Source organism: Molossus molossus, unplaced genomic scaffold (assembly GCF_014108415.1).
Source record: "Molossus molossus isolate mMolMol1 unplaced genomic scaffold, mMolMol1.p scaffold_m16_p_2, whole genome shotgun sequence".
In the NCBI taxonomy this organism is placed as follows: Eukaryota; Metazoa; Chordata; class Mammalia; order Chiroptera; family Molossidae; genus Molossus; species Molossus molossus.
This window is the reverse complement of record NW_023425355.1, coordinates 62,550,230-62,686,690: the sequence shown is the minus strand read 5'-3', so window position 1 is coordinate 62,686,690 and position 136,461 is coordinate 62,550,230. Positions and strand designations below refer to the sequence as shown.

General features: G+C 36.8%; 1 protein-coding gene across 5 annotated transcripts; it reads left to right on the top strand.

The window, feature by feature from the left end:
* The first annotated feature begins 15,794 nt into the window (after positions 1-15,794).
* On the top strand, positions 15,795-133,814 carry SMARCA1 (SWI/SNF related, matrix associated, actin dependent regulator of chromatin, subfamily a, member 1). Of its 5 annotated transcripts, none has more exons than XM_036270586.1 (25): positions 15,795-16,051; positions 21,515-21,601; positions 23,360-23,526; positions 23,888-23,988; positions 24,094-24,194; positions 26,611-26,790; positions 32,219-32,374; positions 33,466-33,597; positions 34,472-34,540; positions 38,460-38,569; positions 39,879-40,105; positions 41,014-41,135; positions 43,814-43,849; positions 44,991-45,143; positions 50,542-50,674; positions 51,269-51,417; positions 54,511-54,630; positions 63,212-63,322; positions 63,632-63,745; positions 82,282-82,404; positions 95,392-95,524; positions 101,385-101,503; positions 101,612-101,824; positions 131,900-132,010; positions 133,118-133,814. In XM_036270586.1, exons 1-25 carry the CDS (start codon positions 15,884-15,886, stop codon positions 133,187-133,189), a joined length of 3,207 nt encoding a protein of 1,068 aa, XP_036126479.1. In that variant the 5' UTR covers positions 15,795-15,883; the 3' UTR covers positions 133,190-133,814. The 5 variants fall into 5 exon arrangements, with proteins under 5 accessions (XP_036126479.1, XP_036126481.1, XP_036126480.1 ...); XM_036270588.1 differs by having other exon boundaries at positions 131,900-132,041; positions 133,118-133,169; XM_036270587.1 differs by lacking the exon at positions 43,814-43,849.
* Positions 133,815-136,461: the final 2,647 nt, after the last annotated feature.

Below are 136,461 nucleotides of genomic sequence, written 5' to 3'. Positions count from 1 at the left end.
CCAGAGGGTTTATCACTATCCATTATGCTATCTATTTTATCTATTAATTTTGTTTATTGTTTACCTTCCCCTACTAGAATGTTAAGTTCCATCAGGGCAGGGGTTTTGTCTGTTTTGTTCATCACTTCATTCCCAGTGCCTAGAACCATTCCTGTAGCAAAGTAGATGCTAGAAAAATATAGATTGAATGAATTAATTAATTAGTATACAGAATATATAAGAACCCTTATAAATCAGTGGAAAAAAGAAAACTACTAGAAATATTGACAACATATATGAATACGAACTTCATAGTCAAGGAAACCCAAATGGCCAATAAAGAAATGAAAGGATGCTTCATTTTGAGATGCTATTTCTCAATCATTGGTTTGGAAAAATTACAATTCAGATAACACCAAGTGTTGTTGAGGATGTAGAACAGAGAGAACTATGGTCACTCTGAGAAGCAGTATACATTGGTAAAAGTGCCATGAAAAGGAATTTGATACCATATTATAAAATTGTATATGTAATACACTTCAACCCAGAAATTCTATTTCCATCTACAGACCTGAGCAAAATTCTACATTTTGTGCAAAAGGAGGCATGTAAAAGAATGTTAATTGCAGTATTATTTGCAATCTCAGGAAAAAAAATGGAAGCAAATTAAATGTCTATCAGCAGGTGAATGGATAAATAAATCATAATATTTGAAGTTGATTACTGTTTTGAAATTAAAACAAATAACTCAAACTATATGTATTAACAGAGTTAGATATCAAAAAATACAATGTTGAGCATAAAGAGAAAATTGCAAAACATGTTCAGTATACCATTTATATAAAGTCTGAAAATATTGTATGTTGCTCATGGTTACATAGATATAATAGTATAAGTATATAAAACATGAAAGGGCACGCCCTGGCCAGATAGCTCAGTTGGTTAGAGAGTAGTTCCAATATGCCAAGGTTTTGGGCTTGATCCCCAGTCAGGGCACATACAAGAATCAACCAATGAATGCATAAATAAGTGGAACATCAAATTGATGTTTCTGTCTCTGTCTCTCTCTTTCTCGGATCAATAAAAAACATAAAAGAGCATAATCATCACCAAATATAAAAGAGAAAGAGTGCTGAGACTGGAGAGGAGCATACAGGGAATATCACTATATCTGTGATACTTATTTTTAAAAACAATCTGAAAGTTGATGCTGCAAAATTTGATAGAATTGGGTGGTTGCTACATATATTGGTTATGTTATTTCATGTCCTTTCCTGAATTTTAAATTGTTTGCAATAAATGACAATGAAAAACAAATAAATACTATGTAGGCGAGGATCAGCAGTGTCAAATGCTGAAAACAGGACAAGGAAAATGAGGATTGAGAGACTTTCTTCAGATGTCTCAAGGAGCTCACTGGAGACCACACAATAAGTGGTGAGGGTAGAAACAAGGTGACAGACGATTAAGAAGGGACTGCATCATGAAGAAATAGAGATGAGAGACTATGTATTGCAGAGGATTGAAAATAAAAAGGAGTGAAATAAAATTTTGATTAAATTAATTTGATTAAATTAGTTAGAAGGACCAAACAGAAATACTTGGCAAAACCTGAAGCCACTGTAGAGCAAAGAGGAAGGAGCCAGTGAAGAGGGAGACATTTAAGATACTAGATGAGGAAAGCAGAAAGGTTGTAAGAAAAATCCCTTGGTAATTATAAGGGCAAGGATCCAAGGTAGAGTTGGAGGCATCAATCTTAGAAAAGATGACACTTCCTCCTCCAAGTCTGCAGTATCTCTAGCACCTAAAATAGTGCCCTGCATATAGTGGGGTACTCAAAAATTTGTTGTAAAGAATAAGAAGTTGTGCTCTGGCTGGGTAGTTCAGTTGGTTAGAGCGTTGTCCCAATACACCAAGGTTGCAGGTTCGACCCCTCGTCGAACTTGTATGTTTGATTCATACCAGAATCAAACAATGAATGCATAAATAAATGAAACAACAAATCGATGCTTCTCGCTTTCTCCTTCCACCCTCCCCTTGATCAACACATAAAAATGAACAAAAAAGGAATAAGAGGTTGTGAAGAAATGGAGGTGAGGAGAACACTAAAAACTAGTCCCTCACAGGGGAGAAGGTGATTTCTCAAAAAAAGTAATAAGTGGATGTTGTAATAACAAAAGGAACCCCTAATCCTGGTGGCTAACATTGAATACTCATGTGATAGACACTCTCCTTGTGGCTTTACATACATATTTCTCAATAAATCTCTGTAAAATACTAATACTGTTTCCGTTTTAAAGATGAGAAAACTGAGACTCAGAGAGGTTTAGCAACTTGCTCATTAACTAGTAATGAGCAGAATTGGGATTCAAAACTGACGTTTGTGAATCCAAAGCCTGAGTTTTTTAACCAACATATTTTGCCGATTATTCAGTATTAATAGTAACAACAGTAAGTGTTTATTTAGAACTTTCAATGTGCCAGGTACTATGGTACGTGCTCTATCTGAATTTAATCTGATGAAATTGAAATTGAGAGTAGAGGAGGGTTTGAGAATTTAAATAAGGCAGAGAAGGAGGGAAGGCACTGTTGGAGAGCAATAGTGAATACAGAAAAGTTAATAAAGGGTTTTAGAGCAACAGAGAGAGCCCAGTTGGAAGCAGATGGCAAGAATTTCTATGGAGATCCAAATGAGCACGTGACTGTAACTTTCTTTGGCAATGCTTGGCAGATGGAAAGCAGGAGTAGAGAAAATATACCAAGAAAGTACGTTAGGCTTGGAAATTAGTATAGCAAGCACAGCTTAGGATGCACTAAAATAGCTGGCTCTGGAGTCAAAGTTAGATGAAGATATGAGTCCCTTCAGACTAGGGCCAGCAGAGGGGACAAAGGCTAACTTGACAAATTTAATCATTTCCCTAGGCCTGATCCTGTGGCAAATTGTTGTATCTCTTTTGTGGGGATCATTTTGGGGACTCTGCTTACTATGTGCTTCTGTATGTGTGAAGTTATTTTTGTAAGTTGGCTAAAATCACTTTTTTATTCACAACCGCCTTCTGACTTAACCTGTGGTTGTTAATGATGCTACTGTTTAACTAGTCATTCAAGTGTTAAACTTCAGGTTTATCCATGAACCCTAGTTCTCCTTTACCTATGATATCCCATAACTCAAGTTTTGTCAGTTCTACAGTAAATTCCTTGATGTATAGCTATGATCATTTTCACCTATCAGATGGTATTTTGCCTTAACCAAATAAAGGTCCTGTGCCCTATACCTGTATTTACATACAAGAGACATCCAATGCAAAGAGTTAAATGGCCATTAAAAAAAATTCAAATAAATGAAACTCTAGCTTCAAGAAACCACAAGCTTCAACACCTTCATCACCACACACACACTTAAATGAGTGCTCAGTGACTGTCTTTATCCATTAGACAACTATAACTAAGTGCTTAGATTTATGGGCTTTTTAGAGACAAACCATAAAATTGAGATCTTAAAAAGAGACTATATATAAAATACTGAAAGAAAATGGAAAACTCAAAATAATAGCAATTTAATTAAATGGTTACAAACTATAACATTATACCCACTTCACTAATTATTGAATTTTGTTTTTATTAAAATATCTATTGCCTTTGAAAAGAATTTTTAGGTTGGATCTCACTTCCCAAGAATCTCCAAGTATGCATAATGATTATAGAGAAATCACAGCCATTATCAATTAAATTGGTTATTCACAAATAATTTCAAGGGCAAACTTACAAAAGCCCTTTCAAATATTTACGGCAGAAATATAAATATTTTTAATGAAGGCTTAAGATGCATTTTAATATGTTTAATATAATGCTGGCTGAAGCTTTCACAAGTACGAGAGCTTTGGGCCTGCAAAAGCGAAAACAGGCCTGCCTAATATAGATGAGGCTGGGGAGGAAGATTTCGAATAAATGAGTCAGCAGCCAGAGCTGGAAAGCAGGTCAGGCAGAGGTATAAATGATTCATTGATTTTTAAATCACCACTAGTTGAAAAGCCTTGCTTTTCACATGCACAAGTCCAACATAGATACTTCTTTCCATACAGAGAATCATAAAGAAGAGCTCATTTTTATTTACATAATTCAATTTATGTTTCTCATTCCTTATAGAATTTGGGGTAAGAAAGGCTCATTAGATGGTGACAGGCACCTTCCCTTTGGTACTTTATTTCTGCCCTGGCTAGTTTCTTAATTCCCTTTGTCCTGTTTCATTTTCCTAGGCTAGGCTCTCCTGTCTGCTTAGCAAATACCATAGCTAGGTCTGGCACTGCCTAGGCCTACATTCCTCCTCACTTCAGAAATTGGAGATATGAACTGAAAAAATATGGAGTTAGCCTGGCATTGAAGGCTCTAAGGAGTCTGTCCTGAACAAACCTTTTCAGAGTTACCTCCCAAAACCACTCTTCACAGATCTTATACTCTATCCAATATTTCCCTTAGGAATTGAACATGGACAGTGGTTAGTGGCAATTAGATGGGTATGCTCATGACTCAGGTACTTTATTGACCAAGCAGCTGAATAATGCTAACTTGCCATTTTGGTCTTAACCTTTATAGATTAAATTTTTAAAAAAACTGGTCATAAGTTGTTTAACATATATCTATAAAGAATCAAAGAGATGCTGATGTTGAAACATAGGTGATAAAAATGATAATTTTATAAATTCTCAAGATGATACTCATCAGACCCATAAGCTCCATTTATCTGATCAAAATTCTTACATAGCACATAAAGATTCCTCTAGTACTTTGAAAATGTTAAAAGAGAAAATGGAGTTATGGCTAAATTCAACTCAGTTTTTTGCTTATTGGGAATAAAAAATATCCACATCTGCCAAGTAAAACCATCTCTCTAATCTCATTTAGAAACAAAACACAGAAATTATTAAAGTAAGCAAGTTGATATTTTTTAAAGCACAAAATAAAAAATTCCAATCAGATCTTAAAAGTAGTTTTTTCTCTATTTGTGACATTTAATCTACACAGTGATGGATCCAGTGAGACAATCCATGAAGATTAGCTGAGTTCCCTTCTACCCTCAACCCTGTGACCCTTCTCAAGTCAGGAAGTGACTCATGAGACTGGTATCACCTCCATTTCAGATGTCACAAAGGTAGGGCAGAACACACTCTTGTGTTTTTGGTTGTTTTCTGTCTCAGTCCAGGGTATAAGACAGAAACATTTAGAGAAGACTGCTTGCTGGGAAAGACGTGTTCAGTTACTCACCCCATCCCTCCACCCTAATAGGTAAGAGCCTCCCAACTGAGAAGAAGGAGGTAAGTAGGAAAAGGAAACTTAGAAGCTAGGGTCTTGTGATCATGATGAGAGGAAGCAGCATTGGGTGGCAGTAAGGACCGTGCCATTAGAGGCCTGATGAGGTTAGCCACCTTAATGGATGGCAGTAGGGAGGGATGACAGGGTGACTATACATCTCAGGGAAGGCCAGTGCAGAATATATTAAGAGCCCAAGAAGTGGACACCTCCTTCCCACCACTTCTGTTTTAATCTTACATAAACTCTGGAGTTCAAAATCAATACAAGGGTCATTAAGGAGGTAGAGGGTGACCCTAAATCTGATTGAGTTTAATCATGAAATCACTCACACAAACACACACACGCACATAAACAACATTGTGTGGATGAGTCTAGATTGTTTTCTGCTCTCAGGAAGAATGTTGAAACTAAACCAGATATAGGCAGTGTAATCTTCAGAACCTTATTTGTCTTGCTAGGATGGCTATATTCCTAGCACCTAGCATAGTAATTATTAAATAGGTATCTGTGGAATGTATAACTATTCCTTAGAGATATTCTTCAATGCTCACCTCAAATGGTCCTTCCTCTGTGAAGCTTTTCTCCTGTTACCTCTCAGCTGGAAAAGAATGCTCCCTCTTCTGAACAACAGTGTCTCTGTGTACCTCTTATAGAAGTTCTTGGAGTTTCTCAAGGTCGGCTTGTTTTGTTATATTGTTACAGAGTGCATAAGCACATGATAGCTCTGATCATTCTACTCTTCACTCTCCCACAATCTCTTCAGGGCTTTATAGTTATACTTTTAAAAGTAAACATTTATTTATCTTTTCTTATAGTATGTCTATATTTTCCTTCTTTCAATGTGCATTATATATATATATACATATATATACATATATATATATATATATATATATATATATATAGTTTAACAAATGATTATAAAGTGAATGCCCATGTAAACTCCACCCAGGTCAAGAAATCAAACATTGTTAGCATTTTGGAAATCACCCTCAAACCAGGTGCCTTTCTCTCTGACCATTCCTTTTTCTCCCACCCAGAATTAAACCAGGACTGGTATTGAGCCAGCATACTTTGATGAGGTATAAAACTTTTGTCTGTTTGGATCGGTCAAAATTTGAGTCATACTGATTGTTAAAATTTTTGAAGATCATCCCATAGGACATAACCACTACCTTAAAAATATTTTTTTCTTTATTGATTTTAGAGAGAGTGGAAGGGAGAGAGAGAGAGATAAAAACATCGATGAGAAAGAACATCTATTGGCTGCCTCCTGCATGCGCCCCACTGGGGATTGCGCCCACAACCTAGGCATGTGTCTTGGAATGGGTGACCTCTTGGTGCATGGATCGATGTTCAAGCCACTGAGCCACACCAGCTGGGCATAACCACTATCTTGACTTCTATAATAATCATTTAATTATAGTTTTATCACTTGTGAATACAGCCATAAATGTTGTTACCTGCTTTTGAACTTTATATAAATGGCACCATACAGTATGCACTCATATCTTGCTTATTTCACTCAATATTATGTCATGCATATAGTTGTATATAGCTGCCATTTTTATTGATGTGTAATATTCCATCATATAAATATATCACAGTTCATTCCTTCTCCTTTTGATGGACATTTGGGTGGCTTCCTGTATTTGGAAATAATAAGCAAAAGCTACTATGAACATTCTCGTGCAGAGCTTTTAGTGCACATATGAATTATTTTCTCTAGGGTATATTATACTAGTGGAACTAATCAGTCAAAACTGTTTCATGTTGGGATCTCCGGAAGCAAAAGCTAAGATGTCGTGTTGAGTACAAGATGTTTATTAGGAACAAAAACTCTTGAATATAAGGCAGATGAAGTACATTTGTACAGAGGGAGAGGACAAATTGCGATACAAATCTGACAAAGCTTGGGTCAACTTGATATGGAGCCGGTACAAGTAGTGCCCATCAATGTGTTCTGTGTTAGGCCTTGCTCATTTCCACTCCTACCTTGCTCATTCACCTTAGGAACAACATGACCTTGGGCAAAGCAACTCTCTGCAGCTAAGGCAGACCCTCGAGGAGCTGGTAGGTGGAAGCTATCTATTGATGGCATTCCGCATCATCTGTGCAGATTGGCCTTCCTTGAAGGAGAATCTGGGTGGCACTCCTTCCTTCCTTCCTTCCTTCCTTCCTTCCTTCCTTCCTTCCTTCCTTCCTTCCTTCCTTCCTTCCTTTCTTTCTTTCTTTCTCTCTCTTTCTCTCTCTCTCTCTCTCTCTCCCTTCCTTCCTTCCTTCCTTCCTTCCTTCCTTCCTTCCTTCCTTCCTTCCTTCCTTCCTTCCTTCCTTCTTTCCTTCTTTCTTTCTTTCTTCTTTCTTTCTTTTTGTTAATTCTCACCCGAGGACATTTTTTCCATTGATTTTTAGGTAGAATGAAAGAGAGAGAGGGAAGAAGGGAGAGAGGGAGAGATAGAAATAGAGGTAGAGAGAGAGAGAGACACACACACACACACACACAGACGTAAGAGAGACACATCAATTGGTTGCCTCCTGCATGATTCCGATGGGGGCCAGGGATTGAACCTGTGACCCAGGTATGTGCCTTTGACTGGGAATAGAACCCGTGACCCTTTGGTCTTTGGGCTGATGCTCTAACTGCTAAGCTAAACAAGCCAGGGTACATCTCTGTTTCTTTACCACAACAGGATACATGTGTATTTGGCTCTAGTAAATAATGCCAAACTGGTTTTCAAAGTGGTTGTGCAATTTAGATTCTTACGTGTACTATATGAGAGTTCCCAGTTCTTATCCTCACCAACTGTTAGTACTGTTAATATTTAAAAGAAAAAAAAGGCCATTCTAGAGGAGGTATAGCAGTATCTCACTCTGGTTTTAATTTGCAGTTCCCTGATGACTATCAAGGTTAAATACGTTCTCATGTATTTATTGCTTTATGTCTTTTTTTTTCCAACTTGTGTTTGTATTGTCTTCCTTGGATAATGAGTCTCTTTCACATAGGGCTCAGCCAACATAGCCTGATGTCCTATTTTTATGCCCCTCAACCTAAGAGTGGCTTTTATATTGTTAAGTTGTTGGAAATCAAAAGAAGAAGACTATTTCATTATATGAGATTCAAATTTCAGTGTCTATAAGTAAAGTTTTATTGGAACGTGGCCATGTTCATTGTGTTTACCTATTGTCTACGGTTGCTTTCATGTGACAGCAGCAGTTTAGTCATTGTGACAAAGACCTTACAGTCTGCAAAGCCTGAAATATTTACTGTCTGGCCCTTTACAGAAAAAGTTTGCTGATCCCTGTTCTAGGTCACTGGTGCTGAAGCATCATCTGGGAACTTGTTGGAAAAGCAATTCCTGGCCATACCCCGAACCTACGGATTCAGTAACTCTGGGAGTGGGGCCAGCCATCTGTGGTTTAACAAGCCCTCCAGGTGATGCTGATGTGTTAAAGTTTGGGACTCCTGCCCTGGACAGTTTGGCTCAGCAGTAAGATTCTAACTGTTAGAGCGTCGTCGGCCAGCATACCAGAGTGTCCTGGGTTTGGCTCCCGCTAAGGGCATATACCTCTGTTGTAGTTTGTCCCTGGCCCCAGCCATAGCTGGGGTCGTGTGGGTGGCAATCAGTTGATGTATCTCTCTCACATCGATGTTTCTCTCTCTCTCTCTTTCCCCCTCTCTCACTCCTGCTCTAATTGAAGATAAATGCAAAAAAAAAAAAAAGTCCTCGGGTAAGGATTAAAATAATAATAATAATAATAATAATAATAATAATTAAGTTTGATACTCCTAATCCAGGCCTAGGACAAAGACCTAATCCATTTTTTTTTGCAAGACATCACAATTCTTGATATCTTGTTCTACACATAATGGGTAAGCTGTAAAAAAGCCTTAATAAGTGTTCTGTATAAAAATGTATTATTATGCATGTGCAATCTGGCCAAAATGGGCACCTAGGGCAAAATTAAAGAGGAAAAGTGGGAGAAATCACAGAAGGAAACATAAAATCTGAAAGGTTTGTGTGGAGGGTGGAAAACCCAATGAAGCTAGGGAGCCAGCCCCTGGACTCCCTTTCCTCTACCTCATTTTATGTAGCATTTTAACAAAGATGAATCAGATATGGTCCCTGTCCTCAAGGAGGTCACAGTCTAAGTAGGGAAGTGTCCTGTCATCACTCTTCTCCCTCATTTACTGACTTTCTTCAGAACTTACCTTTGAGGAAGTGTAATTGCACCAAATTGCTGACCCTAGTAAATGAAAATAAACAGAGTAAATTAACTTGGCAAACAATTTTACCTTATTTCCACTTTAGTTTAGGACTGACTTCCAGAGTGACTTTCTCATATCCTAGTTTTTTCCTTGGCTCACTCAATCTAAAGCTCAAAGCATCATCGTAGTTTTTTCTTTTTGTTAACTACCATCCATTGAGTGCATATTACATGACAAAGTCATGCTAAATGTTTTATGTATACTTTTACATTAAATCCTCATAAAGCCACTTTGAGTTAGGTATTATTATATTTATTTTACAGATGCAAATCTGAGGCTTAGAGAAGCTAAATAATTTGTTAGAATTGGATCACCAAGTCTTTTTGACTCTAGAGCCCAAGTTGTTAATAATTGTGCTGTTGTGCCTCTAAAAATATTCACTATTTGCAATACTGCAAGACAATGCAAACCAAACTCAGATTACTTAGCATGTGCTTCATGTTTTAAGGCAAGCATGGATGTGTAGAATTTCAAGGAGGGAAATGTTTAAAAATCAGCTGTATCTTTTTCCTGAGTTAGATTTTGTGTGATAATTTTTAAAAGTAGAAAAAATCCTTTTACATATAACTTAACTTGTTAACCGAGTGGGACGTATAAATATGTCAAACGTTGCATACAGTAAAAAGGGAATTACCCAGTTAGTCCCCGGTTAACAGGTTGAAACAATAATGTCATAAACAATTCCTTAACCAGGTAACATTATTGTAACTAGACAGCAACTTACATTTATTTCGTTACATTACACATTATATAACTGCATTGTTTCTTCAGTGTGAAATTGTTCTTTATTTTTTTATTTAAAATTTTTTTTTTCTTTATTGATTTTTAAAGAGAGAGGAAGGGAGAGGGAGAGAAATAGAAACATCGATGAGCGAGAACATCAATTGGCTGCCTCCTGCATGCCTCCCACTGGGGGTTTAGCCCACAACCTAGGCATGTGCCCTAACCGAACATCAAACCAGCGACCTCTTGGTGCATGGGTCGACGCTCAACCACTGAGCCACACTGGCCGGGCTGTTCTTTATTTTGGACTCACTCTGTCTACTTGCTCCTACTCCTTCTGTTAGAGACTACTTCTACCGGTCCATTTTTGAGCAATATTTTTCAAATCATCTTTTAAAATGTTATTTATTTATTATATAGTATAAATACCTTCATCAAGGAAAATTAGAAGTAATAAAAAAGCAAAAATAAAAAAGCCACTCATAATCTTACTATCTTGCTATAACTACTGTTAATATTTGGAGTAGAACCTTCCAGACATTTTCCTTTGTGAAAATTTATTTACATAAATAGTCTCTTTTTAATTTACAAAAATGGTACCATTCTATTTTATTTATTTTCTTTTTTAAAAAAATCCTCACCCAAGGATATGTTTATTGATTTTATAGAGAGGAAGAGAGAGACAGAGAGAGAGGGAGAGAAATATAGATGTGAGAGAAACATTGATAGGTTGCCTCCTCTTCTGTACATATCCCGACCAGGGATTGAATCTGCAACCTAGGTATGTGCCCGGACTGGGAATCGAACACATACGTTTTTGGTGCGTGGGATGATGCTCCAACTAACTGAACCAATTCAAACTTGCCTTTTTTCACTCAATAATACATTTGGAACATATTTCCATGTCAACAGATATGTATTTACATCATTCATAATGACTGCACAGTATTCCATTTATAAATGTATCTCTATAATATTTTGCCAAACAATTCTTATTGGACATCTGAGTTGTTTCTACTAGGTTTTCCCCCTCCCTGCACTCTAACTGTCCCGAGTCCCATTACTATTCCAATAATTTACTTTGTGTATATGCAAGAATCTCAAATTACTCTCCAACTTCCACCTTATAATAACTTTTATGTAGACCTAAAGAAATTATCTGGCCATACATTACTACCGGAGCCTTGAGAGTGACAATGTCTCCTTATAAACCTAGAGGGAACACCATAGAGACAAATGTCAAAAATATTTCTCAGTCATTTTCTTAATGTAATTTCTACTGTCAAAGAGGAAGCCCTGTGAAGGACAGAGAACTTAATAAAGATGAATTGAAAAGATGACGTTTTGAGCAAGACAGTTTGGGATTTGAATCTGGCTTCTGTCACTCGCTAGCTGTGGGACCTTAGATGAGTTATTTAGCCCCTTTAAATCTGTTTTCTGATATGTAAAATAGGGATAACATTTATTTCATAAAATTACCAGGAGGATTAGCACTATCTATATAAAGAATCTAGTACAGTGCCTGACACAATAGTGGGTGCTCAAAAAATGGTAGATGCACGCAAGCTATTACCATTACCTTTTCCTTTCAGCAGTTCTCAACCTGTGGGTCGCGACCCCTTTGGGGGTTGAATGACCCTTTCACAGGGGTCGCCTAAGACAAAGCAGTAGGAAAATTACAGTTATGAACTAGCAATGGAAATAATTTTATGGTTGGGGGTCACCACAACATGAGGAACTGTATTAAACGGTCGCGGCATTAGGAAGGTTGAGAACCACTGCTTAACATACAGAGCACTGAGGAAATATCACCTTTTCAAAAATGACACTATTATAAATGTCTTCAAGAAGAATGGTGAGAAAGCTTACTGATATGAACTGAATGGTTACTATAGCTGTAAGCAAGATACTGTTACCAAAATCTTTTGTAGCAGTTTCTGAAGAACACTGATCAGTTGGACCACAATGTGGTTTTAAGTCATACTGTGGTGTCAATGATACATTTCAGATACAGGATCACAGAAGGAACACCAAGCCCTTGACTTTGCCTTTGTGAACTTTCTAAAGTTATTTAATATCACCATTAGACATGCATTCTGATAGCTACTAAATAAGTTTGGCTATGCAAAAATGACCATTGAATAACTTCTATAATATTCACAATCTGACAAAATGGATCTGTTGTCCAGTAAACTAGAATTCATTTTGAGGTTCCTAAATATGGCCCAAGGTTCCTTATAAAATTTTGCTTTGTTCTCCAACCTCACTGGAGTACAGCAATTAAAGACCATTTCAAATGAAAAGACAATAAGGGAAAGTAGTAGCAGATAGAGCAAGGTGTTGAGAAGGATCAGAACCCAGGTGACTCTTGTTGTTGTTTTTTTAATCATTTTTATTTTCTATTACAGTTGACATACATCATCATATTAGTTTCAGGTGTATTCCCCCGTGACCAAACATTATATAACCTAATAAGTGATCAACCCAATAAATACCATACTCATTGAGAACCATGCCTAGTTATCAGAATATTAATGACTATATTCCCTATGCTGTACTTTACATCCCCATGACTATTCTGTAACAACTAATTTGTACTTCTTAATCCCTTCCAGGTGACTCTTGTTGAACAAAGTCTACAGATCATCAATTTTAGGCAGATTTGCAAATAAGGATCGTGCATGCTCTGTAAATAGCAGCTGTTGCCACAAGCCAAAGGGCAATATTTACATGAATCCTGTCTCAAGGTCTATGGATCAAGCTTTGACCTTTCCAGCCAAACTCATATACTTGGTAGCACTTTCAGCCATGTCATCTTGAAAAGAAAAGATCACATTATACATACATGGAAAATTGCCAACGTACAAATATGTTCTGTCTCCCAAATCAATTTTTACATTCTTTTTTTGGAACTTGGGACGCATGTTTGCATAGGAAAGGTGTTATAAAGGGATGTGACTTTCCCAGATTTCCTCACAAAAATGCATTTAGCCCATGATGTAACTGAAACACTGTACACTAGCCATGAGAAATACAATGGAACAAAGTACCCTTGCAAGCAGGAACACATCAATACACAACAAATATTTTTTAAGCCTTTCCCTTTGAAGCCCCAGGCAATGAAAGGGGAATTCTATCCTCCCATAGTTGCAGTTGACTGAAAAAGAAATTCTCCTCTGCCCTTGTCTGGGAGAGTCCTTCTCAAGTCAGGCGGATGCATGCATTTCAGCATCCCTCTCTTTCATTGCTTCTTCAAATTTCTCACCAAATAATCCTTAATGACTGAGAAGATTGAACAGGTAGTGAAGAAGGGGTAAGAATTCTAACTGGAATTCTCAAGCTTTTATTTGGAGAAACTTCAAATTGTGCAGTTCATTTCTTAACACGTCTGCATATTTAATCATTTAAAAATTGTGTTTAAAACAATCAGTTAAATGAGTTAATTCTATCCCACTTTTTGACGAAAGTTGATGCTCCAGAAATATGAAGCATTTTTATACTGATACTCCTTATACCTGATGGTAGTACGCATGTGTACTTCAGGATAAGAAACAAGGGCGTCAGAGGGGAAATATAAAGTAAATGAGTTCTTTTCCTTTTTTTCCCCTCTACTCAATCCCTCCACCCCTCCAACCTCTCCCCACCCCAACAGAGCTGTCTGCCTGCTCTCTATGGACATGGACAACAGTGTGGTGATTGCAGGGATGGAAGGGGAGTGGAGGTGGAAGAGGGTATAGGGGGAATAAATGGTGATAGGAAAAAATAAAATTAAAAATTAAGTAAATGAGAACATAATGAAAGTCAAATCAGAGCAAAGCTAGCTAGCACCACCAGCCTCTCCTTTCCCCTCTCAGTGACACATTCCTTCAATCACCAGTGTCTTGCTCTTTACCACTTTTTCTCTGTTCAAAACCAGTCCCTGGACAGGATCTTACACTCACACTAAGATGTAAATGACCAATAATAGCTAAAATGTCACAAAGTTTTTGAATATTAAGAAGCACAACTTTAAAACAAAAAGGAATGTAGGGTATTATACCCAGGAAAAAGGGATATATTTGGGGTGGGCAATTGTGTGCCTTTCTGTGTTTTTCAGAATTCACACTTGATTTCAAATTAGTAATTTAAGAAGGTGTGTTCAGGGAAATTAATCATGATTTCTTTACACTTTGGAAAGTATGTGCTTGTTTGGAAATTGTAGGTTTTGTGATTGTTGTTTGATACATTTTTGCTAGCTTTTGTCCCTGAAATTTAAAAACTAGGAGGTAAATCTTCCTATTATTGATCACAATAAAAGGCATGAAGTAGAAACTTAAAATTATTAATATTTAATAATTGATATTTGCACACTGTTGCACCATTTACAAAATGCCTTTAAAAAAATCCTCACCCAAGGATATTTTTCCATTTATCTTCAGATAGTGTGGGAGGGAGGGAGGGAGGGAGGGAGAGAGAGAAGAGAGAAACATTGATGTGAGAGAGACACATCCATTGGATGCCTCCCCCACGACAGAGAGAGAGAGAGAGAGGAGAGAGAAACATTCATGTGAGAGAGACACATCCATTGGTTGCCTCCCCCAAGGCCTATCCAGGGTAGGGGGATGAAACCAAAACTGAGGTACATGCCCTTGGCTGGAATCAAACCCTGGACTCTTTGGTATGCAGGCCTAAGCTCTAACTCTTACTGCTGAGTCAAACTGGCCAGGGCTGAAATGCTTTTATATTCGTGACCATGTATATTATTGGCATTGAATTATTACTAAATAATGAACAGACAAATAGAACACACGCCAAAAATTACAACAATTCAATTCCATTACTAATATTAGGTACTTACCATGAGTTGCCCAGGTTCTGTGGGGACCTTGACCTTGCTTCCAGAACGTATATACATAAAACCCAAGAGTCATGTTTTGCCTTGTAAGTGAATGTTTGCAGCTGCAATGGAGATTCAAGGAGTGCTTTTCTTTCTGCAGAATCTAGGAAGGTGGTAATCGCCCCACCAATCCCCTCTGGACATCGGAAAGGGTAGTCCCTGGGAGAGAGAGGGAGGAAGAGGTTCTGGGTTTTGCAAATAGTGAGAAAGACCTTCTACAGTACAGTTATAAACAGAGGAAAAGTTCTTTGTGCAAGAAGGGGAAAGACCCCAATGTACAAAGAGCAGATTTAAAGGAAAAAGGATTGCTTGTGCATACATCTGCCAGGGGAGCTCAGGCTGACTGTTGGGGGCCTGTGGGAAAGGAGATTTGCAGGGGGCTGGGGCCTATTGGTTCCCGCCTCCACCCCAGTCTGTGCCCCACACTCAGGCAACAGTTGGTCGTGCGGGGCCAGCTCCGGCTCTGAGTGGGGAGGGGGAGTCTCGCGATCGTTGAGGGGGGGTGGAGGAAGGGGGGAGGGTGGCGGGGGTAGGCCATGACGTAGGGTGGGTGGACGGAAGTGGGGCAGGGTTGAGGGTTATTTAAAGAAGGGGGGCCGAGCGAAGGGGTTGGAAGCGGAGTGATTTCCCCACCCCTGCTCCATCTAGCTCTTTTCAGTGCAGCCACAGCCGCCGCCCAGGAGCCCTCGTCCCCTTCCTCGCCCCTCTCTCTTTCCCTCTCCAACGCCATGGAGCAGGACACCGCCGCAGTGGCAGCCACCGCGGCAGCCGCTGATGCGACCGCCACAATCGTGGTCATAGAGGACGAGCAGGGGCCGTCCACCTCGAAGGAGGAGGGAGCGGCCGCTGCGGCCACCGAGGCCACCGTGGCCACGGAGAAGGGCGAGAAGAAGGAGGTAAATCTGAAGAGGGTGTGTGTGTGGGTGGGGTGGCGAAACCCTGTGCCGGCCGCTCTGAAGGACCCAAATCCAGACCTTTTTGCAACGACAGGTACCCGCAAGCTCGGCGGGGTTGGGGTTCGCGGGATCGCAGAGTAGGGGAGCGGGCGGCGGAACAGGCTAGCGTCCGCTCCCCTCCCCCTTTCCTTCTCGCCGCCCGGAGGGCGGGGGCGGGGCTGAGGCGCGGGTGCGGGCGCGGTGCGGGCTGCCGGGCGCCGTTATCCCGGTACTTGGGGACTTGGTAGCCCGTTGGCAGCCCCCAGCCCCCTTCACATTCCCGGAACTGGGGTAACGCGCGGGGTGGGGGATGGGGCCATGCAGGAACCAGCCTCCGCCTCTCCCTCTCCTCTCACTCCCTCTCCCCCTCTTCCCGTCGGCCTCTGCCTGGGAAATCTGGGCCCTTCAATCCCACACTCACGCAAAAGGGGTTTTGCTGGGGCATATTTTTTAACATTTGAATTTCAGGGTGCCGATGATTGGGAGGCAGAGGACGATAGGAAAGAATTTTACTGCTTTGATTGACAGTGTAGGCCTTTTGGGTGGAAGGGGGAAAACAATCCCTTGTTCTTGGGTCCCCGCCTGCTGAGGCGGGGGTGTCACCCCCAGAAATTGAGCTCTCCGCGTCGTACCCTCTCCCACCGCAGTTCAAAGCCCAAGCTGAGAAACCGTGGACACTGGCTTAGGAAAATTTCCAACGTGTGCACCCTTACCCTCTCCTGCCCCGCCCCCGTCGGTATAGTGTTTCACTCAAGGGCCACCCAGATTGCCCCCCAATCCTGCCTCAAGCCTTTCAGGCTTCTTCCTCCCTCTCTTAGGCTCTGCTGGCTCCTGGACATAGGCAAGTTAAAAAAATTATTTTTAACCCAGCTTCGCCAGGATGAGCTCTTACAACGTACGGAGGGGACCGCTCAGACACGTATTAAAGCCAAATCTGGAAAATATGTATCATCTCCATAAGGCATATTTCATGTGGATCGAGACAAGCAAATAAAACTATGAAACGGATTGCAAAATTGAGATAAAAATAAGATAGGGCATAAGGATTTTTGATGTAAAATAAACTTGTAGAATGCATAATTTATGGATGTTTTTATCCGTTTATGAATAGACATAATTTAAAAAATGGTAGGTAGTTAAAATTATGCTTAAGAGATCTGAAGTGGCTTTGTCTAAATCATTATATGAGACTGTACACCAAATGAAAAGCTTTTGAGGGAAATTTACATCTTTCGCTGTGAATTAGAGTAATTTTAAATTCAGCAGTTGCTAAAGTGACATAGTTTACTGTTACAAGGTTGACTAAACAGAAAGACAATTGTAGTGCTAATGAAAACCGTAGAAAACACATAAATTTTAACATCCATGCGATACTGGGATCAGTAAGACTGGGCCAAATACCAAGTGTCAATGTAAATCAAATGTTGGGAAATTCAGAAATGCATCTAGGTGTATTTTACTCCCTAGACTGGGCAAATGTAACTGTTAATGTCTTTTGTATGACTGTAAAGGTTGTTGACTTTTCATATTGTATATGTTTTTTGAATTGTGAAAAGACTGGGGATCAATCAGAAATCCTATATAATAAGCACTGAGTTGATACGTATATATTCATGAACTCTGTTGCCTCATCACAAAGTGCTTTAATAATAATACCTTGTCTATTGAGCATGGGGAAATGAGGTGCCGCATGGCATGAACTTTTCGGGTATCTGAAGTTTAATACTTTACTAATTACATCATTTTTATTTTTCCTTTAAAATTTAAATAGTGCCAAAACATCTACTTAAGTTTTTTCATTTGTACCACATTCCTTCAAATAAACTAATTTGGTAGTCCCCCCCCAAAAAACTAAATGTATAGCACACTATCTTGACTCCTTAAATGGTGTACTAAAAGTGCAGGTTAACCTTTCCCTCATACCCATCAATTATTGTATTCTGAAAGTGATACAAAGTCATTTGTGATCTAGAAGGTTGTTTCCCCTCAATTAAGTAACCACCTCACAGACACTTCCAGTATTGTGTTGATTTTTCAATAATTTCTCAGTCTCCTCCCTCAATTGTCAGGCTGTTAGCTATCACTTTTTAAATACTTTATTTAGAAAATTTTGCTTGTGATAATGGACACAGGTGTATCAAGACCATGAAATCATTTAAAGCAACTCTAAAAACAGAAATACAATTGATGCATCAGGGAGAGGGAAATAGTTACACCTGAACACCAAGGAAAAGGGACATTACTTTAGTGGAACTCACATATTTAAAAAATAAAATTTCCTGAAGGGTGAGGAAGAGAGAGAGAAACATCTATGAGAGAGATAATCGATTGGCCGCCTCCTGCATGCTCCCTACTGGGGATTGGGTCCACAACCTGGGCATGTGCCCTGACTGGGAATTGAACTGGGGACCTCTTGGTGCATGGGTCAATGCTCAACCAATGGGCCACACTGGCCAGGCAGTGGAACTCACATTTTAGTCTTGGGCTTCTGCCATCCCTTTTTGCTGTTGAGAGTGTGCCTTCTTCTAATGGTCTTTCTCATGTCATTTGCTGCTGTTTTTATTCTCTGTAATATGGGAAGCCAGATTATTAAATTCGCTAAGAATTGTATATCAAATAAAAGAAAATAGGCTCAGAATGAGAACATTTTCATAATGCATAAAGTAGGTAAGATTCAGTGGATTGACTTGTGACATTTAGCTACAGATAGATATTTTTGCTTACCTTCTGGTTCTCAAACTTTTGATTTAAGTGATAGTTGGATAAATTCACTGTTAGATAATCTGTAAACTGGACTTGGCATTTTTGATAATAAAAACATCAAGAAAAGGTCATGGTCTTTTAAGACAGGGCATCTTGATGACCTTGTGCTGCATTCTCTTGATATCTAGATTACTAGATGATAAAGTCCATAAAGAATGTATTAGAATAGCATAGTCACCTTTTGTCTTTTCTTGTACGAGAAGTATATATTTTAAAACATATGCAATATACAAATAAGGATGTAGAGAGTAGGTTAGAATTTTTTGTGGAACATAATGCCAGTTAAGTAATTGCCCACAGCTTTTAATAATACTGTTCAAGATTAGGAATTTTCATTAGCATATCATTAAAATTTTGTAGTATTTTACTGCAAGGTAAGCAAAAATGTAATGAGTAAAATGTAAAGCCTTAATTTTTTATAAATCCCACATTATTAGATATATATTTGTATATATAAGGTAAAGTAATTTTCAATTTTGAAATTTGAAAAATAAACTTCATGTAGCTTTTCAAGGAATAATAAAGGTGTAGGTTTTGCTACCCAATTTTCCTTTGATTATTGCTTTGAAAATAAGATAGGGTTTATAATACGTATATGTGACATCTTAAAGTGTCGGGTTGAGGGGATCTTAACAGTTTTCTGTTCTCATCCATCCAGGATTACTTTCTAAACATCTTACATAGATGACATATGCATATGAGATGCTGTGAATGAAGATGGCTGTTATTTGGGTTAAGAATAACTGAACAATATCAGATCAGTGCTCCAAAGTAGAACCTGACCAGAGTCAAATCTCCTAATCTTAGTTTGGATAGTCTCAGAATAGAAATTTTAGTAAATCTTGAAAGATATGTACATTAACTATTGGTGCAACATTTTTTTTTCTTTTTTTATGTGTAAAGTCACATTCTGTTTTTGATTTATGTTCTACATTTTCTTTATTTTATTTCTTTCTTTATTTATTTTTTGTTCAGGTAGAGTGGGAGGGAGAGAGAGGAACAGGGAGAGAGAGAGAAACATCGATGTGAAAGGAACACACAGAGTGGCTGCCACCCGCACAACCGACCAGGGCCGGGGACAAACTGCAACCGAGGTACGCGCCCCTAGCGGGAACCGAACCCGGGTCTCTCAGGACCGCAGGCCGACGCTCTAACTGCTGAGCCAAACCGGCCAGGGCTCTACATTTTCTTTTTAAAAATACATTTTATTAATTTTTTAGAGAGAGAAAGGGAGAGAGAGATAGAAACATTGATGTGAGAGAGAAACATGATCAGCTGCCTCCTGCATGCCTCCCCACTGGGAATCAAGCAGGCAACCCCAGCATGTATTCTGACCAGGAATTTAACTGGGACTTCTCAGTCCAAGGGAGAACACTCAATCCACTGAGCCACACTGGCCGGGCTATGATCTAAATTTTCAGGAAAAGGGTTGACAAAAGCCATGTTAAAATGAACATAATTTTTTTAGTTTTCACAAACAGATTTGTATTTTGACTTGTGCAGTCTGTGTTAAAAGTGAAATACTCTCAGCTTTGGTACTACTGGGTAGATTTGTGTTTTTACTGTTTTATTTCTTGATTTCTTTACAGGGAAGGACTTGTATTCTATATACCTATTTATATTTACAAGCTTGTGTTTACAAAGGATAGAATGCATGAGATAAGACCCCAGATAATTTCTGTATGTTTAAGTATCTGATTTTTCAGTTTTCAGTAAATTATAACTTTTTAAATACCAAAGGTTAATAGTTAATGGCCCTAAGAAACTGCTTCTACAAAATATTTATGTAATATAAATAGTTAAAATAGTTTTCCTCCCATTTGGAGAAAATTTACATAAGCCAAAAGTTTGAAAGTGTACTGTTTAATTATTTTAAATATAAATGATCACATTGTATTACATAAGAAAGTTTAAATGTTCTAATTAGAATATGGAAACAGTAAAACATAGTGTCTTTTCAGGAACAGAAACCACATTCTTTTCTTCTGAAACTCTGGCTTGTTTCCATTATATAAAGTGTTAGTATTAATATTTACTTTCCTTGAATTTTTTGGTTTGTGGTTGATAATATAAGATAGTCTAGATTTTTTATTTTGTTATTTTTTAGTATATTCAAAAATGTCAATTTCCTGTTCAATACTTACACATTTTCTTATGCTTTAAGTTAAAAAAAATAGGTGAAAAGGCTCAATATTTTTTTAATATATGTTTTTATTGATTTTTATAGAGAGAGAAAGGGAGAGAGAGGGATAGGGAGAGAAATATCAACTGGCTGCCTCCTGCATGCCCCCTACTGGAGATTGAGCCTGCAACCTGTGCATGTGCTCTGACTGGAAATCCAACTGGTGACCGCTTGGTGTATGGGACCGGGCTCAACCAACTGAGTCACACTGGCCAGGACTCTCCTTTTGGTTTTTGTTTCAATTAATGTTGTTGCTCTGGCTTTCATAATTCTTTGGATTTTTTTTTTTATTGGATCTCAGGTGCACAGAACTGGATTAATCATAAGCCCTGCTTCATGACATGCTCTCATTGGTCCATGCATGGCCCATGTTGATTTATTTATTTAGTATTTAATTACTTTTTACTTTCTTCACATGAGAATATTGGTCACTTTTAAGACCTTTGCAATTTGATGATTTATTTTCTTTGAAATTCTAGAAAAGCGTTTCTCCATTTCAACTCAAAATTGCTGCTAAAGCGTCTAAATCTGAAAAGGAAATGGACCCAGAATATGAAGAGAAAATGGTAAATATATTCTTGGGTAGGATAATGAATACTGTAGTTTATTTTTATAGAGGACATGTGAAAGATTAAACAATACATGTATATATGTATAATGAATACAGAATCATAGATTTTAGAATTGGAAAGTAATTTAATATCATAATAGATTTTTTTTGTTGTTGAATAAATGAATCTCCTCATTCTCAGATGAGGAAATAAAAGAGCATAGAAACTATACATGGAATAGTTAGGACTAGAAGCCACATCCCTTCATTTTTGTTCAGCACTCTTTACCCCGTAATAAGGTGTTTTGTGCTAGAAACACTTTATTCACTAAATGAAAATACCTGTGACAATATCAGTGTGGCTGAAAGAAAGCAGATCATACAGCCATACTGATAATTTTTTCTCCCTCTCTCCATTGCTTTGGGTATATGAATGCTACACATTATAAAACGTAACATGGTAATATGTTGTCTGGAGGGAATGATATTTACCCAGTGCATGAAAATATTATATGTTTCAGCAGTATAGTTTTAGTTATGCCCACTTACTGCTTTGCTATACATTTAATTATTTAATTTTTAGTCAATAAAATCCACATTTTAGGTTTAATTTACTTAGATTTTTTAAAACCAGTGAATTTGGTCAACTCAAAGAGAAATTAACAGGTAGTTGGAACTGAGTTTTTTACAGTAATATTATAAAAATAAATAGAGATGAAGTATATATTTTTGGTTTTTCATAGTGATTTTACAACACTCCATGCCTTAACGTTTAAGGCCATATCTAACATAGACAGTTAATGTTTTAACAACTCTAAAAACAACATTCCAGTCAGGATAACATAAAATGAAAAGGTGTTGGCCTCCTTCCAGCTACTGGTCTGAATATGTTTGTCTAATTCTTATATTTATGTTAATGAACTATTCTAAGTTTCTGATATTATTAATTATGCATCCTTCATTAACAATAAAATATTGCTTACCCTGTGAATAAAAGTATTGTATTAATCTTTTGGTCTTTTAAGATTTTTTTTAGTGAAATAAGTTTTATTGCATTTACATGGTACAAGTTATATGACCCTTTACAATTTATTGAGAAATTATAATACATATCAATTTTTAGTAGTAAATATACTATTTTGTGTGTGCGTATTTTCCCCCAAATCCTGCTGATTTTGGGGAGAAACTTTATATACTGTTAGCATAAAAGGTAATTTTCCAGATCAGTTTTGAGACAAGCTGACAACTGGAAAGATTTCAATTATTTCTAGATGCAGCTTGAAAATTCTTAAGGGTTCAGTTTGTGATATATGTGTGTGTGTGTAATGGTTAATTTATATGTCTATGTTTGGGATACATATATTATGATAATTTGTTAACTGTTTAGGAAAAAATTATTATGATTGTGTATGAGGATTTGCTTTTTGATCCCAACTCTTTAAGCAGGGTATTTCTTATTGGTATATTTACTAAGTCTGGCAGATCATTTGGCTTCTATTCAAATTATCTGAAAATACCATTTTCAGATTTGGCTACCTGCTAGTTGTGGGAGCTTGAGCCAAGTAAATATATTCCCTCTGTACCTCAGTTTTATCATCTGTAAAATGGGGATGATACTAGTGCCTATCTCATAGGTTTATTAAGAGAATTAAATGGGCTAGTATGTTTAAAGCTTAGAACATAGTACAAATTAAGTACAATGTAAGTGTTTCTTAAATAACTTGGACTGAATACAAAAGAAAATCATTACCTTTTATTTTGTTTTCTGAACTAGAAAGCAGACCGAGCAAAGAGATTTGAATTTTTACTGAAGCAGACAGAACTTTTTGCACATTTCATTCAACCTTCAGCACAGAAATCTCCAACATCTCCCCTAAACATGAAATTGGGACGCCCTCGAATAAAGAAAGATGACAAGCTGAGCTTAATTTCTGCTGGAGAGTATGTTGACCCCTTCTCTCTCTCTCTCTCTCTCTCTCCTTTTTCCCTCTATCTTCCTCCTCTGTCCCCCTGGCCTCCCTGTCTTCTTCTCATCATACATTCCTTCTCTCTTCACATGTTCAGTATAATTTTATGTTAAAAAAATAAGGTTTTTGTTAATGCAAAAATGTTTGTGGGCAAGAATATATTTTCTCACTAGCAGTTAATCAGTAAAAATGTAGGCTGGTTCTACCAACTTCTGAGTATGACCCTAGGTAACTCTTTTTTTTTTTTTTCATAAAAGACATTAGCAATGTATACTGACTTAGTTGACACCTTAGCATTTGGGTTGAATATGAAGGTGTTTCTTTTCTCATCTCAGCTACCGCCACAGGCGCACAGAACAAGAAGAAGATGAAGAGCTACTCTCAGAGAGTCGGAAGACATCTAATGTGTGTGTTAGATTTGAGGTGTCACCTTCATGTGAGTACTTCATCATGTTGGGGTTTTTTTTCCTGTTTGGCTTTAGAAAAATCTTACTTGATTTTATTTCTGAAAGTATGAGACATCATTGATTTTCTTTTTCAGATGTGAAAGGAGGGCCACTGAGAGATTATCAGATTCGAGGACTGAACTGGTTGATTTCTTTGTATGAAAATGGAGTCAATGGTATTTTGGCTGATGAAATGGTGAGAAGTTGCTAGCCAAAAACATATTCTGAGTTATCAATAATTTTTTTGTAAATTTGAAATAACTGAGCTGAACTGCCCTTGTGAGTCCTGAAGGCTACTTTTATTTAGTTATTATAACATAAAAGACATTTGTAAAGTCTAGGGATTGTTTCTTGAAGTAACCTCTAGAACATATATTTTCACTGGCCACAATATTTTTATTGAGAGTCCCTCAAATGATATGTAAAAAACCTCCTTGTACTTGTACTTTTGTTTTTGTTTGCATTTTAGCTTCCAGGAAGCTCAGAGCCAAAATGAATGCCAGAATGGAGCATCTGTGTTAACTTTTAGTGGTCTGCTTATTGTGTCCTCTGTGCATTATCCCGTTCTTTACCTTTTTGTCTTTCTATTTTTACCATTAATTTCCATTTCATGTTTCCATTATAGGCCACCTGAAAAGGGTTTTCATTGTATGCTACTTGAAATCCTTTGGGAATGAGACAGGGTGTGTAAGCCAAGCACTAAATGAATGAATTAATAAACCAAACAATGAACAAATGAATGCATGCATGAATGAATGTAAACATCTCCATGTGTGAGTAATCAGAAAGTGAATGGATGGAATAAAGAATAAAACAGTAAAGAGCAATGTTGAGTCTTGACAGTTGAGTGCCAGGTGGGGGTCAGGGAGTAAGCCAAGAAATGACATATAAATAAAATGATGAAAAAGAAAAAAAAGTAACGCAATTTAAGAGACTAATTCAGCCAATCAGGGGAGTATCTGAAGGCCTAGATTGATATTTTAAGACCAAATGAATAGATGGGATTTAAGAGAGGGCAAGGGGAGTTCTAAATCCATATGACCCAGTGAGAATCATTTATGTTACTACTCTTGGCTGCAGCCTGTCTAAACATGAGGACTCTAAATTTAGAGTCTTCATATTGAATTTATGTTGATACCAGATATGATTTAATTGCTAAAAAGGGAAAGATACTTTGAAGAGTATAGAAAAATTGAAAAAAAAACAAAAACAAAACAAGAAAAATACTAAAAGTAAGTTATAATTCTGCTACTTACAAATAACCACATTTAATATTTGGGCATATTTCTTTATAGTCTTTTAACTTCAGATGTATTTATTTTGTGTAGTTAGGATCATATTGTATATATAACTGGCATTTTAATTTTTTTCACATTCATACATATTCTCTACATTAAACATTTTTTTTTGTAAAAAATAACTGTTAGTTACTGGCATAATGATCCTAGGGAGGTACCAATCATCACTTTATTCATCTCTGCCCTTATAGCTGGTCATTCAGATCAGTTGATGTAGTGTGTGTGATATGATAATGCTATTATGAGAACCCTTGTAATTTAGTTATTTTGTAACTCTCAGATTATTTTCATAGGTTTTCTAGAAGTGGAGTTACTTGGTTAAGGGGTATACACATTTTAAACTTTTGATACATAGCATATATAAAATCCATCTCATCATTAAGTGAAATATCAGGATAAACCCTATAAAAATAGCTTTAAGTTTAGGTTTATAAAAGGAGATATATACTTTGCATAGAGATAAAGCCAGAGTTGTTTTAAATATGTTTTTATTAATTTTTCTTTTTTAGAGAGAGAGGAAAGGAGAGAGAGATAGAAACATGCATCCGCTGCCTCCTGCATGCCCCCTACTGGGGATCGAGCCAGCGCCCCGGGCATGTGCCCTGACTGGTAATATAACCAAGACCTCTCAGTCCATAGGAGGATGCTCAATCCACTGAGCCACATAGACCAGGCAAGCTAAAAGTTGTTTTAAAAGGCCATGCAGCATAAGGTATTGTTCCCTTTCCCATGGGTTAGGTGGTGGGTTCATAGTTGGTAAATATATTATTTTTAAAAGTCCACTGGACTGGACAATCCCTTATGTCTTTTATGGCTTAAGAGTTTTGTTCTGTTCTGTTCTTTTATGGTTTCTTAGGTCTTCAAGGGTGTGAGATACTCGTACAGAGCCACATACCCCTTGAGATGCGTAGTCTGAATATTTCATGCCTGTGTTGTAGTGTTGGGGAAAATGGGAAAGAAAGACTGGTATCTAAGTAGGCTGGTAAAAGAAATGTGTCTTCGTGAAATACACACTCAAAATTCTTAATCTTGCAACTGGAAGAAAGAATATAATAGATTGCTTGTTTTTTAGGAGTAAAAGTATACTATATAGAGAGTTGCTTTGTTGAGCAACTTTCTAATTGCAAGTTCTTGGTTTCTTTTTGTGCTCACAGTAACTATTCAGTTGGAATGGTTATTCACTTAAAAAAACACAGTCTTTCAACTTTGTCCTATGTGAGATAGTTGACAAATATCTTTTGTAATGTTTCTAACAGAATGTTTCATTAAATAAAAAAATGTTTATGGATTTTTTTCCTTGTGATGATAATGCAGGGTCTTGGTAAGACTTTAGAAACGATTGCTTTGCTGGGTTACCTGAAACATTACCGAAGCATTCCTGGACCTCACATGGTTTTAGTTCCAAAGTCTACTTTACACAACTGGATGAATGAATTTAAACGATGGGTCCCATCTCTCCATGTTATTTGTTTTGTCGGAGACAAGGATGCGAGAGTAAGTGAGAAACAGATTTAAAAAAGCAATCAAGAATGATACTTCTGAGGTTAAGTTGCATATACTATTGCCATGAATACATTCAAGTTGACTGCTACTACTAAATAACACTTAATTTGTACTTATTCTAAGTTAGGCTCTGTTTTAGCGCTTTTAAAAAATAATGTTTTTATTGATTTTAGGGGGAAGGGAGATGGGAAGAGAGAGCGAAATATTGATGTGAAAGAGGAACATCGATCTGTTGCCTCCCATTGTCAGGGATGGAACCTGAAACTTAGGCATATGCCCATATGCCCTTACCTGGAATCAAATCAATGACCTTCTGGTGCATGGAACAACACTCAACCAACTGGGCCACACTGGCCAGGGCTGTTCTAGAGCTTTTTTGTATATTAATTTCATTCTCACAACACTCCTGTACAATGGATGTGTTGTTTATTAATAACAGACAATCCATTATTAACACTTATATGTATTTACTTTTAAGTAGCTTATTAACTTAAACATATTTGAGTTGTACTTTTAAGTGACTTTCTATTAAAGTTTTTTACTGACAGCATATTTAAAATTTTTTTTTCTGTATTGGTTTTAGAGAGAGAGGAAGTGAGAGTGAGAGAGAGATAGAAACATCGATGAGAGAGAACATCGATTAGCTGCCTCCTGCATGCGCCCCACTGAGGATCAGGCCCACAACCTGGGCATATGTCCTGACCAGGAATAGAAATGGCGACCCCTTGGTGCATGGGTCGATGCTCAACCACACTGGCCAGACAACTGACAGCGTATTTTATCAAAACTATCAGTTGTGCTATTTTGACACCAGAAATGTATAAATTTGCATGACTTAAGGTTTTATATTTAAGTTTTTCACTTTTGACTTTGACTTATATAATGCACACACATGCGCATACACACACATGAATGGAACCTTTCCTGTTTGTACTGAAAGCCTTGTGTTTTGTGTTTATGTATAGACATAGCTTTCAGTTTTGGTGTTTGAAAAGAAAAATATATGTCTGCATACATTCTTAGATAATATAAGAAACTCTGGGCTCTTGCTTAACTTAGCCATTTGTCAATCTAATAGGCTATAGTTATTTTGGGAGTGTAAAATTAATCTAAAAATAATAAATTACGTGGAAAGACCAAAATGAATAATCAGCTTAGAAAGCATATTGTTAAACTTTGTCTTTATTTTGCCTCCAGAGAGCGTAGGGTATAAGGATTTATTGTATTTTACATATTTAAATAGGTTATCAAAATATATCCTCAAAAGCATGGTAGCATAATGAATTATGTAATTTTATTCTTAGCATTTTACTTGAAGAAAAGTTACTTATTTAAATTTAACATGAATAATTTAAATATTGAACTCATACATTTAGGATTACAGGCTTGATTTTGCCCTATGCCTAATATTTCCCAGTAGCAGATTAGTCCCTTAGAACTCTTTCTAAACACTATTATTTAATATAGCAGTTTTCAACCTTTTTCATCTCATGGCACACATAAACTAATTACCAAAATTCTGTGGCACACCAAAAAATATAATTTTTGCTGATCTGACAAAAAATAGGCATAATTTTGAATAATTCACACTGTACAGTTATTTGTTGGTTGTTGTCATTTTTAATTTGACAGTCTAAGGGAAAAAGAGGTCAGTGACCCTGACTACATAGTTAGATATCGGATGTTTTAAAAATTCTTGTGGTTGAAAATTGATGATTTAATGTCATATACTCCTTATAAAACTGTATTTCTAAAGTATTGATTTTTTGCTGAAATGATTTCTTGATGTAGATCATAAGCAAAATAACTATTTAGGCTTGTGTTTTCATGACGTCTCAGTAAAAATGTATGTTAGTGGTTTTCTATTATATTATATGGAATCCAACAGTTTCATGAGATATCTCTGAAATATTTCATGACTATTAAAGAAAGAGTAGATGTATTTAATTTGTGACTGCCCTATCTTTACCCCATGGGAGTTTGGCAGTCCTCTTGTAGCTTCAAAAATTTCTTAATTTTGAAAACCAATCTTCAAAATGGTGTTTTTTCAAATTGCCACTCATAGGTTGGGAATTAATCTTAGTGGGTAGTGACAACAATTTTTTTAAAACATTGAGGTAGAATAGAATAGAAGATAGTATAGTGTTGTATACATAAGCAAGGCTATGTATTTCTTTTTTCTATATACACACACTTGAACATGTATGTGTATACTGGATTGCAACCTAAAATGTAATTTACTATGGGCTATGGTCAAAAGAGTTGGAAAACCAGTAATTATTAATTGCATAAGTAATGTGCCCTATTCAACATGTAGAGTTTGATGTTGGTATGTATAGAGAAAATCCAGATCATTATGTATAGACAGATTTGAACCTTGGTACCACATAGGATAGATATATTGGGTCTTTCTGGTTTTCTGGTCTTTTGTAAACATTTTATGAGGTCAATAGTTAGTAATAAAATTGTGATATAGGCTACAATAGGTATTTAATTGAGTTGAGAAATTATTAGAGGTATTTCTAATCCTTTCTGGTGCTAATGTAGTCTTGAAGTATATACAGGTGTGATTCCCAAACATGGTTTTTGACCCCTTCCTTTTCTACTCCAGAGGCATCAAAGATCAGGGACATAGAAGTAAGAGGTCTGTTTTTAGTTCTGGCTTTGTTATTGACTGTGATGGTGAGTAGATCTTGAAGGGCCTTAAGTTTGTTATCTATACAATGGGAGCTTTTGGATTTTGTGATCTTAAATGTTTTGTAAAGATATTTAAATGTTTCAAGTACAGCCCGGCCAGTGTGGCTCAGTGGTTGAGCATTGACCCATGCACCAAGAGGTTGCTGGTTTGGTTCCTGGTCATGGCACATGCCCAGGTTGTGGGCCAAATTCCCAATGGGGGGCATGCAGGAGATGGCTGGTTGATGTTCTCTCTCATCGACGTTTCTATCTCTATCCCTTCCTCTCTCTCTAAAATCAATAAAGAAAAAAAATTTATAAAAATATTTTTCAAGTACAGTAAACCCTTGATTTTGCAGACTGTGATTTAACGGATTTTGGATTTAATGGACAAAATGTCTGGTCTGTATTCATATGTGAAAATTAACACCCTGTTAATTTTAAAATGCTTTTCACCAAGATTTACTGATAATTAAATTAACAGGTTTTCCCTGGCCGGTTTGCTCAGTGGTTAGAGCACTGGCTTGCGGACCAGAGAATCCCTGGGTTCAGTTCCTGCTAAGGGCATGTACCTCGGTTGCAGTTTGTCCCCGGCCCTGATTGGGGTCGTGTGGGTGGAAACCACTCGATGTGTCTCTCTCTCTCTCTTCCTCCCTGTCTCCCTCCTGCTCTATCTGAAGATAAATGCAAAAATGTCCTCTGGTAAGAATGAATAAATAAATTAATTAACAGGTTTTTTTGTTATTAATTTACTGGGTTTTTAAAAATAATTTTCTTTTATCCTTACCTGAGGACACTTTTACATTAATCTTCAGATAGAGCAGGAGGGAGACAGGGAGGAAGAGAGAGAGAGAAACATCTACGTGAGAGAGATACATCAAGTGGTCGCCACCTGCACAAACCCAACCAGGACTGGGGACAAACTGCAACAGAGGTACGTGCCCTTAGTGGAACCAAACCTGGCACTCTCTGGTCCATGGGCCAACGCTCTAACCACTGAGCCAAAGTGGCCAGGGCATTCACTGTTATTTTTAATAAATTTTAGTGAATATGTTGGAAAAAACACTAGTAATTTTGCCGACATAAATAAATATAACTATATAGCTATAGTCTACATATTTAAATCCAAGAGTGATGACTCGTAAACAGTGTTCTGGGAATGATTAGCATGTGATCACACTGCATTGCATACTGCTGTCAGGTGGCATGACTTTGTAGTGGTTTTAACTCCTGTAGGCTTATGTTCCCACATGCACTAAACCATGCTCCTGCTGTGTGCATTTGTTTATTTGCAGTGACTGGAGAATACATGCATTTATTAGACCTATTCAGTATAAATTTAAAAATTACAGTAATACATATAGAAGACTTTTTTTTCTGTGAAATTAAACTTTCATACATACTTAATTTTAATTACACAGACATGTCTACATAAGTAAAAACAGGTAAACTAACTAATTTGTCAATTTTTTAACATATGCATTTGGAAAACCTCCTTTATTGTATAATGAACTTTCGGCTTTAATGGACACTCCCACCCTCTGCCCGAATTAGTCCATTTATATCAAGAGTTTACTGTAGTTAACAAATTTCAAAGCAGAGCTAATTTAAATAAAAAATATGCACATGTCCCATGAAACAGTAGGAGGAACCATTAAACTGAGTGTTTCATGAAATCAAACAAGGATGTTTGCAGGTCTGAATGGGGTCTGGCACCCTGGTTCCCTTTATTTTTGTCTCCAATTTCATAATGTCTTGATTAACTTTTTTAATATGACCACCACTTCCCAGGGTGCAACTGAGATCTCTACAAAGGTTTTTTTTCCTTTCCTGTCCTCCAGTTCAGTTTAGACAATCCTTTTATATGTAGTGGGCACTCAGTAAATATTTGTTGAATGAGTTCACAGTGTTTTGGTGCACTGAACAGTTAATTTTGTTTATGCACTGTAATTTCAGATTTATAATACTAATCAGCCCCTCCTCAAATAGAATTTTGCTGCTTTCTGTTAACTTCTATGGTTTTATTTTGACCCATAATATCTGAAATTCAGTTCATACAAGTTTAAAATACTATTAATCAATTTAGCTATCATGTTGGCACTGCCTGTGAAGATTTAAACATAGGTTTAAATAGCCTTATGGTTTTAAATAGACTCCTTACTAGATAGAGCAAATTCCCTTTATAAAATCACATCCATAGCCTCATAACAACATTAGGAAGTTCACAAAAATGTGAATAGGCTTTTATGACCCCATAACAAAGTATATGACTTGTCCCTGCTAGAAATTAAGGAACATACAAGAGATCTCAAAAGGTTGAAATCACTCATGTATAGTGAGTTCTTTCCATCTGTTGAAACTATGTCATGTTGATAATGCTTAGATCTTGCTAAGAATATGGTATTTAGAAAGCAGTTACTTTGCCCATGTCTTTTGGACCCCTTGTGATATGAAGAGAAAGACTAGTAATTTAGTAATCTTTTGGTGATATGAACTTCTCCAGTTCATTGAATATGATGTACTTGTTTAAGGGAAGCCTTTGCTTCTCTTTTGTTGAATATATTAGTATGTCATCCCAATAATTGACACTGAGATATTTTTGTGCCTAAGTTTTCCTATCTCTAAAATGGATAAGTCCAAATGATTCCCAGGGTCTCTTAGAATTCTTAGTGTTCTCTTGATGCTTTAATTCAGTGGTAATCTTATCAGAATACTCTAATATAGGAACCTTATTTTGTATTAGGCTGCTTTTATTCGTGACGAAATGATGCCAGGAGAATGGGATGTTTGTGTTACTTCTTATGAGATGGTAATTAAGGAAAAATCTGTATTTAAAAAGTTTCATTGGCGATACCTAGTCATTGATGAGGCTCACAGAATAAAGAATGAAAAATCTAAGGTAAGCCAGTTCTCAGTATTTTTATTTAAGTTTTCTTTTGCTATTATGACTGTTTGTTTACTTCTCTGTATTCAAAATTAAAAAACTGATGGAAGGTTGTGATTTTATTCATAGAATATGAATGAAAATCAGTTTTTAAAATGGCTTTAAAGTTTACATTATTGAATACAAGACAAATGAAAATTGAGCACAGTTTTTAATATAATGAAAACTGGGTGTTTATTTGCTATATCTGTTGCAGCCTAACTCTGTTCTGCAACATTATTTTGATATTTTGGTAATTTGTGTGCAAATGTCATTTGCATTGATTTGTTTTTATTGAGGATTAGAAAAAACTCACTTCCTGGAATTATCTGAATTGTATGAATTAGAGTGTGGTTGTTAACATTGAAAAATATCATATTTCTTGCTATTCAACTCCATCAACAGTAGGAAAAGCATCAATTATTATGATGAACCTCTCTTTGGATCACTGGGCTACTTTGAGAGAAACAGGGACAGAACTGGAGCAAAACCACCAGGTGGATCATACTAATTTCAAATTGGAACTAATACCCGATAAAAGGATGCATGTTAGAGAATAATTGTTTATTTGAGAACATTATAAAATGTGTAATTTTATCGATAAGATTACTGTTCTTTTATACTCTTTGTGCTTTCATTTTTGTGGCCATATATTTCAAAAGTTAATCGAAGCTTAAAAATTACAACCAGGTCAAGTTAGAACTTGGCTAGCCATGTAGATGACATGATTGACAGGGTGAAGAAGATATTATTGTGTAAAGTGACTAGCCTGAATTCCATGGAGTTCTGACTGTTTCTGTGGACCCAAATGGAGAAAATAAATTTTTTGAAGTGGGGGAAGGGTCTCAGGTATGACTATGATCTGCGTTCTTGTAAGTGTAGAAATGCCTAGAATATTTTGTTCAGTTTTGCTTTACTGTGGCAGTGTAACCTGAACTAGGATATATTCCCATAGAAAATTAATTTTTAAGTTTTATTTTATTAAAAAATTTATTGGTTGGATAAAGAACTGAATGTTGAGTATTCTACTAAATGAAACAATGTTAACATAACTATTATTTTTCTAGCTTTCAGAGATTGTTCGTGAATTCAAGTCAACTAACCGCTTGCTCCTAACTGGAACGCCTTTGCAGAATAACCTGCATGAACTCTGGGCATTACTCAACTTTTTATTGCCCGATGTCTTTAATTCTGCAGATGTAAGTTTAAATCATATGTTTTAAGTGTAATTTTCATATGTTCACAGTCATATATTTTCAAAGCATAGAATGTAGATTGATATTTATGATTCTTTTGTGTTTGTAATTCTCTATCTCTTTCAGTTTTCTCAGAAAGAGCTCTTAAGTGCAAATTTTTGAAATGGGTATACTTAGTGAAATAAAGATTTTTTTCTTTGAGATTATCTTGCCCGTCAAACATTGCCCATATCACATTTCTACCACAACTTATATGAGATAGGCTGAGTTCCGAGTAGTGCATTTACAATTTTCTCTTAATTAAATTGGAAGTGCTTTCTGCAGACTGGTTTGGCAGGTGGAGTCTTTCAAATGATCTTTGCTTATTATAGGCATTAACATTTGTTGAGTACTAAAGAGCTCATAGTATGCAATTTGAAAACAAGCCTTTGGAGCTTGATTTTCCTCATTACTGATATTAATTGATAATAAAAAGTACCAAGTTTAGCTGTCCATTGATTTGTATACCTTATCTTGCTTTTGTCTGTTGTTTTATTGTTCGATTGACATTTTCATTACCATTATACGTCTTCAGTTCTGTATTCATAGTCCTACTGGTTAAAATGCTGTTGTGGTGTGAGAAGCCTAATTGTAGTGTTCTAAGTGAAAACTGCTGATGGAGTTCCTGTATAATGGAGTACAAATTTTGTTAACTGCTCCAGTATTTTATCTATTTTCAGAAGTAAATAATACTGGCTGTCACAATTAACATATTTTGAAAGTGCTTTTAAAAGGAATTCTTGCTATGTCAGTTGTATAAGAAATGTATAGAATATCGAGTTTATTTAAAAACAAAACGAAACTGTGCACTTACTGCCTACTTTTTACCCCTCCGCAGGACTTTGATTCTTGGTTTGACACTAAAAATTGTCTTGGTGATCAAAAACTTGTGGAAAGACTTCACACAGTAAGTAATAGCAGATAAGAAAATTTAGTAATTAAATATGTATTAGCAAGCCAAGAAACGAACTGCCATAGAATCTGTTTGAACTGTGGGTTTGCTTCTTGGCTCAGTATTACCGCTTCTTCCTCTCAACCTTTCTGACAGCCTCTTTGGGAAACAAACTGCACTATTTCCTCAGCCTTTCTATGGAATAGCTTTTTTTTTTTTTTTTTTTAATCCTCACCCGAGGACATTTTTCCATTTTTTGTTCAGGTAGAGTGGGAGGGAGAGAGAGGAACAGAGAGAGAGAGAAACATCGATGTGAAGGGACACATCGAGTGGTTGCCACCCGCACAACCGACCAGAGCCGGGGACAAACTGCAACCGAGGTACGTGCCCCTAGCGGGAACCGAACCCGGGTCTCTCAGGACCGCAGGCCGACGCTCTAACCGCTGAGCCAAACCGGCCAGGGCTGGAATAGCTTTTTTGCTTCTGCTCTCCCCAGTGGATAATGTGGTCCTCTACACACTCCATAGGTCCTCAAGAGCACATCAGTATTCTCCTAGTTCCCTGATGCCAGTTCTAAGCCATTGCTTCTCCACAGTCACATGTAGAACTCTTCTTTTGAGGCTCAAGTTGTCTTGCAGGTCCACCCTCCACCCATTTTCTTCTCTGTTATCTGTTCATCACCAGGTGACTCCCTCACATTTATTGAACACTGATTTTACATTCTTTGATAACTTCTCATATCCTTCTAACACTTGCACTCATGTAACTTCTTTTGTTACCTTACAGACATATCCAGTCCCTGGACTCTTGCTTTTTCTCCCCATCCATCAGCCTCTTTCTGTTGTTACTTTTTTCCCATACCCAGCGATGAGTCCATTTTCTATCACTTGGACCACTCTTTTTGCCAACACTCCCATACTCCCTTGTGCTCTTGATCTTCCATTTCTGATCTGAAAGCCCTACACTGAAATAATGTAACTGTGTTTCTGTTCTTCTGTTTATATTCTATTTCTAACACTTACTAGCAGAATGACCTGCTCTGTAGTGGGGCTGCTCAACATTGATAAAAATATTGTACAACTCTATAGGTTGGAACCACTATGATTCCATGTTTCCTAACATAAGCTGATTTGATAAGGCTATTGATTCTTCAACATGGCCTTGTACAGCATTCTTTCCCATTTTCTGTAACAGCTATTTCACACCTTCCCTTATCTCCTCAAGACTTCTATCGCAGGTATTCTATGCCCTCCTCCTTTCTTAGCAGGTAACAATATTCCTGTCTCAAAGAGAAAAGAGAAGTCATTAGGGTAGGAACCCCAAGGGTATCCATCTTCCAAGGATATCTGCATGTGTATTATATTCTGTCTGAATGGAATAGGTGTTGTTTTCTCTGGGCAATGTCTAATTCTTCCAATGTGAACCATGGATCACATCTCTTCCTGTTTCCCATGGAACTTTCCGCATGATTTATCCTTTGTACTCACTGAATTTTCTACCTCTCCCTCCAATATTGGCTTGTTTGCCTCAACATGTAAACATTCTTGGTTATGTCCTTTATTAAATCCAAACTCACACCCATCCCAACCACCCTTACACATATAATCCCTCAACATCATGTCCCTCTCTGTGATTCTGTTTTTTCCCCCCTTGATAGCTAAGCTTCTTGAAAGAGTCGTTTATCCTCTCCCTCCATACTGCCTAATTTCCTCTTTTAGGTACACTTCTAAAATTAAAGAAATTGGAGTTTTGTGTGGAAGTGGATGCAGATGCATGTTTGCTATTTTTTGTCTACTGTTTTTCATGAGAATCTCAAGCCTTCTTTACAAATTAAAAAATAAAAACAAAAATGTATTGTCCACCTCTCCCTCTCTCCCCCTACCCTGGCTAAATGTAAATGGCAGAAACCCTGTCTGTTTTCTACCACATTATGCCCTGTGTGCCTGGTCCAGAGTAACTGCTCATTAAACATTCATTTACTTGAATCCCTAACAGTCATCATGCTGTAAATATTTGTTCAGCGTTAAACAGAACATGTCAGAAAACAAATTACCTTAAGTAGTGGGGCATTTTTTATAAGAATGCAGAAGCGGAGTAGAAGACAAATCTTTCAAAAAACTTGTCATAAAAGTTGTAGTGTAGCTGGGCCTCAGATGTTAAACTTGGTCAGATCTGGGAACTGGTTATTCTGTGTCTAGTGGGTTTTAGTCTCTCCTGGATCCATTGACCACTGGCTTCTATCCATTCCATACAGCTGAAACTTATCTCACAAGTCTTCAATGATTTTTAAATTGCTGTATTCAGGGTATACCTTTTGGTCAGTAGCTTGGCTTTTCTGTAATGTTTAGCACAGCTAACCATTGTTCCTGCTTGAAACTTTCCTGCTTGATTTCTGGGGTATGGAATGGATTTTCTCTTCTCTTTGTCTGCGCCTCGCCTCTCAGTCCCCTTTATGGGCTTTTCTTTTTTTAAATCTTTATTATTGAAAGTATTACAGATGTCCCCTCTTTTTTTTACCCCATTGACTCCCTCTTCCTTGCTCCCATCTCCCTCTGGGCTTTTCTTTTCTTTGTCTGTTCCTGAAAATTTAGTGTATTGTAGGGCTTTGTCTTTGGTTTTCTTTTTCATATATGCTCTCCATGGGGATCCATTTATTCCTATAGTTTCAGCTACCATCTGCATACTTAGAACTCCCCAGTTCATCTCTCCACATCTCTGTCCTAAGCTTTAGACGTATATATTTCACTGCCTTCTAAGTCTTCTGCTAAATATCTCACAGGCAGTTTAAATTCTTAAGAATCTAAGAGGCCCAAACCAGAAACCAGAAGTCTGTTTTTACTTTCCCCTTTTCCTTACCTCCCATAGAACTCTAATAATAGCTATAGTTTACTAATGTCTGCTGTGGTTAAGTTCTACATATGTACTGCCACAAATTATCATAGCAGCCTTAGAAGTAGGTATCATTATCCCTATTTTAAAATGTTTGCCATATATATACCATAAATATATATTTTTGGATGAATGGATGAGGAAACAGGCTTGGAAAAGTTAAGGAACTTGACCAGCTCACGAAAGCTAATCAGGGACTGAGCTAATTGTTGAATTAGCTTGATCTGGATTTGAATTCTGTTCCTACCACTTACTAGCCAAGTAACTTTGGCTATATTTTTAAAATTAAAATCATTATATTTTCCTAAAAGGCTTATTATAAGGATTCAGTACTCATTATATGAAGTTCCTGGTGCAGTGCAATATCTGGAACATTGCAGATATTCTATAGATAGTAGCACTATTATTTTGTTATGGTAGAATCTGCCTTGTAGGTATATACTAGTTATTTCATTTTTTTCTGTTTATTCATCGCTTCCTTAACACTGAGCCATTTTCTTTCATATGTGTAACTATTTTGAAATTGTCTGAACTTTTGTTTCACTTTTAGAGACTCTGTGATCCATACTCTGAATTGATTTCTTCTAACGTTTAAAAATCTTATGTGACAGCAGATTTTTAAAGGCTCTTTTATATTCAATAGTCAGTAATCTTGTTTTAATTTCTTTTGTATTTTGTGCTATCAGATTATGCATGTCTGCTATGCATGAAACATAGTGCTTTGTAAAGGGATTAATCTTAATCTTAATAGAGATTTTGTAAAATTGAAAGGGGGTTACATAGGTGTAGGTGCTGATCATACATTTGGATCTTGGAATACTAAAAGTTCAGTGTGCAAAAAAGAATCGCTTAGCTAGTGAGGAAGCCTACCTAGCACCCAGTGTTTTTCTCAAATTTGGAAATTCTTACAGATCTTAGATTATTTCTCACGAATGTCATGGGTCTAATGTATTTTAAAGCTTTTAAAGCACTTTTTGGGGAGGGCTTTGCTTTAGGTTTATATGTTAAATGTATGATAATTTTTATAAACATTTTAACTTTTTAGGTTTTAAAACCGTTTTTGTTACGTCGTATAAAAACTGATGTAGAGAAGAGCCTGCCTCCAAAAAAGGAAATAAAGATTTATTTGGGACTGAGTAAAATGCAACGAGAATGGTGAGCTATTTTATTTTTATTAGAATTTATTTATGTATAAGGAGTTATTAAAAATTAGCTTTGTAGTGATACAGTTATGCCTTTAGTTCAGAAATTACATTTGAAAAAGGACAAAGTATGTAGGATAACAATACCAGATACATTTCATGTTTAAATGGCATGTTTATTTCAAATATTTCAATAGAAAATCGGTGAGTATTTTATGTAACCTTTGGGAAAGAGCATTGGCCTTGGAGTCTATAGACCTGTGTTTGAATCCTGTGCTTTCTACTCTTAATAGCTATATAGCTTGGGCAAGTTATTTAATCTCAATTTCCCTTCTGTAAAATGAGGATAATAATACTTAGCTTATCAAGATGATGTCACTGACCAATTTGTTAGTTATTTTTTCATCAGTGAAAATAGTAATAACTATAGTAATAATTAGTAATAAGATGGGTGAAAATATCAGTGATTGTGTATATTACAAAAATAGAATAAGCTGGAATGGTTTGATAAATACAAGCAAAGCAGAAAATTGACAAGAGGAGTCACAAGGAATCATAAGTTAGACATGTTAATAGTGTAATAATGCTGCTAAGAGAAGCAAAATGTTGCTTATATAAGTAAAATTAGATCATTTATAATATATAATGACTTCTCTACTATTGAAACCGGTATAAGGTATTGGTGAAGAATATATTTTTCTGGACTCAGACATAAGATCAGACTCTGGCTTTGTCCCTTTCTGTGGCTCTGAGTAAGTTGTTTCAGTTTTCTTAGCTGCTTTAATGTCAATCTGTAAAATGGGGGTGATACTAGTACATACATATTTCAGTGCTTTTGTGAAGATTTAACAAGATGATTCATACAAAGCCCTTGACATGATACGTGGCACTTGCATTCAGTACAGGTTGGCTCTTATAATTAAATATTCTTACTGTTCAAGTGAATACATTGTCCTATTTTTGCCTGGATGAAGGTCTAGAAAAGAAAATGAGAAATGTTTATAGGATCAGGAAAAATTACCTATAAAGACAGGTGTAAGAAATTGTGACTGTGTATTGAATAATTATCAGATATAGTTATCTGAATAGTTATCAGCTGATTGCATTTGTAGTAGTGGAAAAAGCAGGAGGAAACAGGTTTATAGGCAACAGACAAATTAAAATGTTTCAATTTTCACTACTTTCTTGGATTTACTGATCAGATTTACTCTCAAATCTTGTTTATCTTTAAATGGGACTCTAAACTGTTCTCCAAAGGGATATTTCTTGATGGCATTAGACCTTTCTAATAATCAGTGATTAATTATAGTTTAAAATTTTAGGTATACAAAAATCTTGATGAAAGACATTGATGTTTTAAACTCTGCTGGCAAGATGGACAAGATGCGACTCTTAAACATTCTGATGCAGTTACGAAAATGTTGTAATCACCCTTACCTGTTTGATGGTGCTGAACCTGGTCCACCCTATACTACTGATGAGCACATTGTCAGCAATAGTGGTAAAATGGTAGTTCTTGATAAACTGTTGACCAAACTCAAAGATCAGGGTGAGTTACAAATCTTTCTATTAACGTGAAATAACAATATTAATGACTAGCATATGAATAACATTTTTCAGAATCACCCATCATTCATTTATTCATTCATATGTTCAACAAACATTGTTGAGTACTTAATTAATATTTACCAGGGATTGTCCTACAGGCTGGGTTTAAAAGGATGCGTAAGACACACAAAACAGTCTTTGCCTTGGAGAAGCTCACAGTGTAGTGAGGAGGAATAATTGGAGTTCATTGTGATAAGTACTGTGATTTGTTGAAAAACTGGGAGTTGGGGAAGTGGTCACAGAGATGACATTTGAGGTGAGCCCTGGAAAAAGTATAGGAGTAATACATTGGAAAAAGGAAGGGAAGGGTTTTCCAGAGCAATGAAAACAGGTGTGAAAGAAGTATTTGGGGGTAGAGTGCCAGTCATGAATGTGGGAGGATGGATGGGGCCATATTACAAAAGGCCTTTTAAAACATGCTTTAAGGAATGTGTGCTATGTTGAAGGCAGAGCAGGGTGCTGCAGGGCATTTCAGAGAAATCTTAGCTGTGGAAAGTGACACAATCAGACTTGTATTTCTGGAAGAGAACCTTGGAAGCAATATGGGGGAATCTACTAAGGAGGAGAGACTAGAAAGAAACTAGTTGGGAGACTATTGCAGTAGTCCAGTGAAAGATTGTGTGGACCCATTGCTCATCCTCAGGACAGAGTAAAGGCAGACTTTAAATCATCTCAACAAATGTATAACTCTGTTTAGCATCCCTTGGAGGTGTGTGTGTGTATAAATGTGTGTTTACTTATATTTATATTGCATTTGATGTTTATTTTTATTTTTGTAAATTCAAGTTAGTTTTACACAAGTTAAATAACTTGCTTTTTTTTTTTTTTTTTTTTGATTAAATGTCTTAGGTTCAAGGGTTCTCATTTTTAGCCAGATGACTCGATTGTTGGACATTTTGGAGGATTATTGTATGTGGCGTGGTTATGAGTATTGTCGACTGGATGGACAAACTCCACACGAAGAAAGAGAGGTGAGGATGAGAAAATAAGAATTCAAAATTTAGAGTTCAGTTAAGCCATGTTTTCATCATTAGGTAGTTTTGAACTTTGGCCATTTCTTTAACTATAGGTGCATTGAATTTCTCACTGCCACTCCTCCGTCTCTGAGATTTTCAATTTGGCTTCCATTACACGAACTCTTTACCAATCATTCTTTCCAAGGTCTTCAAAAACATTCTCACTTATATAAAGGATGCTACACCATCACATTCTTACCTTCTCTAACCACTGCCATCTCTGACTTTTTGATTACTAACTGTTTCTCAGCTTACTCTGATTTTATGTCATTTTCTTTCCTTGATTTGCCTCCTGCAGTAGACCCTTACCATTCGTGGAGTTTAACATTGAGGTTTTTCCACTTTATAAGCAACCCTAAAGACTCATGAAACATAGTGCTTTGTAAAGGGATTAATCTTAATCTTAATAGAGATTTTGTAAAATTGAAAGGGGGTTACATAGGTGTAGGTGCTGATCATACATTTGGATCTTGGAATACTAAAAGTTCAGTGTGCAAAAAAGAATCGCTTAGCTAGTGAGGAAGCCTACCTAGCACCCAGTGTTTTTCTCAAATTTGGAAATTCTTACAGATCTTAGATTATTTCTCACGAATGTCATGGGTCTAATGTATTTTAAAGCTTTTAAAGCACTTTTTGGGGAGGGCTTTGCTAATTTATCTTCTCTTTTCTGTGATCCTTCAGGACTCTGTCTTTGGCCTCTGTTTTAAGTCTGTACTCATGCTCTGGGCAGAGATCGTGATTTCATGGTATAGTGGAAAATGCATTGAACTTGGTTTCAGAAGACCTGAATTTTAGCACCAACTCCACCACTTTGTAGTGTGTGCAAGCCATTTAATTCTCTGAGCCTCAGTATCTTTAACTGTATTAGAAGGGTAATATTAATACCTCGGCTTCTTTTATCTGACAACGTAATGAGGACCATTGGATATAATAGGTATGAAAGCAGTTTTTAAATTGTGTAGTGCAGTTTATACCGCATGTCATGAAATTGCACATAGTCCTTTTTACCTCTCAGCTTTAGGGCCCCTTCTCATACAAAGGCTCAGCTCACGGCCCTCTCCTTCCATAGCTACAGTGGGCCCTCTGTCCCTTGTGCGTGTCATTGAAGCCTGGTTAGAGCTTAGGATAGTGTCCACAGCAGGCACACAGGCTCTTTTCATATTAAGGGTTTACCTACTACCCACTCTGGTGGAACACTTGCATTAACATTTACGATAGTGGGACATTTCAAAGCTTACAATGTCCCCCTGCTCTATAGTATTTTACTCTTTCTGAAATGGTAACTTGAAGCTTTATTAGGCTTTTGCTGATTGATTCTGGAGAAAGGGTTTCTCCAAATCCACTTTACTGTAGGCCATATTAGCACCATTTCAGATGATGTTTCTTCCTGGAACAAAGATGATACTAAAGCAGAAGAGTAGATGCTTTTTGACTTCAGCTAGTAATTTGCATTTCTGGCTGATTGCTCTGATCATAAACAATGTAGGTGTTACCTAATTATGCCCAAATTCTTCTGTTCTCTTAAGATTTCAAATACTGTTCTTCCTTTAGAGGCTTTAAATTGCATGTATTGGCTTTAGATAGAGCCAAGTCAGAGCTGTTCATTTTTTTTGAAATGCCCTGCTTTACCATTATGTTGTTGACCACACAATCATTTCAATTATTTCTTATTATTTTCCCAGTAAGAAGAGGAAGACCATGTTTGATTCCTACCTGTAATCATTTCCCACCTGTTAATAAACAAGTCTTTCTCAACAGCTCACAGATTTGCCCTTTCTCCATTGCTACAGCTAAATTCAGCTAAGTGTTTGGTCATCCTCTGACTCAGTTCCTGTAACTTTCACTTAATTGGCATCCTTACTTTTACAGGGAAAGGGACTAACATTTGTCAAATAACTACGATAAGCTAGGTAGCTTACAGTTCCAATTGCATTCTTCCAGCAGCCCAGTAAAGTATTGGTATAATTTGCTCTACTTGAAACTGTGTCTCAGAGAGGTTAAATGCTTGCTCATATCCACATATGTACTAAATGGTAGAGTAATGATTCATGCCCAGGTTTTTGCTATTTCCTCTACACCAAATTGCCTCTCACTACACCGTGCTGCTTTCTATACTGCCCCTTCTACATGCTATACTGACTGTGGCAGTGGGAGTCACCGTTTCTGCCTGCAACTTTTGACCATGCCATTCCATTCATTAAAAATGTAACTTCCTATATTTTGTGATTATAACAGTAGTATTCAATTGCTGAAGGAAATTTGGAAAATAAAGAAATATTTCTGGACAATCTTTTAATGTATATATTAATGTACATATTAAGTATATAAATATAAGTATATATATATAAAATACACATTAAAAGATTACAATTGATATACTATGTACATTTATATATAAAGTTCAGTATCCTGATACTTTTTAATAAACATCAAATTGTACTTTCCTATATCAGTAAAACCATCATTGTAAAATAATTTTAGTGTAATACTTCATGTTATGGATAAACTATAAATAATTTATCCCCCTATTGTTGATCATTTAGGTTGTTTCCAATTTTTCACTATTATAAATAATGGTAAAGTGAAAGTCCTTATACATAAATCTTTGTGCACATCTCTGATTATTTCCTTAGGATAAATTCCTAGAAGTGGAATTACTGGGTCAAAGGGTATGAACATTTTTAAGAGTCTTGATGCATATTGCCAAATTGCTTTCCAGAAAGGTTGTACCAATTTATACTCCCAGCAGCAATGTATGAGAGTGCCCGTCTCACCGCCCCCCTCGTCAACATTGAGTATTATCATTTTTTAATCTTCAAAAAGTGGTATTATGCTTTAATTTGTATTTATTTGATTACTGGTGGATTGAACATTATTCTTGTGTTTATTAGCCATTTATGTTTGTTCTATGTATTGTCTGGTTTGTTTTGTTTTTTTTTTTTTTGCTTATTTTTCTTTTGGTGTCTTAATGTTTTTTTCTAATTAATTTGTACGAGATCTTTATGTAGTAAGGATATTAACACCTCATTACTTTTTTAAAGTATATGTTTTTTTGATTTTTTAGAGAGAGAGAAAGGAGAGAGAGAGCTAGAAACATCGATCGGCTGCCTCCTGCATGCCCCCTACTGAGGATTGAGCCTGCAACTCGGTGACTGGGAATCAAACCAGAACCTCTCAGTCCATGGGACAATGCTCAATCCATTGAGCCACACCAGCTGGGCAACATTTCATTAATTTTTAAGATTCTTTACTAAATATCTTTTGATTACCTTCCCTATTACTTCTCTGTTTGTCCCTTTTCACCACATGGAAATAAATCTACTTACCTTCCCCTATATCTGTTGCCCTCATTCCCATTTCTAAAACTTTCTCTCTCTTGGTTGGTCTCCTAAACTATACCTTTCGTATTAATCCTTCATAAACTAATGAGAATGAAGTTGAGATATCTGACATTTTGCCCCTTAGATATATGTTATCTCACTCAATTAAAACATTTTCACTATTATTATTTTAAAATAATTCAAATGATCTATTACTTGCTTAGTTACATTTGTTTATATGATTGTTCTAAGTTTGTCTCTATTGATGTAAGCTTATAAAGATTAGGAAATTTATGCAATATACTTTCTACAGCAATCCATACAGTACATTATATAGGTAAATAGGTAAATTTAAATATTTTAGAAGGTGGAAGAATGTTATGAAGTGGAATTTGAGTCTGCATGTTCAAATGTTCATTTTTAAGGACTCTGGTAATATAATTTGATTTTTCTCTCTTTTTCTTCCGTCTCCTCTGTCAATGAAAACCAGGATGCAATAGAGGCCTTTAATGTTCCTAATAGCAGCAAATTCATCTTTATGCTGAGTACCAGGGCTGGAGGTCTCGGAATTAACTTGGCCAGTGCTGATGTGGTTATACTATATGATTCAGACTGGAATCCACAGGTTGACTTACAAGCTATGGTTAGTAATCTTTAATGATGTCAGAAATTTATTTTCGCTCAGAATACTATTGTTATTTATAAAGCACAAAGGCAGCTTATGATAAAAGGGTAACAACAATTTAGGGAGGTTTTGGAGGTGTTAAAACAGATTGTCCTGGAAAACAAACAATTTTGCAATTATTCTAATTGCAAAAACAAATGAAGGACATGAAAACAAAGAAGGTAAGAAGGTATCAAAGAAAAATATTCCAGAGAAACATTTACCTCCTAAGGTCAGTATCAGAAACTATTCTACCATTAAAAAAACTTTTTTTCAGGGAGCTATTTCTCTTACCTTTCATCATGGTGTCATTTATTGAGCAAGAGCTACAACTTTGTCAATTTGTGACACATTTTAAGATAAAGGAATATAATTTCAGAAGTAAAAAATTTCAAAAGAGCTATTCATTCAAAATCCCAGGAAGTTATGGTACATCTGTCTTTGGAAGCTATGTGCTAGTGAGGCATAGCTTAGAAGTCCTTCATTTTGTTTAATAATAGAGAATTAAAAAATATTGACCATTGGAACATTTTTAAATCAACATGCTTTGGCATAATTATTATTTTAGCATGGTACTGAACTACCTGTTTGATATGATGTAAGTAGGAGTAAGCCCCAGAAAGTTACAGTGTTACTGAACTGGAAAACTTACTGATTTTATTTCCATAAAATTGTTAAAATATAGCTGTTTTTCCATTTACGGATTTGAGCTTTAAATTTAAAATATGTGTAGGGATGTTGCATTCTCTTTCAGTGTTCTGTGTTGAAGGTGTTACTGAGCTCTAGTATTTTTATATTTAGTGAAAGGGCTGTTTTGAACCTTTTTTAAAAAATATTTCTTATTGACTATCTCCTCCCTTTACCTGTTTGCTCTGGCAGCTTTTGTGTTTAAAAAAAACCACTATCCCTCGATGTTTTTATATTATCAGAACTTGTCACCTGTCATCTTTACCAAGTATAAATCCACAGGACCACTTCTAGACCAATATATATAGTAAGGATATTAGTATCCCATTAATTTTATGACTCTTTACTACAGATTCCTGAATTGCTTCAGAAAGCAGAAGGAACTGTTTGATGATGAGATAAAGCTGAATTTTGCTGCCATAGCAACCCTTGTTAACTACTTTGTTCCTAACTTACAAAACTCGCTCATGTGGAAGATGTTTGGATTTAGTGGCTTACAGTTATTTAGTAACTTAATCTAGAAACTTTCAGCTCCCCATAGTTCTTATCTTTTAAAAATTAATTTAGTTTTAAATTATAGTCAACATTGGGCTCGGGTATACAACATTGTGATTCAACATTTGTATACCTTATGAAGTAATCACCATGTTAAGTCTACAAAGTTGTAATGATGACTAATGTTACCTATGCTATACCCCTGTGATTTATTTTATAACTGAAAGTTTGTACCTCTGAATCCCCTTCATCTTTTTTGCTCACCCTGCCTCTGTCAACCATTAGTTTGTTTTCTGTATCTCTGAGTCTATTTCTGTTTTGTTTAGTTTATTCATTTGTTTTGTTTTTTAGATTTCACATATAATTGGAATCATACAAATGTCTTTCACTGTCCCACTCATTTCACTTAGCAAAATATCCTCTAAGTCCATATGTGTTGTTGCAAATGGCAAAAGTTCATTTTTTATGGCTGAGTAATATTTTATTGACTACATATACCACATCTTCTTTATCCATTCATCTGTTTATGGGCACCAGGGTTGCTTCTGCATCTTGGCTATTGTAAATAATGCTGCAATGAACATAGGGGTCCACGTTTCTATTTGAATTAGTGTTTTAGTTTTCTTGGATAAATACCCAGAAGTGGAATTGCTAGGTCATATGGTAAGGCTTTGCCCATTTTCCCTCTGGAAAATTTTTATTAATGGTACAATAGGATAATTGCAGATTTCTTTGTTTCCAGGGGTCCCTTGATATTCTTTAAAAAAATTTTATAGTTTAAAACCAGATGAAGACACTACAAAGAGCCCTGGCCAGTTTGGCTCAGAGGTTAAAGTGTTGGCCCGCAGACGAGAGTCCTGGGTTTGGTTCACGCTAAGGGCACATACCTTGGTTGCTGTTCATCCCTGGCACTGGTTGGGGTCCTGAGGCTGGCAACCAGTTGATGTGTCTCTCTCACGTCGATGTCTCTCTCTCTCTCTCTTCTTCCCTCTCTCCTTCTTCCTCCCTTGATCCCTCCTGCTCTATCTGAAGATAAATGTAAAAATACCTTGGGTGAGGATCAAGAAAAAAAAGACACTACAAAGAAAGAAAACTACAGACCAATATCCCTGATGAACATAGATGCCCAAATCTTTAACAAAATATTAGCAAATCGGATCCAGCAATACATTAAAAAAATTATTCAACATGACCCAGTAGGATTCATCCCAGGGATGCAAGGCTGGTACAATATTCGGAAATCAATAAATGTGATACACCACATAAACAAAAGGAAAGCTAAAAACCATATGATCATATCAATAGATGCTGAAAAAGCATTTGACAAAATCCAGCACCCATTTCTGATAAAAACCCTCAGCAATGTGGCAATAGAGGGATCATATGTTGACATAATAAAGGTCATATATGAAAAACCTACAGCCAACATCATACTCAATGGGCAAAAACTAAAAGCATTTCCCTTAAGAACAGGAACAAGACAGGGATGCCCACTTTTGCCACTCTTATTAAACACAGTACTGGAAGTGTTAACCACAGCAATTAGACATGAAGAAAAAATAAAAGGCATCCAAATTGGAAAGGAGAAAGTGAAACTATCATTATTCGCACATGACATGATATTGTACATAGAAAACCCTAAAGACTCCATCAATAAATCTACTAGATTTAATAAACAAATTTGGCAAGGTAGCAGGATACAAAATTAACATCAAGAAATTGATGGCATTCTTATACACCAATGATGAACTCACAGAAAGAGAAACTAAAAAAGCAACCCCATTTACCATTGTGGCCAAAAAATTAAGATACCTAGGAATAAACTTAACCAAAGAAGTGAAGGACCTGTTCTCAGAAAACTACAGGACATTGAAAAAAGAAATAGAGGAAGATATGAAAAAGTGGAAGCACATACCTTGATCATGGATTGGAAGAATTAATGTCATTAAAATGTCCATGCTACTCAAAACAATCTATAGATTCAATTGAATACCCATCAAAATACCAAGGACATATTTCACAGAACTAGAATACTTCAAAAGTATATATGGATCCAAAAAGACCCCAAATAGCCACAGCAATCTTTAAAAAGAAGGACAAAGTAGGAGGGATCACAATACCGGATATCAGGTTATATACTACAAAGCCATTGTAATCAAAACAGCCTGGTATTGACCCAAGAACAGGCATATAGATCAATGGAACAGAACAGAGAACCTGGAAATTGACCCAAGACATTATACTCAATTAATATTTGACAAAGGTGACAAGAGCATACATTGGGGTAAAGACAGTCTCTTTAGTAAATGGTGTTGGGAAAATTGGACAGCTACATGCAAAAAAATGAAACTAGACCATTAACTTACACCATGCACAAGAATAAACTCAAAATGTATAAAAGATTTAAATGTGACTTGTGAATGCATAAAAATCCTGGAAGAAAATGTAGGCAACAAAATTTCAGACATTATGCGCAGCAGAATTTTCACTGATACAATGCCTAAGGCAAGAGAAACAAAGGAAAAAATGAACTCATGGGACTACATCAAACTAAAAAGCTTCTGCACAGCAAAAGAAACAACCATCAAAATGGAAAGGGAACCCACTATATGGGAGAGCATAATTGCCAAGGACACATAAGGTAAGGGATTAATTTCCTAAATATATAGTGTTCATACAACTTAACAAAAGGAAGACAAAGAACCCAATTAATAAATGGGCGGAGGACTTGAAGCCACACCTCTCCAAAAGGACATACAAATGGCCAAGAGACATGAAAAAATGCTCAACGTCACTAATCATCAGAGATATGCAAATTAAAATAACTATGAGGTATCTCACTCCTGCCAGAATGGCTGCTATCAACAAATCATCAAACAAGTGTTGGCAAGGGTGTGGAGAAAAGGGGTCTCTAGTACACTGCTGGTGGGAATGCAGGCTGGTGCAGCCACCATGGAAAACAATATGATGTTTCCTCAAAAACTTAAAAATTGATCTGTCATTTGACCCAGTGATCCCTTGGAATATACCCTAAGAAGCCTGAAACACTAATCAGGTAGAATGTATGTACTCCTTTGTTCATAGCAGCAGTATTTACAATAGCTAAGATCTGGAAACAGCCCAAGTGTCCTTTAGTAGCTGAGTGGATAAAAAAGCTGTGGTACATATACACAGTGGAATACTATGCAGCTGTAAGAAAGATCTCTTATCCTTTGAAATGACATGGAAGAACCTAGAGAGCATTATACCAAATGAAATAAGCCAATCAGAGAAAGACAGATACCACATGATCTCACTTGTTTGTGGAATATAATGAACAAAATAAGCTGATGAACAAAATAGACCCAGAGACAGAAGGGGGAGTATGGTTCATACTGACAGACCTCACTGGAGTGGGGCGGGGGAGATGGATAAGATAAGCCAAAAAATTTATATGCATGTATGCGTAGCCAATGGACATAGACAACAATGCTGGGGGGTTGGGGGGGCGGGATGGGGAGGATGGTGTCTCGGGGGGAAAAGGAGAAACATCTGTAACAAATAAATTAATAAAAATTGGGAAAAAATGAAGGAAAAAATTTTATAATTTACTTTCAGTACTATTTTGTATTGGTTTCAGGTATACAGCCTAGTGGTTGGACAAACATACGTTACAAAGTGTTCCCATTGATATTTCCAGTACCTGCTTGGCATCCTACATAGCTATCATAATATTATTGACTATATTCTATATGCTGTACTTTACATCCCCATGACTATTTTGTAACTACCAATTTGTACTTCTTTTTTTTTTTAATTCTCACCTTAGGACATTTTTCCATTTTTTTGTTCAAATAGAGCAGGAGGGAGAGAGGGGCGAAGAGAGAGAGAGAAACAGACATGAAAGGACACATCGAGTGGCTGCCTCCCGCACGACCTTACCAGCGCCGGGGACAAACTGCTACCAAGGTACCTGCTCTTAGTAAGAGCTGAACCCTGGTCTCTCTGGACCACAGGCCAACGCTCTAATTGCTGAGCCAAACTGGCCAGGGCAATTTGTACTTCTTAATTCCTCATAGTCATCATGCTTTTTTCAAAGTGGTAGGTATGAAGACATCAGGAACTATTTTATTTTCAGAATTTTATAGCATATTTTGGCTACACTGCATTTTATGCAGAATACCCAGTATCTTATAATAGATTTTTTTTCTATTAGGATCGAGCACATCGTATTGGTCAGAAGAAGCCAGTACGTGTGTTCCGTCTCATCACCGACAACACTGTTGAAGAAAGGATTGTAGAAAGAGCTGAGATAAAACTGAGACTTGACTCAATTGTTATACAACAAGGTATTTATATGTATAAACTTAACTAGGTGTTTTATTTCAAAAACACATGCAACTTTCTTCAAAGGAGATTGCTTTTAATGAAAGTTGACCAAAATTTGCAAACTTAGTGAGAGAAAAATGTCAGTTTTTAAAACAAACTGTTAATTTAACTCTTACACTGAAACCTTGCATTCACTATAAGCTAGTTAAACATTACTAGCTTTTAGCTGCATGTCAATGGTATATATTTTGAAGTACTTGATATTATTTAGCAGATAAAATGTCTAGTTAAAAAAAGTTTTTAAACGTGTACTTGAAGGTGCCTTTCCGTACAGAGAAATTTGATATAAAAAGCAGTTTGTACTTGAAAAAATGTTTCTGTCATTCCGGGTTTTAACTGAATTTTATAGAAGGAAATTCACATTGAAATGGAAGGTATGATAGAAGAAAATCTTGTAGGGCCGTTCATTAAAAAATAACTTTAAAGCTAACTAATTTTTGTTTTTTTTATAAAGCTTTACTTATGGATAAATGTGGTAGTGTCTTATTAGAACTATTATGCCATGCTTCCTCTGGAATATAATAGTATGTATACAACTTTTATTTTTCTGTTAGGAAGACTCATTGACCAACAGTCTAACAAGCTGGCAAAAGAGGAAATGTTGCAAATGATACGTCATGGAGCCACTCATGTTTTTGCTTCTAAAGAAAGTGAACTGACAGATGAAGACATTACAACTCTTCTGGAAAGAGGGGAAAAGAAGGTTAGTTAAAATGCATTTGTTTTCATGATGGATTATTTTGAAATCAACATACTTTAGGATGCTTTTGTATTTGTGTTGTTTCAAATGCATGTTTTAAACTATATGCTTCAAAAGACTCATGTTCTCTCTAAGAATTTATAGATTTATATACTGGGGTAGTTTAGGTTTCTTTCTTTCTTTTTTTTGTGAAAGACTAAGAACCAGAGTTTAATATTGAATGACCTTATACTACATGCTTATTAAAAATAATGTTGGTATAAAAGCCAAATAAATTTTGTGGTTAATTACATGTATCAGGACTATATTTTTTCACTGGATTAAAAATTGTTTACTGATAACTTTTGTTAAATAAATCTTTTGTGAACATTTTATGAAATATTAAAGCATTATTTGTTAAGTTATAATAAGCTATTTCAGAATACTGTGGTTTTGCGTTGAATTTGCTTTTTGTTATAAGTTATTTTGGATAATTTCAAACTTAAGCAAAGGTAGACAGATCCATTCATGCTGTTGCAAAAGGTAAGATTTCCTTTTTTTTTAAACACTGAGTAAAATTCCATGGTGTAAATGTACCACATCTTTATGCTAAGTGAAATAAGCTAGTCAGAGAGAAAGGTAAGTACCATATGATTTCATTTATATGTGGAATCTAACGAACAGAATAAACTAACTAGTTTGTTTCTATTGTTGAAATAGAAACAAACTAGATATAGAGAACAAACTAGAAACAAACTAGATATAGAGAACAGACTGACAACTATCAGAGGGGAGGGGATTGGGGGGTTGGGTGAAAAAGGTGAAGGGATTAAGTAAAGAAAAAAAACACATCAGACACACAACAGTATGGTGATTCCAGAGGGAATGGGGGATGGGGAAGGTAGAAGAGGGTAAAGGGGGGATGAATGGTGATGGAGAGAGACTTGACTAGGGGTGGTGAATCCACAATACAATATATAGATGATATATTATAGAATTATGCACCTGATACCTACATAATTCTATTAACCAACAGTACATTCAATAAATAAATAAAAAATAAAAAAGTTAAAAAATAAAATGTAAGAACTCTTCCTAAAAATATAATAATTATAGTATTGTCCCACCTGAAAAACCCCACTAATTCTTTAGTAATATCAAACATTCAGTTAGTATTCAAATTTCCAGTGGTTTCATAGGTAGCTATAATTTTTTAAAAACTATTTTCTTGAATTTGGATGCACATAAGATCAATGCATTGCCATTGGTTGATACATCATCTATATCTTTTTAAATCTGTAGTTCTCCCTACATTTATGTATGATTTCCCTTGTAATTTATTTGGTGTAGAAACTGGGTTATTTCCCTTTTAAGTTGCTCACAGTTTGGATTTTGCTAATTCCATCCCATTGGGTATTTTTCCATGTTCACTTATTTACTGTATTTTCTTTTCACACCATTTTTTTGTTTCTGAGGTCATTTTATATGTGTGTGTGTGTGTGTATTCACATTATATCTTTATATCTGCAGGACTTATTTATTTTATAACTAACTCCCCCACCTCCTGCCCCTGACAACCCACCAATCTGTTCTCTGTATCTATGATTTTCTTTTTATTCCTCACCTGAGGATATTTTTTATTTATTATCAGATAGAGTGGGAAGGAGGGAGAGAGAGAGACAGAGAGCAATATTGATGTGACAGAACCACAACGACTGGTTGCCTCTCACACAGCACGACCCGACCAGGGCTGGGGATGAATTGCATTCGAGATACGTGCCCTTGACCAGAATCGAACCCATGACTCATTGGTCCAAAGGCTGATGCTCTAACTGCTGAGCCAGACTGGCCAGTGTTGTAACTATGATTTTTTTTTAGATTCCAAATATCAGAGAGATCATATGGTATTTGTCTTTCTCTGTCTGACTTGTTTTATTTAGTGTAATGCCCTCAAGGTCCATCCAAGCATTCATTGCAAGTGGCAGAATTTCCTTCTTTTTTATGGCTGAGTAATATTTCTTGTATACATGTAGACCACTTATTATTTTTTTTTATCCTCACCCGAGGACATTTTTCAATTTTTTGTTCAGGTAGAGTGGGAGGGAGAGAGAGGAACAGAGAGAGAGAGAGAGAGAGAGAGAGAGAGAGAGAGAGAGAGAGAGAGAGAAACATCGATGTGAAAGGAACACATCGAGTGGCTGCCACCCGCACAACCAACCAGGGCCGGGGACAAACTGCAACCGAGGTACGTGCCCTTAGCGGGAACTGAACCCGAGTCTCTCAGGACCGCAGGCCGACTCTCTAACCGCTGAGCCAATCCGGCCAGGGCTAGACCACTTATTTTTTATCCATTCATCTATAAAGGGACACTCAAGTTGTTTTCATTTCTTGAATATTGTAAATAATGCTGCAGTGAACATGAGGGATGCAGATGTCTTTTCAAGTTACTGTCTTTGCTTGAGATAAATACCCAGAAATGGAATTGCTGGATAATTTGGTAGTGTTATTTTAAATTTTTTGAGGCATCTTTCTACTGTTTTCCATAGTGATTACATCAATTGACATTTTCACCAACAGTACACAGGGTTCCCTTTTCTTCACATCTTCGCCAACCCTTGTTGTTTATTGATTTATTGCTGATAGCCATTCTGACAGGTGTGAGGTGATATCTTGTAGCTTTGATTTGCATTTCGCTGATGATTACTGGTGTTGAGCATCTTTTTATGTATCTGAGGTCATATCTTGAATTTTGAGCAATCTTGCATTAGTATGTAAAATGTATTTTTTAATTCAAGTTTTCCTTTATATTAGCATTAGCTATTTGTCCCATGAAATTTAAGCAATAGAAATTATAATATGGCTGTGTCTTCAATGATACAAGATTTTAAAGACAGCCTAATTGAAGAGTACTTTGGAAAGAACTATTAAAGTATTTAAAAAATACTTTGGGCAAGTTAAATTGATATCGAAGTTTGATGTTAGTATTGCCTCCTTACTTTGTAAGTTACAGATTGGCTATTTCATGTCAAAACTTGACTTTTTAAAAAGATAGAGTATAATCAAATATTTATAAATAATTCAGTGATAATTTTCTAATTTCAATGCATTCAAATTTAGACTGAAGAAATGAATGAACGCTTGCAGAAAATGGGAGAGTCTTCTCTGAGAAATTTTAGAATGGACACTGAACAAAGTTTGTACAAGTTTGAAGGAGAAGACTATAGAGAAAAACAAAAGGTAACTTTTTATCCTGAAATCATCATTTCTCCCTATAAGAATTATAGAAATCACTGGCACTTACCTATTACAATGTTCTGCTGTACAGTGAAATTTGATGTAGGTCAAAAGATCTCATGCAAGGGCCCTGGCCCATGTTTCTCAGTGTGTTAGAGCATCAGTCCATGCACCGAAGTGTTGAGAGCTGGATTCCCGGTCAAAGATATATATCTGGGCCCCAAGTTTGATCCCTGGTCCTGGGGGTCATAATAGCATCTAGGGCATGGGGATGTAAAGTATAGCATAGAAAATATAGTCAATAATATTGTAATAACTGCTATGGTGCCAGGTGGGTAGTGGAAGTGTCAGCGGGAACACTTTGTAAAGTATATGACTGTCGAACCACTATGCTGTACACCTGAAACTAATACAAAATAATATTGAATGTTAACTATAATTGATGAAAAAACAAGTTTAATTTTTAAGAACGGTTTTAGGTTCACACCAAAATTGAGCAGAAAATAAGAGTTCCCATATTCCTCCTACCCCAACACAAACACAACCACTCATTATTAACATCCCCCACCATAGGGTATGTTTGATACCATGAACCTACACTGACACATTATCATTCAAAGTCCATCATTTACATTAGGGTTCACTTTTGGTGTTGTACATTCTATGGGTTTGGATAAATGTATAATGACTTGTATCCACCATTACAGTATCATACAGAATACTTTTACTGCCCTAAAAAATCCTTTTCATCCCTCCCTCTCCTCCACCCCTGCAACAACTGATCTTCAGTACTTTCTTCATATCTTTTTTTCCTTTTCTGGAATGTTATATAGTTGGAATCATACAGTATGTAGCCTTTTCACATTGGCTTCTTTCACTGAATGATATGCACTTAAGCTTCTTCCATGTCTTTTCATGGCTTAATAGCTCATTTCTTTTTAGTATTGAGTAATATTCTGATGTCTGGATGTACCACAGTTTATTTATCCATTCAGCTAATGAAAGGCATCCTAGTTTCTTTCATGTTTTGCCAATTATGAAAAAAGCTGCCATAAACAACCATGTGCAGGTTTTTGTGTGGACATACATTTTCATTTTCTTTGGGTTTATACCAGGGAGCATAAATGGATTGATGGATTGTGTAGTAAGTGTATGTTTAGTTTTACAAGAAACTGCCAACCGGTCTTCCAACGTGGCTATACCATTTTGAATTCCCATAAGCAATGAATGAGGTTGCTATACATCCTCACCAGCATTTGGTATTGTCAGTGTTTTTTTTTTTGTTTGTTTGTTTGTTTTGTTTTGTTTTGCCATTCTAATACCTATGTAGTGGTATCTCATTGTTTTTTAATTTGCATTTCCCTGATGACATATGATGTGGAGCATCTTTTCATTTGCTTATTTGCCATCTGTATGTCTTCTTTGGGGAGGTGTCTGTTCAAGTCTTTTGCCCATTTTTAATTAGGTTGTTTGTTTTCTTATTGTTGAGTATTAAGAGTTCTTTGTGTATTTTGGATAATAGTCCTTTATCAGATGTGTCTTTTGCAAATATTTTTTTCCCAAGCTATGGCTTGTCTTCTCATATTCTTGATCCACATTGATTTATGTTGCTATGTCTTCTTAGTCTCTTCTAATCTGTGATAGTTCTCAGTTTTTCTTTGTCTTTCATGACCTTGACACTTTTGACGAGTATTGGTAAGTTATTTTGTAGTTTGTCTCTCACTTTGGGTTTGTCTGACATTTCCTTGTGTTTTGATTAAAACATATGCATTTTTGGCAAGAATATCATGGAAAGGGATCCCATGTCCTTCTCAGTACATCATGCCAGGGAACATATGATGTCACTTTATCTTATTATTGGGGATGTTAACCTTTATCACTTAGATGAATTAGTGTTGGCTGGATTTCTGTACTGTAGGGTAACCATTTTCATCTTTGTAATTGATAAATATTTTGAGGAAGATAATCCTCAAACTTGTACGCACTGATTTTAGCATCTATTGGTGGAGTTTGCCTGCAACAATTATTATTGTGGTGTTTGTTTAATGGCAATATTTTTAAAAATTTTCCTTCATTAATAAATCTACATTAATGGGATTATATTGTAAGGAAGAAGTCTTCCTTTCCATTTATTTATATACTCAGTTATTTATATCAACATGGGCTCCTAGTTTTATTTTTGAGTTATAATACAATTCTATCATTACTTTGGTGCACAAATGTTTTTTTTTTAAAGCTGTCATATATATATTTAAATAAATTTTTATTGATTTTTAGAGAGAGAGGAATGGAGAAGGAGAAAGAGATAGAAACATCTATGTGAGTGAGAACCATCGACCGACTGCCTCCTGCACAGCCCCCACTGGGGATTGAGCCCACAACCTGGGCACATGCCCTGACCAGGAATTGAACTGGCAACCTCTAGGTGCATGGGTCAACGCTCAACCACTGAGCCACACTGGCCGGGCGAAAGCGGTTATGTTTTTTAACTGACAGAAATGAATTTTGTTTAAAAAAGCTTATTCTTGGGTAATGATTTTACTGAAAAATGAGAGCTGAGCTATTTTAGTTTGCAGTGCAACTAGTATGCTGACAGTGCTGTGTTGCACTTACTACTTCCGATAGTTTTTACCATCTTGACCTAAATCTTATGTAGTTAGTTGTATCTATCACCTTAATTCTGACTGTTTACTTTTTTTTTTTTTATCCTCACCTGAGGACATTTTTCCATTTTTTGTTCAGGTAGAGTGGGAGGGAGAGAGAGGAACAGAGAGAGAGAGAGAGAAACATCGATGTGAAAGGGACACATCGAGTGGCTGCCACCAGCACTACCAACCAGGGCCGGGGACAAACTGCAACCAAGGTATGTGCCCTTAATGGGAACCGAACCTGGGTCTCTCTGGACTGCAGGGCGACACTCTAACTGCTGAGCCAAACCGGCCAGGGTCTGACTGTTTACATTTTATTGTGATGAGATAGAGGTGATGGCCTACATGCACAGGGTGGAAATTCCCTTCCTAATATGCTTTTTAGATCTCATGTGATACGAATTTTATACATTTTATAGTTATTCCCAACAGTGAAGATTCTAGATATCAATGGTGCTTCTTATCTACATTCTTAGAGGTAAATTAGACTTAGTAAAGTACTTGTCTGTTTCTGATATAACCACTTTTCCTGTGTTTTCTACTTCTAGAAAAATAATGATATGCAGATACAGAGAAGTTTTAATAATGATGTATTTTTACATTTGAATGTCTGACAAATCAGATTTTTTCTGAATATCTGAGTTGAAATTATATTTTATTTCTGTCTTTTCATATTTCTTGGATAGATTCTTAAAATAGGTTCACACTATCATTTGAAGGAATCGAAAACTTACAAGAATGTTGTTTATATATAAATCATGGGAGTTACACAGCGAGGTAGATTTTCGTATATGATTTGTTGAACCACTTGCAGTACTTTACGATTATACCTGGTAGATTAAGTTATAATGACTGATGTTGATGCTGAATAAATTAACCTGAATAAGTTTCTATTAATGTACTCTTGTCTAAAACAAATTCTGTTTTTGGAAGTTTTGGAATTGGTCTTTAATACTTATTTCAAATTTGAATATCTAGATCTTCAAAAAAGTATTGGTTAAATAACCAAATACATTACTTTTAGAAAGTTGATTTAAATTATATTTTTTTAATTTTTTATTTATTAATTTGTTGTTGTTACAGATGTTTCTCATTTCCCCCCCCCATTGAGACCCACCTCCCCTTCCCACCCACTCCATCCCTAGCTTTGTTGTCTATGTCCATTGGTCATACATACATGCATGTAAGTTCTGTGATTTATCTCTTCCCCCACAAATCCCCCTCTCCTCTGAGGCTTGTCAGCCTGTACCCCACCTCCATGTTTCTGGGTTAATTTTGTTCAGCAGTTTGTTTAGTTCATTATATTCGACAAATAAGTGAGATCATGTGATATTTGTCTTTCTCTGCTTGGTTTGTTTTGCTTAGCATAATACTCTCCAGGTCCTTCCATGCCATCTCAAAGGATAAGAGATCTTTCTTTCTTAAAGCTGCATAGTATTCAATTGTGTACATGTACCACATCTTTTTTATCTACTTATCTACTGATGGACACTTGGTTTGTTTCCAGATCTTAGCTGTTGTAAATAGTGCTGCTATGAACATAGAGGTACATATATTCTTTCTGATTGGTGTTTCAGGCTTCTTAGGGTATATTCCTAGAAGTGGGATCACTGGATCAAATGGCAGTTCAATTTTTTAACTTTTTGAGGTAACAACATACTGTTTTCCATAGTGGCTGCACCAGTCTGCATTCCCACCAGTAATGTACTGGAGTCCCCTTTTCTCCACACCCTCACCAACACTTGTTTGATGATTTGTTGATGGCAGCCATTCTGACAGGTGTGAGGTGATACCTCATAGTTGTTTTAATTTGCATCTCTCTGATGATTAGTGATGTTGAGTATTTCTTTATATGTCTCTTGGCCATTTGTATGTCCTTTTTGGAGAGGTGTCTATTTAGGTCCTCCGCCCATTTTTTAATTGTTTTTTTTTTTTGTCTTCTTTTTGTTGAGTTGTATGAGCACTCTATGTGTTTGGAAATTAACCCCTTATCTGATGCATCATTGGTGATTATGGTCTCCCATATAGAGGGATTCCTTTTCCGTTTTGATGGTTGTTTCTTTTGCTGTGCAGAAGCTTTTTAGTTTGATGTAATCCCATGTGCTCATTTTTTCCTTTGTTTCTTTCTGTTGCCTTAGGTGTTGTATGAGTGAAAATTCTTCTGCGTATGATGTTTGAGATTTTTTTACCTACATTTTCTTCTAGAATTTTTATGGATTCACAAGTTACATTTAAGTCTTATCCAGTTTGAGTTTATTCTTGTGTATGGTGTAAGTTGGTGATCTAGCTTCATTTTTTTTTTTTTTTTTTTTTAGCTTTTTTTTTTTATCCTCACCCGAGGATATTTTTCTATTCTTTGTACAGATAGAATGGGAGGGAGAGAGAGGAAGGGAGAGAGAGAGAGAGAAACATCGACGTGAAGGGACACATCGAGTGGCTGCCACACGCACGACCAACCAGGGCCGGGGACAAATTGCAACAGAAGTACGTGCCCTTAGCGGGAACCGAACCCGGGTCTCTCCGGACCGCAGGCCGACGCTCTAACCGCTGAGCCAAAACGGCCAGGGCTAGCTTCATTTTTTTGCAGGTTACTGTCCAATTTTCACAACACCATTTATTGAAGAGATTGTCTTGACTCCACTGTATGCTCTTGCCACCTTTGTCAAATATTAACTGAGCATATTGTCTTAGGTCAATTTCTGGCTTCTCTATTCTGTTCCATTGATCTATCTGCCTGTTTTTGGGCCAGTACCAGGCTGTTTTAATTACAGTGGCTTTGTAGTATAACCTGAAATCTGGTAATGTCATCCCTCCAACTTTGTTCTTCTTTTTCCAGATTGCTGTGGCTATTTGGGTTCTTTTTTGGTTCCATATAAACTTTTGGAGTGTTTGTTTTAGTTCTGTGAAGTATGTCGTTGATATTTTGATGGGGATTGCATTGAATCTATAGATTGTTTTGGGTAGTATGGACATTTTAATAATGTTAATTCTTCCAATCCATGAACAAGGTATGTACTTCCACTTTTTCATATCTTCCTCTATTTCTTTTTTCAATGTCCTGTAGTTTTCTGAGAACAGGTCTTTTACTTCTTTGGTTAAGTTTATTCCTAGGTATCTTAATTTTTTTGCCACCATGGTAAATGAGATTGTTTTCTTAGTTTCTCTTTCTGTGATTCCATCATTGGTGTATAAGAATGCCATCAATTTCTTGATGTTAATTTTGTATCCTGCTACTTTGCCAAATTCATTTATTAAGTCTAGTGGATTTTTGATGGAGTCTTTGGGGTTTTCTACGTGTAGTATCATGTCATCTGCAATTAATGACAGTTTCACTTCCTCCATTCCAATTTGGATCCCCTTCATTTTTTCTTTATGTCTAATTGCTGTGGCTAAGACTTCCAGTACTATGTTAAATAAGAGTGGTGAAAGTGGGCATTCCTGTCTTGTTCCCGTTCTTTAAGGGAATGCTTTTAGTTTTTGCCCATTGAGTGTGATGTTGGCTGTAGGTCTTTCATATATGGCCTTTATTATGTTGAGATATGATCCCTCTATTTCCTCATTGCCGAGTGTTTTTGTCAAAAATGGGTGCTGGATTTTGTGGAATGCTTTTTCAGCATCTATTGATATGATCATATGGTTTTTACCTTTTCTTTTGTTTATGTGGTGTATCACATTTATTGATTTGCGAATATTGTACTATCCTTGCATGCCTGGGATGAAACTCACTTGGTCATAATGAATAATCTTTTTGTTATATTGCTGGATCCTATTTGCTAATATTTTGTTCAGGATTTTGGCATCTATGTTCATCAGGGATATTGGCCTGTAGTTTTCTTTCTTCATAGTGACTTTATCTGGTTTTGGAATTAGGATTATGCTGGCCTCATAAAATGAGTTTGGAAGTATTCTGTCTTCCTGGATTTTTTGGAATAGTTTGAGGAGAATGCGTATTAAATCTTCTTTGAATGTTCTAATTTAAATTATTATTGATTTTTTTCACCCCAATTGAGACAAATAAAATATTGGTAATTTATAAAATACTATTACCTCACATTAATCCATCTGAGGGGAAGAAAACCAAAACTCATTTCACTGCTCTGTGTATTTCTCATTTTATATAAATTCACATTATACTATTTATATCTCATAAGTCTAGAGTTAAAAGAGATCTTAAAACTTATTTACTCCAATCTTTTTTGTAATTAAGAAGACGGTAGCATCTTGGAAAGTTATCCAGCCTGTGAATATAGTAATGTTGGGAATCCTATTCCTTTTCGGATAGTTCATTTCATTGTTTTATATTCTCTGATTCTCAGAAAATTTCTTATTTGATTTATAAGCTCCTTAATGGAAGAGATTATTTTATTCATGTTTGTATCCTTGACACTGACTTGCAAATAATATAGTAGGTATTTAAGATATAATTGTTAAATTATACTGAGTAGCTTTCTACTTTCCTGTGAATTTCTGTGCTGTTTTTAATCTTATGAATCATTGAAGAATTGTGCCCTTTTCTGTTTGATAGACTTTTACTTAATGTGGATGCCACCATTATGTCTGTCTTTAGTCTTTACTTCTCTGGACACTATGACAGTTTGTAGATCTCTAACTATCCTACTCATCTTAGTTTACCATCCACTCTTTAAATATAATACCAACATTGGAACTCAACCTTTAGATAAGATCAAATAGAGTGGGACCATTAGTTGTAGAATAATGACCTTCTTTGTTATGTATAGTTTGGGATGGTGGAATGGATTGAACCTCCTAAACAAGAACGCAAAGCAAACTATGCAGTGGATGCCTACTTTAGAGGGCTTTACGTGTCAGCGAGCCAAAGGTTCGCAGGGTTAAAAAAACAGTATGAAGCAAGTTTTTATGTCTTACAGCAGAATTCTTTTGTAATATGGTCTGTGAATCAGATTTACTTATATTAGTACTAAATCATAGTCCCTAAAATATAGCAATAATACTTTTATGTAAAGGCACTAGACTAGGCACTGTGAGATCAAGAAAAATGTCTGAACAAGGAAACCATTTTTATAGACTCCAGAACTTTGTATTGTCAGTTTTATCTACTTATTTCTAAGTTATATTTTCTAGCTGATATTGGGGTAAACTTTTATAATGCTACCAAATTACTGTTTACCCCACTTTAGATGTTTAATAAGAACTTATGTTGAAATCTTGGCAATTTACCTAATGCTTTCACATATATGGTCACACTTAATCTTTAAGGTAGATATTATTATTCCCATTTTACAGATGAAAAAAAAATTTTTTTCCAAAGCAATACAACTGGTAAAGTGGCAGAACTTGGTTTCAAATTCAGGTCATTTTGATTTCACTGACTTTTTCCACAGCAACCTTACCAAGAGGTCTCATTTAAAACTTTTTCTTAATTTTAAAGGATATGTACCTGTCATATTGATATTCATCATTTATCCCTTTCAGCTATTTTCTAATTCATACACTTAATACAGTCACCAGAATCCATGTTAGTCTGATTTCTTTAGTAGATACTATAGGGTGGGGGAAAAGTAGGTGTACAGTTGTTCATATGAAAGATAATACGATAATAAAGAAATAATATAAGAATGAACTCTTATGTTTCACATACTCATAACTGTAAAACTGCTTTATTCCACCCTGTATTTATTTATTAGGCATAAAATACTAACCAGATTGTGCAAATTCTTCTCAATTACTAAGGAAGAACCAAGTTTTAAACTTAAAAGAATAAAAACCGTCCTTGCACCTAAACTTGTACAGGGTAAGGTTTTGGTACTTGGGATGCAAAATTATAACTTATAAAAAGTAAGTTTTGATTCTTCTAAGGGATTTGGTTTTCTAATGCTTCTGCAACCTTGTTGTGCTTGATTTATATAAAACAGTTTGGAATAATTAAACTCCTCATTCTTGTTTGTTATGTATAGCTTGGGATGGTGGAATGGATTGAACCTCCTAAACGAGAACGCAAAGCAAACTATGCAGTGGATGCCTACTTTAGAGAGGCTTTACGTGTCAGCGAGCCAAAGGTTCCAAAGGTAAAAAAAAAAAAACAGTATGAAGCAAGTTTTTATGTCCTACAGCAGAATTCTTTTGTAACATGGTCTGTGAATCAGATTTACTTATATTAGAACTAAATCACAGTCCCTAAAATATAGCAATAATACAGAAAAGTACTTGAAATGGCCCAGTCATATCAATAGATTTCATTGTATTTAGTTTTCTAGATATAAAACAGATAGTAAAAGATAAGTATGTTCACTTTATGTACTGAAAAAAATATGTGTGTGTCTGTGTGTGTGTGTGTGTGTGTGTGTGTGTGCGCAATGCATTTTTTCCCCCCACAGGCTCCACGACCTTCAAAGCAGCCAAATGTTCAGGATTTTCAGTTTTTCCCACCACATTTATTTGAGCTCCTGGAGAAGGAAATTCTTTATTATAGGAAGACAATAGGCTATAAGGTAAAATTTCTATTTTTTAGACTAGTGTAATGTAATCTTTTAAGCTAATATAACCTATTAAGCTAGACTAGAAGGTATTTCATTTTAACTTGAGAGTATGTAAGAGTAAATCAAAATAGTGATGTTTTTAAAACCAAAGAGGTTTAAGTAGAAGTAAAGCATCAAACTTACTGAATCACCAGTAGGATCATCACTACATGAGATTAATGGAGAATTATCCAGTATTTAAAAAGTTAAAATAACATATTATTTTAATAATGCTAGGTGTTTGAGTTGTTAAAGAATGTATAGAAAGAACAGTAGGTATGTGATTAGTTAGAAGTGAATGTATGATAGATGATAGGAAGGTTTGATCATTTTCTTTAATATGAACAAGAAATGGTATTTTTGAGTTTATTGCTCAAGGTTGGTGAGAGAGCCCTATTGGTGACTAGTAGACTGTGGTCACTTAGGTGTGAATTACAACATTTAAAAATGATCTTTTGGAATTCAAAATTCTTATTTACATAGGTAGATAGGAACCCATTTTTGTGAGTGACATTTAATATTTGTCACACTAAATCTATCACATTGAGAGATTAAGCATACCAGCTTATTTCTGAATATTGAAATTAACTTCCTAGTGAATGAAAAAGGATGGCCATAAGTATAATAACCAGTGGTATAAATGAAATTATAAAAAAATTAACACTATTGTAATTTTATAAAATTTTTAGTTTTATGAATTGTAAGCTGTGTTTTAAAATTTATTTTGTGAACTTTTAACAAAAGTAGAACTATGACTAGTTATTTTGATTAGATGTAATGTGCCTAGAAAAGCTCCATGTATGTAAAGTATTTTGTTCCTTCATTTATATTTTGGAACTAGAGTAGTTCTCTAGAGTGTTTCTACTGTTATTGCAGTGTGGGATTCGAAACAGAATAAAAAAAAAGCTTTGCTTGCTCTTTATGTATCAAACTTTAAATATATATAAATAGGAATGAGAAACTAAAGGTGAATATAAGTAGTTATAATTTGGTTAGGGAAATGTGATTAAATTTGAATGTATTTAACCAACAGAACTAGATAAAATCATTCTTAGGAAGTTGTAGAAGATTACAGTAACGGTGGTTGAACATTCAGACCAGGCTTAAAACTGCTTCAAAGAAAGTGAAAATGGTAATATGCCAAGAGAAATAGGCAAGTTATAGGTACAAAATGTGAAATAAAAATAATAAAATTAATAAAGTAGTTAATACTATTTCATGAGGTAAACAAATATATATACTATCCCACTAAGAATTATAAAAATTTCATGTTTAAATCATTATTTTTTACTTGAAAGAAAAATTAATTGTTGATGATAGACCTCATGTTTCATTTGATTACTAACAACCTTATAAAAAAGGTATTGTTATGACTTGTTCAGGGTCACATGGTTAACAGAATTGCCAAGGGTGCTGGTGCCAAACTCAAGTTCTCAGTGTTCAAATGCTATATTCTTTCCGTTCAGACATTCTGGCCTATTTCTGCATGTGACATAACCCTGCTTCTTCCTGCAGCCCTAAATAAGGACTGTGTTCATGGTGGTATGACATGTTATTTGGGGAAGTGAGCCAAGTGGTAATCAAGAAGTAGCAATAAAAAAATATTTGCTGATAGAACTGTATGCTCCTTCTTTTTAGATATTGAAAATCTGTTCCCTGTGATAATACAGTGCCCACCATTCTCTCCATAGTTCTGGTTTTAATGTCATCAGTGCTTTCCATTACAGGCAGTTGGTGGTTAAGAGTGAGGTCTCACAATGACTGGTTGGGTGGTGGCCAACTGGAAGGAGATGGAGGAGAGAGGAAACCTTAGAAGAGGGAGGAATGAAGAGACAGCTGCAAAGGGGGATAGGAAGGAGGAAGGTATAAGAATGAGTAGAGAGAAGATGACATGGAATTCATGCCATTGTTCCTTATTATATTTTCTCTTCTTCACCTTCCAGAAAGAAGTGGCAGGACAGGGAGAATGATTGAGAGGAGGGTTTTTAAAAAAATTAATACATATTTATTGAGTACTCCTTCATGTCAGGTTCTATGTCAAGCACTGGTGACAAAGCAGTGAGTAAGAGGGACAAGGTCCCTCAGTGTATGGAACGTAATTCTAATAGAGACAGACATTAAGCAGATACCACAGAGTAATGACATTGTTATTTGTGTGTTTTAGTGCTTATGCAGGGTGTTACAAGGGAGCATAACAAGGATATGTAATGTGGACTGCAAAATCAAGGAAGGGTCATTCAAGCTGAAATCAGAGAGATGCATAAGAATTAGCCAATTGCAGTGTGGGAGAGAAAAGCTCAGGTAGTGGAACCATAGCTGCAAAGGTGTTGTAGTAGGAAGGAGGATTGCCCCTTCAGAAACTGAAAGAAGGCCAGTGAGGAGGAGACTGACTTGAGATGCAGCTGGCAAGCAGGTGGAATTGGATCTTGTGGAGCCATTATTGGTCATTATTAATGAGGTTGTACTTTAGCTTTAGAGCAAAGGAAAACCATTGAGATTTTTAAGACAGAAGGGTGGCTGGGTGGTGAAATAATAATAGCTACGTATTTAGTCCTTACTTGTGATGCATACTGTTCCCAGTTCTTTAAAAAGATTAGCTCATTATTCTCATAATAGCCCTGGAACTGCATCCTTATTTTACAGATGGGGAAACTGATGCATAGAGAGGTTGATTAATTTGCCCTGAATAATTTGGTAAAGGTCAAACAACTTATAAGTAAGTGGTAGAGTATGATCAGATTTACACTTTTAAAAGATCACTCTGGCTGCAACACACAGAATGATGAGTTTTTCCAGGGAAATCAGCCAGGGAGCTGTTGAAGTGTGAAGATGAGAGAAGATGGTGGTGGAGGAGGTGATGGAGGAAGGGAAGGGGAATGATTCTCTACCACTTTATTCTTAGCCTGTACTCTCTTCAGCCCCATCCTGAATTGCTTCTGTACTGTCTTAAGACTTACCTTGCCCTGGCCTGTTTGGCTCAGCGGTTAGGGTGTTGGCCTACGGACCAAAGAGTCACGGGTTTGATTCTGGCCAAGGGCATATGCCTCGGTTGCGGTTCATACCCGGCCCTGGTTGGGGTTGTGCGGGTGGCAACCAATCGATGTATTTCTCTCATATCGATGTTTCTCTCTCTCTCCCTCCTGCTCTGTTTGGAGATAAATATAAAAAAAGATATCCTCCGGTGAGGATTAAAAAAAAAAAAGACTTGCCTTGGTCCTCTGTTTGCACCTGTAGCTGAGGATTTATAAGATAGATAAGAATGCTTTCTGGCTATTGGTTCCTTTTCTCTTTCATTTTTTACCAGAAGCTACAGACCTGAGCTATGGTGGGTGCTTTAATTTGGTAGGTTTCATGTTTGAGTTCAGAGTACAGACAGAAGAGTACATGTTAATTATCTGCAAAAGCTTCCTTTTAAGGACAATGTGATATTGATAACTGTTAGACCTATCTTTTCATGGATAACCAGCATTGATTCCCTCCTCATACCTCCAGAAAAGTCAACAGAGCCACAGGTGAACAGAGCGATATAGTTTATTCTCAGATGAACAGAACTACTATAGCACAATTACCTAGTATTCTCTACACACAGTTAAGGTCTCAAAAGGGGACTCCTTCCCCCTTTTCTGCTTAAATGATTGTTAACCTAAGGGAGAGAGGTTGTGGTCTGTAGCTGGGGGCACTGTGGTGCATGGCACTGTTTTGTCCATTTTGAGTCCTCATAGTCTTATTCTGTAGTGATTTGGGGTGGGGCTAGTGAGGGACTCAATAGTTTTGAAGCAGTTGAGTGAGAGCATCTTTTCTTGAGGGTCTGCTTGCTTGAATTTTTATTTTCTATTTTGTTCTCCCACACTCCCCTCAAATTCAGCACAACAAGGTCATAGCAATGTTGCTGATAAAATCTGAAGTTAAAGGAGTTTTGCTTTATTTGAGGCTGAGTGAAATACAGGTTTATTTTGCCCTAACCACTTGGTGGATAGCAGTGCATATGTACCAATTCTCCCTGCTGTCTAAGCTTTGACAAGTTAGACATTCAGAAGCTTCATTGCTCTTGCAATTAAAGGGGTTACTTAATGCATTTAATTACTTGTTCACAAAACTCTTTACATTGAAAGAGATGACTTATTGAAAATTAATTGAAATTTCAATTGCAGGATAAAAATCCAGAGTATTTAGAAATTCTGTTGAATCTAAGACATGGAGTGAAAGAGTTTTGACATTTGAAACTGAAGAGAAAGCTGTAGAGCTTTCTAACATCCTCAATAAAAAGAGATCTTTAAGGATGGATGTAAACATTTGACAAATGGAGGAAGTTCTATAATCTTTGTGAGTTTTGGTAATGTGAGCCACCTGTTTTCCAGTGAGAGAACTAAAATGTAGTGAGCTGATTTCAGGTTACTGCTTTCATTTTCTGTGCTGTCACATTTAATTCAGTATTTCATATTTCTATGAAATGCTTGCTAAAACACCTTCTAAGAAACAAGACCAAAATTTTTTTTTTTCACTTCTCTATTAAACACAGATTTTAAGTGCAAATTCCTTAGGGTCTGACTAGTATTGAAATGCTTTCTTTTGAAAGGTAGCTTTCTATATATTGTGGTTATATTAAGTGTTGCTGAGGTCCATCAGTAAAAATGACAGTGTGAGTACTTGAGACCTTTGATGTATCTGGTTAGTACGATTGGTCCATAATTTTTGTACTTAACTAATATATAGCACTTTTAAATGACTCCAGGAAGCTTAATGCTGATAAGAACCTCATGGGGTAAAAATGAATACCTTTTAAAAATGACATACATTAAAAAGGAGACTTTTTGGTAGGAGATACAGGACTTTAGGAACTTGCGTCATTTCTAAAAAAATCTAAAAAATTTAGCAAGTATGTATTTGAATAATTTCTAGAATTAAAATATTAAATGTGACATTGATGAAGACATTCTAAAATTTTACTTATTAAAAATATGATCAGTGGTTATGGACCAAGTAGTCTGCAGTGGATCCTAAAATCTAATGGTATGATATAATATTCTGATTTTGTTCTCATTAAAGTTCAGGGGGGAAAGTTTTAGTATTGTGTAGGAATATCTATGTAGGAATAAAGAGTTTATTTTGTGTGGGTAATTTCCATTTTATTTCTTTTTTTTTCACTATGAAACACAGTATTTAATTCTTCATTAGAAATATACATGGACTTTGAAAAATCAGTACTAAACTTCTCTTTTTAAAGTATCTGATTCAAACAAATTAACTGTAAAACTACATTTTTATATAATTGGGAAATTTAAATATGAAATGAATGCCCAGCCGGTGTGGCTCAGTGGTTGAGCGCTGACCCATACCCCAAGAGGTCGCCGGTTAGATTCCTGGTCAGGGCACATACCCAGGCTGTGGGCCAAAACCCCAGTGGGGGGTATTCAAGAGGTGGCCAATCAATGTTCTCTCTCATCGATTTTTCTTTTTCTTTTTTTTTAAAACTCATCTTTATTGTTGAATATATTACAGATGGTTCTCCCTTTTGTCACCATTGACCCCCTCCTCCCCATTCCTGCTCCCTCCTGCCTTCCCTACACTATTGTCGGTGTCCATTGGTTGTGGATCTATGCATAGAAGTTCTTTGGTTTATCTCATCCCACCCTCCCTCCCCCTTTCCCTTTGAGGTTCATCAGTTTAACAACCAATCTGTACTTCTTAATTTCTTCATCTTTTTCACCCAACCTCCCTGTCCCCACCCATCTGGCAAGCAACAAAAAATTCTCTGTATCTATGAGTCTGTTTTTGTTTTGCTTGCTCATTTTGTTTGTGCATTCAATTGTTGATAGATATGTATTAATTGCCATTTTATTGTTCATATTTTTGTTCTTCTTCGCCTTCAAGAAGACCCTTCAACATTTCATATAATACTGGTTTGGTGGTGATGAATTTCTTTAGCTTTTTTGTGTCTGGGAAACTCTTGATATGGCCATCGATTCTAAATGATAGCTTTGCAGGATAGAGTCACCAGCCTGTCCATGCCTCCACCCTTCTACCAGTCTCGATGTGGCAGCTTCTTTAATTTCGTAGTTGTAGGACTTCCATTAAGCTTGATTTCAGGCGGTTCTGAATGATGGTTGTGTTGTAGTTCTGTTGTAATTTTGATGTGGTTGTGGGAGGATGCCATACTGAGGTTACCTACGCCGCCTTCTTCAGAACTCCCGGTGATTTTCATTTTCCATGATAAAATTAGATGCTTATGAACTATTTTATTTGGTTAAAATATGGTTTGTTAGATATAAACATTTTGAAGGAATTTGATAGAGAAATATCTTATGATTAAAGAGTTTTTTCTCAATAAAAAATTGAGGCCAAAATAATTTCACATGCCAGCAATTTAAGGGGGCTATTAAACTTTTAAAACTAGGTTTGTAATTTTTTAAAACATTTTATCATGAAAAATTTTCAAACATACAAAAATGTTGAAGTAGTTGTACAATGAACACTCATATATTTGAATACCACATATATTTTCCAGTTTAAATCTTACTATATTTGCTTTATTACCTATTTATTTGTCCAGTTCTACATACAGTCTTTTATCAAATGGATATCCATCTTTTCTTTTCTTTTATCTTTATTCTTGAAAGCATTATAGATGTTTCCCCTTTTTTCCCCTGATTGACCTCCTTATCCATCTCATCTTTTCATGCATTTCAGACTTGCAGACATAAGTAAGTATATTTCACCTAGGAGCACTTCAACATGCATATCATTAGCCAGAGTTCAATATTTATTTGATTCTTTTTTAAGGTAAAATTTACATGCAGTGAGCTCTGACCGGTGTGGCTCAGTTGGTTGGAGCATCATCCCGTACACCAAAAAGTGTTGGATTTGATTTCTGGTCATGACATATTCCCAGGTTGTGGGTTTGATCCCTGTTCGGAGTGAGTGCAGGAGGCAACCAATCCATGTTTTTTTTCTCATATTGATGATGTTTCTTCCTCTCTCCCTCTGTCTCTCTCTCTCTCTCCTTCCTCCTCCTCCCTCACTCTCCTTCCCTCTCTCTCTTCCCCTCTCTATAAAAAAAGGCTTTTTATCTTTAAAAATTACATACAGTGAATGTGTATAAATCTAAATGTATCATTTGATGTATTTTATTGATTTTTTTTTTTTTTTTTTTAGAGAGAGAGGAAGGGAGAGGGAGAGGGATAGAAACATCAATGTAAGAGAGATACATTGATTGGCTACCTCCTGCATGCCCCCTGCTGGGTATCAAGCCTGTGTGCCCTGACCAGGAATCAAATCCAGACCTCTCAGTCCAAGGGATGACATTCAGTCCACTGAGCCACACCGGCTGGCCTCATTTGATGTATTTTGACAACTGCTTACATTTACATTTACAAAGATATGGAACATTGCAGTCACTCCAGAAGGTGCCTCTTCCCAGTCAATCCTCAGACCCAGTCCTCAGAGACAGCCACTGTTCTGATACTATTTTCCTCCATAGATTAGATATTTTGGTTCTAGAATTTTACATAAATGGAATTATACATTATGTGTAAGACTGTTTCAGTTACCACCTGTTTTTGAGATCCATTCATGTTGTCCCATTATCAGAGCTTCACTCATTTTCAATTTTTTTGATGAGTACTACTCCATTGTAAAGATATACTATAGTTTGCTTATTCATTCTTTTGTTGATGGACATCTGATCTGTTTTCTGGTTTTTGGCTATTATGAATAAAGCTTCTGTGAACATACTTGTAAAAGTCTTTGTATAGATGTGTTTCCTTTCTTTGGGTAAATAATTAGAAATGAAATTGTTGGTGTGTCTGTAACTTAAAAATTGAATTTAGCTATTGAAAACATTTATTTTTAATCTTGCTTACCAATGGATTACATTTTTTATTTATGCTTTCAAAAAAATACACCTTCTTTTTGTTCATTTCCTTTTGCTATTATCCAAGGCCAAGTTATCATACCTCATTTCTATATTACAAGAGTTTAGTTGGTTCTCTTGCCTCTAGTCACTTCCCCACTTCATCTAGCACAAGGTAAAAACACTATGATTTGACACTCTATTCCTTTTTTTAAAAAAATTCTCCAGTGGCTTGCTGTTGCGTACTGTGTAGTTTCAAAAGACTTTCTGAATCTGTCTCCACCTGACCTTGTTTCTTATCCGTTTTCGACTAAACCCTACGTGTTCCCATACTGCTCCCACCTAGACTATTCTTTCCCTTCTCTGCGTCTCCCTGAATTCTTAGAGTTCTTAAGGTACAGCTCAAAACTTCACAACTAGCTTGTGAGCTCCCTGTGGGCAAGGATCATGTTCACTTCTTTTTTATTTCAATGAATACTTATCATAGTGCTATGGACATAATAAAGGTTTAGTCAGTACTTAATAATTTGATTACCTGGTATTGATTATATATCAGTCTGGCTTTTCCAGTATTACTTTTTTTAAAAATTTATTTTTAATTTTTTAAATATTATTTTTGTTACAGATGTTTCTCCTTTTTTACCCCATTGACACCCTCCTCCCCATCCCCACCCTGCCCCGTCCCCGGCTTTGTTGTTCATGTCCATTGGTTATGCATACATGCATATAAGTTCTGTGATTTATTTCTTCCCACCACCCACACCACCCCCTCTTCTGAGGGTTGTCAGGCTGTACCCTACTTCCATGTTTCTGGGTCTACCCCATTCCTCAGACTGTTATGTACATTATATTCCATATATAAGTGAGATCATGTGGTATTTGTCTTTTTCTGCTTGGCTTGTTTCACTTAGGATAATACTTTCCATGTCATCTCAAAGGATAAGAGATCTTTCGTTCTTACAGCTGCATATGTACTCCATTGTGTATATGTACCACAGCTTTTTTATCCATTGGTCTACTGATCGACACTTGGGCTGTTTCCAGATCTAAGCTATTGTAAATAGTGCTGCTACAAACATGGGGGTACATATATTCTTTCTGATTAGTGTTTCAGGCTTCTTAGGGTATATTCCTAGAAGTGGAATCACTGGGTCAAATGGAAGTTCAGTTTTTAATGTTTTTTTGGCTGCTTTTTATTTATTCATTTTTAGATGTATCACAAATATATTTTATGTTATGTTATTTATTTATATTTATTTTTTTAATTTTTTTAATTTTATTTTTGTTACAGATGTTTTTCCTTTTTTACCGCATTGACACCTTCCTCCCCATCCCCCCCACCCCATCCCCGGTTTTGTTGTCGATGTCCATTGGTTATGTATACATGCATATAAGTTATGTGATTTATCTCTTCCCACTCCCCACCACACCTTCTTCTGAGGGTTGTCAGTCTGTACCCTACTTCCATGTTTCTGGGTCTACCATATTCCTCAGACTGTTATGTTCATTATATTCCATCTATAAGTGAGATTATGTGGTATTGTCTTTTTCTGCTTGGCTTGTTTCATTTACGATAATACTTTCCAGGTCCCTCCATATTGTCTCAAAGGATAAGAGATCTGTCTTTCTTACAGCTGCATAGTACTCCATTGTGCATATGTACCACAGCTTTTTTATCCATTTGTCTAATGATGGACACTTGGGCTGTTTCCAGATCTTAGCTGTTGTAAATAGTGCTGCTATGAACATGGGGCCCCATATATTCTTTCTGATTGGTGTTTCAGGCTTCTTAGGGTATATTCCTAGAAGCGGGATCACTGGGTCAAATGGAAGTTTAATTTTTAATTTTTTGAGGTAGCACCATATTGTTTTCCATAGTGGCTGCACCAGTCTGCATTCCCACCAGCAGTGCACTAGAGTCCCCTTTTCTCCACACCCTCGCCAATACTTGTTTGATGATTTGTTGATGGCGGCCATTCTGACAGGTGTGAGGTGATACCTCATTGTTGTTTTTATTTGCATCTCTCTAATGATTAGTGACGTTGAGCATTTCTTCATATGTCTCTTGGCCATTTGTATGTCCTGTTTGGAGAGGTATCTATTCAGCTCCTCTGCCCATTTTTTACTTGGGTTCTTTGTCTTCCTTTTGTTGAGTTGTATGAGTACTCTATATATTTTGGAAATTAACCCCTTATCCGATGTATCATTGGCAATGATGTTCTCCCATACTGTGGGTTGCCTTTCCATTTTGATGGTTATTTCTTTGGCTGTGCAGAAGCTTTTTAGTTTGATGTAGTCGCATATGTTCATTTTCTCCTGTGTTCCTGTTGCCTTAGGTGATGCATCAGTGAAAATTCTGCTGCATATGATGTCCAATATTTTGTTGCCTACATTTTCTTCTAGAATTTTTAGGATTCATGGGTCACATTGAAGTCTTTTATCCATTTTGAGTTTATTCTTGTGTATGGTATAAGTTGATAAGTCTAGTTTCGTTGTTTTTTCATGTAGCTGTCCAATTTTCCCAACACAGTTTATTAAAGAGGCTGTCTTTACTCCACTGTATGCTCTTGCCACCTTTGTCAAATATTAATTGAGCATATTGCCTTGGGTCCATTTCTGGGTTCTCTGTTCTGTTCCACTGGTCTATATGCCTATTCTTGTGCCAGTACCAGGCTGTTTTGATTACAGTCGCTTTGTAGTATAACCTGATATCCGGTATTGTGATCCCACCTACTTTGTCCTTCTTTTTCAAAATTGCTGTGGCTATTCGGGGACTTTTTTGGTTCCATATGAACTTTTGAAGTATTTGTTCTAGTTCTGTGAAATATGTTGTTGGTATTTTGATAGGGATTGGATTGAATCTATAGATTGCTTCGGGTAATATGGACATTTTAACAATGTTAATTCTTCCAATCCATGAACTAGGTATGTGCTTCCACTTTTTTTTATATCTTCCTCTATTTCTTTTTTCAATGTCCTGTAGTTTTCTACAAATAGGTCCTTTACTTCTTTGGTTAAGGTTATTTCTGTTATCTTAATTTTTTTTGCCGCAATGGAAAATGGGATTGATGTTTCAGTTTCTCTTTCTGTGAATTCATCATTGGTGTATAAGTATGCCATGGGTTTCCTGATGTTAATTTTGGATCCTGCTACTTTGCTGAATTCATTTATTAAGTCTAGTAGATTTTTGATGGAGTCTTTAGGGTTTTCTATGTATAATATCATGCCATCTGCAAATAATGACAGTTTCACTTTGTCCTTTCCAATTTGGATCCCTTTTATCTTTTCTTCCTGTCTGATTGCTGTGGCTAAGACTTCCAGTACTATGTTAAATAAGAGTGGCGAAAGTGGGCATCCCTGTCTTGTTCCTGTTCTTAAGGGAAATGTTTTTAGTTTCTGCCCATTGAGTATGATGTTGGCTGTAGGTCTTTCATATATGGCCTTTATTATGTCAAGATATGATTCCTCTATTCCCACATTGCTGAGCGTTTTTATCAGAAATGGATGTTGAATTTTGTCAAATGCTTTTTGGCATCTATTGATATGATCATGTTGTTTCTATTCTTCATTTTGTTTATGTTTTATATCACATTTATTGATTTGCCAATATTGTACGAGCCTTGCATACCTGGGGTGAATTCCCCTTGGTCATGGTGAATAATTTTTTTGATGTATTGCTGGATCCGATTTGCTAGTATTTTGTTCAGAATTTTGGCGTCTATGTTTATCAGGCATATTGGCTTGTAGTTTTCTTTCTTTGTAGTGTCCTTTTCTGGTTTTGGAATTAGAACTATGCTGGCCTCATAAAACGAGTTTGGAAGTCTTCCTTCTTCTTGAATTTTTTGAAGTAGTTTGAGGAGAATGGATGTTAGTTCTTTTTTGAATGTTTGGTAATACTCCCCCGTGAAGCCATCTGGGCCTGGGCTTTTGTTTTCTTGGAGATTCTTGATTACTTCTTCAATTTCCTTAGTTGTTATTGGTCTGTTCAATTTTTGTATCTCTTCCCGGTCCAGTTTTGGGAGAGTATGTGTTTCTAGAAATTTGTCCATTTCGCTTAGATTGTCGAATTTGTTGCCATGTTATTGTTCATAGTAGTTGTTAACGATCTTTTGTATTTCTGTGGTGTTGGTTGTTACTTCTCTTTCATTTCTGATTTTGTGTATTTGGGTTCTCTCTCTCTGTTTTTCTTGGTGAGTCTAGCTAAGGGTCCATCAATCTTGTTTATCTTTTCTTAAAACAAGCTCTTTGTTTCTACTAATACAGCAGTCCTTTTAACATTTCTTGTAGTGGTTGTTTGGTGCTAATGTATTACCTTAGCCTTTATTTTTTGGTATGGGAAGCTCTTTATTTGACCTTCTATTTTGAATGACAGCCTTGCTGGGTAGAGTAGTCTAGGATTCAGATCCTTGTTTTTCATGACCTTGATTACTTCATGCCATTTCCCTTCTGGCCTGTAGTGTTTCTTGTGAGAAGTCAGCTGAGACCCTTATGGGTTTTTTTGTAGGCAACCTGTTGCTTATCTCTTGCTGCTTTTAGGATTCTCTCTTTGTCTTTAATTTTTTGCATTTTAATTACTATGTGTCTTGGTGTGGGCCTGTTTGAGTTATTGTTTCTTGGAGCTCTCTGTGCTTCTTGAACTTGAATGCCTTCTTCTTTCACCAAATTAGGGAAGTTTTCTTTAAATATATTCTCTAACCCTTGCTCATTTTCTTCTTCTTCGGGGACTCTTATGATGCGAAAATATTACGTTTACAGTAGTCCCACAGTTGTCTTAAGTTGTTTTCCTGTTTTTTTAATCGTTTTTTCTATTTGGTTTCCTGATTGGTTGATTTTTCTACCCTGTCTTCTAATTCACGGATCCGGTTCTCAGCTTCCTCTACTCTCTGTTTAGACCTTCCAATGTTCTTTATTTCCGATATGTCATTCTTGATCTCTTCTTGGTGGTTTTTAATTTCCAGTTGGTTGATTTTCAGCATCTCTCTGTCCTTAATCATGCTGTTGAGCTTCCTCAACATCATGGCTCTGAATTCTACCTTTGTTAACCTGCCTATCTGCTGTACATTGATCTCATCTTTGGTGGAGGTCTGTTGTTATTTCATTTGGCTTTTGTTTCTGTGTTTCATCATATTGTCTATCACAGTGGGCTTTGGAGCCTGCCAAGTTTTCCCTGTGGGTGTTGGTGTTCTGCTGTTTGTGACTTCCTCTCCTGGGTTTAGATGAGCAAGGGAGGACCCACATTAAACACCACTGTCAAGTCTTATTTTCCTGGTTAGATTTCCTAGCCCAGGAATGGTACTGTTATCCTCTAGCTTTTTGTCTGGAGGCTAGTAGTGAGGTTACTTGAAGAGTTTTGGGTTGTCAGTTGATTGAAAAACTTCCTCAGGTTGTCAGCGTAAGGGGATTTTCCGAGGGTTGGGCAGATGCTGGTTGTTAGTAAGCCTCAATTTGCATTTCAGTGGCCCACAGGGTGGGGTTGAATCTCCAAGGGAGGGGCTGCTGCCTCTCCCCAGAGCCCTGGGAAGGATCAAGATGGCCACTGTCCTGCGTGGCTGCAACTCAGCAAAAGCTCTGAGCACCCTCCAAATCCCGAGTTTCCCCACACAGTTCCAGTCCAGTCTGCCCTCTTTCTGCCGGAGCTCAAGGTGAGTGGCTGTGGCTATTTTAGCTTCTCCACAGTGCGGAGCCACTTGGGACTTTAACCCGAGGGCACTGTTCACAGCTAAGACTACTGTTCTATGTGAGCTCCCTGCTCCCCTCTCGTGCCTTCGCAATCCTACCAGCATCAAGTCAGTGTCTCTGGTTATATGGTCCTTGCAAGCTGCTTTTCTGTTGCTTTTTCCTGTAGATTTGTCTATGTTTAGTTGTAATTCCAGTTTTGTCCTGGGAGATGGTCTGTGTACCTTCCTTTTATTCCGCCTCCAGTTTGGAATCCTCTCAGGTTCAGTTTTCGCATCTCTCTCATCTGTCCTTGTGGCTGGAAGCAAAATTCTCCATGATGGCAGAGTCCTGGTATAGGAGAAGCCTGGATTCCTGAGTCATTCCTTGATGGAGAGGTTCCCAGGAGTGCTGCCCAAACTACATTGAGCTTACTGTAAGCAGTTCAATTCAAACAATGTCTGCACATAACCAGTGTATGTAGAACCCGGGATTGAGTCAGTGTCCCTGGTTATGTGGTCCTCTAAGCTGCTTTTCTGTTGCTTTTTCCTGACGATTTATCTTTATTTTCATTGTAATTCCAGTTTGGTCCTGGGAGATGGTCTGTGTAGCTTCCATTCACTCCGCCACCATTTTTGAGTCAGTATTTCTTTTTTTACTGCCTTGTTAGTAGGTTTTTAAAAACTTAATATTAGAGAGATTATGAGAGAGAGAGATAAACATTGATGTGAGAGAGAAACATTGACCTGTTGCCTCCTGCATGGGATCAAACCCACAACCTGGGCATGTGCCCTGATCAGGAATCGACCCAACACCCTTTGGTGCATAGGTCGATGCCCCAACCAACTGAGCCAGCCAGAGCCAGGGCTGTTAGTAGGTTTTGTACTTAAACCACTGCTACATATAACAGTTTTAAAAATATTTACTTTTAAGTTACAATGATATAGCTTCAATCTCTATGAAATATGTATCATAATTAGAAAAAAATATGTATTATAATGAGATTGTAGTAAAACCATCTGATACCCCTAGAGAATGAATACTTTATGATAGGTGTGCATTCTAAACAGTGGAAGCCTTACTGTCATCTCTTTTCATGTTTAATGGAATGCTATAAAATATACTATACATGTTATGTACCTGCCCTCTTAAATCAGTGTGCTGCGTCATCATTGAAAATGCACATGGTGTGAGTCTTTGGGCTGAGTGACTTAGTTTGTCACTTCATACAATGAATGCTGAACCGTACTGGTTTTCTATGTTCAGTGTGCCATACTGGGGATCCTGGGGCTATGGTTTTGAGGTAAAGGTGACTGACTGCTTGCTTCCTTGGAGAGCTGAGTTTCTGTCCTCAGTCTTTTCAGCTTGAGCTCTTTTCCCCTTAGTTGTAAATGTATTTACAGCTCTGTACCCAGAATTATATAATTTCTGTTAGTCACTGCTACTGTAGTCTTTTTCCTTTGACTAAGGGTCCCATCATAGGTGTTTGTGTGCTCTACTACCCTTACCCTCTTATATACAGGGTGGGCCAAAAGTAGGTTTACATTTATTTGTATGAAAAATAATACAATAATTAATAAATAATAATACACGGACAAACTTTCACATACTTACAACTGTAAACCCACTTTTGCCTAACCCTGTATATTATATATATATATTTTGCTTCTCCATTATCCTATCACGTCTAGACTTGTAGCATTTTATGTGAAGATACTTTCCCTTCCATATCCTGGCAGGCAATAAAAACACTGCTTTCCTTTGCCTGATGACTTGATCACAGCATTAGATGCAGTATTCAAGTGCATTACCATTTCTCTACCACTGTCTATATTGCCTGGTGAATATGGGCTCTTTTTGTACTGCCAAACTTTGTTTCTTCTGGGCTTGAGATTTTATAGTATAATGTTGGTAATAGGGATAAATGATATTATTGCTTTTACCATGTATTATAATATTAAAATATAAGGATATATTTAACTAAATCAAGAATATAATGTGGCATTTAGCAATGGGTTTTAACTCTAAAATACCATGTGGTTCTGTTTCTATTTTTTATTTCCACATCTTTATTGTTGGATGTAAAATGTATTACAGATGTTCCACATTTTCCCCCATTTACCCCCTCCTCCCCACTCCTGCCCCCCTCCCACCTTTTCCCAAACTATTGTCCGTGTCCATTGGTTATGCATATAAGTTCTTTGGTTTATTTCTTCTCACCCCCCCAACCCCTTTCCCTTTGAGGTTTGTCAGTCTAGCAATGAATTTGTGTTTCTTAATCCCTTCACCTTTTTCATCCATTCCCCCAACCCCTTCCCAACTGGCAACCAGCAAAATGTTCTTTGTATCTATGAGAATGTTCCTGTTCTTCCTGTTCATTTTGTTTGTAGATTCCATTGTTGATAGATATGTATTCATTGCCATTTTGTTTGTTCATACATTTTATCTTTTTCTTTAAAAAGACCCTTCATCATTTCATATAATAACGGTTTGGTAGTGATGAACTCCTTTAACTTTTTCTTGTCTGGGAAAGTTTTTATATGTCCATCGATTCTAAATGACAGCTTTGCAGGATAGAGTAATTTTGGTTGTAGGTTCTTGGTTTTCATCACTCTGAATATTTCTTGCCACTCCCTTCTGGCCTGCAAAGTTTCTTTTGAGAAATCAGCTGACAGCCTAATGGGAACTCCCTTGTAGGTAACTATCTGCCTTTCTCTTGCTGCTTTTAAGATTCTCTCTTTGTCTTGAACCTTTTGCATTTTGATGATGATGTGTCTTGGTGTGGGCCTCTTGGGGTTCATCTTGTTTGGGACGCTCTGTGCTTCCTGGACTTGTATGTCTGTTTCCTTCACCAAGTTAGGAAAATTTTCTGCCATTATTGTTTCAAACAGGTTTTCGATTTCTTGTTCTCTCTCTTCTCCTTCTGGCACCCCCAAGATGCGAATGTTGGCACGCTTGAAGTTGTCCCAGAGGCTCCTTACACTATCCTCATTTTTTTTGGATTCTTTTTTCTTTTTGCTGTTCTGATTGGGCGTTTTTTGCTTCCTTATATTCCAAATCGATGATTTGCTCCTTGGATTTACGTACTCTATTATTGAAGCTATGTAAATTATTCTTTATTTCAGTTAAAGCCTCCTTCGTTTCTAACTGTGCAGCGATCATTTCTGACTGGTCCTTTTTTATGCTCTTGAGGCCCTCACTGAGTTCATTGAGCATCCTTATAAGCGGTATTTTGAACTCAGCATCTGTTAGGTTGCTTATCTCCATTTCATTTAGTTCTTTTCTTGGGGTTTTGTTCTGTTCTTTCATTTGGGACCTGTTTCTTTGTATCCTCATTTTGGCTGCCTCCCTGTGTTTGTTTCTGTGTATTACTTAATGAGAGGTATGGGGCTCGCTGAGACCCGATGCTGCTCGTTTGAAAGAATTTAGGAAAAACCTGATGCAGGATCCAAGACAGGCCAATCCTATGGTTAAGCAAGTAGCAACAGCTTGGGTGGGCCTGAAAGTTGTGTGGGGCGGGGCCTCAGGGAGTCAGCAGGGCGGGGCTGCCAGTGTGAGCCAGGTTGCTGGAGTCCCAGATATGGCGACTGTCTGCCGCCCCAGGGAAGGGCTCACCAAAGGAACAAAGGCCTCTTACAGCACGTTTGTCCCCGAGAAAGCCCCCTCTCCAGCCCTCGCTCCAGTGCCAAACAGCTCAGTTCTTCCCTGTATTTCTCTGGTGCCCCTCGAGCTGCCTCCCCTCCGAGCTTAGAGGGAGAGAGTCCGACCAGTCCGTGCGCGGGCCCTTTAGGGAGCTGCCTGTGGCTCCAGCCAGGTCAGCTTCCCTGAGCCTCAGTTTCTGCTGGTTTTTCCAGCCAGAAGTTATGGGGATTCTCTTCCTGGCACTGGAAACCTGAGCGGGGCACCTGGTGTGGGACGGGGACCCCCTCAGTCCTCAGGAAGGACCTTCCCAGCCCCGGGAGCCTCCTGATTTTTATCCGCCACACTTGGGTGTGGGACCAGCCCATCGTGCCGCCGCCGCACCCCTCCTACCGGTCTGGATGTAGCTGCTTTTTTTTAAAAATTCCGTAGTTGTAGGACTTCCATTCAGCTTGATTTCAGGCGGTTTTGGATTATGGTTGTTCTGTAGTTTTGTTGTACCTTGGATGTGGTTGTGGGAGAACGTGATACTGCATTTCCCTACGCCGCCATCTTGACCGGAAGTCCTGTTTCTATTTTGTTTGTTAAATTATTTTGTTCATTAGATTCCACCTATTAGTGAGATCACATGGTATTTGTCTTTCTGGCTTATTTCATTTAGCATAATAATCTTCAGGTCCATTCATGCTGTCTCAGAGGGTAGGAGATCTTTCTTTTTACAGCTACATAGTATTCCATTGTATAAATGTACCACAGCTTTTTTATCCAGTCATCCACTGATGGGCACTTGGGCTGTTTCCAGATCTTGGCTATTCTAATCAACAAAATAATTTATCAAACAAAATAGAAGCAGAAGGACAGACACATAGAATAGACTGACAGCTGTCATAGGGGAGGGGATTTAGGGCAGCATGAAAAAAATGGATTAACCAAAAAATATATATGTATATATAACACATAACACAACCAATAGTATGGTGATAGCCAGAGGGAAAGAGGGGTGGGGGTGTGGAAGTGGGCAAAGAGGGGGAAATGGGGACTAAAAGAGACTTTGCTTGGCATGATACGTGCACAGTGCAGTGTGCAGATGATGTTTTATTAACTTGTACACTTGAAACCTGTATGGTTTTATTAACCAACGTCACCCCAATAAACTCAATAAAAAATAAAGTAAAAAACCATGTGGCACATTTAAGGTTTTTATGTTGGTAATATCATGGCAGTAGGAATGTGGAGAGGATCATGTGTCATTCTGGTATTGACTTTATATTGTTTGCTGTTGAAATAACTAAAACTTGACGTGTGTGTATAGCCTTAATTAAAATTTCTCAACAGTTTACTCATAACTCATCTTTTGAATATATAGGTCCCAAGGAATTCTGATATCCCAAATCCAGCTGTGGCTCAAAGAGAGGAACAAAAAAAGATTGATGGAGCTGAACCTCTTACAGCAGAAGAGAATGAAGAAAAGGAAAAACTTCTCACACAAGTAAAATATTTTAAGTGACTGAAATACTTCTAGTCAACTAATAGAACAAAGAAAATATAGATTACTTACTTTTTGTTGTATAGGCCCAGTACCTTGACTGGACACACTAACAGAACTCAGGACTATTTTGTAAGTGTTTAGACCAAATTTCCCTATTTTTTTTTTTTATCCTCACCCGAGGACATTTTTCTATTTTTTTTTTGTTCAGACAGAGTAGGAGGGAGAGAGATGGAGAGGGAGAGAAACATTGACGTGAAAGGGACACATCGAGTGGCTGCCACCCGCACAACCCAACCAGGGCCAGGGACAAACTGCAACCGAGGTACGTCCTTTAGCGGGAACTGAACCCGGGTCTCTCCGGACTGCAGGCCAATGCTCTAACCGCTGAGCCAAACTGGCCAGAGCCCAAATATCCCTATTTTTTATCTCTTTCACAAAATACACCCTTTTGGAAATATTAGGAAATACATTTATGTAAAATGTAGGTGTTAATTGTTAGAAAGAAGACATGTATTTTATTAATTATAATAAGGTCATTTAATTCACTTATGAATCCTGGTAGATAATAATTACTAGCATATTCTTGAAAATTTAAATTTATTTAATTGAGTGATGTGAACTGTCCTCTGAAATTATACTTTACTAATGTTTTATTTAAGGAATAGTTTCGTAATTCTCAAAATGCTTTTTATCTTTTCTTGGAAAGAACTTTAATACAATGATGAGAGATTATTTGAAACTTTTAAAGGTAATCATTGTATAATTAAAAGCTCATAGTTCATAAATAGGGAACATTTCCATTTGAACAAAATATTAATACTTTCTGGTCATTGTTGCTTTAATGAGTTTTATGAGTGTCCTACTTCTAAAATAACCTGTAGAAAATATAAAAAAGTTATAGCATAAAAGACCCTTGGAAAATAATAAACAAAAATGTGTACGGAATGATACCACTTTAGTATAAAAAGTTGCCAAGTAAGATTTATTTATTCAATAAGTTCTTTTGAACAAGATGCAAGGCAAAGTGCTAGGAAATTTTCCACATTAATTATTGAAAGATAGTTTTTATATTTATATCTTATTTATTATATAGGTCTTTTCTTTATTATAACATGTAATTTCATTGAATAAATTTTTACAAATTATATTCTTAAGTTTTTCAAAATATGTTTTTATTGATATTTTAGAGAGAGAGGAAGGGAGAGAGAGATAGAAACATTGATAGGCTGCCTCCTGCATGCCCCCTAGGCTGGGGATCGAGCCCGCATCCTGGGCATGTGCCCTGACTGGGAATCAAAGCTAGACCTCTCAGTCCATAGGACAATACTCAATCCACAGAGCCCCACTGGCTGGGCTATTTATAAGTTTTTTAGCCAAATGCCTGGAAGTCATAAAATTGAGTTTGAAATATAATTGTAGTTGGCTGAATATGAGAATAAAACATTTAAATATTCGTGTTTTATTTTCAAAATTTATTATCTAAACACAAAAATAATGTTATGGTCTTAAATACTACTTGGTTTGCAGTATGTTGTGACTGTATAATATATTGTAAATATACAGTCTCAACTAAGAAATTGTTTAAGTTTGTAAATTGAAGTAAAATAAAAAAATTTCCCCTCCTAGTAGTTGAATTAATCTTTTTATTAATGCTCACCTGAGGATATTTTTTCAAATATTTTCAGAAAGAGTAGGTCGGGGAGAGAGAGAGAGGAGAGAGTGAGAGAAAGATAGAGAGACACATCAATTGGCTGCCTCTTCCACGACCCTGACCAGGGCCAGGGACGAACTGCAATGGAGGTATGTACCCTTGGCCAGAATTGAACCCATGACTCTTTTGTCTTCAGGCCAATGCTCTAATTGCTGAGCCAAACCGGCCAGAGCTGAATTAATCTTCAATCATTTTTATCTGCTGCCTTAAATAATTAAAATTTTTAAAAGTTCAATTTCTTTAAACTAAAAAAAAAACCCATAAGTTCACCTCTTCCTCCTACCCCCCACGGACTCTGGCAACTGCCACTGTTCTCTGTATCTATGAGCTTAGTTTTTTCTTTTTATAGATTCCACATATAAGAGAGATCATTTGTTGTTCTCTGTCTGACTTATTTCACTTAACATAATGCCCTCAAGGTCCATCCATCACAGCTGGCAAAATTTTATTCCTTTTAATGACTGAATAATATTCCATTGTGTGTGTGTGTGTGTATCACAATTTCCCTATCCATTAATTGATGGATACTTAGATTGTTTTCATATTTTGACTATTGTAAATAAAGCTGCAATGAACATGGGGGTGCATATATCTTTTCAAACTAGTGTTTCATTTTCTTTGGATTAATATCCAGAAGTGGAATTGCTAGATCATTTGGTAGTTTTACTTATTTTTTTAATGTTTAATTTTCAACCAAAGATACGTTTTTATTGATTTTTTTAGAGAGAGAGGGAGAGAGAGAGAAAATCATTGATGTGAGAGAGAAATATCGATCGGTTGTCTCCCACATGCACCCTGACCAGGGATGGAACTCGAAACCTAGGTATGTGCCCTGACTGGGAATCGAATCTACAGCCTTTTGGTGAATGGGACCACTCATTCTCCAACCAGCTGTGCCACCCAGCCAGGGCTATTTTTAAATTTTTGATGAACCTCCATACTGTTTTTCATATGGGTTGCACCAATATACATACCCACCAATCACGCACAAGGGTTCCCTTTTCTCTAATTCCTTGCCAACACTTATTTCTATTCTTTTCAGTAATAGCCAATCTAGCAGGTGCAAGGTGATATCTCATTGTGGTTTTAATGTGCATTTCCTTGAAGATTAATGATGTAGATCATCTTTTCTTGTGCTTGTTGGCTATCTGTGTGTCTTGTAGAAAAATGTCTGTTCAGATCTTCTGCCCATTTTTAATCATTAAAAAATTTTTTTTGCTGTTGAGTTGCATGGGTTCTTTATATATTTTAGACCCTTATCAGATACATGATTTGCAGATATTTTATCCCATTTAGTAGGTTGCCTTTTATTTTATTGATGGTTTTGTTTGCTGTGTAGAAACATTTTATTTTGATGTAGTCCCACTTGTTTATTTTTACTTCTGCTGTTTTGCTTTTGGTGTCAGATTAAAAAAAAATCATTTCTAAAACATATGCCAAGGAGTTTGCCATTCATGTTTTCTTCTAGGAGTTTTATGGTTTTAGGTCTTATGTTCAAGTCTTTAATTAATTTAGAGGTAGTTTTTATATTGTATAAGATAGTGGTCCAGTTTCTTTCTTTTGCCTGTGGCTGTCCAATTTCCCCAGCATTATTTATTGAAGAGACTGTACTTTTCCCATTGTATATTCTTGACTTATTTGTCATAAATCACTTGACCATATATGCATGTTTAAAAACTCATGGCAGTACACAGGAAAAATGTGAGGTAATCTGAAATCTTTATCTGCTAAAGGCTAGGGATAGAGTTCTGCACTGTCAAGGATATCACATTTATGTGGGTAGGGACATGAGGAGTGGAAAACAAATTATTGGTCTTACGACTTCACAGCGACATGCTAATAATCCCAAAGAGTTTTAAAACACTGCATGATAAAACTGGTCTTTTAGTAAAGAAATTGAGTGGGCTCAATAAAATTCTGTTTATAAGAATTCCATTTATGAATATAATTTTGAAAAGAATTATTTATATGTTTGGAATGATATAAAGAACTACAAGTTTTTTCTGCTTTTTCTCTTTCCTCCATGTTTTAAAGATATAACGCATCTATATTCCTCCCTTAATTTACATGGGAACAGAGATGTGAAAAAAAACAGTGAAGTTCTGGAATATAAATACTTCAGCATGTATATTAGTATTTTTACTTTAATGCAGGCATTTGTATTTTAATGTAGTAGGCATCTATGAAATATGGGATTAAAAAACTACACAGTATCTTGAACCTATAAATCAGTTTTTAGTACTTGGAGAGAAATACATTCTCTTCATAATAGAAAAGCAGTTATTTTTATTAATAACACTCATTAAAGTTTTTTTCTATTGTAATTTTTTATTTATTAATTTGTTTTTGTTACAGATGTTTCTCATTTTTCCCCCACTGACACCCTCCTGCCCTTCCCCACCAAACCCATCCCCAGCTTTGCTGTCTATGTCCATTGGTCATGCATACATGCATGTAAGTTCTGTGGTTTATCTCTTCCCCTCACCCCCCCCCACACCGCTCTGAGGTTTGTCAGTCTCTACCCCACCTCTATGTCTCTGGGTTAATTTTGTTCAGCACTTTGTTTATTTCATTATATTCGACAAATAAGTGAGATCATGTGATATTTGTCTTTCTCTGCTTGGCTTGTTTTGCTTAGCATAATACTCTCCAGGTCCTTCCATACCATCTCAAAGTATAAGAGATCTTTCTTTCTTACAGCTGAATAGTATTCTACGGTGTACATGTACCACAGCTTTTTAATCCATTCATCTACTGATACACACTTGGGTTGTTTCCAGATCTTAGCTATTGTAGACAGTGCTGCTTTGAACATAGGGGCACATATGTTCTTTTTGATTGGGGTTTCAGGTTTCTTAGGGAATATACCTAAAAGTGGGATCACTGGGTCAAATGGCAGTTCAATTTTTAACTTTTTGAGGTAACAACATAGTGTTTTCCACAGTGGCTGCATCAGTCTGCATTCCCACTAGCAGTGTACTGGAGTCCCCTTTTCTCCACACCCTCACCAACACTTGTTGTTTGATGATTTGTTGATGGCGGCCATTCTGACAGGTGTGAGGTGATAACCTCATATTTGTTTTAATTTTCATCTCTCTGATTAGTGATGTTGAGCATTTATTCATATGTCTCTTGGCTATTTGTATGTCCTTTTTGGAGAGGTGTCTATTTAGGTCCTCGCCCATTTTTTAATTGGGTTCTTTGTCTTCTTTTTCTTGAGTTGTATGAGCACTCTATATATTTTGGAAATTAACCCCTTATCTGATGCATCACTGGCGATTATGGTCTCCCATATAGTGGGATTCCTTTCCGTTTTGATGGTTGTTTCTTTTGCTGTGCAGAAGCTTTTTAGTTTGATGTAGTCCCATGTGTTCATTTTCTCCTTTGTTTCTGTTGCCTTAGGTGATGTATCAGTGAAAATTCTGCTGCGTAAGATGTCCAAAATTTTGTTGCCGACATTTTCTTCTAGGATTTTTATGGATTCATGGGTCACATTGAAGTTTTTTTTATCCATTTTGAGGTTAATTTTGTGTATAGTGTAAGTTGATGGTGTAGTTTTATTTTTTTTTGCAAGTACCTGTCCAATTTTCCCAAAACCATTTACTAAAGAGGCTCCATTGTATGCTCTTGCCTCCTTTGTCAAATATTAATTGAGCATAATGTTTTGGGTGCATTTCTGGGTTCTCTGTTCTGTTCCACTGGTCTATATGCCTATTCTTGTGCCAAGACCAGGCTGCTTTGATTACAGTAGCTTTGTAGTATGTCCTGATATTCGGTATTGTGATCCCACCTACTTTGTACTTCTTTTTCAAGATTGCTGTGGCTATTTGGGGTCTTTTTGGGTTCCATATGAACTTTCGAAGTATTTGTTCTAGTTCTGTGAAATATGTCGTTGGTACTTTGATGGGGATTGCATTGAATCTGTAGATTGCTTTGAGTAGTATGGACATTTTATTTTTTTATTTTTTTTTATCCTCACCCGAGGACATTTTCCCATTTTTTGTACAGATAGAGTGGGAGGGAGAGAGAGGAAGAGAGAGAGAGAGAGAGAAACATCGATGTGAAAGGGACACATCGAGTGGCTGCCACCCGAACGACCAACCAGGGCTGGGGACAAACTGCAACCAAGGTACATGCCCTTAGCGGGAACCGAACCCGGGTCTCTCCAGACTGCAGGCCAATGCTCTAACCGCTGAGCCAAACTGGCCAGGGCAGTATGGACATTTTAATGATGTTAAGTCTTCTAATCCATGAACAACGTATGTGCTTCCACTATTTTATATCTTCCTCTATTTCTTTTTTCAATGTCCTCTAGTTTTCTGCAAATGGTTTTTTTTTTATTTCTTTGGTTAAGTTTATTCCTAGGTATCTTAATTTTTTTGCCGCAATGGTAAATGGGATTGTTATTTCAGTTTCTCTTTCTGTGAGTTCATCATTGGTGTATAAGAATGCCGTCAATTTCTTGATGTTAATTTTGTATCCTGCTACTTTGCCGAATTCATTTATTAAGTCTAGTAGATTTTTCATGGAGTCTTTAGGGTTTTCTATGTATAATATCATGTCATCTGCAAATAATGACAGTTTCACTTTCTCCTTTACAATTTGGATCCCTTTTATTTTTTCTTCCTGTCTGATTGCTGTGGCTAAGACTTCCAGTACTATGTTAAATAAGAGTGGTGAAAGTGGGCATTCCTGTCTTGTTCTCGTTCTTTAAGGGAATGCTTTTAGTTTTTGCCCATTGAGTGTGATGTTGGCTGTAGGTGTTTCATATATGGCCTTTATTATGTCGAGATATGATCCTTCTATTCCCACATTGCTGAGAGTTTTTTATCAGAAATGGATGCTGGATTTTGTCGATGGCTTTTTCAGCATCTATTGATATGATCATGTGTTTTTTATTCTTCATTTTATTTACGTGGTGTGTCACATTTATTGATTTGCGAATATTGTACGAGGCTTGCATCCCTGGGGTGAATCCCACTTGGTTATGGTGAATAATTTTTTTGATGTATTGCCGGATTTGATTTGGTAGTATTTTGTTCAGAATTTAGGCGTCTATGTTCATCAGGGATATTGGCCTGTAGTTTTCTTTCTTTGTAGTGTCTTTTTCTAGTTTTGGAATTAGAATTATGCTGGCTTCATAAAACAAATTCGGAAGTCTTCCTTCTTCTTGAATTTTTTGAAATAGTTTGAGGAGAATGGGAGTTAATTCTTTTTTGAATGTTTGTTAAAACTCCCCCATGAAGTCATCCCGCTCTGGGCTTTCGTTTGCTGGGAGAGTCTTGATTACCTCTTCAATTTCCTTAGTTGTTATTGGTCTGTTCAAGTTTTCTAGGTCTTCCCCGTCCAGTTTTAGGAGAGTATGTGTTTCTAGAAATTCGTCCATTTCGCTTAGGTTGTTCAATTTGTTGCCATATAATTGTTCACAGTAGTTGTTAACAATATTTTGTATTTCTGTGGTGTTAGTTGTTACTTCACCTGTTTCATTTCTGATTTTGTGTATTTGTGTTCTCTCTCTTTGTTTCTTGGTGAGTCTAGCTAAGGGTCCATCAGTCTTTTAGAAAAACCAGCTGTTTGTTACATTGATCCTTTGAATTGTTCTTTTGGTCACTATGTCATTTATTTCTGCTCTGATCTTTACTATTTCCTTCCTTCTACTTGCTCTGGGGTTTTCTTTTTGTTTGCTTTCTAGTTTTATATGTTGTGATGATAGGTAGTCTATTACAAATTTTTAATGTTTCTTGAGGTAGGCCTATATAGTGCTATGAACTTCCCTCTCAGAACTGCTTTCGCTGCATTCCATAGGTTTTGTGTTGTTGTGTCTTCATTTTCATTGTTTTCCAGGATATTTTTAATTTTTTCCTTGCTCTCCTCTGTCACCCATTCACTGTTTGATAACATGCTGTTTAGCCTCCATGTTTTCCAATGTCTTTGCATGTTCTTGTTGCAAGTGATTTCTAGTTTTATGCCATTGTGATCTGAGAGGGTGCTTGATATGATTTCAATCTTCTTGAACTTTTAGAGACTTAGTTTGTGTCCTAACATGTGGTCTTTCTTTTAGAATGTCCCATGTGCACTTTAGAAGAATGTGAATTCTGCAGTTTTGGGGTATAATTCTCTGTAGATATCTATTAAATCTATTTGGTCTGGTGCTTCATTTAGAGTCTGTGTTTCCTTGCTAATTTTTTGTCTAGAGGATCTATCCAGTGATGCCAGCAGGGTGTTGAAATCTCCTGCTATGATTTTATTGCAGTTCATTTCTTCTTTGAAGTCCTTCTGACGATTTTTAATATATTTTGGCGCTTCAATATTGGGTGCATATATGTTTACCAAGGTTATATCTTCTTGTTGGATAGATACTTTTCATATTATATAGTGGCCTTCTTTGTTTCTAGTTATGCTACGCCAGCTTTTTTTCCCTTTCCATGTGCTTGGAAGATTTATTTCCATCCCTTCACTTTCAAACTATGTGAATCTTTTGTGGTGAGGTGGGTCTCTTATAATCAACATATATATGAGTTATGCTTTCTTATCCAATCAGCTACTCTGTGGCTTTTTATTGGAGCATTCAATCCATTTACAGTTAAGGTGATTATTATTTTTTTTAATCTTTATTGTTGAAAGTAGAATGTATTACACATGTTCCTCATTATTCTCCCATTGACCCCCTCCTCCCCACTCCCGCCCCCCTCCCGCCTTTTCCCACACTATTGTCTGTGTCCATTGGTTATGCATATAAGTTCTTTGGTTTATTTCTTCCCACCCCCCAGCCCCTTTCCCTTTGAGATTTGTCAGTCTAGCAATGAATTTGTACTTCTTAATCCCTTCACCTTTTTCACCCATTCCCCCAACCCCTCTGCCATCTGGCAACCAACAAAATGTTCTCTGTATCTATGAGAATGTTTCTGTTCTGCCTGTTCATTTTGTTTGTAGATTCCATTATTTTTTTTGTTTTTTTTTATCCTCACCCGAGGACATTTTTCCATTTTTTGTACAGATAGAGTGGGAGGGAGAGAGAGGAAGAGAGAGAGAGGGAAACATCGATGTGAAAGGGACACATCGAGTGGCTGCCACCCGCACGACCCAACCAGGGCCGGGGACAAACTGCAACTGAGGTATGTGCCCTTAGCGGGAACCGAACCCGGGTCTCTCCGGACCGCAGGCGGACGCTCCAACCGCTGAGCCAAACCGGCCAGGGCGTAGATTCCATTGTTGATAGATATGTATTCATTGCCATTTTGTTTGTTCATATATTTTATCTTTTTCTTCAAAAGACGCTTCATCGTTTCATATAATAACAATTTGGTGGTGTTGAACTCCTTTAACTTTTTCTTGTCTGGGAAACTCTTTATATGGCCATCAATTCTAAATGACAGCTTTGCAGGATAGAGTAATCTTGGTTGTAGGTTCTTGCTTTTCATCACTGTGAATATTTCTTGCCACTCCCTTCTGGCCTGCAAAGTTTCTTTTGAGAAATCAGCTGACAGACTAATGGGAACTCTCTTGTAGGTAATTAGCTGCCTTTCTCTTGCTTCTTTTAAGATTCTCTCTTTGTCTTGAACCTTCTGCATTTTGATGATGATGTGTCTTGGGTGAGACTCTTGGGGTTCATCTTGTTTGGGACTCTCTGTGCTTCCTGGACTTGTATGTCTGTTTCCTTCACCAAGTTAGGAAAGTTTTCTGCCATTATTGTTTTAAACAGGTTTTCAATTTCTTGTTCTCACTCTTCTCCTTCTGACACCCCCAGATGCGAATGTTGGCACGCTTGAAGTTGTCCCAGAGGCTCCTTACACCATCCTCATTTTTTTGGATTCTTCTTTTTTTTTTTTTTTCCTGTTCTGATTGGGCGTTTTTTGCTTCCTTATATTCCAAGTTTGCTTCTTGGATTTACGTACTCTACCATTGAATCTGTGTAAATTATTCTTTATTTCAGTTAATGCCTCCTTCATTTCTGACTGTGCATCCATCATTTCTGACTGGTCCTTTTTGATGCTCTTGAGGCCCTCACTAAGTTCACAGAGGTTTTAAGTTCATTGAGGTCCTCACTAAGTTCATTGAGCATCCTTATAAGCTGTATTTTGAACTCAGTATCTGTTAGGTTGCTTATCTCCATTTCGCTTAGTTCTTTTCCTGGAGTTTTGTTCTGTTCTTTCATTTCGGACCTGTTTCTTTGTCTCCTCATTTTGATTGCCTCCCTGTGTTTGTTTCTGTGTATTACTTAACGAGCGGTATGGGGCTAGCTGATACCAGATGCTGCTTGTTTGAAAGAAGTTAGGAAAACCTGAAGCAGGGTCCAAGACAGGCCTATCCTATGGTTAAGCACCTTGCAACAGCTTGGGTGGGCCTGAAAGTTGGGTGGGGCGGGTCCTGAGGGAGTCACCAGGGCGGGGCTACCAGTGTGAGCCAGGTTGCTGGAGTCCCTGATATGGGGGCTGTTTCCTGCCCCAGGGAAGGGCTCACCAAAGGAACAAAGGTGTCTTACAGCACGTTTGTCCCCGAGAAAGCCCCCTCTCCAGCCCTCGCTCCAATGCCAAACAGCTCAGTTCTTCCCTGTATGTCTCTGGTGCCCCTCGTGCTGCCTCCCCTCCAAGCTTAGAGGGAGTGAGTCCGATATGTCTATGCGCAGGCCCTTTAAAAGGAGGTGCCTGGGGCTCCTGCCGTGTGTGCTTCCCTGAGCCTCAGTTCCTGCTGGGTTTTCCAGCCAGAAGTTATGGGGACTTCTCTTCCTGGCACTGAAACCTTGAGTGGGGCACCTGATGTGGGACGGGCACCCCTCAGTCCTCAGGGAGGACCTTCCCAGCCGAGGTATCCTGATTTTTTCTGCCACACATGGGTGTGGGGCCAACCCATCGTGCCTCCGCCCATCGCGCCTCCGCCCCTCCTACCAGTCTGAATGTGGCTGCTGCTTTAATTTCGTAGTTGTAGGACTTCCATTCAGCTTGATTTCAGGTGGTTTTGAATGATGGTTGTTCTGTAGTTTAGTTGTAACTTTGATGTGGTTGTGGGAGGACGTGATACCGAGTTTCCATATGCCGCCATCTTGACCGGAAGTCCCTAAGGTGATTATTGATATGTACTTATTTATTGCCATTTTTGTTTAGTGTGGTTATATTTTTCTTCCTATTTCTTCTACTAATTCCAGCATTCCTTTTAACATTTCTTGCAGTGCTGGGTTGGTGCTAATGTATTCCCTCAGCCTTTTTTTTTTGGTCTGGGAAGCTCTTTATTTGACCTTCTATTTTGAATGATCGCCTTGCTGTGTAGAGTAACCTTGGATTCAGATCCTTGTTTTTCATGACCTTGATTACTTCATGCCATTCCCTGTGGGCCTGTAGTGTTTCTGTTGAGAAGTCCACTGATAGCCTGATGGGGATTTCTTTGTAGGTAACCTGTTGCTTATCTCTTGCTGCTTTTAGGATTCTCTGTTTGTCTTGAATTTTTGGCATTTTGATTATTATGTGTCTTGGTATGGGCCTGTTTGGGTTTTTGTTACTTGGGGCTCTCTGTGCTTCTTGAACTTGAGTGCCTTCTTCCTTCACCAAATTAGGGAATTTTTCTGTCACTATTTTTTCAAATATATTCTCTAACCTTTGCTCATTTTCTTTTTCTTTGGGGACTATTATGATGTGTATATTATTACGTTTCCAGTTGTCCTACAGTTCTCTTAAGCTATCTTTCTGTTTTTTCATTGTTTTTCCCTTTTGGTTTTATGATTGGTTGTTTTTTTTTCTACCGTATCTTCTAATTCAGTGGTCCAGTCGTCATTTTCCTCTACTCTGCTGTTTAGTCCTTCCAGTGTGTTCTTAATATCTGCTATGTCATTCTTCATTTCTTCTTGGTGTTTTTTTTTAATCCTCATCTGAGGACATTTTTTCAAATTTTGTTCAGATAGAGTGGAAGGGAGAGAGAGGAAGAGATAGAGAGAAACATCGATGTGAAAGGGACACATCGAGTGGTTGCCACCCACATGACCAACCAGGTCTGGGGACAAACTGCAGCTGAGGTATGCGCCCTTAGCGGTAACTGGACCTGGGTCTCTCTGGACCGCAGACCAGTGCTCTAACCGTTGAGCAAAACTGGCCAGGGCTCTTTTTGGTGTTTTTTAATTTGCAGTAGGTTGATTTTCAATGTTTCTATGTCTTTACTCATTGTGCTGATGTCCTTACACATGCTGTTGAGCTTTCTCAAGATCATGGCTCTGAATTTTAGCTCTGTCAACTTGCTTAACTGCATTTCATTTATCTCATCTTTAGTAGAGGTCTCTTGTTTTTTCATTTGGGATTTGTTTCTTTCTTTCACCATTTTGGCTATCTCAGTGGGTTTTGGAACCTGTCAAATTTTCCCTGTTTGTGTTGGTGTTCTGCTGTTTGTGGCTCCCTCTACTGGGTTTTGATGAGCGAGGGAGGACCCACATATAACACCAATTTCAAGTCTTACTTTTCTGGGTAGATTTGCAATCCCAGGAGTGGTTCAGCTATCCTCTAGCTTTTTGCCTGGAAGCTATTAAGAGTGGTTACTTGAAGATCCTTCGATTATCATTTGAATGAAAAACTCCCTCAGGTGTTCACTGTAAGGGGATTTCTGGAGGGCGTGGCAGATGCTGGTTGTTAATAGGTCTCAATTTGCATTTCAATGGCCACAAGTTGGGGTTGAATCTCCAAGGGAGGGGCGGCCACCTCTCCCCAGAGCCCTTGGAAGGAGTAAGATGACCACAGTCCTGTGTGGCTGCATCTCATCCATAGCTCTGAGCGCCCTCTGAATCCCAAGTGTCCCACACAGTTTCAGTCCAGTCCACCCTCCCTCTGCTAGAGCCCAAGGTGAGTGGCTGTGACTATTTTAGCACTCTGTCCAGGCTCTGTGCTGTGGAGCTGCTTGGGAATTTAACCTTGAGGGTGTTGCTCACAGCTAAGACTGCTGCTGTCTGTGGGCTCCCAGCCCCTCCCTCATGCCTTCGCAATCCTACCAAGATCGTTTCAGTGTCCCTGGTTATATGGTCCTCAGAAGCTGCTTTTCTGTTGCTTTTTCCTGATGATTTGTCTTTATTTTAGTTGTAAATCCAGTTTGGTCCTGGGAGATGGTCTGTGTATGTTCCATTCACTCCGCCACCATTTTGGAATCCCTCATTCAACTTTTGATAACAAAAACTTGGATTTTATGAGGAGAAACATTTAAGTCTTTTAAACTGTTTTAATGTATCATTGTATAGAAGTAAATAGAACAATAAATACATTTGTTAATTTAACCTTGGTTGATGATGCTTAGTTTTTTGTTCACAGGGATTCACAAACTGGACTAAGCGAGATTTTAACCAATTTATTAAAGCTAATGAGAAGTATGGAAGAGATGACATTGATAATATAGCTCGAGAGGTGGAGGGAAAATCCCCTGAGGAGGTCATGGAGTATTCAGGTTTGTATATAACTTGAAACATGGTTACTTGTAATCTTATTCATTTCATTAGTGTCCATTTAATTGTGCCATTGTTTAGAGATCTTTTAAGCTTTTATGACTAAAGTACAGGTGAGAGTATAAAATATAATTGTATTTCTATGAAATGATTTGAATATCACCCTGGCTGGTTTCGCTCAGTGGTTAGAGTGTTGGCTCACCGACCAAAGTGTTGTGGTTTGATTCAGGTCAAAGGCGTGTACCTCAGTTGGGGTTTGTTTCTGGCCCTGGTCGGGTTGTGGGGGAGGCAGCCAGTTGATGTATCGCTCTTATATTGATGTTTCTTTCTCTTTCTCCCTCCCACTCTATCTGATGATAAATGGAAAAATATCCTCGGATGAGGATTAAAAGAAAAGATTTTAAGATTTATCAAAACAAAGTGAATGCCATTGTCCTCAGTAGTTAGCTAATGGAGCCAAGTAAAGCCCTAATGAAACAAGGCTATTGAATGAGCATTGACAAAATAAGGTTCTAACTCTCCCACTTCTGGAATTTGTTCCTCTTCTAAGTCTGAGACTTTAGGTTCAGCATATTGAATTAGTGTTTCTATGTCATCCTTGAAGTAGAGAATTCCCATTAGGCCCTTTTAGATCCTCAGACACCATCAGGGTTCCAGTCAACTCCAGGCAGGTCATGCGGGTTCCATTAACTTCAGATAAGCTGGAATAGATCTAAAAAGAGTGCTTAAATAAATCTGTTAATTGATACTAGAATCATTTCTCTCTCACTCAGCTGTGTCTTTGGTCTTGACCAGAACTAGATTAGCTGCTGAAGCACATGGAGTTAATTTAATCCTCATGCCACAGCATATTCAACCCCAGGCTTCTGAAAAGAAAAGCTCATTAAAAATAGCCAATTATGTCTAGGAAATTCACTATATTTAGAATAGAAAGTTTCTAACTTTTAAATAGGTTGAGATCTTAAATGTAGTCTGAATATTAGCTGTTTAGAATCTAGCCCCTCAAATCCTGTTTAGTTTATCAACTCAAATTCTGCAGGGAGGAAACATTACAATACTAATAAGTATATTAAGAATTAATACAAGCTAGGATCAGTTCTTAAGCTATCTGTAGTGCAAGTGCTCAAAGAAATTCAGATTTAATTAGAGAATACTTTTTGTTTTCTTTTGGAAATATGAAAGTGTCTTCTGGTATTTACTAGGGACTTTAGACGTTGATTATATTGAGTTTTTATTTGATATAATATAAATTAAGTTAACTCCCTTTTTTCCTTGATACCAGCATATTTCTATTACTCTTAAGCTTTATTACATAACTTTGGAGCATTTGAGGGCTTAGAGAGGGGAAACATAGATAAGAGAGAAATTTTAGCAGCAAGAGTTGAGTTAAAAGTGTAAAAGGATATGTGTAGAGTGAATTTTCTGAAGTAGAAGTCTTCAAAATTGCATCAGTATATATGAAGTTGCAAGAAAATAAGTTACTCAAGAAGATACCATGTTAGGTGTTCCCTCAAATTTGACACCAGACTTGGTGGCATGACTAGCTCAGGACAGCTTAATTGGGGGTGTGTCAGAGGGTGGGGAGATTGGAATGGGTTTATGTAGCTGGTTACAATAAGAAATGAAATGGGTAAAATTGGCTGTTCATGCCATCTTATGTATTTTATACATAGCAGGCATTTCAATATGTGTTAAATGTATAAGTGAGAGAATGAATAAATGAATACAGGTGCTTATTAAAATCAGAGAGTGCTAACATTCCTTTCTTTTTTTAATCCTCACCTTAATATAGGTTTTTATTGATTTTTAGAGAGGAAGGGGGAGGAAGAGAGGGAGAGATAAATATCCATCAGATTGCCTCCTGTACACACTCTGACTGGTTATGTGCCCTGACCAGGAATCAAAACCACAACATTTTGGTGTATAGGACCAGGCTCCAACCAACTGAGCCATAGTGGTGAGGGCAACATTTCTTCCTTGATAGGCTCTAAAAATGAAAAAAAAATTGAGAGTATGTCATTAAAAAGGCTTTTCACTGAAGTTATATTAATGAATATTAATGCAGCCAGATTATTTAGCTAATTTATAACATTAGGATGGCTTGGGTTTTGTTTTATTTTTTAGAGAAAAGGCTGTTCCACATAAGTTTTAAAAAATAAGCTACAGATCACTGGAAATACTGTAAGATCAGTGAAGCAACAGCTTCAGTAGAAATCGCTGCTTCATAGGAAGTTTGAATGATCTGTTGATAATGGTTTTATTTTTGCTTTTGCTCTCTAGGAAACTATGTTCTTTAAGTTAATATGGTCACTCTCCTGTTTCACTTTATGTGTTTGGTCCCTTCTATATCATATTTGAATAAAATCATAGCTTAAATCAGTATCAGTAGTATCATGTAATTTAGGATGGATAATTGAAAAATGCCATAATATTTCATGAAAGGAAACTCATTAACCGAAAACCTTCTTGTTGATGGCCTTACTTATAAATGAAAAGTTAGGGTAGTTAATAATTGAACATATTATATACAGATTAATCTGAACCTTAATTTTATTTAATTTATTTTTTTAATAATTTATTTTTGTTACAGATGTTTTTCCTTTTCCCCCATTGACACCCTACTCCTGATCCCGCCAAGCATTGTTGTCTATGTCCATTGGTTATACATACCTGCATAAAAGTTCATTGGTTTATCTCTTCCCTCCCCCCAACCCCTCTTCTGGGGTTTGTTAGTCGGTACCCCACTTCTATGTCTCTGGGTCTATTTTGGCCTTTATTATGTTGAGATATTGTCCCTCTGTTCCTACATTGCTGAGTGTTTTTATCACAAATGGGTACAGAATTTTTGTCAAATGCTTTTTTAGCATCCTTTGATATGATCATATGATTTTTATCTTCCATTTTTTTATGTGGTGTATCACATTTATTGGTTTGTGAATATTGTACCAGTCTTGCATCCCTGGGATGAATCTCACTGGGTCATGGTGAATAATTTTTTTAATGTATTGCTGGATCTGATTTGCTAATATTGTGTTAAGGAGTTTTGCATCTATTCGTGATAGATTTTGACTTCAAGTTTTCTTTACTTGTAATGTCTTTATCTGATTTTAGAATTAGAATTATGCTGACCTTATAAAATGAGTTTTGAAGTCTACCTTCTTGGATTTTTTGGAATAGTTTGAGGAGAATGGGTGTTAGATCTTTTTTGAATTTTTGGTAATATTCCCCAGTGAAGCTGTCTGGGCCTGTGCTTTTGTTTTCTGGGAGTTTCTTGATTATATCGTCAATTTCCTTATTTGTTTTTGGTCTGTTCAAGTGTTCTGTCTCTTCCTGGTTCAGTTTTGGGAGACTGTGTGTTTCTAGAAATTTGTCCATTTCGCCTAGATTGTCCAATTTGTTGGCATATAATTGTTCATAGTGTTTTGATGATCCTTTGTATTTCTGTGATTTCAGTTGTTACTGCTTCCCTTTCGTTTTTGATTTTGTTTATTTGGGTCCTCTCTTTTTGTTCCTTGGTGAGTCTAGCTAAGGGTCCATTAATCTTGTTTATCTTTTAAAAAAACTAGCTCTTTGTTTCATTGATCGTTTGAATTGTATTTTTAGTCTCTATGTTGTTTATTTTTGCTCTGACCTTTAGTATTTTTTTTCCTTCTGCTTGCTCTGGGGTTTTTTTGTTGTTTACCTTCTAGTTCTTTAAGTTGTAGGGTTAGAAAGTCAGTTACCAGTTTTTCTTGTTTCTTGAGGTAGGCTTGTAGTGCTATGAACTTCTCTCTCAGGGCTGCTTTCCTTATGTTCCATAGATTTTGTATTGTTGTGTGTTCATTGTCATTGATTTCCAGGTTTTTTTTTTAAACTTTTTTCTTGATCTTCTTGGTAACCCATTCATTGTTTAATAATATGCTATTTAGACTCCTTGGGTTTGAATGTTTTTGTGGTAATTGATTTCTAGTTTCATGCCATTGTTATCTGAGAATATGCTTGATATTATTTCAATCTTCTTGAACTTGTAGAGACTTAGTTTGTGTACTAACATGTGGTCTGTCTTTGAGAATGTCCCATGTGCTCTTGAGAATGTGTTTTCTGCAGTTTTGGGTTGTAATTCTCTGGAGACATCTAATAAATCCATTTGGTCTAGTGCATCATTTCGAGTCTCTGATTCCTTGTTAAATTTTTGTCCAGAAGATCTATCCTGTGATGTCAGTGCGGGTGTCAAAGTCCCCTCCTATGATTCTACTGCTGTTGTTTTTTCCTTTGAGATCTTCCAGAAGATTTTTAATATAGTTTGGTGATCCTATGTTTGGTGCATATATGTTTACCAAGGTTATATCCTCCTGCTGGATAAATCCTTTCAATATTATACAGTTGCCTTCTTTGTCTCTAGTTATGGCCTTCATTTTGAAGTCTATTTTAATGGGTATGGATATTTCTACCCCAGGTTTTTTTTTTTTTTTCTTTCCATTTGCTTAGAAAACTTTTTTCCATCCCTTCGCGTTTCACCTATGTGAGTCTTGTTGTGAGGTGGGTCTCTTGTAAACAACATATATATAAGTATAAGTCATGTTTTTTTATCCCTTCAGCTAATCTGTGTTTTTAATTGGAGTGTTTAATCCATTTACATTTAAGGTTATTATTGATATGTACTTTTTTATTGTCATTTTTGTTTATTATGGTTATATATCTCTTCCTGTTTCTTCTTATTTCAGCAGTCCTTTTATCATTTCTTAGAGTGCAGAATTGATGGTAATATATTTCCTTAGCCTTTTTCTTGGTCTGGGAAGCTCTTTATTTCACCTTCTATCTTGAATGTTAGCCTTGCTGGATAGAGTAGTTTTGGATTCAGATCCTTGTTTTTCATTACCTTGATTACTTGATGCCATTCCCTCTGGCCTGTCGTGTTTTTCTTGAGAAGTCATCTGATAGCCTTAAGGGGGTTCCTTTGTAGGTAATCTGTTGCTTATTTCTTGCTTCCTTTGGGATTCTCTCTTTGTCTTTAATTTTGGGCATTTTAATTATTATGTGTCTTGGTATGGCTTCTTTGGGTTCTTACTTGGGGCTCTCTGTGCTTCTTCAACTTGTATGCCTTTTCCTTCACCAAATTAGAAAATTTTTCTGTCACTACTTCAGATATATTCTCTAACCCTTGCTCATTTTCTTCTTTTTCTGGTACTCCTATGATGCGGATATTGTTACGTTTCATGCTGTTCTACAATCCTCTTAGGCTGTCTTCCTGTTTTTTAATTGTTTTTTTTTTTTTTTTCTTTTTGGTTCTGTGATTTTTTTCTATTATGTCTTTTAATTTACTGATCCATCCTCAGCTTCTCCTCTGCTGATTATTCCTTCCAATGTGTTCTTTATTTGTGCTGTGTCATTCTTCATTTCTGCTTGGTGGTTTTTCATTTCCATTTGGTTGAATTCAATGTTTCTATATTTTTACTCATGCTATTGAGCTCTTTACTCATACTGCTGAGCTTCCTTATAATCATTACTCTGAACTCTACCTCTGAAATCTTAATTCCATTTCATTGATCTCTTCTCCTTTAGAATTCTCTTGTTCTTTCATTTGGGATTTGTTTCTTTGTTTCACCATTTGGGCTGTTTCAGAGCCTGCCAAATGTTCCCTGTGGTTGTTGTTCTGCTGGTTGTGGCTCCCTATACTGGTTTTGGATGAGTGTAGAAGGACCCACATTAAACACCACTATCAAGTCTTACTTTCCTGGGTAGATTTGCAAGCCAAGGAAAGGCTGAATCTTAATCTTAAACATTATAATTTTACTGGATCCTTTTCTGTTAATTATTTTTCTGCAGTTCTGTGGATTCTTTTTCTTAAGATGATAGTATCCTAAAGTAATATCTGTTTTTCAGCTGTATTTTGGGAACGTTGCAATGAATTACAGGACATTGAGAAAATTATGGCACAAATTGAACGTGGTGAAGCAAGAATTCAACGAAGGATCAGTATCAAGAAAGCCCTGGATGCCAAAGTACTATATTTCATAATTGTAAAATCATTATTGTTTTAATTTATATCGTGATTAGCTTTGACTTATAGTGCACATTTAGTTAAAGCACTAATTTGTTCATATCCACAGATTGCAAGATACAAGGCTCCATTTCACCAGTTACGTATTCAGTATGGAACCAGTAAAGGAAAGAACTATACTGAGGAAGAAGATAGATTCTTGATTTGTATGTTACACAAAATGGGCTTTGATAGAGAAAACGTGTATGAAGAATTAAGACAGTGTGTAAGGAATGCTCCTCAGTTTAGATTTGACTGGTTTATCAAGTCTAGAACTGCCATGGTATGTGTTCCTTTCTAACTTATTTATTCCAACTTTTAATTTGATAATTTCAAATATTATATATCCTTCACTTAGATTCTCTAATTGTTAACATTTAGCACGTTGGCTTTCTCCCCCACCCATATATTTGTATATATACTTATACCTACATACATGCAATCTATATATATATATGTAGCACCTATATTTTGAATTTAGAAATACATATCTATTTCATATTTATAAATATACATATCTATATTTCTGAACCATTTGAAAGTATGTTGCACACATTATTAGTGTTCACCTCTAAATACCTCTGTATTCATCTAAAAATAAGGACATTTTCCTACATAACCACCATATGATTATTCTACCTAAAAATGTTAACAATTTATCCGGTGTACAGTCCATGTACAAAATTTCTAATTGTACTTAAAGTATTTTTCATAGCTTTTTAAACTTGATGATCTGGTTAAAGTTCACATATTACATTTGACTATTTAGTATCTTTAGTCTCTTGTTCTCTCTCCTTTTTTTTAAATCCTCACCTGAGGATATATTTTTATTGATTTTAGAGAGAAAGAAAAGGAGAAAGAGAGGGAGGGGAAGGGAGATGTGAGAGGGAAACATTGATTGGTTGCTTCCTATATGTGCCCCAACTGGGGATCAAACCTATAACCTGGGTATAGCCCTCTGTGACTGGGAATTGAACTTGCAACCCTTCAGAGTATGTGAAAATGCTCCACCAACTGAGCCACACTGGCCAGGGCTATTTAGTCTTTATTAATCTACAACTTTTTATTTGCTTAATGTTATATTTAGGTTAAGCATTTTGGGCAAGAAAGCTACATAAATGATAGGTACTTCTTATATCAGGAGGCACGTGATGTCAAGTTGTCACTCTTTTGGTGATGCTAAGTTTGATTACTTGGTTAATATGGTGACCACTGAAGCTCTTCACTTGAAAGGTACCTTTTCCGCTTTGTAATTAGGCAGGTGATACTTGAGACTGTGTGCATAACTTAAGGATTTTTTTTTATGAGAAGAAATTGTTGCCTAAGTCGAGTCTTTATAAAAATACTATGAAACAAAGAATAATTAAGTAGAAAAGATACTTTTGTTTTAGCTGCCTGTAATTTACTCTGGTACTTTTAAAAAAATCTTCAGCCAAGGATATTTTCCCATTGATTCTTAGTTAATGAGGGAGGTAGGAAGAGAGAGAGACATCAACACACACACATTGATGTGAGAGAGACACATCAATTGCTTGCCTCCTGCATGACCCTGACTGGGACTGGGGATTGAACCTGCAACCACGGTACATGCCCTTGACTGGGAATTGATCCTGTGACTCTTCATTCCTAGGGCCGATGCTCTAACCGCTGAGCCACACTGGCCAGGGCTACTCTGGAACTTTCTAATGTGAATTGTGTTTCTGTGAAATTCTAGTGCTACTTAACAATGTTCTAATAATATTGATTTTTTTAATTTATTTTTTATTTTTATTTTTTTAATCCTCACCTGAGGACATTTTTCCATTTTTTGCACAGATAGAGTGGGAGGGAGAGAGAGGAAGGGGGAGAGAGAGAGGGAAACATCGATGTGAAAGGGACACATCGAGTGGCTGCCACCCGCACGACCAACCAGGGCCGGGGACAAACTGCAACCGAGGTACATGCCCTTAGCGGGAACCGAACCCGGGTCTCTCCGGACCGCAGGTGGATGCTCTAACCGCTGAGCCAAACCTGCCAGGGCTGTTCTGATAATATTGAAATAAATGTAACACATTTTTAATGTTGACATCATCAAACTTTTGTCAGCAAAAGTAACTAAAACAAAAATAGCTTCATACAGTTTAAACATTGAAAGTAACCAGAAACTGCCTGGCCGGTGTGGCTCACTGGTTGAGCATCAACCCATGCACCAAGAGGTTGCTGGTTTGATTCCTAATCAGGGCACATGCCCAGGTTGTGGGCCTGATCCCCGGTGAGAGGCATGCAAGAGGCAGCCAGTCGATGTTCTCTCTCATTCATGTTTCTCTCTCTCTCCCTTTCTCTCTAAAATCAATAAAGAAAAAATACTTTTAAAAAAAGTAACCAGAAACTAACAGTCCCAACTGTGAACATTTTTTTAAGTAGTTGTCATCAACCATGAATGTTTTCTTGGCCAAAGGTTCCTAGGGATGCAAAGATTTTGTTTGATTTTGTATTTTCAATTCAGGTTGAATAAAAATAAAGAAAAAATCTGAGTTGCTATATTGAAGATGCTAATTTTGGCAGATGCTTTATAAGATCAGATATTCCTTAAAACTTTAACACAAATTTAGAGTGTTCTCTTGAATTATTATTAGAATGTGCCTATCAAGTTTATGGAATATGTAAAGGTGGGAGAGCTAATAAATTCTTTGGATCAAGCCAGGATCCAAAAGGAACTTGAGAAATCAGAATGCTAAATCTGTTGGATCTTACAGCACGACATATAATGGGAATAAATGTAAAGTGCCATATTGTTCAAAAGAATATGAAGAGCATGGCCAGTGTGGCTTACTGGTTGAGCATCGACCCATGCACCAAGAGGTTCCTGGTTTGATTCCTGGTCAGGGCACATGCCCAGGTTGTGGGCACAGTTTCCAGTGAGGGGCATGCTGGAGTTGGCCAATCGATGTTCTCTCATTGGTATTTCTTTCTCTCTCTTCCTCTCCCTTCCTGTCTCTCTAAAATTAATAAAGAAAAATATTTTAAAAAAGAATATTAAGAGGTGCATGTGTTAATAACATGCAATTGAAAGTACTGTGAAAAGAATGAAAAAAAGATAAGACTTCATCTATAGCATGAAAGGCTAAGGTTGGATGAAGGGAAGAGTTGTTTTAATGAAAAACAAGGATCTGAATCCAAGACTACTCTGTCCAGCAAGGCTACCGTTCAAAACTGAAGGTGAAATCAAGAGCTTCCCAGACCAAAAAAAAGGGCTAAGGGAATATATTAGCACCAAACAAGCACTGCAAAAAATGTTAAAAGGACTGCTGTAATAAGCAGAAGAAACAGAGAAACATAGGCATAATAAATAAAAATGGCAATAAATAACTACATATCAATAACAACCTTAAATGTAAATGGATTAAATGGTCCAATCAAAAGACATTGAATAGCTGAAAGGATAAGAAAGTATCCTTGCTGTCTACAAGAAACCCACCTCAAAAGAAAAGACTCACACAGGTTGAAAGTGAAGGGATTGGAGGACTGTGGCGGCAGCGGTGAAGGAGGTGATGGAGCCCGTGGCAGAAGGAGCGGTTGTCGGCTGAGGGCTGAAACCAGAAGGCAGTGCTGTGCCAGCGCTGCGGCTCTGGGGTACTGCACCCAGGGATGGTGCTCTTCTCCCGTCAGCAGCTCTTCCTTCCCTCCGTGAGAAAGAAACCAGCTCTGGCTGACAGCAACAGCCCCAGTCACGACCTCCTCCAGGAACAGTGGCTGGTAGATGACATGTTCATCTTTGAGAAAGTGGGCTTCACCAAGGATGTGGGCAACATCAAGTTTCTGGTCTGTGCATACTGTGAAATTGGACCAACTGGCTGGCATTGCCTAGAAGACAAGAAGAGTTTCTGTGTGGTTTTTGAATGGGGTTCCCATGAGTATCTGAGGAGTTGGGGCTCAGCTCCACCCAAGTACAAGAGCTGCTCCTCACAAGAACTGGTATTTAACCTGGTGTAATGGTTCTGCTACTGCTGCTTTGTCCTAATTACGAATATTGATACGTCGAGCTGAACGTGCAGAGGCTAATCCTGCTTCCTAGATCCTTGAATGCATGCCTTTCACCTAGTTTACTTCGTGTTACAATATTTTCCTAAGTACCATTTACCCCAGGTTAGGACACTGGGATCCATCTACACATCTCTCATCCTGTGTTCTGCTGGGCTCTCTTCTGCCTGGGGCTCCTTTGCTCCCTGCTTTGGAAGAGCGGCAGCCCCCTGTAGCCATGGTGACACATGACAAGCGATGCTCGTGTGCTCATAGTTGAAGCTCCACCCTTTTCTCTCGTTCAAGAAAGCACACAGGTGTCTGAGATTAACTTTGTTGTGTGGCTAACTTTACAGGAACTTATTCTTTTTAATGGATAACATTTATAAGCTTTAATGTTCAAACTACTAATCAGAAACACTGCAGACACACCTCTATACCAGGTGTGAGAGCCTCTACTCTAGTTTGATAGAGACCTTTTATTCTGAAGATGAATATGGCTCCTTTTCCTTCAAATCCTGATGAGCCTGTAAATTGAGAATCAGATTTTCAAACCCATTGGGAGCCACCCCAAGGAATGCTCAGTCTGGGCTTTTTCCCCCAGGATTTCTTGGAGCCCTAGTGGAGGATGTGGGATAAAGGAGAAATAGGCCATTGCCATATTTCACAGGAGTTTGTAGGTTTGTCTTGTCTGGACAAGTTAATGCTTCCTTTGCTCTCAGAAAAGACTTTCTTAGTGGATGTCATTTACTGAACCTACTGGGCTTGGTTCTCAAAGTTTTGTTTCATTTGGAATCTCTACACCAACCCAGAATACAAACCTTCCACCTGGATGCCTCTGTTGCTGCAGCTGTGGGGTGGCTCGAACAGTGCGACGTTAGCACTGTTCAGTAGGACTTTCAGTTATCCTGTCATTTCTCTTCTGAAATGACTCACCTCAGAAGGAATCTGTGTAACCAGGTTCAGGTATCCTTCCAACATCGCACCTCGGATCCAGGAGACCTGGCATTGCAGTAGGACTAACTAGAGACCTCGCGCTCTGCAGTCTGTTTGCTCCTCTTCCCCCAGAGCTTACTCTAAGGACTCTGTAACTAACATGTGGGCCTTGGGCACGGTTTTGCAACCAGTCTACTTCGTCCATCCCTGGTCAGAGCCCCATTGAGCTCTGGCAGAAATGATAAAACTGTTTTCTGGACAAGTGGTCCACAGTCCATGATTATGGCATTTGCGGAAAAACAACTGTGAGAATTATCCACTAAGTCAGAAGTAGATTCCTTGGGGGAGAACGGCCCCTCCTAGCATAACCCAACCCAGGCAAAGCATTTTCTAAAGTTAGGCTTTGATTTTTCTTCCCCCTTTTAGCACAGAAGTAGTACACATTCATTGCAGATAAGTACAAAAGTGGGTATAAACATTTTTTAATTCCTTGTATTCCCAACATCTAGAGATTTAGCAATAATGTAGTACATACCCATCTCAATGTTTTCTGCATGTTTGTACACATGTGTTTTTAAAACAAACATGAGCTCATACTGTTCTCTTTTATAACTTAGTTTTTCCATTTAACAACATACTGACTTCTGTGTGTAGCTATTCCCCTGTGTATGCCCTTGTTTTTAGCATGCCATTGTATTTCTGTATTTATGTAAAAAATCCACTGTCTCTGGTTCCTTGTAAACAATGTGATATGACATGCAACCTTGTAATTAAATCTGGACACACAAACACACACAAAAGAAAGTGAAGGGATGGAAAAAATACTTTCCAAGCAAACGGAAATGAAAAAAAAAGCTGGGGTAGCAGTACTCATATTTGATAAAATAGACTTCAAAATGAAGGCCAATAACAAGATACAAAGAAGGCCAGTACATTATATTAAAAGGATTGATCCAGAAGGAAGATAAGACTTTGGTAAACATATATGCACCCAATATAGGAGCACCAAAATATATTTAAAAACTTCTGGAGGACTTCAAGGTGGAAATGGACAGCAATACAATCATAGCATGGGACTTCAACACCCCACTGACATCACTGCATAGATCCTCTAGACAAAAAATCAACAAGGAAACAGACCCTAAAATGTCACACTAGATCAGATGGATTTAATAGACATTTACAGAGAATTACATCCCCAAACTGCAGAATATATGTTCTTCTCAAGTGCACATGGGACATTCTCAAAGATAGAACATGTGTTAGGACACAAACTAAGTCTCTACAAGTTCAAGAAGATTGAAACCATATCAAGCATCTTGTCCTATCACAATGGCATGAAACTAGAAATCAATTATAACAAAAATATTCAAACACATGGAGGCTAAATAGCATGTTTTAAAATATGGATTTTAAAATGAGATTTAAAATGAATGGATTACCAAAGAGATCAAGAAAGAAATGAAAACTTCCTGGAAATCAATGAAAATGAACACACAACAACAAAAAATCTGTGGGATGCAGCGAAAGCATTCCTGAGAGGGAATTTCATAGCATTACAGGTCTATGTCACAAAACAAGAAAAATATCTATTAGACTATCTAACTCTACAACTTAAAGAACTAGAAACTAAACAAAAAGAAAAACAGAGCAAGAAGAAGGGAAGAAATAATAAAGGTCAAAATGGAAATAAATGACATAAAGACTCAAAAAACAATTCAAAATATCAATGGTTTAAACCAACAGCTGGTTCTTTGAAAAGATAAACCAGTTTTTTGAACCCTTAGCCAGACTCACCAAGAAACAAAGACAGAGGACTCAAATACACAAAACCAGAGAAGAAAGAGAAGTAACAACTGACACCACAGAAATACAAAGGATTCTTAGAAAATACTATGAACAGTTATATGCCAAAAAATTGACAATGTAGGTAAAATGGACAAGCTCCTAGAATCACACAGTCTCCCAAAACTGAACCGGGAAGAGTCAGAAAACGTGAACAGACCAATAATAACTAAGGAAATAGAAGCTGTGATCAATAAACTCCCAGCAAACAGAAACCTGGGTCCAGATGGCTTCACGTGGGAGTTTTGCTGAACATTCAAAGAAGAACTAACAGCCATTTTCCTGAAACTATTCCAAAAAATTCAAGAGGAAGGAAGACTTCCAAACTCATTTTATGAGGCCAGCATAATTCTAATTCCAAAACCAGATAAAGACCCTACAAAGAAAGATAAGTACAGGCCAATATCCTTGATGAACATAGATGCCAAAATCCTCAAGAAGATATTACCAAATCAGATCCAGCAATATATTAACAAATTATTCACCGTGACCAAGTGGGATTCATCATAGGGATGCAAGGCTGGAACAATATTTGCACACCATTAAATGTGATATACTACATAAACAAAATGAAAGATAAAAATCATAAGATCTTATCATTAGATGCTGAAAAGGCATTTGACAAAATCCAGCACCCATTTCTGATAAAAATGCTCAGGGATCATGTCTGAATATAATAAAGGCCATACATAAAAAAACCTACAGCTAACATCATTCTCAATGGGCAAAATCTAAAAGCATTTCCCTTAAGAACAGGAACAAGACAGTGATGCCCACATTTGCCCCTCTTATTTAACATAGTTCTGGAAGTCTTAACCACAGTAATTAGAAATGAAAAAAAAAGAAAGGGATTCAAATTGGAAAGGAGAAAGTGAAACTGTCATTATTTGCAGATGATATGATGTTGTACATAGAAAACCCTATAGACTCCATCAAACATCTACTAGGTTTAATAAATGAATTTGTCAAAGTAGCAATATACAAAATTAACATCCAGAAGTCAATGGCATTCTTTTCCTTATTAATTTATTTTTGTTATAGATGTGTCTCCTATTCCCCCCCCTTGGCACCCTTCTCCCCATCCCTCCTCCCTGACCCCCTAGTATTGTTGTCTATGTCCATTGGTTATGCATGTGTGCATATAAGTTCTTTGGTTCATCTCATCCATTCCCCTTGGCCCCCTACTCTGAGGTTTGTCAGTCTGAACCATACTCCTTTCTATGACTCTGGCTATATTGCATTCATCAGCCCCCCTTTGTTCATTATATTTCACAAATAAGTGAGATCATGTGGTATTTGTTTTTCTGTGATTGGCTTATTTCGCTTAGCATGATACTCTCAAGGTCCCTTCATGTTGTCTGAAAGGATAAGAGATCTTTCTTTCTTCCAGTTGCATAGTATTCCATTGTATATATGTACCACAGCTTTTTTATCCACTCATTTGAATGGCATGCTTATTCACCAATAATGAACACTCAGAAAGGGAAACTAATGAAATAATCCCATTTATCATTACAACAACAACAACAACAAAAATAAGTTACCTAGGAATAAATTTAACTACGGAGGTAAAAGTCCTGTACTCAGAAAACTACAGGACATTGAAGAAAGAAATAGAGGAAGATATAACAAAGTGGAAGCACATACCTTGTTCATGGATTGGAAGAATAAACATCATTAAAATGTCCACACTACCCAAAGCAATCTATAGATTAAATGAAATCTCTATTAAAATACCAACAGCATATTTCATAGCTCTAGAACAAATACTCCAAAAGTTTATGTGGAGCCAAAAAAGACCCGAATAGCCCCAGCAATCTTGAAAAAGAAGAACAAAGTGGGAAGGATCACAATACCTGATATCAAATTATACTACAAAACCATTGTAATCAAAACAGCATAGTACTGGCACAAGAACAGGCATATAGATCAATGGAACAGAACAAAGAACCCCAAAACTGACCCAGGACATTTTGCATAATTGATATTTGACTAAGGAGGCAAGAGCATATAATAGAGAAAAGACAGTCTCTTCAATTACTGGTGTTGGGAAATTTGACAGGTACATGCAAAAAACAAACAAACAAAAAAAACCAAACTAGACCACCAATGTACAACATACACAAGAATAAACTCAAAATGCATAAAATATGTAAATGAGTCATGAACACCTAATAATTCTAGAAGAAAATGTAGGCAGAAAACTCTCATATTATACATAGTGGAATTTTCACAGATACATCCATCGCCTAGGCCCTAGGGGAAGAGAAACAAAGGTAAAACTTAATAAATGGGACTACATCAAACTAAAAGCTGCATGGCAAAAGAAACCAGCATCAAAATGAAAAGGGAATCCACTCTCTGGGAGAACATAATTGCCAATGATACATTGGATAAGGGGTTAATATCCAAAATAGATAGAGTACTAACACAAATCAACAAAAGGAAGACAGTCCATTTAAAAAAATGGGCAGTGGACCTGAATAGACACTTGTCCAATCAGGACATACAAATGGCCACGAGACATATGAAAAAATGCTCAACATCTCTAATAATCAGAGAGATGCAAATTAAAATGACTATGATATTATCACCTAACACCTGCCAGAATGGCAGCCATCAACAAATCCTCGAACAACAAGTGCTGGTGAGGATGTGAAGAAAAGGATACTCAAGCACACTGCTGGTGGAAATGCAGACTGGTTTAGCCACTATGGAAAACACTATGGTGCTTCCTCAAAAAATTAAAAATGGAACTGCCATTTGACCCAGTGATTCCACTTCTAGGAATATATCCTAAGAAGCCAGAAACACCAATCGGAAAGAATGTATGTACTCCTATATTCATAACAACGCTATTTACAATAGCTAAGATCTGGAAACAGCCCAAGTGTCCATCAGTAGATGAGTGGATAAAAAACTGTGGTACATATACACAATGGAATACTATGCAGCTGTAAGAAAGAAAGATCTCTTATCCTTTGAGACAACATGGAGGGACCTGGAGAATACTATGCTAAGTAAAATAAGCCAGTCAGAGAAAGACAAGTATCACATCATCTCATTTATGAACATCATGAACAAAGTAAGCTGTTGACCAAAATAGATCCAGAGTTGTGGAAATAGGGAACAGACTGACAAACCTCATAGGGAAGCTTGATGGTGGTGGGGAATAGGTAAACCAAGGAACTTGTATGCATACATTCACAACCAATGGACACAGACATTAGTTTGGGGAAAACAGGAGGGGGTGGTAGGGTGGAGGAGGGGTTCAATGGGGGAAGAGAGGGTCATCTGTAATAGTTTTAACAATAAAAATGTTATTTGACAGGGTTCTTTGGATCATTAGCATAGATTATTGAAAAACAATGTAGAATAGCTTTTCCATTAGATTTGAAAATGAAATTTGTCTGAAGGCTTTGGCAGTGAGCTATTTGGACTTTTAAAGATGCCTTCTGGCTCTGCACATCTATGATCATGTTTAGCAGAGAACTCCTTTCAAAAGCCATGCATTTTTTTTTTCAATTATAATTGATGTATAACATTAGTTTCAGGTGTACAACAAAATAGTTTGATATTTGTATACACTGCCAAATGATCACCACAGTTAGTCTAGTTACCTTTTGTTAGCATATAGAGTTAGAAATTTTTTTTCTTGTGGTGAAAACTTTTAGGATTAAAAAATTTATTTTTCTTTATTGATTCTAGAGTGCGAGGAAGGGAGAGAGAGAAAATCGATGAGAGAGAACTTTGATTGGCTGCCTCCTGCATGCCGCCTACTGGGGATTTGACCTCTTGGTTCATGGGTCCATGCTCAACCACTGAGCCATACCGGCTCTGCAGAACTTTTATAATTTTATCTCTTGGCCACTTTTAAGTATGAATTACAATATTATTATTATTTTTTAAGAAAGATTTTTATAATTCATTTTTAGAGCGAGAGGAAGGGAGAGGGAGAGAGCTAGATACATCAATGTGAGAATGAAACATCTGTGGGCTGCCTCTTGCATACTCCGTATCAGGGATTGAGCCCAAAACATGGGCATGTGCCCAGACTGGCAATCGAATCAGCAAGCCTTTGGTGCATGGCATCATGCCCAACCATCTGAGCCATACTGGCCAGGGCTACAATATTGACTGTAGTCACTATGCTGTACATGGCATCCCCATGACTTACTTATTTTGTAAATGGAAGTTTGTACCTCTTGCATTTAAAATTTTAGCCATTTGTAGTTTTATGTATTAAATGATTTAATTTAGGGCAGCATCAACAACTTGTAAAAGTCAAATGTCTACCTGAATTTTTGGTCCATATTTTTTATCATACATGCCCTTTTTTTTTTTATCCTCACCCGAGGACATTTTTTGATATTTTGTTCAGATAGAGTGGGAGGGAGAGAGACAGAGAGAAACATCAACGTGAAAGGAACACATCGAGTGGTCGCCACCCATTCAACCCAACCAGGGCCGGGGACAAACTGCAACCGAGGTACGTGCCCTTAGTGGGAAGTGAACCCAGGTCTCTCCAGACAGCAGGCCAACTCTCTAACCACTGAGCCAAACCGGCCAGGGCCGTACATGCCCTTTTATGTGGTAGAACTTTTGCTGAATTTTCGAGTATTATTTCAGTGATATTTTACCATATTTTAAAAAAAGAAGGTTGAGAGTTTAATGCTGTTTTCAGTTTCTGGAATCATTAAACAAGAGCAGTAGAATGAAATAGATTCAGAAGTGAAAGGAAAGTCTTATATTATTTGTAATATGAACATGATTGTATAACCTTTTTCATTATCCAAGAAAATACCAAGTATATTATTAATAACCACTAGATGTCTCTGAACTCCCTTGTATAGACTCTTTTTCCTCCATTTTCTTTCTACAAAACACTTGCTTCTTTTACTAAGATATTTAAATATCTAATGTATAATTTCCAAAGAGCAGGTAGTAACTATATAGGTAATTGAAAAATCAAACCTTCATTTTGTCTTTTGAAAATGAAGACACCTCTGTCCTTAATTACCTTCTAGAAGGTGCAATTTATGATTTCTAACAAATCTTTAAAATATATAATAATTTATTTCATATATAAGTATTGTAATACAATGTATTTTGTTTAAGTTTTCTGTTATTTATATTTTCCTCCTGGGTAATGGATTATTTTTGCTTATATATCTGGAATTAAAGTACAGGTAGTATATTTTAAAATATGCATATATTTAGACCATCTTTTTTGGAATATTTTAGGATAGTATCAATCATTAGGGAAGTGAAATAAGTCAGACAGAGAAAGACAAATACCATATGATTTCGCTTACACGTGGAATCTAAAAAATAATGGAAATGGAACAAACAAAGCAGAAACAGATTTATAGATACAGAGAACAGACTGATTGCCAGAGGAGAGAGGGATTGTGGGACTGGGTGAAAAACGTGAAAGGTTTGGAAATACAGATTGGTAGTTACAGAATAGTCATGGGGATGTAAAGTACAGCGTAGGGAATATAGTCAGTAATATTGTAATAACTATGTATGGTGCCACTGGGTACTAGAAATATCAGGGGAACACTTTAAAGTACATGATTATCTAACTACCATGCTCTACACCTGAAACTAATACAAAATAATATTGAATGTAAACTGTAATTGAAAAATTAAAATAGAAAAGAAATAGATTATTAATATTTCTAGATGATCTCTTTGCCCCCTCATTTTAAATAATTGTTCTTGTATAGTGAATCACATTCATAATCTAGGAAGATTAAAAGAGGAAGTTGTGATTTCCTAAGTTAAAATAATTTGTTACATTGAAAAATCTCATCTTAGAAATACAGAGGATGTAATTTGATTCATTATGTGTGTCACCGTGTTCCAATTAAAATCTGATTAATGTTTAAACTTTAAACTTAGCTTACGAAAGAAGCTTCTTTAAAAACATAACTTTGTTTAAAGGTGTCTCTCTTCTCTCTCAGAGATACTAGTAAATAGTGTGGAAATACTTAGAAAGAAAAATAGATACCTTGGTAGTTATATTTTATTCTGAGATCTCAAAGTACTGAATTAATGGCTTTTGACTTAAATAACAGTCAATGTGCTTAACATCATGAACTTCCAATTCTGAAGAGGCCTCACTTTGAAAGCCTTCAGCTGAAGGTTGAAGATTTTTTTTGAGGCTCTATTCCATTTAAAAATTCTTGCTATACAAAAGAAAAAAATGAATTTTAGTTTTATTTCCCTGTGCTAAAAATATTGTGATTTCTGCCCTGGCTGGTTTTTCTCAGTGGTTAGAAGCGTCGGCCTGCAGTCCAGAGAGACCCGAGTTTGGTTCCCGCTAAGGGCATGTACCTTGGTTGCAGTTTGTTCCCGGCCCCAGTTGAGTCGTGTGGGTGGCAACTGCTCTATGTGTCCCTTTCACGTGGATGTTTTTCTCTCTCTTCCTCTCTCTCCCTCCCACTCTATCTGAATAAAACAACGAAAAAATGTCCTCACGTGAAGATTATATATATATATATATATATATATATATATATATATGTGTATATATATATATATATATATATATATATATATATATGGTGATTTCTTTCTCTGAAAACTTCTGTGGCCTTAAGTAATCAGTGTCTATTGAACTACATAAACAAGTAGGAAGGATATGATCAGTTTAAATTTTTAAACTCAGATCATATGAATAGCCCTACCATTTTCCTTCTAAGAAAAATATCTTAAAATGGGGTCTTAGCCTTAGGACATTCAAAGACATTTACCAAATCACTATAAGAAGAAATGATAATAATTTGTATTTATATGGTGCCTTTTATATAATGCTTGCCAATCTCTTTATCAACATTAGCTCATTAATTTTCTTGCCATTAGCTCATTAATTTTCTTGCCATTCCTTTTGGGGAATGGATGTCAGGGTAGTACATCTGTTCATTTAGTAATAGACTAACGTGACTGGGAGATCTGAGAGGAATCTGATAGGTCTAAAAGATCTAGCACATTAGTCAGTTTACTGGAAAGTACATGTGGAAAAAACCAACAGCGTAATCCGTACTTTTTTGGACCTGCTTAGGTCCTTTTAAGTACTTAAAGGAGAAGAGCAGAATTTAATTCTCTGAGATAAAGAAAATTTCTTGATATAATCATTTATTGTATCCTTTGCAGAGTTACTTTGACTCTAAATTTTAGTAAAAAAATAATTTACTTTTTAACTTCTGGGAAGCTTTTTTCTTTCCTCTCCTATCCAGCTAAAGGAGCTATGTGCACACTGCCTGTACCTTGGAGTTGACTCTAAGTATTAGTAATTATTTATTACAATTACCCAGCCTTTTGTAGTAGTTTAAATGATTTTTCTGATAGCATCTCAGAGAAAGAATCGTACACTGTTGTATACAATGTAATAAAAATATCATATTACTGTTTGTTTTAAAATCCACTTATTAATAAAAGTGTTCCTTATTTAAAATTAAGAAATTAAAATTTCTCATTAGAATTGTAGGTGAAAAATACTTTTTAGGAAATATTACTATAGCTTTTTGTTAGCTTGCTTTCCTTTTTATAAATTTATCAGTGATAAACCTATCATTAGGTTATCAGTTTATCACAGTAAGGATTTTCTTTATAGGTACTTTAGAAAAATGAAAGTCAAATTAGAAAATGTCCAACTTATTCTATAGTCCCAGTAATACTTTTGTTAGTTGCTTATGGTCTAGAAAATTTCATAAAGCAAGCCACTCACAATTTTTGATTTTACCTGTCAATAGTTAATTGTACAACAGCTGACATTGATATTTTAGGACATTACATTATTAATGAAATGTGAGGAATATGAATACATTATTAGTAAAACTGGTAAACTCTAAAATATATTGATGGGTTCTCCTTGACATTAGAATTATTAAAATATTTAAAATACAATATAGTTATGCTCATAGGGATATATTATTAACTCATGCACTTAAAAGATGAAAATGTCGCTTCTCAGCCTTAATTTTGAAAAGGTTCTATATAGAGATATGTATAGAGGAAGTAGTATTTAACTTTGCCTTGAGGGTCAGAGGAATAGCTTCAAAGAAGAGGTCCTTCTTGGAACCAACTTCTAAAAAACTAAAAGGATTTGGCCATGGGAGTACATTCAAGGTTGTGGAAACAGCATGTACAAAGGTATAAACAAGCAGAGTGTATTCAGAAACTGCAAGTAGGTTGGTATGGTGGGGTGTAAGTAGGGACATACTGGGAAATGAAATAACTGGTAGTCAAATTACAAAGGGCCCTATCTGATGTATTGAAGTCTTTGATCTTTAGTCTGTGGAAGTGGGAAATCATTGAAAGATTTTAACAGGTCAGTGACATGATCAGATTTATATTTTAGAAATACTGTTCTGTATAACTGGGCAAATATCTACCTCAACTACCAACCATAAGCTGATTAACCCCAAATTTATATGTCTATCTTTTCTCTGTTCCTCATCTTTTTTTTTCTTCCCTTAGATAAATATATCACCATCTGCCCCGGAGATATTTTGTACTACTGCTCTCTTAATTTTTATTTATTTATTTATTTTTTTTAATCCTCACCAGAGGACATTTTTCCATTTTTTGTTCAGGTAGAGTGGGAGGGAGAGAGAGGAACAGAGAGAGAGAGAGAAACATCGATGTGAAAGGGACACATCGAGTGGCTGCCACCCGCACAACCGACCAGGGCTGGGGACAAACTGCAACCGAGGTACGCGCCCTTAGCGGGAACCGAACCCGGGTCTCTCAGGACCGCAGGCCGACGCTCTAACCGCTGAGCAAAACTGGCCAGGGCTGCTCTCTTAATTTTTAAGTGTAACTGGTTATATAAGAAGGGTCCAGCATAGTACCTTGCCCAAAGTACGCATTCAGTGAATAGATGAGCATGGAACTTTTGTACTTCAGTTTGCTTCTATCTCATAGACTCCTATAGTTGGATCCGATTTAGATGGAATGTGAAGAAATGTACCAATGGGGTTGAGTTCTTTTCATCTACCTATTTCTAATGTTAGACTTTATTTGGCTCTCACCCTTGTAGCTTTTATTTATTCCTAAGTTTGAATAGTCAATTGTAAATGTCCTGTGTTTTATTAGTAACTATAGTGTTTGATTTAAGGTAGAACTGTTCTGACAATCTGAAATACAATAAATGCACTAACAGGAGCCTGTTTTAGGTATTTATACTGGTGTTACCTTGTGAAGAGGTGACATAACATTTTATAAGTAATGATGTTTAAGCAGCAGCAGTTAAGTAAAAGCATCATAACATTTGATACTTGTTTTTAAGAAATGTATGATATATTTATTAGAATATGAACTCTCATTTAACTGCCACTGTGCTTGGGCCCTGAGATTCTAGTATAGAATACCATTGCTTTTTGTTGTTATGATAGAGGTTCCAAGGTGACAAAGGACCTGAGAAATATACCACACAATGTATAGTTGAAGGCATTGATTCTGGAGGTAAAATATAGGGAGTTTATAAAAGAGCAAAGGTGAAAATATGCCCATTTTGTTTTACTAAGAACTGTAGAAGAAATTTCTGGCTTTACAGAACTACCTAAAAATTTAGAGACAGAAATGTGGAGTGCAGTTTTTTTTTTTTCTTCTTTTTTTTTTAACCTCACCCAAGGACATTTTTGCATTTATCTTCAGACAAAGCGGGAAGGAGAGAAGGAGGAAGAGAGAGAGAGAGAGAAACATTGATGTGAGAGAGGCACATAGACTGGTTGCCCCCCACACAGCCCCAACCAGTACGTGCCCTTAGCAGGAACTGAACCTGGGACTCTGGTCCACGGGCTGACTCTCTAACCGCTGAGCCAAACCGGCCAGGGTGAGTGCAGTTTATTTTTTTGCCCTTGCTCATTCAGCTGCTTTTGGCTTTGAACCCTGATAGGCATGACCTTCTGTCATTTACACTTAGGTAGGCCTAGTGTCTAAGATTTCAGTACACAGGAAATATGATATGGAACTTTTTAATATCTTTCAGTAAGTCACTTCAAGACTACTGATGCTTTCTGTGCCTTTTGAATTGATGCTCTGAAGCTGAGTATTGGGGAAAATGATATTTGAACTTGGTGCCCAGCATGACTGATGTTTACCACAAAATAAGGAGCAGTGCTGCTCACTGCAAACATTCCATCATTTATTACATAAAGGTAGTAGAGATATATACCTTAGTATTCCAACGTTGAAACTTGGGTGACTTTGTAGTGAGTAGGATCATAATAAAAAAGGTATGGAAAACTAAGGCAGTAAAATTTGTTTAAGTAAATCTAAAGTCTATACCTTTTTTTTGTCCTTTTTAAAATAGAGTTTACTTATTTATTTTTTAAATTAATTTATTTATTTTTGTTACAGTTGTTTCTCCTTTCCCCCCCACTGATTCTCCCCTCCCTCTCCCTCCCTGCCCTTTCCCCAGTTTGTTGTCCATGTTCATTGTTCATGCATACATGCATATAAGTTCTGTGGTTTATTTCTCCCCCACCACCCCCTTTTCTGGGGATTGTCAGTCTGTACCCCACTTCCATGTCTCTGGGACTAAAGTCTATACTTTAAAATGGGTTGGCAAACTGCAGCCCAACACCTGTTTGTATGACCTGCGAGCCAAGAATGATTTAAGGTAATCATAATTTTTCTTGATTGATTTTAGAGAGAGAGGAAGGGAGAGGGAGAGAGAGAGAGAAACATCGATGAAAGACAACATTGATTGGCCACTTCCTGCATGCCCCCCACTAGGGATCGGGTCCACAACCTGGGCATGTGCCCTGACTGGGAATCAAACCAGCGACGTCTTGGTGAATGGGTTGATGCTCAACCAGAGCCACACCAGCTGGGCTCAAGAATGATTTTTATATTTTCAAATGATTGAATGAAAATCAAGAAAAGACTATTTTATGATGTGAAAATAAATACAAAATTTAAATTTTAGTATCTGTAAGTAAGGTTTTATAGGAACACAGCCACACTCATTTATTTATATACTGTCTACTGCTGCTTTTATCCTTATATGGCAGAGGTGAGTAGTTGTGACAGAGACCATGTGGTCTGAAGAGCTGAAAATATTTATTATCTGGCTCTTTACAGAAAAGATGGGCTGACCTCTGTTTTAAAAGAAAGTGAGAATGTGTATGACAGGTTGAAAGAAATAAGATAACCAAGCGTAGATGTAATTGTTAAACAGTCTTTTAAGGAAAGTGTTAAATGTAGGATGGGTAAAGAAAGGGAGAGGCTCTTTAGCATAAATGAGGGGGGTTTGGGGTTGTGTTGGTGATTGTGATGGAAACATGATAGCTGCCTTGTAATATTTGAAGTACTGTCATGCAGAAGAGGGAATCAGCTTGTTTTCTATAACTATAAAAGTTAAACCTAGATTGTTGGAAACTATAAGGTAGCGAATCATAACTTTACATAGGGAACATTTTATCTTGTTGAAAGGTGGAATTGTGAGCCTTTGGAGGTAGATAATGCCCCATCACTGGAAAAATTCAGGTATAGTAGAGAGATTCAAACATCAACTTGAATGGTTTTATAGGCCCTTTCTAAACTGGAGAGGCTATACTTTTATGAACTGTCACTACTGAGAATCTGTATCAAGGGAAGGTTTTCGAGCACCAAAATACACCTTTGATTACATTACTCCTCCAGCTCAAAAAATTCTCAATGAGATCCTTTTGTCAAAAGAATTAAGTAAAATTTCTTAGTTCTTTGTTCTTAGTTACTAGATTTTTTTACACTTTGATCCAAACTTAGCCTTATCCATCACTGTTACACTGCACAGCATTTCCCTAATTAGTTTCTACCAAACATTGTTCTAGGATTTGCAAATAGATGATATACAGAACAAGGGCTCTATGTTCAAATAGGTTTGGGAAATTCTGATTCTGAATCTTGCCCTGGACACTTCCAATTTACATTAGGATATGAAATGCTCTGAGAAGTGCTGCCATGAAGAAATTTGTTTAACCTTTTTAAAATCCAGCATTTCTTTTTTTTTCTTGTTATACATATGCAAGGGTTTATTTAAGGCAGTAACTTCTTTTTAATAATTAAAAAATTTTTTCTTTTTCTTTAAATTATTTTTATTAATTTGTATTTGTTGCAGATGTTTCTCCTTTTTTCCCTCATTGACACCCTCCTCCCCATCCCCCCTGCCCCATCCTCAGCTTTGTTGTCTATGTCCATTGTTCATGCATACATGCATATAAGTTCTGTAGTTTATCTCTTCCCCCTCAACACCCCTTCTCCTAAGGTTTGTCAGTCTGTACCCTACCTCTATGTCTCAGTGTCAATTTTGTTCATCAGTTTGTTTAGTTCATTATATTCCACAAATAAGTGAGATCATGTGATATTTGTCTTTCTCTGCTTGGCTTGTTTCGCATGGCATAATAACTCTCCAGGTCCTTCCATGTCATCTCAAAGGATAAGAGGTCTTTCTTACAGATGCACAATATTCCATTATGTACATGTACCACACTTTTTTATCCACTTATCTACTGATGGACACTTGGGCTGTTTCCAGATCTTAGCTATTGTAAATAGTGCTTCTATGAACATAGAAGTACATATGTTCTTTCTGATTGGTGTTTCAGGCTTCTTAGGGTATATTCCTAGAAGTGGGATCACTGGGTCAAATGGCAGTTCAATTTTTAACTTTTTGAGGTAACACCATAGTGTTTTCCATAGTGGCTGCACCAGTCAGCATTCCCACCAGCAGTGTACTAGAGTCCTCTTTTCTTCACACCCTCACCAACACTTGTTTGATGATTTGGTGATGGTGGCCATTCTGACAGGTGTGAAGTCATACCTCATAGTTGTTTTAATTTGTATCTCTCTGATAATTAGTGATGTTGAGCATTTCTTCATATGTCTCTTGGCCAGTTGTATGTCCTGTTTGGAGAGGTGTCTATTTAGATCCTCTGCTCATTCTTTAATTGGGTTCTTTGTCTTCCTTTTGTTGAGTTGTATGAGTACTCTATATATTTTGGAAATTAATCCCTTATCTGATGCATCATTGGCATTTGTGGTCTCCCATATAGTGGATTCCCTTTCCATTTTGATATTTGTTTCTTTTGCTGTGCAGAAGCTTTTTAGTTTGATGTAGTCCCATGTGATCAGTTTTTCCTTTGTTTCTGTTGCCTTAGGTGTTGTATCAGTGAAAATTCTGCTGCATATGATGTCTGAGATTTTTTTGCCTACATTTTCTTCTAGAATTTTTATGGATTCATGAGTTACATTTAAGTTTTTTATCCATTTTGAGTTTATTCTTGTTATAGTGTAAGTTGGTCATCTAGCTTAATTTTTTTGCAGGTAGCTGTCCAATTTTCCCAACACCATTTCTTGAAGAGACTGTCTTGACTCCACTGTATGCTCTTGCCACCTTTGTCAAATATTAATTGAGCATATTGTCTTGGGTCAATTTCTGGGCTCTCTATTCTGTTCCATTGATCTATTTGTCTGTTCTTGTGCCAGTACCAGGGTGTTTTGATTACAGCGGCTTTGTATTATAACCTGATATCTGGTAATGTGATCCCTCCTACTTTGTTCTTCCTTTTTAAGATTGCTGTGGCTATTCGGGGTCTCTTTTGGTTTCATATACACTTTTGGAGTGTTTGTTCTTGTTCTGTGAAATATGTAGTTGGTATTTTGGTGGGGATTGAATTGAATCTGTAGATTGCTTTGGGTAGTATGGGCATTTTAATGATGTTAATTCTTCCAATTCATGAACAAGGTGTGTGCTTCCACTTTTTTATATCTTCCTTTATTTCTTTTTTCAATGACCTGTAGTTTTCTGTGAAGAGGTCCTTTACTTCTTTGGTTAAGGTTATTCCTAGGTATCTTAATTTTTTTGCTGTGATGGTAAATGGGATTTTTTTTTAGTTTCTCTTTCTGTGATTTCATCATTGATGTATAAGAATGCCGTGGATTTCTTGACGTTAATTTTGTATCCTGCTACTTTGCCAAATTCATTTATTAAATCTAGTAGATTTTTGATGGAGTCTTTAGGGTTTTATATGTACAATGTCATGTCATCTGCAAATGACAGTTTCACTTCCTCCTTTCCAACTTGGATCCCTTTTATTTTTTCTTCATGTCTAATTGCTGTGGCTAAGACTTCCAGTACTATGTTGAATAAGAATGGTGAAAGTGGGCATCCCTGTCTTGTTCACGTTCTTAAGGGGAATGCTTTTAGTTTTTGCCCATATAGTATGATGTTGGCTGTAGGTTTTTCATATATCGCTTTTATTATGTTGAGATATGATCCCTCTATACCCACATGTACACATGCATGAACACAAAATACTTTCTTCTTTTGCGACAGCTATTCACATTGCAGAACAGTTTTCCATTTGTCATTTTTCTGTTGTATTCATTGGTTTAGCATCTCCTCTCTTTCTTTTGTGTGCTATTTTTCTCCTTCCATCTTCATTCGTAAATCCAGCATGGGGAAATAATGAGAGAAAGGGAGAATTAGATTATAGAATTGTAGAAACAGTTGGAAACCACATGAACCACTCCCTGTAACACCAGGAAAATAGGAAGATAAAGAGTTATAAAATTTAGGAGAATATACAAATGAAAGGAAAAATTATATAAGGTTAAAGTGATTTTGACATTATGAAATTTCTTACAGTCATTTTATAGTCAATTATTTAAAAAGTACAATACTGTTTTATTGGAAATCTGGCCTTTCTCCTTGTAATTTCTGGTTTTAGCTAGTGTTCTGTTTATGATACCATCTGTTTAGTTGGGCAGTCTTTAAGAATGTGAATAAAAAGTGAGGTTGGGAATTGGCCAGTGTGGCTCAGTTGGTTGGGCTTCACCCTGTGCATTGTGCAAGGGAAAGCTGCCAATTTGATTCATGGCCAGGGCATGTTCATGGGATGCAGGCTTGATCTCCAGTAAGGGGCATGTTGGAGGCAACTGATTGATGTTTAACTCTCACATCAATGTCCCTCCCACCCCCCAAAATTAAGAGTGTGGGGTTGGTATCTCTAGAGAAAGTGACAATACCTATGCTAGGAAAGCAACATTCATACTGTCACATTCCTTGATTTTCTCTAGTGAGCTAGATTATTTTTCTGTGGCTGTAGTACTTAGTTACAAGTTAAAAGGAATGAATATAAGAACTTATTATATAGTCTATTTATAATCATATTGAGATATTCTATTTCTCTGCATGAGACTGTCTCAGAAGTATTAGTTTTTTTTTCCTGAATCATACATATGACCTATGAATATGTATCTAAAGATATCTGCAGTCACAGACAACAAATTGAGTATAATAATAGCCAGATGGTAAAGCTTAATGATTTAAGAATTAGCTTCAAATAAAGACTTCATCTAGTTTCTCTAGAAACCAACAATCAAATTTCATTATGGTCAACTTAGCTGTTTTTTATAATAGATAAATTGAATAACATGCTGTTTAATTTGTTATTGAATGAAGCTATGAAGAGTATTTGGTCTGAATATGAAATATACCAGTATTACTTTGTAAGTAAGGAAATTTTGTGTTAATTTTCCTAAATTATTTAAACTTGGGTCATTGAATATGTACAAGAGACCTGAATGTACCAATGTTTTATAAGATTTTATTTTTTATTTAATTAATTTTTGTTACAGATGTTTCTCCTGTTCTCCCCATTGACACCCTCTTCCTGTTCTTCCTCTGCCCCCACAGCATTGTTGCCCATGTCCCCAGGTTATGCTTATACAAATAAGTTGTTTGGTTTATCTCTTCCCTTCCCCTAGCACTCCTCCTCTGAGGATTGTGAGTCTGAACCCTACATCTATATCTTTGGGTTTATTGTGTTCATCAACTTATTTTGTTCATTATATTCCACAAATAAGTGAGATCATGTGATACTTGTCTGTCTCTGACTGGCTTATTTCGCTTAGCATAATACTCTCCAGGTCCCTCCATGTCGTCTCAAAGGATAAGAGATATTTCTTTCTTACAGCTGTATAGTATTCCATGATGCCTATGTACCACATCATTTTTATTCACTAATCTATTGATAGACACTTGGGCTGTTTCCAGATATTAGCAATTGTAAATAGTCCTGCTATGAACATAGGGGTGCATATACTCATTTTGATTGGTGTTTCAGGCTTCTTAGGGTATATTCCTAGAAGTGGGATCACTGGATCAAATGGCAGTTCAATTTTTAACTTTTTTAGGAAACACTATATTGTTTTCCATAGTGGCTGCACCAGTCTGCATTCCCACCAGCAGTGCACTAGAGTCCCCTTTTCTCCATACCCTCGCCAACACTTGTTGTTTGGTGATTTGTTGATGGCAGCCATTCAGAAAGGTGTGAGGCAATACCTCATTGTTGTTTTAATTTCATCTTTCTGATGATTAGTGATGTTGAGCAGTTTTTCATCTGTCTCTTGGCCATTTGTATGTACTTTTTGGAGAGGTGTCTATTTAGGTCCTCTGCCCATTTTTTTAAAAAAATTTTACTCATTTTTTCCAATTTTCTTTAATTTATGTTTGTTACAGATGTTTCTCCTTTTTCCCCCCAGAAACCTTCCTCCCCATCCTGCCCCCCAACCCCCTAGCATTGTTGTGTATTTCCATTGGTTATGCATACATGCGTATAAGTTCTTTGGTTCATCTCATCCATCACCCCCACCGCCCTACTCTGAGTTTTGTCAGTCTGAACCATACTCCTTTCTATGTCTCTGGGACTATTTTGTTAATTAGCCCACCATTGTTCATTATAGTCCTCAAATAAATGAGATCATGTGGTATGTGTCTTTCCCTGATTGACTTATTTCGCTTAGCATAATACTCTCGAGGTCCCTCCATGTTGTCTCAAAGGATAAGAGATTTTTCTTTCTTACAGCTGCATAGTATTCCATTGTATATATGTACCACAGCTTTTTTATCCACTCACTTATTTGTGGACACTTGGGCTGTTTCCAGATTTTAGTGATTGTAAATAGTGTTGCTATGAACATAAGGGTACATATATTCTTTCTGATTGGTGTTTTAGGCTTCTTAGGATATATTCTTAAAAGTGGGATCACTGGGTCAAATGGCAATTCAATTTTTAATTTTTTGAGGAAATAACATAACAGTTTTCCATAGTGGCTGTACCGGTCTGCATTCTGACCAGCAGTGTACTAGAGTTCCCTTTTCTCCAAACCCTCACCAACACTTGTTGTTTGATGATTTGTCGATGGTGGCCATTCTGACAGGTGTGAGGTGATACTTCATTGTTGTTTTAATTTGAATCTCTGATGATTAGCGATGTTGACCATTTCTTTATATGTCTCTTGGCCATTTGTATGTCCTGTTTGGAAAGGTGTCTTTTTAGGTACTCTGCCCATTTTTTAAATTGAGTCCTTTGTCTTCCTTTTGTTGAGTTGTATGAGCACTCTATATATTTTGGAAATTAACTGTTATGTGATGTATGCTCTCCCATACAGTGGGTTCTCTTTCCATTTTGATATTTGTTTATTTTGCTGTGCAGAAGCTTTTTAGTTTGATGTTATTCCATGTATTCATTTTTTCCTTTGTTTCTGTTGCCTTAGGTGATGTATCAGTGAAAATTGTGCTATGTATGATGTGCGAAATTTTGTTGCCTAAATTTTCTTCTGGGATTTTTATGGATTCACGAGTCACATTTAAGTCTTTTATGTATTTTGAGTTTATTCTTGTGTATGGTGTAAGTTGGTGGTCTAGTTTATTTTTTTATGCATGTAGCTGTCCAGTTTTCCCAACACCATTTAAAGAGGCTGTCTTTATTACATTGTATGATCTTGCAGTCTTTGTTAAATATTAATTAAGCAAAATGTCTTCGTTCAATTTCTGGGTTCTCTGTTCTGTTCCATTGGTCTATATGCCTGTTCTTGTGCCAGTACTAGGCTGATTTGACTACAGTGGCTTTGTATTATAACCTGATATCTGGTATTGTGATCCCTCCTACTTTGTTCTTCCTTTTCAAGATTGCTGTGGCTATTCGGGGTCTTTTTTGGTTTTATATAAACTTTTGGAGTGTTTGTTCTACTTCTGTGAAATATGTCATTGGTATTTTAATGGGGATTACATTTAATCTATAGATAGCTTTGGGTAGTATGGACATTTTAATGATGTTGATTCTTTCAATCCATGAACAAGTATGTGCTTCCACTTTTTTTGTATTTTTCTATTTTTTTTTTTAATGTTGTGTAGTTTTCTGTGATCAGGTCCTTCTTTGATTAAGTTTATTCCTAGGTATCTTAATTTTTTTGTTGCAATGGTAAATGGGATTGCTTTTTAGTTTCTCTTTCTGTGTGTATATTGGTGTACACAAATTCCAATGATTTCTGGATGTTAATTTTGTATCCTGCTACTTTCTGAATTTGGTTATGAAATGTAGTCGTTTTATGATGGAGTCTTTAGGGTTTTCTGTGTATAATATCATGTGATCTGTGAATAATGACAGTTTTACTTCTTTCTTTCCAATTTGGATACCTTTTATTTTTTCTCCTTTTCTGATTGCTGTGGCTAAGACTTCCAGTACTATGTTCAATAAGAACGCTGAAAGTGGACATCTCTGTCTTGTTCCTGTTCTTAAGGGAAATGCTTTTACTTTTTGCTCATTGAGTATGATGTCGGCTGTAGGCTTGTCATAAATGGCCTTTATTATCTTGAGATGTGTTCCTTCTATTCTCACCTTTCTGAGAGTTTTTATAAAAAATTAATGCTGGATTTTGTCAAATGCTTTTTGAGTGTCTATTAATATGATCACATGATTTTTATCTTTCATTTTTTTATGTGGTGTATCACATTTTTTGATTCACAAATATTGTTCCAGCCTTGCATTCCTGGGATAAATCCACTTGGTCGTTGTGTGTAATTTTAAAAAATATATTGCTAGATTCTATTTGCTAAGATTTTGTTGAGGATTTTGGCATCTATATTCATCAAGGATATTGACCTGTAGTTTTCTTTCTTTGTAGTGTCTTTCTCTGGTTTTGGAATTAGGATTATGCTGACCTCATAAAAAGAGCTTGAATTTTTGGAATAGTTTTAGGAGAATAGGTGATAGTTCTTCTTTGACTCTTTGGTAAAACTCCCCTGTGTAGCTGTCTAGACCAGGGATAAACTGAAACTGAGGTGTGTTCCCTTAGCAGGAACCGAACCCGGGACTCTCTGGTTCGTGAGCCAATGCTCGAACCACTGAGCCCAACATGCCAGGGCTCCTTTAAGAGTCTTTCATGTCTTTAATATTTTCCATTTTTATTATGATATGTCTAGCTGTGGATCTTTTGGGGTTCATCTTGCTTGGGACTCTCTGTGTTTCCTGGTCTTGTGTGGACTTTTTCCTTCACCAGTTTAGGGAAGTTTTCTGTCTTTATTTCTTCAAACAGGTTCTCTATTTTTTTCTCAGATTCTTCTTCTTCTGGTACCCCTATGATGCAAACGTTGTTCTTTTTCATGGTGTCCCAAAACTTCCTTAGACCCTCCTTCTGCTTTTATATATATATATATATATATATATATATATATATATATATATATATATATTTAATTTGCTGCTGTATTCGGGTGTTTTTTCCTACCTTATCTTGTAAGTCGCTGATTCAGTCTTCAGCTTCTAATCTACTATTGAATCCATCTAAGGTATTTTTCATATCAGCTATGTCATTCTTTATTTCCATTTGATTTTTATTCATAGCTTTTATATTTTTTTAAGCTGATGTAGTACCCACTGAGCTCTCTATAATTCTTATTAAGTTGCTTGTAGTTCTCACTAAATTGTTTGAGCATCCTTAAAATAATTTCTTTGAATTCTTTATCTGACAAATTGCTTCCATTTCATGTAGTTGCTTTTCTGTTAATTCCTCCTTTTCTTTTATTTGGGTGTTTTTTCTTTGTCTCACCATTTTAGCAGTCTGGTAGTGTCACGCCCTATGAGGGATGTTGGGATTTGTAGGCAAGTCGGTGTGTATCAAGTAAGGCTGTTGTGCTTCCCAGACTGTTTTGGTAAGTGGTACCTCTTGCCTGCTGTGGGTCCTGGAGGATTGACAACTGGCAGCTGGTATTGGTCTGTCATGGTAGGTGCTGCTGGGGTGTTTGGGACCAGCTGGTGTGCTGCTGGGGTACTCTGCTGCCTGGTGTGGCTCAGCTCTTGATCAGTCACTGCTGATGCTGCTGGGGGTGAGTGTCAGCTCCTAGCTTGTGCTTCTACTGCTGTTGCTGTTGCCAGGGGATGCTCTCAACTTCCAATCTGCTGCTGCTGTTGGGTCTGAGGGTGCTCAGCTTCTGGGACTTTGCTGATGCTGGAGGAGGGGCTCCACTCCACATCCACTGCTGCAGTTATCAGGGGCAGGTCTTAGCTGCCCAAGCCTTGCTGCTGCTTGGGCTGGGGCACCACTTCTGATCAGCCTCTGCTGATGCTGCTCAGGATGGTTCTCAGCTGCTGAACTGCACTGCTACTGCCTGGGGATGGGTGTCCGCTCCTGAGCCTCTGCTTTTGGGGGTGTTTCTCGGCTCCCAAGCCTCAGCTGCTGTTGAGGGTGGGACTCCACTCCTGCCCAGTCACTGCTGCTGAGGGTGAAGATGCTGGACTCCCATGCTGGCACTACCGCTGCTGGGGGTCATGCTCGGCTCTGATCAGGACGCTGCTGTTGAGGGTGTTGTTCTACTCCCAAGCTGGTGCTACTGCTACCACTGTGGGGGATGGTGCTCAGCTCCCAGCCAGTTGCTGCTTCCATCAATAGGTACCTTGACAGCACCACTATTGTGTGCTGGTTCGTGTTGACACAGCAGGGTCCACTGGTCCGATGGCGCAAGGTGCACTGGTGGATTCAGGTCACTTGGCCCTAGCCGCTCCTTGCTGCCTCCTCCAAGAGAAGACCAGTGGATCTTCCAAAATGGTCAGACCTTCCAGCCATGCAGGGAGAAGCACCCTGACAAGCTTCTTACTGTGGTAGCTGGGTACTCCCTAGTCCACAGCACCGGAACCCTCTGCCCCACGTTTCTGCACTGCTTGAGGTTGCTCATCCACGCTCACACCCTCTCTCACGTTTGCTCACACTCTCACACACTCACCATCACCCCGGTCCTGCCCGCTGCTATCTTTTTTGATATATAAGTTTATTTTAAATAGTTAAACAGTAACTTGTTAATGAGGAATTTTTTTCTGGCTAGACTATCACTGTTTTTCTGCCTCATTTTGGGCTTGAATTTTAGAGAGGAGAAACTGCTTATATAGTTGATAATATTTTTGTATGTAACATTTTCTATGTTGTATGTCATTTTTCTGGCTTTTATTTGGACAGAAAAAACTGTCTTTAAAAAATATTTTCCACTTCTTAAAAATGTTACAGATTGCCCAGTACCTAGAAGTTAATTGCAGAAAATTTGGAAAATATAGGCTTGTATAAAGAAGAAAATATGTTACCATTGGTCCTACTCCCAGAGATACCTGCTGTTAACCACTAGTAACACTGTAGTTAATATTCTCTCAGCTATTTCTCTGTATATGTGTCTATAATAAGACATGCTTGTGTATTTCCAAATTACCAAAAATTTAGTCCCTAGTATTTTCCTTCTAAAAATAACACTGCTATAAACATTGTTTTGTAAATCTTTGTATATATTTCTTATTTCCTTATATTAAGTTTCTGGGAGTGGAATTGTTGGTTCAAAAGGTATGAAATTTTTAAGATGCTTTATTGATATTCCCAAACTGTTTTCTAGAAAGGTAATGTGTTAGTCTTCATGTGGTTTAAACAGAAATTTCTCACAGTTTTGGAGGCTGGAAGTTGAAGATCAAGGTTCTAGCAGGGTTGGTTTCTGCTGAGACCTTTCTCCCTGGCCTGTAGATGGCACCTTCTCCTTGTGTTCTCACATGGTCCTTTCTCTGTTGGAGTAGAGAGAGAGATATCTCGGGGTATCCCTTCTTCTTCTTTTTTTAAATCCTCACCTGAGGACATTTTTGCATTTATCTTCAGATAGAGTGGGAGGGAGAAAGGGAGAAAAAGAAACAGCAATGTGAGAGAGACACATGGATTGGTTGCCACCCACACAACCCCAACAGGGGTTGGGGACAAAGTGCAACCGAAGTACGTGCCCTTAGTGGGAACCAAACCCGGGGGTCTCTGTCTGTGGGCCGATGCTCTAACCGCTGAGCAAAAACCGGCCAGGGCTCCTTCAAGTCATGTGGTATTAAAGCTCCACATTTATGACCTCATGTAACCTTAATTACCTCCTACAGGCCCTACCTCCAGTCACACTGAGGGGGTGTTAAGTTCAACATATGAATTTTGAGCGTTCACAATTCAGTGAATTATAGTTCTCATTTTACCATCTTACTGCTGACACTGGATACATGCATCACACACATGCAAACAGATGTCATTGCTAATTTGATAAAGATGATATTGTTTTAGTTTGCATTTCTTTGATCATTAGTTTGAGTGAAACATTTAAAAATATTTGGACATTTTAATCTTTAAGAGTTTTCTATTGTTGCATTTGGACCATTGTTTTTGTTAGGATTTTAATTGTCCATAAACATACATTTTTATTTGATCAGATATTTTTTATTATACAAAAAAAAAAAAAAAGAAAAAGAAAATTGAACGCTCTGAGGAGCCCTGTACTATAGCAATCTGTTTCACTTTTGTAAACTGAGTACTTCTAAAACTTATTGTGGCAATAAGGTATTCCCTTATTTTTTTTGTTTATGTGATTTTAACTTTTTTGTGAGAAATGTTTATAAATTCACAGAAAGTTGTAAAGAAATGTGTGCAGGGAGGTCCCATGGACCCTTCACCCAGTCCTCCCTGGTGGTAACATATTACATAACTATAGTATAATGTCATGACCAGAGAATTGACTTTAGTACAATCCACAGAGCTTGTTCAGATTTCATTGGTTATACATGCACTTGTGTATATAAGTCCATGCATGTGAATGTAGATCAGTACAATTTTTATCACATGCACCACCACAGACTCCTTCATGCTATTTTTTTTTTTTTGTACATGCCCCTAGCGGGAGGGGAACCAAACCCAGAACTCTCTGGTCCACAGGCTGATGCTCCAGCCACTGAGCCAAACTGACCAGGGCTCATGCTAACTCTTAATGGCCACACCCACTCCCCCTTTTCCCTAGCATCTGACAGCCATTGATATGCTCTCCATTTCTAAACTTTTGTCATTTCTAGAATGTTATATATTGTTTAGTTGCCTCTTCCCGAACAAAAAAAAAATTCTCTTTCTAAAAAAAAAAAAAATTATATAAATGGAATATGTATGTAACCTTTTGAGATTGGCTTTTTCCATCCAGCATAATTCCTTTGAGATTCATCTAGATTGTTGTATGTACCAAGACTTATTTCCTTTTTATTGTTGAGTAGCAGTCATGGTACAGATGTACCGAAGTTTGTTTACCCCTCCCCCATATTTTTGGTGGAATATATTAATATCATGTATAAATATTCTTCTGAAGAACACCAACTTTAGAAATCTGTGCCACAGAAATGATACTTTTAAATAAGTATCAATCTTTAAAGATTATTCCTGGGTTAAAGAAATTAAAATCTGTAACTGTTTGGTTTAGGAGTTCCAGAGACGCTGTAATACTCTGATTTCATTGATTGAGAAAGAAAATATGGAAATTGAGGAAAGAGAGAGAGCAGAAAAGAAGAAACGTGCAACTAAAACTCCAATGGTAAAATTTTCAGCATTTTCCTAACTTTTAGGTAGATCCCATTTTTTTACATAATTAAAATGCCTATATTATGTTTAATGCTATAGTGATACCTATTATAAAACTGGTTTTATGAATTGCTAATTTGTTTTTGACAGAAAAATAATTACACTACACCCACATGTTTCCTATTTGTTTATAGAACTTATGGTTAGGAACTCCCTAGTAACAGGGCTCAGTATTTTAAAAAAATTCCTCATGACTTTAAGCAAAAATGTAATGTAAGTAAAATCCTTCGAATTGAGACTAGAGTTTTTGTGGGGAGCAGGAGGAGGGGGATGGGATGGGATGGGGCTGAAATTGAAACAGGGAGTTCTGATTTGATCAAATACGTTTTCTTTGTGGAACTATGAGTGCAAATGAGAACTTTCAGCAGAGAGTAAAGCTTTACTTGGTTTACTTGCTAATAAGCTGTTGAATAATAAGATGACTTGATTTTAATCCAATCAGGTTGCCTTGTATAACTATAATTTAAAATAGTCTTTAATGGATCTTGTTATTTGAGTGTGGTTATGTAAACTACCATATTTCATCAAGTCTGAGATGCCTTCTACCCTTAAGATACAGCATTATTTTATGTACCACTGAGAAAAACTGTTGCCAGTAACTATAACTTGTCATCAGTTGTAAGATGCATCCTGATTTCAGAGGTGCTAACGTGGGAAAGAAATGTACATCATAGAATACATGAAATGTGCTATTTTAATATCTATCATGCTGTTTCTAAAATAATACACTCACAAATAACATTTTGTCCAGAAAACTTTAAATATTAAGTAGTTCTTTAACCATAAGAGTACATTTATAGTACTATGTGTAAGTAGACACTTGATGACTATTTTTGATGCGTATTTTATGTCTTTTCTTAAAAAGAAACATCTTTGAAGGTTATTTTACATTGGGTTATATAGTTTGTTGGGCTATATAGAACATTAACTGTGAGTATAACATTTAAGTGAATATTCATGTTAAAATTTTTTTAATGCATTTACATCCTATATTTAACGTTGTTGGGCCGTTTAAAAAAGTCCATATTGGAACAGAACATTAAATGTGTTTCCATTTTAGTCACAGAAAAGAAAAGCAGAGTCAGCTACTGAGAGCTCTGGAAAGAAGGATGTCAAGAAGGTGAAATCCTAAAGTCTAGAAATAAAGTTTTAAATGGGAAACTGCTATTTTCTTGTTCCCATCTTCAAATGCTAATTACCAGTTCCAGTGTATTCATGGTACTCTAAGAAAAATCTTTTTTGTTTTGACTTCTTGCATATTTTATATATTTTACAATGCTTTCTACTTGAAATGTGTAGCTTTATATTTTATGCATTCTAGTATTTTTGTGTACTGTATTTTGTGCATTTCAAGTCTTCATCAAAATCCTCTCAGTCCTTGTTCTTTTGAAGCTTGTGCTGAGGTTTTAGCTTTTCTATGTTTTATATGCCGCTGCTTTGAAAGAGAACCTAGATTCTATAGCTGTATTATTGTTGTTTCATACTTTAAATTTATATGGCTGTGGAAAAAAGAATTAAAATGATTTGAGGAGAAAGACTTTTTCACTTCTTTGTTGCTTTCTTTTCCATTGAGTATGGGATTGTTGTGTGACTGCATACTGTGATTAACATAATAATTGTTTCTTTGAGGTCATCTTAATATTTTTTTCCTAAAGGAATCAAGGGTGAGAACAGAAAAAAATTAAAAAAAAACCCACAACGATTTGATACTGTGCTTGCTGTTAGTATGAATCACATTTAAATTATTCTCTTAAATATTCAAGTGGGAAAATATAATAAAGAAATGTCTATAAGAAATTTAATTATTTCCTGTTTTTTGTACAGTACAAAATATTTGTGTTTACTGAATTGTATTACTCACTAGTGTGTATTTGGTTGAAAGTTAAAGCTTTGCTTGCTGACTTGTGCGTGACTTTATGTCCAACAGAGCCAGTTCAGAGGAGTATGGGTTTAACATATAGATTTATTAATGACTAAGTTACGAGTATGAAATAAGCAGTATGCATGCAGAAGGGGTGCTGTCTTCTATAGAAATACAATTATGTTCAGATAACAATGTCAAGGTGTCAGAAGTTTTGCACACCAAGAGTTTATTTCTTGCTCATACCACAGATTCCATTGCTGGTAAGAGTGATGTGAAAATGGGAGGGGATCTACTCTACACAGTCACTCAAGGTTCCACATTGACTGAGAGTCCACTATTTTGTAGCTGCACCATCTGGGACATGTGGCCTGTTCAGCTGCCACTGTAGGAGAAAAAGGGACACTGGAGAATCTCATGTAGGTGCTTTATTGAGTCATCCCAGAAGTGACATATGTCATATCCACTTATATTTCATTGTCCAAAACTAGTCTTGTGGTCCTGTGTATGTGCAAGTGGGCTGGCAAATGTAGGAGAACAAATGGAATGTTTTACATTATTGCCTGTGCTACAGGGGCTGTCTGTTCAGGAAAGAGCCTGGGTTGTCACATGAAACTGTTAGTGTGCAGTTAATCAAAGTCATGGTTAGTTTGTAAGGGAACAGATAAAATGGATCAGAATCTAATGTGAAACATGCAATAAGAAAATCTGGGATCATGGGACAGTGGTGTTAGTTATCAAAACAAAGTTTGGACCAATAAAGAATTGCTCCTGCCCCCTATCAACATCATTTGCATTTCCTATCAGATTCTATTTAGTGTACCAGTGGCAAATTTTGGGTAGCTATGAGTGCAAGTCAACATCTTTCACATTCTCAGTCTTCTCATAGAGGTTCTGAAACAGGAATAGATCTAGAATGACAGCCCACTACTTGCTAGATTTTTCAAGTTTTTGTTCATTGTCTAGATTATTTCTTATTGACATGTTCCCAATTGGATACTTTTTACTGTATCCACTATTAGGAGTTAGACTGTTGTACTTTATTGGAGTTGGGATAAAATTGGTGTGCTAGTAAGAGATGTAATTAGGATGGTATTAGATCAAGGGACCCAGAGATACCCAAATTCGTCCTTGGCTTAACTGCTCTTTCTGTGAGGCCCACAAAGGAGATGAAGGTAAGCAGAGTAATATGTCAGCACCTGGTGCTGTGGCTCCAAGTATTAATCCAGAGCTCTTAAACTCAAAATAAAATTTTGGAATTTTTCAATGTAATGAAATTAAACACTATATTCACCTGAGCGGGAGAAAATGATAACCTGGGAGGGTCTTACTGTTACCCCCAAGTTCTGTGCATTGAAAAATAACCCAGTGAGGGTCCTGGACTCTGATCATTCAGTTCAGCATTTCTTTTTCTTTTTTATGTTTTTGTCTTTTTAAAAATTTTTATTAAATTTGTTTGGACAACTTTGGTTAATAAGATTATATATGTTTCAGGTGTACAACTTTATAATACAACATCTGTATATTACATTGTGTGCTCACCACTGAAAATCTAGCCTCTTTCCATCACCATTTGACCCCCTTTACACTCTTTACCCTTCCCCTACCTCCTTCCCCTCTGGTAACCACCCTTCTGTTGTCTGTGTCTATGAGTTTGTTTTATTTGTTAATTTGTTGCTTTTTTATATGTCACATATGAGTGAAATAGTATGTATTTTGTATTTTTCCACCTGACTTATTTCATTTAGCATGATATTCTCAATATTCATCCATGCTGTTGCAAATGGCAGTATTTCATCTTTTCTTATGACTGAGTAGTATTCCATTGTATATATGTACACCAGATCTTCAGTCATCCATTGAAGGATGCTTAGGTTGTTTCCATGTCTTGGCTACCATGTGTAATGCTGCAGTGAACATAGGGGTGCATATTCTTTGCAAATAAATGATTTCACATTTTTCATATAAATACCTAGAAGAGGGATTGCTGGGTCATGTGGTAAATCTATTCTTAATTTTTTGAGGAACATCAGTACTGTTTTCCATAGTGGCTATACCAATTTACATTCTCACCAGAAGTAAATGAGAGTTCCTTTTAACATTTCTTTTCTTTTTTTGGTACGTGCCCTAAAGGGGGTCAAATGGTAATGGAAAGAGACTACATTTTCAGTGGTGAGCACCCGGGACACTCTGGTCCGCAGGCTGATGCTCCAACTGCTGAGCCAAACTGGCCAGGGCAACATTTCTTTTCTTAGGTTGGAATGAGAATGGAGGGTAGAAGCAGGTACAATTAGTGTCTTTGAAATTCTTTCATGGAAATTTAATAGTCTTTATTTATTGTTTCTCTGTTAACCCAAAGAGTTGATATCAATAGCTAAGCTGTATGTGACTGTCTCTTAAGGGGAGAAAATCTGCAGGTAAGTTCTTCCAGCCTTGTCATGGGGCCATTTCCCTGATCCATATCATGGCTCTTAGGAGGCTTTCTTGGATCAAAGATGTGAAATTCAGCTCTATAAGGTATTCAGTGAATGCCTCTGATGTCA

Excerpts from the sequence above, each read along its gene's own strand:
- SMARCA1 (XM_036270586.1), top strand. The coding sequence starts at position 15,884 with ATGGAGCAGGACACCGCCGCAGTGGCAGCCACCGCGGCAGCCGCTGAT. Across the intron at positions 34,541-38,459 it reads TTGTGGAAAGACTTCACACA|GTTTTAAAACCGTTTTTGTT; the intron begins GTAAGTAATAGC and ends TTAACTTTTTAG. Across the intron at positions 43,850-44,990 it reads TGGAATTACTGGGTCAAAGG|GATGCAATAGAGGCCTTTAA; the intron begins GTATGAACATTT and ends AATGAAAACCAG.